Consider the following 144,179-nt stretch of genomic DNA (forward strand, 5'->3'; position numbering starts at 1 on the left):
GGTAATAACAGTACTAATAGCCTCAATACAGATGCTAACATGCTATTTCCAGTGTCAAGCGCTAGCTGTAATGTTTTCCCTTTGAGAAAAAAGTCAAAACTCAATGTCTGCATTGATAGTATGCACCCTTTCACACAGCTATGCACAAGAAAAGCTTAAAAACTATTAGGCTAAGTAGGAGGCACTTATAGGTTGTGAGTTGTTAATATGCTAGCTATGTGACGACAGTTGTAAATATTCAGTTCGGGACCATACAAACCCATGATTGATATCATGAGCAAGGATCAACAGCACAAAGATGTCATGACCATCAAATTAACCAGTCACCATCCTGCCCACCTAATCCACTATAGATTGCTGCGACCCAATGAAGTCCACTTTCAGTAAGCTCTATACATCGATGTGAGGGGCACAGGTGGCCCAGTCGTCAAAGGCACGGCGAAAACCTATGATTGTGGGTTTGAATCCCGGGTCACCACGATTAGGTTTCTAGGTTTGTCAGCACCATACCCGTGCTCGTGGGTTTCACCGAAGTGGTAAACGTCTGAGACCTGCACTACTTCGGTCTTTCCTCCCACATTAAGCTGACATGCCACGATTTAACTGGAATACTGTTCAAATCGGCATTAAAACCCAACTCACTCACTCGATGTCAGACCTAAGATATTCCAAAACTTACATAACATTCCCAAAGGTCAATTTTAACAAGGAATAGCCATAGAGATGAGGCGCCCCTCATAAAGATTACTTGCAGTTTGGTTCAGATGTTGGTTACAGGATGCTACAGGAATTATCTGGGACTACAAGCTCAATAGCTTTGGCAGCCAAATTACGAAAACATACAATTTGTTCCAAAATTTTATTTTTATTTTTAGATTTAAAAGTATTTTAACTACATGTATTCAATCCATTTATGTAAAACTAATGACATTTCAATGGTCCTGTTATTAGAGAAAAATAAATCATCTCTGCAAAGCCATAATATGATTACAACTATCATAACAAATTTGGGAATTTTGTTATTCCAGTTCTTACTGACATTTGCTGCAGACTCAGGGCTGAATATCGGCCTCTGAGCAGGTCTAGATAAATCCCTGGATGCTGGTTTTAGACGTCTACCAGTTTAGCGAACCCACAATCATTGGTATAGTGCTGACAAACCTAGAAACATAATTGGGGCAAACTGGGATTCGAACCAACAATCAGGTCTCTGTCTCACCTAAGGGATGCAACTCTGCACATCAAATTGCAGCACCCTTGACATTTGTCCAAAGTTAGCAGGATTTCAACAAGACTTGAAAGTGAGATAACATGACACTATGGTACTATCACTACAGACAGTATACACTGAAGGAACCTTTCAACAAGATCACTGATTGAGTGATCCCGACTCTTGCTTGCCGCATTTACAACCATTTACCTTAATCTTTATGAAACCTTACAAGTTAATCGTACGCCCATAGACAACAAGAGTCATCAGCAAACAACATACCGTATTCGACGCAATAAGCGCCCACGGCGACATTTGCTAAGATATTGGCTAGTGAACAATCCCAATTAGCACCCCTTCCGATTGATCAATGTACACAAGACTTATTTAATCGCGTATAATACGCACTCGTGTGTTATATGCACCCTTAATTAGTGGCATTTAATTCTGGAAAAATATATCTGTCGTACATAAACATTTCAGGCTGTCAGGATAAACCACAAAATTTATCTTTCAACTGTTTTTTTCACCAAAATAACATTCTAATAAGAACCCCCCTATTTCTAATTTTCAGAGCTCCCTGGGCGCTTATTACGTCAAATACAGTAATTACCCTGGCTCTGTGCACAAATCTTGAAGTAAAAGGACAAGTTTCAAGACAGACGTATTTAATTCAAACATTTCAAAATGCCCTACAGTCGGATGTACAGTCTCATCATGCTTATCACAAGGTTGATGGTGGCGCCAAGTTCTGTCAAGATGTTTTTTCTTCCTCTTGGAAACTTACAATGTTGTAAGAAAATAATGGATATTATTTATAAAAGTGGCACAACTTTACTATTCGGCTACTTATTTTTTATTTTATGTTTCACGAGCCTGCCGCCCCTACTGAAAAGCAGCCAGTCTAAGATATAAAATAAACATAAAAATATTTATTTTTATTATGACTCCTGCTAGTAATACAGACCCATACAAAATAAAATGTTACATATAAATTCCATGTTATTAGTGATTCAAGAAGACAGCTGCAAATAAATAAATATACGCAGCTATTATTTTTTATATTTTGACTGGCCTTGTGTGGAAAAGCTGGAATAAATTTGTGAAACATAAATCTTAAAAAACGTGGTACTAGCTGGATAAATGTTCAACGTCTCAGGAAGAACTAATTAACATATCTTGAGTAATGGTCAAAATGATGACAAAGTGAGTGAGTGAGTTGGGTTTAACGCCGCTTTTAACAGTATTCCAGTTATATCAGGGCGTGTCAGCTTAATGTGGGAGGAAAGCCCGAAGTGATGCAGGTCTCAGAAGTTTACCACTTCGGTGAAACCCACGAGCACAGGTATGGTGTTGACAACCTAGAAACATAATCGGGGCGAACCGGGATCGAACCCACAATCATAGGTTTCTGGCGTGCCCTAGGGACGCAACTCTGCACAGCGAATCGCGGCGCCTTAGACGACTGGGCAAACCGTGCCCCCTGATTTGATTATGAGCAAGCATGATCACCTTATGGCCGCTACTTACTACATACAAGGGTTGCTGAAGGCCAATTCTCACCCAGGTTTCCATGGTGCAGAGAACAAATACACAAAAGGTTTGGTGTTCGTAAAGTCGTAAAATCAACACTCTTCAATAAATGTCATGTATGGATTTCTGTAAAAAATAATCTTGACACTGCAATAAGGGTTTTCTTATTGTGTCCCAACACTTAAATAAATGGAATAAAAAAAGCCCCATGGCAACAAGACATGATGTGGGGTAATTTATTACAATAATGAAATCACAGAGTTTGCTCACTTTAGGGATGACACTAGGGATGAATCTTACGTTGTGGGTGAGTGAGAGATGTTTGCCGTCTGCAGTATTCAAGCAGTATAACAGCGGCTTGTGAATGAGCCTCGACCAGGCAAACCAGTGATTAATAGAAAGAGCATCAATCTACACAAATGGCAAATCTGTGATTGACTTCATGATTATCGATCTTTGCAAATGGTCAACCAGTGACTGGCATCATGAGCTTGCATCTACACAAATGGCAAATTAGTTATTGACATCAAGAGCACTGATCTACACAATTGGCAAACCAGTGATTGACCTCATGAGCACCGATCTATGCAAATGCCAAATTAGTGATTGACATGAGCACCGATCTATGCAAATGGCAAATCAATGATTGACACCATGAGCGCTGATCTACACAAATGGCAAACCAGTGATTGACCTCATGAGCAAAGCTTCCTGCATCTGCACCTGGGCACAGTGATGTGTCATCCACCCAGTCACAGAGTCCCAGATTCCAAATACGGTTAGTTCTAATAGTTTTACTCAAAGACAAGTTAATGATTAGAAACTCAGGTGAACGAATAATACTTAAACTTGAGTCATATGACCTAAACATAAGCTAATGACATAATATCCAAATGATTTCTGCTTTAAACATCTTGTTACTGTGTCTAGAGTTACTGCAGAAGGTTTTACTGTTCAAAACATGAAGGGTTCAGAAACACACCTTCACAAAAACAAACTGGGAAAACTGTTCCAAATGCCTTGTATTACAGTGCATTGTTAAAATCGGTAGGTCACGGTTAAAATTACGTTCCTGGTGTCTGAAAAGCGCATGTGGAATCATATTTTTCAGTAGAACTGAACATATGAACAGACCGATACTTAATGGACAGTAGGATTCACGGGTGGTCAGGCTCGCTGACTTGCTTGATGCATGTCATCAATCCCAATTGCGTGGATCGATGCTCATGATGTCAATCACTGGATTGTCTGGTCCAGACTCGATAATTTACAGACCGCTGTAAATATAGCTGGAATATTGCTGAGTGCGGCGTTAAACAACAAACCAAGCAACCAAATAATCCGAGGGTATTATCAATCTCAATGAAAGGAAGGGGACAAACCAGTTCTTGGTAGAAAGACATTCGCTGAGGAGGAAGATGAGTCAAAGTGTTGTTCTTGTTGGTAACCTTCACTTCCAAAGGGCACATCTAAACATTTGAGTGAGTGAGTGAGTTGGGTTTAACGCCACTTTTAACAGTATTCCAGTTATATCACGGCATGTCAGCTTAATGTGGGAGGAAAGCCCGAAGTGATGCAGGTCTCAAACGTTTATCACTTCGGTGAAACCCACGAGCACGGGTATGGTGCTGACAAACCTAGAAACATAATCAGGGCGAACCGGGATTCAAACCCACAATCATAGGTTTCTGGCGTGCCCAAGGGACGCAACTCTGCACAGCAAATCGCGGCGCCTTAGACGACTGGGCCACCCTTGCCCCCAATGATGACAGAAGTACATTCAGACAAATTGCCATTGCCCGACAATATTTACAAGAGTATAAATGATGGGGCGTCATCTATAATTACACAATGTGTTTAATACTAGCCCCGATATTTTCAAGGTGTGTCATCCAATACACCTGCAGTGTCGTCGCTTGAAAGAAAATTACATTTTTATCACTGACAAACACTGAAAATGAAATTAACCAGAACCAGCATTCTAAAACATATTTGTTTCCAGGATAAAGGGCATAAATTGGTGGAATTTTTGGGACAGAAAAAAATTAATTAAACAATGTTTTTGTATGTGGAACTGGCTGTCACCTACAAAGTTTATTGTGTGAATATTCATTCGAATCTGTGGAAAGACCTCTTTGAAACGAATACACACATGATAGATATTGTGAATATTCACTGGAATTTGTGAAGAGACCTATTTGAAACAAATACACACACAATACCTATGGTGAATATTCACTGGAATCAGTACTGAAACCTCCTTCAAACAAATACAAACAAAATTACATGGTGAGGGAGTGAGTTTAACACTGCTTCAACAGTTTAACAGCTATATCACGTCGGGTCAGCTTAATGTGGGAGAAAAGCCCCAAGTGACGCAGGTCTCAGACATTTTCCACTTTGGTGAAAACGATGAGCACGGGTATGGTGCTGAAAAACTGGGATTCAAACCCACGACCATATACATATATGTATACATATACATATCCCCCGATACATATTGTGAATATTCTTTGGAATCAGTGATAAAACCTCTTTCAAACAAATACACATATGATACATATTGTGAATATTCTTTGGAATCAGTGATAAAACCTCTTTCAAACAAGTACACATATGATACATATTGTGAATATTCTTTGGAATCAGTGATAAAACCTCTTTCAAACAAGTACACATATGATACATATTGTGAATATTCTTTGGAATCAGTGATAAAACCTCTTTCAAACAAATACACATATGATACATATTGTGAATATTCACTGAAATCAGTGAGAAAACCGTTTTCAAAGAAATACGCACATGATACTAAAACCTCTTTCAAACAAATACACATAATACATAGCATGGATATTCAATGATATCCGTGAAAAGTCTGAACGATGTTTGTATTTACAATGTCAACAAACATGTGTTTTCTTTTTTGCAAGTGATACACACGATACAAACAACAGGGAGTTATCAAGGATTCTAAACTTAGCGTCTCTGGAACAATTGTGTTCTGTTGGGATTTTATCTAAATTCTTATTTTTCAAATTGAGAGGTATGTAGTCATTATATTTTGAGATAGCAATTATACAAAATTAAGCATTAAAACCTTTTCCTCTCTAAGGGTCTTGTTGAAATGTAGGTTACATCTATAAATATTAGTAATATAGATTAAACAAACACTAGTTATTAGTTATATAGATTAAAATAAATTGGGAATTTTGTTATTCCAATTTGAGTATTCTTAATGACATTTGCTGCAGAGTTGGGGTCTGATACTGGCCTCTGGTTTGGTCTAGATAAATCCCTGATAATAAAAATGACATGAACCATGACAAACATGACAATCACGACGTGGCTTCATTGAGTATTTCCTTTCAGCTTGTTAAGTAGCTTCTGCTGGAGAGACATCTCCTCCTTGGGCGTGTCCTCCACCAGGTGGAAGCTGTCCTCCACCGTCTTACGGCAGTACATGAAAAACAGCCGCTCCGACTTGGTCAGGATGTCGTCCAGCTCAAACTTCAACCTGGAACACAACGGCTGCATCATTGTCTAAGACGTTCATGCATTTCCAGCTGTGATACACCCAGCAGGACAGACACTAGGGCCTGTTTAATACACCTCAGCAGGACAGACACTAGGGCCTGTTTAATACACCTCAGCAGGACAGACACTAGGGCCTGTTTAATACACCTCAGCAGGACAGACACTAGAGCCTGTTTAATACACCTCAGCAGGACAGACACTAGAGCCTGTTTAATACACCTCAGCAGGACAGACACTAGAGCCTGTTTAAAACACATTAGTCATTATGAATTATTGTAGAGACGATTAGTCATAATATAGAAATGGAGGAATCACTTGATGTGTTGATTATGGAAGAAGAATCAACAAGCCCCTTCAGATTCGGGTGACCTCTCCAACTTAAACCATGTTATGGTTGATGTACAATTTCTTAGAATAGACTGACGTTCATCTATAAGTTCACTTACCCACTGAAACAGGTGAACACCATCCCAGTGTCCTTACAGTCAAACAAACAGACAGACTGACGTTCATCAACAAGTTCACTTACCTATTGACACAGGGGAACACCATCCCAGTGTCCTTACAGTCAGATAGACAGACAGACTGACGTTCATCCACAACTTCACTTACCCATTGACACAGGGGAACACCATCCCAGTGTCATCACAGTCAAACAGACAGACCAGACTGATGGTCATCCACAACTTCACTTACCCATTGACACAAGTGAACACCATCCCAGTGTCCTTACAGTCGAACAGAGCATCGCGGAACTCCATCAGCAGCGCTGCACACATGAACACCTCGAACGTGTATTCCTTCTGGGGCATCTGGGTTGTTCGCGTGTCTCCACCTGAAGACAGTGAACACCCTTCTCTTACAGGTAAACACACTCGTAGGTCAACTCAAGCAGGTTTCAGGGCATAGCATCTCCCCAATTCCCCATACTGGCAGTAATAGACAACCCCTGGGGTTTGGTTGGTCACAAAGTGTGATTTACCAAAAACCTGGGCCACCGAATGAGGAGTGTATATTTTATTCAAGCAGGTATTTGTAAGTTCAATAAAGACGAAAGTGGGTTCCCATTCAACCGCTTTATTTTGTGTCTCTATATCTTTCTTACAACATGGGAGATAGAACACTAGGCCACAGTATGCGTGATCTTTTTCAACCAATCAATAAAGCTATTAAAAGCTATTCCCCCTACATGTCAATCAATTTTCGAGTCCAAGGGACTCTCATTTATACATTTTCCAGATAGCATTCTGACGTTGGCCTGACGTTAACAATGGTTTGCAGTGTCGCGGTCGGAATTCATACGTTTGCCGAAAGTTGTTGCATTCCAGATATTATTTTCAGGAGGACGCTACTCTAACTTGACAATTTCTCATAGAGGGTACTCCGTTCTTATGCCTCTCTTCAAGCAGACAACGCGACACAAGCACAAGCTTGGTCATCGCAAAACTGTTTTCCTCGAATATATAGAGGTAAGTGTTTAGTTAATGTCTTATTACAATGTTCAAACAATATCCGAAAAAAATAAAATTCTTCATTCAGATATATCAACACGAATTGAGGTCCGAAGCCTGAATATGGAGATCCCAGGCTGAGATTTCAATGTCAGATTGAAGAAAATCAACAAGTGACACTCCAAACATTGAGTGTATTTCTTACCAGAATAGAAATGTCAGCTTATGTAATCTTCAATTTTGATCAGCTTTAATCATTCAAACAGAAAAGTATTTGGCGTTCCCCAGTCACAGTGTGCAGGAGATTGTTGTTCATGATGTCAACCACTAGTTTAGAAGGACAAGATTATATCCAGGACATCGCCAGAGTAGGGTTGGGCTGATACTTATGTGAATGTCATGAATGTCGTGAATATCGTAAACCTTAGTAATCAACTGAAAAAATAACTGACCAGGAAAGTGTTTGTTGCCGACAGTGATTCATTTCGAAACATTAAAGTTTGCTCATTTCCATGATACTCAGTACCTTTAACAGGTTACGCCCTTTAAGATCATGCGCCAATTATTTAAGTTGAACAAGATTTCGGAATAAAAATATTTTATCTTGACCGGATATACATAATTGGGATCACATTAACTATAATTGCGAAGTATCCTGCAAACCTGTATTGGCAAATTCCAACATTTCTTCTTTCCTGAGGGCCTTCTCTGCCTCAAGGGAAGATAACTCTAAATGATGACTCGACAGAATCTCAAAACATCGCAAGGAGTCCATGAAACTGAACTCTCGTTTGAAGCCCAGCAACAACCACCTGTAAAGATAAACAAAGACAGGAATAATCATGGGTTTAGATCTGAGGTTGTTATTGTGTATTTGATGCCTGTTCTTACTACTCGAAAACAATGGTGAAATTATAGATTTAATCGTTGCTGAGTAGGCTTACTACTATTACAAAATAAATAAGTAGCAAGTGATTCCAAGACATTTGATTGACTAACCAGGCAATTGAATTTTTCATTTATGATTCCCTGAAGCAAAAATATAATTAGGTCACGCCCACTGAAATACAGTTACCTTATTGGCTGTTAACAGGGGGGTGGGGCTTGTGTTGCACTATTACATTCAAAGGTGAGTGAGTGAGTGAGTGAGTGAGTGAGTGAGTGAGTGAGTTGGGTTTAACGCCGCTTTTAACAGTATTCCAGTTATATCACGGCGTGTCAGCTTAATGTTGGAGGAAAGCCCGAGGTGATGCAGGTCTCAGACGTTTACCACTTCGGTGAAACCCACGAGCACGGGTATGGTGCTGACAAACCTAGAAATATAATCGGGGCGAACCGAGATTCAAACCCACAATCATAGGTTTCTGGCGTGACCAAGGGACGCAACTCTGCACAGCGAATCGCGGCGCCTTAGACGACTGGGCCACCAGTGCCCCCACATGAAAAGGTGTCACTGATTGCGTATCATTGTCTAAAGGGTCTGTAGCTTAAATAAGCTGTCTTTGAAGCTGTTATTGTTGCTTATTTATAAATAAGAACAGACTTAAATATTTTTTGCATTTATGATGGTATAAGTATGAAAAAACAGAGTGCACTCCTAGTGTAAATCCACTACGCATTCCACAGAGGTGAAGACGCGGATGTCAATTCTTAAACGGTTGGTTGGTTTGTTGTCACATTCAAATATTCCAGCTATATGATGGTGGTCTGTAAATAATCAAGTCTGGACCAGACAATCCAGTGATTGATATCATGAGCATCGATCCATGCAATTGGGATTGATGACATGCATCAACCAAGTCAGCGAGCTTGACCACCCGATCCCATTAGTTGCCTCTTATGACAAGCATAGTCGCCTTTTACGTCAAGCATGGGTTGCTGAAGAGCTATTCTACCCCGGCTCTTCACGGATCCAATTCTTAAATGGGCGTACTGAAGGACACTATGGAAATTTCAAGGTGAGAATTTGTGTTTTAATTATTGTCAAGTTTTAGGTATTTTTCAGTTTCTAACAGTTAATGAAGGAATTTATTTTATGGTAGTGTCAATACACAGAAAGATCACTTCAAAATTATTGACAAATCCTCTTTTGTATGACAGTGGCCGTACCTGTGACAAAAGAAGAGGTTGCCAAGTTCGTGAACTTCAAAATGTCGTAGCAAGACTGGGTCCACCTCACTGAGTAGCATCCTGACTAGATCTGAAACACAGAACACAACACTAAACACCATATTGAACACAACACAGAGCACCACACTGAACACCACATGGAACACCATACGGAACACCACACAGAACACCACATGGAACACTAAATGGAACACCACACTGAACACCACATTAACACCACATCGAACACCACATGGCACACCACATGGAACACCACACAACACCACATTGAACACCACACAGAACAACACATGGAACACCACATGGAACACCACACTGAACACCACATGGCACACCACATGGAACACCACACAGAACAAAACATTGAACACCACACAGAACACCATAAAGGAACACCACACAGAACAAAACATTGAACACCACACAGAACACCACAATGGAACACCACATGGAACACCACACAGAACACCATAAAGGAACACCACACAGAACAAAACATCAAACACCACACAGAACACCACAATGGAACACCACATGGAACACCACACAGAACACCATAAAGGAACACCACACAGAACAAAACATCGAACACCACACAGAACACCACAATGGAACACCACATGGAACACCACACAGAACACCATAAAGGAACACCACAATGGAACACCACATGGAACACCACACAGAACAACACACAACACCACATGGAACACCACATGGAACACCACATGGAACACCACACAGAACACCATAAAGGAACACCACAATGGAACACCACATGGAACACCACACAGAACAACACACAACACCACATGGAACACCACAGGGAACACCACATACAACACCACACAACACCACATTGAACACCACACTGCACAGAAAATGGAACACCACACTGAACACCACACAACACCATATCGAACACCACACAGGACACCACAATGGAATACCACACAGAACAAATTATTGAACACCACAGAGAACACCATAAAGGAACACCACAATGGAACACCACATGGAACACCACACAGAACAACACACAACACCACGTGGAACACCACATGGAACACCACAAAGGTACATCATACACAAAACACAAGGACAAAGTTAAATACTCTAACCCCACTAGCACCCTGCACAGTGTCGGCCTACCTATTTTCTTCACCATCCCCTCCTCTGAGAAGTCATACTCAATCTTCTCCATGTAGTTCTTAAAGCACCAAAACGTCTCCACCTGAAACAGTCAAACACACACACTGATAACACCCCTTTGAGTGGGATATAGACGTGGGCTCCGTGACGTCTCCACCTGAAACAGTCAAACACACACACACTGATAACACCGCTTTAAGTGGGATATAGACGTGGGCTCCGTGACGTCTCCCCCAAACAGTCAAACACACACAGACTGATAACACCGCTTTGAGTGGGATATAGAAATGGGCTCCGTGACGTCTCCGCCTGAAACAGTCAAACACACACACACTGATAACACCGCTTTGAGTGGGATATAGACGTGGGCTCCGTGACGTCTCCACCTGAAACAGTCAAACACACACACACTGATAACACCGCTTTGAGTGGGATATAGACATGGGCCCCGTGACGTCTCCACCTGAAACAGTCAAACACACACACACTGATAACACCGCTTTAAGTGGGATATAGACGTGGGCTCCGTGACGTCTCCACCTGAAACAGTCAAACACACACACACTGATAACACTGCTTTAAGTGGGATATAGACGTGGGCTCCGTGACGTCTCCACCTGAAACAGTCAAACACACACACACTGATAACACAGCTTTCAGTGGTATATAGACGTGGGCTCCGTGACGTCTCCACCTGAAACAGTCAAACACACACACACTGATAACACTGCTTTGAGTGGGATATAGACGTGGGCTCCGTGACGTCTCCACCTGAAACAGTCAAACACACACACACTGATAACACCGCTTTGAGTGGGATATAGACGTGGGCTCCGTGACGTCTCCACCTGAAACAGTCAAACACACACACACTGATAACACCGCTTTCAGTGGGATATAGACGTGGGCTCCGTGACGTCTCCACCTGAAACAGTCAAACACACACACACTGATAACACCGCTTTCAGTGGGATATAGACGTGGACTCAGTGACGTCTCCACCTGAAACAGTCAAACACACACACACTGATAACACCTCTTTAAGTGGGATATAGACATGGGCCCCGTGACGTCTCCACCTGAAACAGTCAAACACACACACACTGATAACACCGCTTTAAGTGGGATATAGACGTGGGCTCCGTGACGTCTCCACCTGAAACAGTCAAACACACACACACTGATAACACTGCTTTAAGTGGGATATAGACGTGGGCTCCGTGACGTCTCCCCCAAACAGTCAAACACACACAGACTGATAACACCGCTTTGAGTGGGATATAGACGTGGGCCACGTGAAGTCTCCACCTGAAACAGTCAAACACACAGAGACTGATAACACCCCTTTAAGTGGGATATAGACGTGGGCTCCGTGACGTCTCCACCTGAAACAGTCAAACACACACACACTGATAACACTGCTTTGAGTGGGATATAGACGTGGCCTCCGTGACGTCTCCACCTGAAACAGTCAAACACACACACACTGATAACACCCCTTTGAGTGGGATATAGACGTGGGCCACGTGAAGTCTCCACCTGAAACAGTCAAACACACAGAGACTGATAACACCCCTTTAAGTGGGATATAGACGTGGGCTCCGTGACATCTCCACCTGAAACAGTCAAACACACACACACTGATAACACCCCTTTGAGTGGGATATAGACGTGGGCCACGTGAAGTCTCCACCTGAAACAGTCAAACACACAGAGACTGATAACACCGCTTTAAGTGGGATATAGGCATGGGCTCCGTGACGTCTCCACCTGAAACAGTCAAACACACACACACTGATAACACCCCTTTGAGTGGGATATAGACGTGGGCCACGTGACATCTCCACCTGAAACAGTCAAACACACACACACTGATAACACTGCTTTGAGTGGGATATAGACGTGGGCTCCGTGACGTCTCCACCTGAAACAGTCAAACACACACACACTGATAACACCGCTTTGAGTGGGATATAGACGTGGGCTCCGTGATATCTCCACCTGAAACAGTCAAACACACACACACTGATAACACCTCTTTGAGTGGGATATAGACGTGGACTCAGTGACGTCTCCACCTGAAACAGTCAAACACACACACACTGATAACACCTCTTTAAGTGGGATATAGACATGGGCTCCGTGACGTCTCCACCTGAAACAGTCAAACACACACACTGATAACACCCCTTTGAGTGGGATATAGACATGGGCTCCGTGACGTCTCCACCTGAAACAGTCAAACACACACAGACTGATAACACCGCTTTGAGTGGGATATAGACGTGGGCCACGTGAAGTCTCCACCTGAAACAGTCAAACACACACACACTGATAACACCCCTTTAAGTGGGATATAGACGTGGGCTCCGTGACGTCTCCACCTGAAACAGTCAAACACACACACACTGATAACACCCCTTTGAGTGGGATATAGACGTGGGCCACGTGAAGTCTCCACCTGAAACAGTCAAACACAGAGAGACTGATAACACCCCTTTAAGTGGGATATAGACGTTGGCTCCGTGACGTCTCCACCTGAAACAGTCAAACACACACACACTGATAACACCCCTTTGAGTGGGATATAGACGTGGGCCACGTGAAGTCTCCACCTGAAACAGTCAAACACACAGAGACTGATAACACCCCTTTAAGTGGGATATAGACGTGGGCTCCGTGACGTCTCCACCTGAAACAGTCAAACACACACAGACTGATAACACCCCTTTGAGTGGGATATAGACGTGGGCCACGTGAAGTCTCCACCTGAAACAGTCAAACACACAGAGACTGATAACACCCCTTTAAGTGGGATATAGGCATGGGCTCCGTGACGTCTCCACCTGAAACAGTCAAACACACACACACTGATAACACCGCTTTCAGTGGGATATAGACGTGGGCTCCGTGACGTCTCCACCTGAAACAGTCAAACACACACACACTGATAACACCGCTTTCAGTGGGATATAGACGTGGGCTCCGTGACGTCTCCACCTGAAACAGTCAAACACACACACACTGATAACACCCCTTTGAGTGGGATACAGGCGTGGGCCACGTGACTGGTGGCAGTATGGATGTTCAACTTCATCTGTAATAAAGTAGTTGATTATCAATACTGTCTTGTCCTCAGTAACTGAGTATACAGTGTCATTCTAGTCGGATGGACCAGACAATCAATCCTTAATTATTATCATCTCCCCATTTCTGTATTTTCCAGAAACTGTGTGTCAGAGTTCTGATATTTAGGGAATCTCATGTTCTGAATAAAACCTGATACTTGCATACTGACCACTTATTGATGATGAAATTGATTCATGTGTTATAATTTGCCAAAATCAGATTTCTTTCCAGAGTTGATGATGTTGACAAAGATCACTTGAAATGGATCGATGTCAGTACAACGTAGCCTATCCATCATCGATAATGTGTGCGTGTGTGTGCATGTGTCGCAGTTTAACATGAATAACCAACTCAACAGTATATTGACTCCGGGCTGACCAGTCCTTGTTTTAGCCCCTTACTGGGTAACAAGTACCAGCTTTTAACGTCTTTTGGTATGACGCGGCCAGGGATCGAACCCCGGACCTTCCGCTCTCCGGGCTGACGCTCTACCACTAGACCACGGAGGTGGTCCCAAATTACAAGCCTGGCCACTGATCTAATATAGTCTCCTCTCAAGACAAGCAATAGAGAGCTGGGAGGAGGAGAGGAGAGACTAGTCTTCATATTTTGCTCATATATATTCATAACTTTTTTATGTAAAACAAATAGAACAGTAAAATTACTTGGCCTGGATCCAACCACTAACTTTCTGCTCTCTGGGCAGATGCTTTAGACCACAGACCAAAGAGAGTGTCGACGGTCAGGGAGACAGATGTGATATAGACTTGAGGCTAGTAAATCGGTTTCGTTACCTTCATTGAATTTATTTTCATTACTGAAATTATTTAACATAATACTATGATACCAGTCAGAGTGTGTAAAAAGAACTGTTTTCAAAGTTGTATTCAACGTAAGTGAAGGTTTGGGTCCGAGTTTCCCTAATGTCTGCAGTAAAACCACCATAGTGTGTCTAGTCTCACCTCCGACTCCATGACGAACAGGAACCGGGACAGGATGTCGTTCATTCCCTGGGCGTAGCCGAGTTTAGGATTGTAGACTGCACATGTTACTAGAATATCTCTCAGCTGGGTGAGGTGAGGGTTGCTTCTGCCCCTGGGAAACAACAGGAACATGCCTCAAAGTTCATTTTTATTCCTAAGGAGCCAAACTTCAAGATAATGACTGACATTTCTCTTCTGGTGAGAAACACACTCAAAAGTTAAAGATGTCTAACACACAAATCCCCATCTACAAGAGGTTTTAGGCTGCTGAGCATGCGCAATGATATAACATCAGTAAAATTTTTGGAGATCAAGTGTAGCGTGACACCTGGAGCCCCATGTTCATACCTTTGACCCCAAAGATCATACCTTTGACCCCCAAGTTCATACCTTTGACCCCCAAGTTCATACCTTTGACCTCCAGGTTCATACCTTTTACCCCAGGTTCATACCTTTCACCTCAAGGTTCATACCTTTGACCCCAGGTTCATACCTTTGACCCCCAGGTTCATACCTTTGACCCCCTGGTTCATACCTTTGACCTCAAGGTTCATACCTTTGACCCCCGGGTTTATACCTTTGACCCCCAAGTTCATACCTTTGACCCCAGGTTCATACCTTTGACCCCCAGGTTCATACCTTTGACCCCCTGGTTCATACCTTTGACCTCAAGGTTCATACCTTTGACCCCCGGGTTCATACCTTTGACCCCCAAGTTCATACCTTTGACCCCCAGGTTCATACCTTTGACCCCCAGGTTCATACCTTTGACCCCCAGATTATTAACAGGAGTCCCATGGACTTGTAAATACACAGACCCAAGACAACACCTGTTGAGATCCATGTTATCATTTTATAAAGTTTCTCAAAGCACCTCTTTATATACATTCTCAATGATCTTACTCGAAGTACTCCACGTCCCGGTCCGTCCTCGGCACGTCCTTGTCTATCACCCGAATGTTGGTCCTCATGTCGTTCACGTCAATCTTGTGGCGGTTTACAAACACCTGCAACAAACCATCGTGTTGGGAGACAACTCTGCAGAAAGCACTCACAACTTCAAACAGAACTGTCCCGGGAACATTCCGGAGTAGAGTAGGTCTTCAGCAACCCATGCTTGTCGTAATAGGTGACTAACAGAATCGGGTGGTCAGGCTCACTGACTTGGTTCATGCATGTCATCGTACACCAATTGCATAAATCGATAATCATTGGATTGTCTGGTCCAGATTTAATTATTTACAGACTGCTGTCATATCACTAGAATATTGTTGAGTGTGGTGTTAAAAAAACAAATAAACAAGGAAACAATTCCCAAAGCATTTCTTTACCCAGATACAGCAACAGAAACTAACAGTTTCATCCCACTAGTGCTAATAATGATAACATATAGCAAAACCCATAATAACTTAACTATTGGGACTACAGGAAAAGTGCCAATTTCTAACACTGATGGCAAATTTCCACCAATCCTTAGGACCTTAACTATTGGGCAGTCTGGCAAGGACTATAGGACCAGAGCCAATTTCTAACGCTGAAATAAGCTATGTATGTGAGTAAAATAAACAAAGTACATCACCATAACCCAATCAAATTTTAGTTGCTTGTATTTAGATATGCAATATCAAAACTAACAAATATAGTAAACAACACTACTTTTTCAGCTTGTGAGTTTTTCCACTTTTATCAACTTCTGCAGATATATTTGATATCAAAAGACACTCGGGTGAGATTCTCTATATCTCTATATCTCACACACTAACACACTCGACTGCATGGACGTTGCTGTGTGAGTGCAATAATCTTGAACCCCATTTCACATATAGTCATGCCCTGCTTATACGGACTTCAGATATCAGGAAACCTCGGTTCCCGGACGATTTTCATTCAAAACAAAATAATTACTTTATAAATTTACCCGTATATACGGAAATTCAGTTTCCGGAAGGATGGTCATTTTCATACACAAAACAATAAATGCACACAAAATTGTCTCACTTACCCAGACAATATACATCTGCTGGTGGTAATCCTTTGATTCGTGAGAAGTCAATTAACCAAGTGACACTGAGTTACGTTTGAGACGAGCTTGTTTATTGTACATGTAATCCCTTTCGATAAATATGGTGTCTGTGGAGGTCAGAGGTCAAAGTTGTGACTTCAAACTGTGAGTATGGCCTGTCAACCAGCGAAACGGAAGCGACACGCAGTTACAGCACGCGAAAAAAGAGAAATTTGTCTGTTTAAGGAAAAACAGCCGTCAGCAATTTGGAATTATTGTTTAAAATTAAAACCTCAAAATGTGGTAAAGTTCAAACTTCCATGACAGATTTTTTGAAACGTGTATGTCTTGAATAAAGATTGAGTGGATGTATCTGTTTGCTCTGTCATCTGTCATGAGTTGCATAATTGAAGGGAAGTAACTCTTCCAGGAAGAAGCTGGTTTCAGTTATACAGAAATTTGTTTATACAGACGAATTGTGAAATGACGCAAGTGTCCGTATAAACGAGGCACGACTGTATTTTATTTAGTTGTTATTGGAGCAGTGGTCAGTCCTGGGACTCCCAATTCTTATGCCTGACACCCCAATCTTGATGCCTGGGAACCCCAATTCCAATCCGAGAGCCCCAGGTCTGTGACTCCCTCTCACCTGAGCCTGCAGCTTCATGAACTCGAGTTTCTGCTGAATCTCCTCCATGGTGTACGTGTCCGTGAGGTGTGTCTCAGACAGCAGGGCCGCATCCACGGGGCCGGACACCACCCCCGCCGCCGCCCGGTGCATCCCCTCGGGGGAGGTGTCGAATGAGGGCTGGGCGGAGCTGATCTCGGGGCTGCATGGGGGGGTGCTACCCTCCTGAGTCTGGTACTTGGCGATCAGGCCTTGTTCCAGGGGGGTTGCTGCAACAGAGGGTTGAATGAAGATGGAATTTCCAAATGTGAAATGTTCAGGAAAGTTGTGTTTAATTTTTTTGGAAATATCAATATTTTCATTCGAAATGTCAACATTATCATTGGAAATGTCAATATTATCAATGGAAATAATGTTCTTACCACTCTTGGAAATGTTGGAAATATCGGTCTTTCCATGTTCTTTCCAAGTAATTTACTTTTTTACAGTAAACTAAGGTCATAACAAACTCAAAGGGACCACTAGTTTTAGTTCATTATAACTAGTTCATTATAAGCATTTTGACTGTCAGACATATTGGATCAAGTCACGTGACCACATCATGGTACTCGATAAATAGCTTCAAATATCCACTTCAAAGGCTATAGCCTAATCCCTGTTTGCTATTGCTAATTGAGGGTGTGACCTGAGGACACGGTGTCGGAACTTAATCCATTTCATCACTTGCCTTCAATTGCTTACTGCAACCTTAAACAGCCGCCTGTGGCCGCAGATATTTTGAAAGGCTGATTGTGACAAGTGATCAGATTAGTGATTAACAGTTCATTATAAACATTGTCATTGACACATACACATGGGACCACAAAGTGAGGACACTAAATCCGTTTTCGTTATAAGCGTGTTCGTCATAACCATAAATTTTATCTGATAAAATTTACCGTAAATGGCCAGGACGAAAAATACAGTTTGTTATATCCATCAGTTCGTTATAAGCATGTTTGTTATAAATGTAGCTTACTGAACTGTTTCAGTACAAAACTTGCATTATCTGTAAGGGAGCATGTCCCTGTCTTCACTGTTGCGATATTGATGTTAAATCAGGTTTAGCATTGATCACACTGCTGACATGTGCATAACTGGTCAATATTCAGTGTCTCTGTCCACATTATATCAGATATGGCCTTGCAAAATATGTCTATAGCACTGTCACACTGCTGACATGTGCATTACTGGTCAATATTCAGTGTCTCTGTCCACATTATATCAGATATGGCCTTGCAAAATATGTCTATAGCACTGTCACACTGCTGACATTACTGGTCAATATTCAGTGTCTCTGTCGACGTTATATCAGATATGGCCTTGCAAAATATGTCTATAGCACTGTCACACTGCTGACATGTGCATTACTGGTCAATATTCAGTGTCTCTGTCCACATTATATCAGATATGGCCTTGCAAAATATGTCTATAGCACTGTCACACTGCTGACATGTGCAATACTGGTCAATATTCAGTGTCTCTGTCCACATTATATCAGATATGGCCTTGCAAAATATGTCTATAGCACTGTCACACTGCTGACATGTGCATTACTGGTCAATATTCAGTGTCTCTGTCCACATTATATCAGATATGGCCTTGCAAAATATGTCTATAGCACTGTCACACTGCTGACATTACTGGTCAATATTCAGTGTCTCTGTCGACGTTATATCAGATATGGCCTTGCAAAATATGTCTATAGCACTGTCACACTGCTGACATGTGCATTACTGGTCAATATTCAGTGTCTCTGTCCACATTATATCAGATATGGCCTTGCAAAATATGTCTATAGCACTGTCACACTGCTGACATGTGCATTACTGGTCAATATTCAGTGTCTCTGTCCACATTATATCATTATGTCTATAGCACTGTCACACTGCTGACATGTGCATTACTGGTCAATATTCAGTGTCTCTGTCCACATTATATCATTATGTCTATAGCACTGTCATTGGGGTCCGGGTGAGAACAGGCCCCAGCATCTCCTGCTGGTTGTAAGAGGGAACTTAATGGCCAGCGTCAGTGTGGATCATTAATCATCATATCAATCACTGGAATGCCTGGTCTAGACTCAATTATGTACAGGCAGTTGTCACATAGCTGGAAGATTACTGAATGCAAAGTTAAGCGACAAACAAAACAAAGATGCTCGTCAAATACCAACTGTAGTCGCATTTTGATTATATAAGAATTGACGATACTCACCCTACTCTACAATGGCTACTACAGGTGAGGTGAGGTGAGGTGAGGTGAGGTGAGGTTTAACGTTGTGTTCAAGATTGTTTCAACATGGTTGGACGTGTGTGTCTGTGTGGCTGCTTGTACTAGTCCGGACTGATGCCGATTTTATAGTGCTAGCCCACTGAGATACCATGCCGCAGTTTAACATGAATACCCCACTAAGACACAGTATACTGACTCCGAGCCGACCATCCTTGTTATAACCCCTTAATGCCGAGCGCCAGATAGGGTAGCAACAAGTACCAACTTTTAACATCATTTGTTACGACGAGGCCTGGGTTAGAACTGCCGACCATCCACTCTCCGGGCAGATGCTCTACCACTAGACCAGGGAGACATGTTTCAGCTACTTACATCCAGGCCGCAAGCTGAGAACAAGCATTGTCTTCCACTCTCCGGGCAGATGCTCTACCACTAGACCAGGGAGACATATTTCAGCTACTTACATCCAGGCCGGGAGCTGAGAACAAGCATTGTCTTCCACTCTCCGGGCAGATACTCTACCACTAGACCAGGGAGACATGTTTCAGCTACTTACATCCAGGCTGGGAGCTGAGAACAAGCATTGTCTTCCACTCTCCGGGCAGATGCTCTACCACTAGACCAGGGAGACATGTTTCAGCTACTTACATCCAGGCCGGGAGCTGAGAACAAGCATTGTCTTCAACTCTCCGGGCAGATGCTCTACCACTAGACCAGGGAGACATGTTTCAGCTACTTACATCCAGGCCGAGATCTGACAACAAGCATTGTTTTCCACTCTCCGGGCAGATGCTCTACCACTAGACCAGGGAGACATGTTTCAGCTACTTACATCCAGGCCGGGAGCTGAGAACAAGCATTGTCTTCCACTCTCCGGGCAGATGCTCTACCACTAGACCAGGGAGACATGTTTCAGCTACTTACATCCAGGCCGCGAGCTGAGAACAAGCATTGTCTTCCATCTCTGTCGCAACTCATGATATTTCACGATGTAGTCCAGCAGGATTGTCTCCCTTTCCCTGCAACAGGAACAATCATATCCACCAATACTGTACAGAGGACTGTCGCAATACACGGTAATTATTACATGAGTTAGCCACACTAGGAATAAACAAGACAAAAAATGAGCAGGGCTCACTAATACCCCCAACATCAACATTATGTTCCTCATAATAAAGAAGTTGACATCCATCAATACTCTTCCTTTCAAAGACCTGGAATAATTAATGTTCGAAAATATCGGAGGATATATCTTTATAATCTGCTAACATTAATTGCAACATAATTTGAGTCACAAATACTGACTATCAAATACAGTTTCCACAAAATCTCCCTGAAAATTTGCAAAATCTCATCACACGCCAAAAAATCTCATTGCTTTTGGACCAGGGGGGATTTTCTCTCATAGGTAAAAATTTCAAGCATAATCCTGAATTAACAATATAACGCCCTGCTTGTTCAACAAACATGTAATTAACAATATAACGCCCTGTTTGTTCAATAAACATGTAATTAAAAATATAATGCCCTGTTTGTTCAATAAACATGTAATTAACAATATAATGCCCTGTTTGTTCAATAAACATATAATTACAGAGCTCCAGATAAGCTGCGTATCTTCGTAAAATACGCATCAGAAATGCAAAAATATGCAGTAAAATAAAATCCAAGTGTATCAAATATGCAACGAACATTACAGATACGCTACAAAAATAAAACTTGTGCGTATCATCAAAATATTGTGAAGTAACCCTGCGTATTCGATTAGCTAATCAGCAACTTATTTTGAAATTATAAACGGGCATTCCGTCAACCTTGCCAAACTCCACGATGACAGTTACATCATGATCATTTGCCATCACACTTTCTTGTGGAAGTTTCATGGTATTTTTGAGTCCTATAAAGCTCTCGAACCCACACGACATCAGTTTGCAAGGACTATATGAATAGTGTTTTTAAATATTTAACTTAAATACCCACATGTGTAAAAACTAGTGGGTAACAGAAATTTGAATACCCAGATAGAATTACTCATACCCAATGATTTTAAAATGCATGGGTAAAATACCCACAACACCAAAAGCTTATCTGGAGCTCTGTAATGAAAAATACGCTGCACTGCTTGCTGCAGTCTCCCCGCCCATGTTGCTGCAGTCTCCCCGCCCATGTTGCTGCAGTCTCCCCACCCATGTTGCTGCAGTCTCCCCGCCCATGTTGCTGCAGTCTCCCCACCCATGTTGCTGCAGTCTCCCCGCCCATGTTGCTGCAGTCTCCCCACCAATGTTGCTGTAGTCTCCCCGCCCCTGTTGCTGCAGTCTCCCCGCCCATGTTGCTGCAGTGTCCCGCCCATGTTGCTGCAGTCTCCCCGCCCATGTTGCTGCAGTCTCCCCGCCCATGTTGCTGCAGTCTCCCCGCCCATGTTGCTGCAGTCTCCCCGCCCATGTTGCTGCAGTCTCCCCGCCCATGTTGCTGCAGTCTCCCCGCCCATGTTGATGCAGTCTCCCCGCCCATGTTGATGCAGTCTCCCCGCCCATGTTGCTGCAGTCTCCCCGCCCATGTTGCTGCAGTCTCCCAGCCCATGTTGCTGCAGTCTCCCCGCCCATGTTGATGCAGTCTCCCAGCCCATGTTGCTGCAGTCTCCCCGCCCATGTTGATGCAGTGTCCCGCCCATGTTGCTGCAGTCTCCCCGCCCTTGTTGCTGCAGTCTCCCCCCCCATGTTGATGCAGTGTCCCGCCCATGTTGCTGCAGTCTCCCCGCCCATGTTGCTGCAGTCTCCCCACCCATGTTGCTGCAGTCTACCCGCCCATGTTGCTGCAGTCTCCCCGCCCATGTTGCTGCAGTCTCCCCACCCATGTTGCTGCAGTCTCCCCGCCCATGTTGATGCAGTCTCCCCGCCCATGTTGCTGCAGTCTCCCCGCCCATGTTGCTGCAGTCTCCCCACCCATGTTGCTGCAGTCTCCCCGCCCATGTTGATGTAGTCTCCCTGCCCATGTTGCTGCAGTCTCCCAGCCCATGTTGCTGCAGTCTCCCCGCCCATGTTGCTGCAGTCTCCCCACCCATGTTGCTGCAGTCTCCCCGCCCATGTTGCTGCAGTCTCCCCATTCATGTTGCTGCTGTCTCCCCGCCCATGTTGCTGCAGTCTCCCCGCCCATGTTGCTGCAGTCTCCCCGCCCACGCTGACTGACCTGCTGGTGGAGGTGCAGGGGTACAGGCCAAACACAAACTGCCACACCTGCTTCCTGATGCTGGGCTCCACGCCGCCTGAAACATCCCAGGTTACCTCCCTTGTCAACAAGTCAGTTTGTTTAACATTGCTTTCAATGTATTTCAGGGAGGAAATTGTATAGACAATAGGTGTACGTCCCTAGTCCACATAAATTTATATCATGATGGGGTAAGACACTAACCTTCACATAAAATTATGGGGTACAACACCAATACACCTAAATTTTATCCATTATTAATTAATATTGATGTTTCTTTAATACAACATAGTGATATGGATTTCAAATGATAGCCTGTGGAAGGTTAGCTTCTTGCCATGATATAAATGAATGTGGATTGGCTTGTAACCCCAGCGTCTCTACTACAGTGATTAAAGATCAACCTCCTATCATGTCTTATCAATAAAACAAACTGATGAGGAATTTGAAAATATACATCTCTTGAAATACAATTTCACTAAACATGGACATAAGGCAAGTGTAACAGAAGAAATCAACTTGCTTTTATATCAAAGTTGAAGCTGATATTATTTCATGCATATATCATCTTGTAAACTGGGCTCTGTCTCCATCAGACTTAACTCTGATAAGTGAGAGCTCAGCATATTGATATGATTAGGAAATTTCAGAGTGATAGCCTACACCAGTTTCACAAATATCCTGGGTGCAATAACCTGAATTGGCAGGGGTGAGAAGTTTAATTCCAAGTTTCTACTTTACATCAGTTAAACTATGTCAATATGAATTGGGATTCTTAAATTCCAATGCAGGAATTTTACTGTCATATCAGGGATTTATCTAGACCTGCTCAGATGCTGATATTCGGCCCCACTTCTGCAGCAAATGTAATAAAAATGTCCAAATGCTAACAAAAATGTTCCTATTTCATGTTGTTGTTAACGTCACTCAGCAATATTCCAGCTATATGACGGTGGTCTGTAAATAATCGAGTCTGGACCAGACAATCCAGTGATGTCATTAACATCGATCCACACAATTAGGATACGATGACAAGCATCAACCAAGTAAGCGAGCTTGACCACCCGATCCTCTTACGACAAGCATAGTCGCCTCTTACGGCAAAGATGGGTTGCTGAAGACCTTTTCTAACCCAGATCTTCACAGGGCTATAACTAATGTGACGGCTTGGTTAAGGTGGCTTGTATTCCACTGATAACAGGACCAAAAAAGAGGAAGAGGCATCATTATATCATGTTGTATTGGATGCAATGTTACAAAACAACAAAATTTGCACCAAGTACACTTAGTTTTGAACCCTATATCCTAGACCCTAGACTTGGGCCTGCCTCTGAGGTGTAGATATGTCCCTGCATATACAGCAGACTTGGGCCGGCCTCTGAGGTGTAGATATGTCCCTGCATATACAGCAGACTTGGGCCGGCCTCTGAGGTGTAGATACATCACTGCATGTGCAGCAGACTTGGGCCGGCCACTGAGGTGTAGATATGTCCCTGCATGTGCAGCAGACTTGGGCCGGCCTCTGAGGTGTAGATACATCACTGCATGTGCAGCAGATTTGGGCCGGCCCCTGAGGTGTAGATACGTCCCTGCATGTGCAGCAGACGTGGGCCGGCATCTGAGGTGTAGATACATCACTGCATGTGCAGCAGACTTGGGCCGGCCTCTGAGGTGTAGATATGTCCCTGCATATACAGCAGACTTGGGCCGGCCTCTGAGGTGTAGATACATCCCTGCATATACAGCAGACTTGGGCCGGCCTCTGAGGTGTAGATATGTCCCTGCATGTGCAGCAGACTTGGGCCTGCCTCTGAGGTGTAGATATGTCCCTGCATGTGCAGCAGACTTGGGCCAGCCTCTGAGGTGTAGATACATCACTGCATGTGCAGCAGACTTGGGCCGGCCTCTGAGGTGTAGATATGTCCCTGCATGTGCAGCAGACTTGGGCCGGCCTCTGAGGTGTAGATACATCACTGCATGTGCAGCAGACTTGGGCTGGCCTCTGAGGTGTAGATATGTCCCTGCATGTGCAGCAGACTTGGGCCGGCCTCTGAGGTGTAGATATGTCCCTGCATATACAGCAGACTTGGGCCGGCCTCTGAGGTGTAGATACATCACTGCATGTGCAGCAGACTTGGGCCGGCCTCTGAGGCGTAGATACATCACTGCATGTGCAGCAGACTTGGGCCGGCCTCTGAGGTGTAGATACGTCCCTGCATATACAGCAGACTTGGGCCAGCCTCTCAGGTGTAGATACATCACTGCATGTGCAGCAGACTTGGGCCGGCCCCTGAGGTGTAGATACGTCCCTGCATGTGCAGCAGACTTGGGCCGGCCTCTGAGGTGTAGATACATCACTGCATGTGCAGCAGACTTGGGCCGGCCACTGAGGTGTAGATATGTCCCTGCATGTGCAGCAGACTTGGGCCGGCCTCTGAGGTGTAGATACATCACTGCATGTGCAGCAGATTTGGGCCGGCCTCTGAGGTGTAGATACGTCCCTGCATGTGCAGCAGACTTGGGCCGGCCTCTGAGGTGTAGATACATCACTGCATGTGCAGCAGACTTGGGCCGGCCTCTGAGGTGTAGATACATCACTGCATGTGCAGCAGACTTGGGCCGGCTTCTGAGGTGTAGATACGTCCCTGCATATACAGCAGACTTGGGCCAGCCTCTCAGGTGTAGATATGTCCCTGCATATACAGCAGACTTGGGCCGGCCTCTGAGGTGTAGATACGTCCCTGCATATACAGCAGACTTGGGCCGGCCTCTGAGGTGTAGATATGTCCCTGCATATACAGCAGACTTGGGCCGGCCTCTGAGGTGTAGATATGTCCCTGCATATACAGCAGACTTGGGCCGGCCTCTGAGGTGTAGATATGTCCCTGCATATACAGCAGACTTGGGCCGGCCTCTGAGGTGTAGATACGTCCCTGCATATACAGCAGACTTGGGCCGGCCTCTGAGGTGTAGATATGTCCCTGCATATACAGCAGACTTGGGCCGGCCTCTGAGGTGTAGATATGTCCCTGCATGTGCAGCAGACTTGGGCCGGCCTCTCAGGTGTAGATACATCCCTGCATGTGCAGCAGACTTGGGCCGGCCTCTGAGGTGTAGATACATCACTGCATGTGCAGCAGACTTGGGCCGGCCTCTGAGGTGTAGATATGTCCCTGCATATACAGCAGACTTGGGCCGGCCTCTGAGGTGTAGATATGTCCCTGCATGTGCAGCAGACTTGGGCCGGCCTCTGAGGTGTAGATACATCCCTGCATGTGCAGCAGACTTGGGCCGGCCTCTGAGGTGTAGATACATCACTGCATGTGCAGCAGACTTGGGCCGGCCTCTGAGGTGTAGATATGTCCCTGCATATACAGCAGACTTGGGCCGGCCTCTGAGGTGTAGATATGTCCCTGCATGTGCAGCAGACTTGGGCCGGCCTCTGAGGTGTAGATACATCCCTGCATGTGCAGCAGACTTGGGCCGGCCTCTGAGGTGTAGATACGTCCCTGCATGTGCAGCAGACTTGGGCTGGCCTCTGAGGTGTAGATACGTCCCTGCATGTGCAGCAGACTTGGGCCGGCCTCTGAGGTGTAGATACATCCCTGCATGTGCAGCAGACTTGGGCTGGCCTCTGAGGTGTAGATACATCACTGCATGTGCAGCAGACTTGGGCCGGCCTCTGAGGTGTAGATATGTCCCTGCATGTGCAGCAGACTTGGGCCGGCCTCTGAGGTGTAGATACATCCCTGCATGTGCAGCAGACTTGGGCCGGCCTCTGAGGTGTAGATATGTCACTGCATATACAGCAGACTTGGGCCGGCCTCTGAGGTGTAGATACATCCCTGCATGTGCAGCAGACTTGGGCCGGCCTCTGAGGTGTAGATACATCACTGCATGTGCAGCAGACTTGGGCCGGCCTCTGAGGTGTAGATACATCACTGCATGTGCAGCAGACTTGGGCCGGCCTCTGAGGTGTAGATACATCCCTGCATGTGCAGCAGACTTGGGCCGGCCTCTGAGGTGTAGATACATCCCTGCATGTGCAGCAGACTTGGGCCGGCCTCTGAGGTGTAGATACATCCCTGCATGTGCAGCAGACTTGGGCCGGCCTCTGAGGTGTAGATACATCACTGCATGTGCAGCAGACTTGGGCCGGCCTCTGAGGTGTAGATACATCCCTGCATGTGCAGCAGACTTGGGCCGGCCTCTGAGGTGTAGATATGTCACTGCATATACAGCAGACTTGGGCCGGCCTCTGAGGTGTAGATACATCCCTGATATCTTACCTAAGAACACAGTTCTCTGCAGGCTATGTAGATACATCCCTGATATCTTACCTAAGAACACAGTTCTCTGCAGGCTATGTAGATACATCCCTGATATCTTACCTAAGAACACAGTTCTCTGCAGGCTATGTAGATACATCCCTGATATCTTACCTAAGAACACTGTTCTCCGCAGGCCATGTAGATACATCCCTGATATCTTACCTAAGAACACAGTTCGCCGCAGACCATGTAGATACATCCCTGATGTCTTACCTAAGAACACAGTCCGCCGCAGGCCATGTTCATCAACCAGTCTCCCGTCAGCATCCAGGAATTGCAGGAACTTCTCCTCAGAGAGGGGGGCTGTCCGCTTGCTCACAGGGACATCCTCCAAGATCTGACCGTCAATCTGAGGGGGAGGGGGCTGTGAAGGGACGATGTCGATTCTCTCAAACGATTCATCTGAACTGCATGGTCTGGTGAAAAGACAATATGAAATAAATATTTACACATTTACTCAATAAACCTTTGATGACTTCAATTTCCGAGATGGGTGCATTCAAAGAAAAGATCTCAATCAACAAAGTAAGTGATCCGGATCACCTGTTCCATTAAGTAGCCCTGTACGACACGCATTGGTTGCTGGAACCAATTCTAGCCCACGGAGACACATCATGATGCTGTGCTATATGAAAACATCACTACAAGTCCCATATCATATAGACCGCCTCCTTGGTTAATGGATAGAGCATCTGCCAAGAAACAATTAACGTGTGTGTGTGTGTGTGTGTGTGTGTGTGTGTGTGTGTGTGTGTGTGTGTGTGTGTGTGCGCGCGAACAAGCACATGCTTCTTGTTTAACGCCGCGTTCAGCGCCATCCCAGCTATATTACGGCGATCTGTGGATAATCAAGTCTGGACCAGACAATCCAGTGACCTGTGAGCCACAATCCAATTGTCACCAGGATTCCAATTTAGTCAGACATAGCGACTTGACAATAATTTCTATGGGATTATTTGCTAGTAATGTGCACCTATAACAACAATATACTGAAACATTTGAGAGTCCATTGTAGACTTGATAGCAACCACAAAAGCTGATACATAATTTCAATAAATATCAGTTGATATATAAAGTTAATAAATATGTAATTTATGACGGATACAGACACATAGTTACACTACAGAAACAAAAAATCATTCATCCTTCTTCAGAAGTGCCAAATGTCTTGCAAACAAAACCTTTTCGGGGCCCCTTCATTTTCGGGGAGTCGGTTGTAATTTGATCTCATGGCATACAAATGATCACTGACAGACGTAAATAGCTAGACAAATAAAACTGTGTTAATGCCAACGAAAGAGTTTAAAAGACCTGACATTCTTTCATTATCAGTGACAATTGATGAGTTTTATCAGCTGTCAAATACACACCTCTGATAGATATTCGTCATAATTGCCAATAAGAGTTACTTCCCTTGGGTAATGTCTGCCTAACAACTAACTGTGTATGTAGCTTCTAAACGTCGAGCTTCTGTTGAAATTTGACAGAAACTATTATTGAAACACGGTTTGTAAATAATAAGTAATTTCTGTGATATTATCGAATGCAATGACACAGATAATGTCCTCTCTGGGTGTGTTGGGACTATAAGGGCTGTGCGTAAAATAGTCCCAAGACCAATATCTGACGTAGTGTTGGATTCCGGTTAAGGATATAACCTATGCTGGTCGTAAGAAACGGTCAGGCTCACACAATGGATTGGTATGTGTTAGTATGTGTGTTAGTGTTTGCGTGCGTGCGTGCGTGCGTGCGCGCGTGCGTGCGTGTGTGTGTGTGTGTGTGTGGGTGGGGGGGGGGGGGCTTAGTTGATTGTGCATCATCGTTTCACAAATAAGTAGATCGATGCTAATGATTATTCTATTTACACACCACCGGTCATATAGCTGGGATGTTGCCGAGTGGGTCGTCAAACATATATCGTTATAAAACTTACTTGAGGATTCCGGGTTCGACTTGGTCCCTTGCAACCTTTGTTGGTCGAAAGATGCGGATGAATGGATGGGATCGTCATACTCGGTGTTGATCCCTACTCATGATATCAACCACTGGTCTGGCCAAAACATTATTGTTTACAGGCAGCCATCATATAGTTCTGATATTGTTGAGGGGGTTTAAGGAACAAACGAAGCGAACGAAATGTACTTAAAACGGCCGATATAGTCTATGATTACCTCTTTTCGGACGTTAACGTTCATACTTTATGGCACGCAACTGAAATATTTACTCACTCACTCACTCTCAACTTACCGCTTACAGGCCATGACTCCTTGCAACATACACGTACAAGTGTGAGGTACTAGAAGCACGGCGTTGCTCACTCGAGTGCAGTGATATATTTTTATCTGGTTATTTACATTTGTAAAGCGTATCAGTAACAAGAAGGAAATTGATGCAGTAATTACCATACCGGAAATTATTTGTACATTTAATGCTAACATATCGAATATGAAAACAATTTCCCTGTCTTGCATACAGCTAGAACGATTGTTTTAATAAAGTGATGTCAAGCTTCAAACAAATAAATGAAACCCACGCTTTTGTTCACGTGTTTGCAAATCCGGATCGAAAATGCTAATCATGATCTTAATGGACATTTTTATCATATAAGGAAATATTTAAAACATACACTAAGCAGATAAACCTACTGTGTTTTGATATTTGAGGTAGTCTCACTGAAGATTTGATACCTCTTATTCTTATTTGGAACCGAGACCTTTAATGTTTGTAAACAAAATCTTGTCAATGATGAAGATGTTGGGTTTTTTCTCTTTTTAATGTTTTTAAAAAAAAAATACCTTTATATTTTATTTATTATTATCAGAAATACCGACTGGCCACAGGACTATTGCACATGAAATATATAAACTTTTCAGGACTTTAATACATTCATATTTACAGATATTTCATTAAACTTAAAGATGTTTGTAGATTGGAGCATAAATTGAGCTGGGTATGTGCAACGTGATAAAATGGGCATTTGAGATCAAGGTGAACCTGTCTTCTCTTCAGATAACATAATCTGTTCCGTATTTGTGTTTTCGATTAATCTTATGTGTTAGTTACACATTTTACAGTCCACATTTCTTTGGTATTTTGATATTTCTTTCTGTTTCAATATTCAAAGCTTGCAATGAGCACCTAAATCTTTAAAATTGTACATTGATATATTGGTTTAAAAAGATACTCATTTGTTCAAAAATGCCAAAATAATTATATTTTGGAAATAGTACTAATGAAGCGTGCCATTTTTGTATATGCATATATTTGAGTCTTTGAGTCTTTGGGGCGGTCGGGTAGCCTAGTGGATAAAGCGTTCGCTCGTCACGCCGAAGACCCGGGTTCGAATCTCGACATGGGTACAATGTGTGAAGCCCATTTCTGGTGTACCCCGCCGGAATATTGCTGGAATATTGCTAAAAGTGGCGTAAAACCAAACTCAATCACTCAATTTGAGTCTATGAGTACATTATAACAAAACTTTGGGGTCAATCTACGTTTGAACTTTGCATTTCAATTTTGAATATAATATATCCAAATCCTAATACTTTGATCAACTTTATGACAGACGGAACACAGTTTTGCTTTCAATTGTTGTCAAGTACAAATATCGTATCTGAACACTTTCTTAGCTATCTATAATATGGCACACATAGTAATCTTAGCCAATAATATTTACCGTATTTACCATACATAACTGCACTTGTGACGACTTTACCGTAAATCCTAATAATGTTTTCCATGCATATGAATGTACTCTATCGATAAAGTCTAAACCCCATACCTCAACTCCATATAAGATAATTCGAATTATTTTGTGTCAGAGAAAACACCTTGAAGTGTACATTGTCCATATATCTGTGGAATGTCATGGTAGAATTTATCTTATGTTTCAGCAATGGTTTTAAACTATCTTTTGAGGAAAATACCTTGTTATTTCGTGTCATGTTGATGTATCAACAATTTTCTCGTAAAATTAACTAAAAAATACAAATACAGAATAAATATGTTACCTTTATGAGACATTAAGTGAATCATTTTCGTATCGTACGACAATATTTGTAACAAATATGATGTCATCCGCATGTGGTTCATTCGAGATTAACATAAAAGTAAAATATTACGCCAGGCAGGTAGTATCGTACTGGAAGCTCTGCATCACCACATGCTACTTCGGCATTATTTTTTTACATTGACGCGAACAACCCTGTTTGGAGCTAAAGACGCGTCTGCTGCTTATCATCACGAGTGCAAGACTCATTACGACGAAAAGTTACCCGCACGTGAACGTAGAAATTTATTACGCGCGTGTGTGTAAGGGGGTGGAGGGGACGGTCATTTAGAGTTTTAGCTTCGTCAACAGGGGATCACACATTTACTTCCTCAGAATATTCAGTGAGGAATGATTTGTGATGAATCAGATGGAACGAAAGAGTGTTTGTTCTTTTTGTCGCGCTCATGAATATATTAGTGCAACAATCGTTGATTTGGTTTATTGCGTGTCATCGTTTCCCGGTTTGTCCGGTTTGTCTGGGCCAGACCTGGTTATTAACGGGCCGGCGCGATAAAGATCTATCTTGAAAATTGCTGAATTACTAGATATGTAAATATCACACAAACAGATCGATACTGTCAGTACACACGAATATTGCCAACCAGTGATTAACAGAGGATCGATTAACACTGTCAATTAATAAACCTGTATCAAAAATATGTTTAAATAAAAAAGAATTCGCACTAGAAAATCAGTCTTGAGATGGTCATAATCTGTTTTCACTGAATGTATTCTTTATCCACTATTTAATAGTCCTTGCAGTTTTTTTCCAGGTGGTGGCACATTTCTTACGTGTATGAAAAAAAATAAAATCTGTCCATGTTATGGTGCCAAGGCCTTGAATGATATTGAATTAGATTGTATCCAGTGGATTACACTTTGAGAGTCGGACCACAATATTACTTCTGATAGGTTCTCTTTGAATTCCTCACAAATTTGTCTTGGTATTGAATGGTGCCATGGGTTTCAATCTTGGTATAGTTGCTGGATGCGGTTATGCTACTCTTGCCTTGTTCAACACACAGTTAGGTACAAGCTAAAACAAAAGGAAATAAGAATTGTTACAACTTGTGACAAACTCACAAGAAAATTTGTTGTGACCCTGTCTGGCGCTCGGCATTGAGGGGCTAAAACAAGGACTGGTCGGCTCGGAGTCAGTATACTGTGTCTGAGTGGGGTATTCATGTTTAACTGCGGCATGGTATCTCAGTGGGCTAGCACTATAAATCGGCATCAGTCCGGACTAGTACAAGCAGCCACACACACACATACACGCATGCACGTCGCTATATAAGTGAAATACTCTTGGACGCGACGTTAAACCCCATTTCACCTCACCTCACCGACAAGGTACATCTTATCATAACATCAAAACACAAACTTTCCGGATTTTAAACGAATCCAGCTGTGACACACACTTCAACATGAAACTTACCATTTTACAACATTGACATTTGTTATAACATTGCCATTTATGATCGACAGGTTGTTTATGGTATTTGTTCACACTTACACATTTTGTGGGCCCTCCACACCGTATACAAATGAATTTGCAGCTTAAGTTGACCCTTTAGCTTTGCCTTGCACAAACATTAATGTATACTGATTTCCTAAACTCAGTCTATATTGAATTCCTTAAATTGATCTATTGATTTCCTGAACTGAATCTATTGATGTCCTTAAATCAATCTATATTGATTTCCTTAACTCAATCTATTGATGTCCTTAACTCAATCGATTGATTTCCTTAACTCAATCTATTGATGTCCTTAATTCAATCTATTGATATCCTTAAATTAATCAATTATTTTCCTTCACTCAATCTATTGATGTCCTTTATTCAATCTATTGATGTCCTTAACTTAATCTATTGATGTCTTAACTCAATCTATTGATGTCCTTTAATCAATCTATTGATGTCCTTAACTCAATCTATTGATGTCCTTAATTCAATCTATTGATGTCCTTAACTTAATCTATTGATGTCCTTAACTCAATCTATTGATGTCCTTTAATCAATCTATTGATGTCCTTAACTCAATCTATTGATGTCCTTAACTTAATCTATTGATGTCCTTAACTCAATCTATTGATGTCCTTAACTTAATCTATTGATGTCCTTAACTCAATCTATTGATGTCCTTTAATCAATCTATTGATGTCCTTAACTCAATCTATTGATGTCCTTAACTCAATCTATTGATGTCCTTAACTTAATTGATCGATGTCCTTAATTTAATCGATTGATTTCCTTAACTTAATGTATTGTTTTCTCTCTCAATCGATATGTTGATGTGCGCAGATAAGCGTGATGCCGTGAGACAGTTGGCAATATCTACTTATAGCGTGATGCGATTGAGAAAACGTATATGCTGTCTGTCTGCTGTGGGTGTTGCAAACATGTACCGTGGATCGACATCACGACCGATATTCAGGATTAATTGACGCTGTGACTATCAATATCAATTGACTTACTGACGATAAACTTTTCATGACCCAGGACCGGGTAGCTAAGGGAACGACCATGACCCTGGAGCATGACCCAGGACCGGGTAGCTAAGGGAAAGACCATGGAGCTAAGGGAACGACCATGACCCTGGAGCATGACCCAGGACCGGGTAGCTTAGGGAACGACCATGACCCTGGAGCATGACCCAGGACCGGGTAGCTAAGGGAACGACCATGACCCTGGAGCATGACCCAGGACCGGGTAGCTTAGGGAACGACCATGACCCTGGAGCATGACCCAGGACCGGGTAGCTAAGGGAACGACCATGACCCTGGGGCATGACCCAAGACCGGGTAGCTAAGGGAACGACCATGACCCTGGAGCATGACCCAGGACCGGGTAGCTAAGGGAACGACCATGACCCTGGGGCATGACGCAGGACCGGGTAGCTAAGGGAACGAGCATGACCCTGGAGCATGGCCCAGGACCGGGGTAGCTAAGGGAAAGACCATGTAGCTAAGGGAACGACCATGACCCTGGGGCATGACCCAGGACCGGGTAGATTAGGGAACGACCATGACCCTGGAGCATGACCCAGGACCGGGTAGATAAGGGAACGACCATGTAGCTAAGGGAACGACCATGACCCTGGAGCATGACGGGGGACAGGGTAGCTAAGGGAACGACCATGACCCTGGAGCATGACGGGGGACCGGGTAGCTAAGGGAACGACCATGACCCTGGAGCATGACCCAGGACCGGGTAGCTAAGGGAACGACCATGTAGCTAAGGGAACGACCATGACCCTGGAGCATGACGGGGGACCGGGTAGATAAGGGAACGACCATGACCCTGGAGCATGACGGGGGACCGGGTAGCTAAGGGAACGACCATGACCCTGGAGCATGACCCAGGACCGGGGTAGCTAAGGGAAAGACCATGTAGCTAAGGGAACGACCATGACCCTGGAACGGGGTAGCTAAGGGAACGACCATGACCCAGGAGCGGGGTAGCTAGGGGAACCACCATGACCCAGGGCCGGTGTAGCTAGGGGAACCACCATGACCCAGGGCCGGGGTAGCTAGGGGGACCACCATGACCCAGGGCCGGGGTAGCTAGGGGAACCACCATGACCCAGGGCCGGGGTAGCTAGGGGAACCACCATGACCCAGGGCCGGGGTAGCTAGGGGAACCACCATGACCCAGGGCCGGGGCAGCTAGGGGAACCACCATGACCCAGGGCCGGGGTAGCTAGGGGAACCACCATGACCCAGGGCCGGGGTAGCTAGGGGAACCACCGTGTAGCTAAGGGAACGGCCTTGACCCAGGAGCGGGGTAGTAAATATAATTTGTTCTTAGGTTTCACACACCCGTCCATCTCACTACTATCATCCCCTACCCCACAGCCACACCCATAGCCACACACACACACACGTCCCTTGGGCACGCCAGAAACATATGTTTGGGGGTTCAAATCCAGGTTCGCCCGATTATGTTTCTAGGTTTGTGAGCACCATACCCGTGTTCGATGGTTTCACCGATGTGGTAAACGTCTAGGACCTCTATCACTTTCGGCATTCCTCCCACATTAAGCTGGCACACCCGGATATAACTGAAACACTGTTCAAAGCGGGGTTAAACCCAACTCACCCACGCTGAACAACACATTAGGGTTCAACACGTAATTATTCATTATTGGTCTAGTTACCTAGAAAGAAGTCTCACACAAAAATGTCCTTTGAACCATTCACTGCGCTGTTCAATCTCTCGAGAATCTGACATCAAATGGTAACGGTACTAGCCATTCTAAACATCATGTTTGTTAGCGTTATATAAACTCTTCTTTTCAACCATCTTTTAAGTTTCAGTGTACTAATATTCATAGCGGCGGTATTAATATTTCAAAGCTCATCGTCCTTCTGAGTAAACTGCAAGGGCCTTTTTCATGTCATCATTTATATAGGGTTGAAAATATTATGTCAGTGTCATACAAAGCGAAAACGTGTTCATCAAAGGACGCATTCATTGCATAACATACAGACGTTCAAATGGGAACTGGGATTAAGGGCGTTGTGGTGTGCCAAAATGTTTCACTTTGTTGTTCATGTTAGCAAGTACACACAAAACACACATCACATCTATAGCGTGCATTGCTTTGTAGCTTTTACGTGGTGTCAGTTAAGCTTAAGAAAACCGTCCTGCTACTTTAGCTCACCTTGCTATATATATTCAAATTAGCTTCAAAGCGAGAGCGCGAGAGAGAGCGGGAGAGAGAGCGCGAGAGAGAGAGAGAGCGAGAGAGAGAGAGCGCGCGAGAGAGAGAGAGAGAGAGCGCGGGAGAGAGAGCGAGCGAGAGAGAGCGCGAGAGAAAGAGCCACACACAGGGGGAAGTTGGTATTGAGAAAATGAATGCAGTTCGTCAGTTAAAGTGAACAAAGAAAACCGATGTTATTCCCTTTTTTAATAAATAAACAAAGGTGCAGTGAATAAACGATTCTAATATGTATTCGGTAGAATGCAAATATTGAGTGTACGTTGAAGTTGCATTGAGGTTAGAGTATTCGTGATCAAATGAAACTTACAATACAGGCAATACCCCCTAACGACAAGTGCTTTTTGAAATGTAAATATCAAATAAACTATTACTGTTTCTCAAGTTTGTCACTTGATGTGGAGTTAAAGTATTTCATTTTTTCAAATCGGTTTATTTCACCATGATATCGTATGGGCTTTCAACCGTGAAGATCCGGATTAGATCCGGATTAGAATGAGTCTCCAGCAACGACACTTGCCGGAGGAGGTGGTGGTCAGGCTCGCTGACTTGGTTGATGCATGTCATCGATTCCCACTTCCGTAGATCGTTGCTCATGATGTCAATCACTGGATTGTCTGGTCCTGACTCCTGATTTATATACAGACCGGCGTCATGTAGCTGGAGTATTGCTGAGTGCGGTGTTAAACAAATAAAGAAGCAAGCCACACACACACACACACACACACACACACACACACACACACACACACACACGCACACACACACACGCACGTACGCAAGCATGCACGCACAGACACACGCACGCACGCATGCACACACACGCACGCACGCACACACACACAAACACGCACACGCGCACGCACGCACACACACAATCACACGCACGCACGCACGCACATACACACACGCACACGCACGCACGCACGCACGCACACATTTAACATCAAAATCAAACGTCACCCTAATGCATGCACACAGCTGGCTTATATCTCTCGATTAACTTTTGGTTCAGAAAACGCCAAACATTTTAGACTTAAAAATATCTTGGTTGTAGAATTGTCTGAGTCAAGTGTTAAAATTCATTTTCGGTTCTTTCTGACCGTAGTTTTACACAGACATTGTGATAGTTAAATATTTCATGTCATTATTAAAAATACAATGTGTATGTAAAAACGCTGATAAAACAGGAACACTGTTAAAAGCGGCGTAAAAACCCAATTCACTCACTCATTCAAGATCTGAATAATACTTTGCTTTTTTTAAAGTAAAACGCGGCCGTATTATTGCATTTTTTCAGTTAAGTAGAACATACTGGTACCTTTAATAAGAACCGCCTGGTCCTGTAAGGATGCGTTATTTATTTCCACGAGCTGAAAGTTCTCGAGAATGTTCTCGAACAAAAAAAACATCCCCATATTAAACAAAACACTCCTGATCATTGTGGAAATTGTTTGACAACCTAACTATACTCACCGCCAAAAGAAACGCGAACCATAGAGACATATAGAGAAGTATGTACGTTAAGAGGAGATGTTTCCAATGTGTACCAAAACAAAATGTCAAAACTAACAATCAGTCAAGTGTTACCACAGATTGTCTTTATTCTTTTCACGATATGCTGTACGTAATTTCCAAAATTTACACGCTAATCCTGCACCAGACGAATGGTGTATCTCGAGTCCAGGATCTATGACGTCACATGTGATGCGTTCGTGAGCAAACAAACAAACGGTTCAAACAAAATAACAGTATGTTCGTTTGTGCATCGAACTAATCTAATAACTCTTAAATATGAATATTCTTTTTATATATTAACCAACATATATGGTTTTCGCGTTTCTTTTGGCGGTGAGTATAGAACTCTTTGTTGTCTTTATGTTCTGTGTATGTCGCCCCTCACTCTCACAATATTTCTCTCAGACCGCCTCCGTGGTCTAGTGGTAGAGCGTCCGCCCAGAGAGCGGAAGGTCCTGGGTTCGATCCCCGGCCGCGTTATACCAAAAGACGTTAAAAGATGGTACTTGTTGTTACCCTGTCTGGCGCTCGGCATTCAGGGGCTAAAACAAGGACTGGTCGGCTCGGAGTCAGTTTACTGTGTCTGAGTGGGGTATTCATGTTAAACTGCGGCATGGAATCTCAGTGAGCTAGCACTATAAATCGGCATCAGTCCGGACTAGTACAAGCAGCCACACACACACACACGTGCATGCACGTCGCTATATAAGTGCAATAATCTTGGACTGGACTTTTAAACCAATTTCTCCTCACCTCACCTCCGTCATTTTATCTTTTATATTTCACTATTCCTCATGTAACGTGTCGATTCCCAAATTGAAACAATATGTTATCCCAGAAACCAACAAACAAACAAACAACAAATTGTATACAATCAACAATTATACTACAAAATTAATTCGGTTAACAAATCCAAACAAATTACTGCACGGTAACTACTATGGCAGTACACAATAGAGTGGTGGTACAATATCCAATGGCAGTATAAAATGTGAGAGCAGTGGACATGACAATCACAAGAACAATAATCATCTCCCCGCAACAGCGGTCAAGCTTCTGAGAAAGTCCTAGGCTGGGAATCTTGGGTGATAAGTGATCTTCACACGAAAGCTGATCTTGATGTAATGTCAGATAACATGTAATATGGAATGTGAGATGAGGTGTGAGATGAGGTGTGAGATGACAGGCACGCTCCCGCTCCACACATAACGAGCTACAAGTACTTTCCACACAGTGCTTTACCAGTCCAGTGTCACTAGAACAGCACTGAATATTCCAAATGTTTCTATAACGCTTGACATCCATCCACGCTATTCCGGAAGTTTACAGAATATTCGAGGATCTAAATATGATAACTTATGACAACTACTTATTGTCCAAATACAATGAAATGAACTTATACTGAATTTCCACGGATCTACAGTTACATCATTGTTTAACAATAAATTGCACTACCATATAACACTTATCACGCATGCATGAAAATCATCACTTTTTATACTTATAAAGAATAGCATGGGATGAATTAAATGAAGACGAATAACACGAGTGTTGAAATGGTGAGTTACTTAATGCTGAGTGAGTGAGGTCAGTTTCATATCAAAGTATGCCAGCTAGATGTGGGAAGAAAGACCAAAGTTATATAAGTCTGACACGTTTGCCACTTTTGTGAAGCCCACGACCAAGAACAAGAATCAGCGTGAATCTGAGTTTCGAGCAAACAAACATAGGACTCTGGCACGCCTAATGAACGCAACTCTGCACAGCCATTGCGGCACCATAGGGATGCACGCTGTAAGCAATTTTACATCTGGGGCCTTGGTATTGACAAAATAAGTAATTGTATTTCAGCAAAAATTGGAAAAGATCATATGTCCACAGCTTTTACACACACAAAAATAGTTAATTGGACATGCAAGTTGTCTTGAAAAACGTGTGATGTGAAAAAACTTTATTGTACGGCTCTTTCTGAAGGACATTCCCAAACCCATTCTGTCCCGGACTTCCTACGAGAAGCTCACATGGACAGTCCCAAACCCGTCCTATCCCGGACTTCCTACGAGATGCTCACACGGACAGCAATATTTTGTTTACCTAACGGGTGGGTTTCGAAACATGTAATGTAAAAGAGTCTTTTCTTCGCCATCTTAAATCTCACACATGACGCACAGGTCCTAATATTTATCCAAAAGTAAACCATATGTGATCAAATACGTGGAAACTGTTTCTTTCAAATGAACAATTCGCTTCCACTGCTCTAGACAGGTCATGATCGTAGCCATGACATAGTCAACACGAACATGAGAAATGTCAATACCTCTCTTGAACTAATGATGAATGTGAGTATGCGTTAGTCAAGGTTCTCTACTCTCACCCCTGCGATTATATTGACACACGTGTTAAGTACGGATACATTCAGATGAAGTGACATACCGAACATCGACAAAAGAAAAATGACATTTTTAACTGCTTCAGCTTCTAGTACTGTAAGGATGGGGGACGCCGTGGGGGAGCCTAGTGGTTCAAGCGTTCGCTCGTCACGCCAAAGGCCCAGGTTCGATTCGCCTTTGACAATTTTATGCATCTCTTGCAATCAGTTTCATTATAAGTCATCGCTTGATCTTACGCGATATCGCCATGTATTTTATTGATATGGTAAATACAATTGAAACTATCGATATTCCTAACTGAAATCGCTACTATTGATCGGAAACTGATTTTACAATCGATTTATTGACTTACCATATAGTGCTTACCAATAGCAATATATAGATATTTCGATTCATCGTGACACCCCCAGAGAGAACCTCCTGTCATCTTCTCCGAATTTTAACTGACGAGTTTCAGGGCTTCCCATAAACTTGAATGTATTATAAAAAATCAGGAAAACACTTCATTTCATCTTTTCAAATACGCAGGATACAAACTCATGTTGTTCTATACATCATCTTGAATGTCTTTTCATACTGAACAAAGATCACAGTACACATCCAGCCACATTTTTTTATTTCTACCAACACATCATGTTTTGCATTATCGGAGGAACCTGGTCATCAAATATTTAAATGTATACAAGCAGGCTACTTTGTGTTAAGCCATTACAGTCCTTCACAAAAGAATCTGACCTCATTCGCCGAGGTCGCGATCGACTTCAGAATGATTCCGAATGAGCAAACACTTGATGGCTGCTTTGTTGTGTAGGGTAATGTTAGTCGTGCAAGTGACATGGCGTGTTAATATTTGCACAGTTTCTTTTCCCTGCACTCTCTGATGAAGGAAGCTATTGAAGTACATAAGTCACGTGGTCTAATTGTATCCTCGTGGGGTAGGGGACTAAATGGAGTTAGGGGACCGTGAGTGAGCAGTGATCAGGGCGTGGGCGAAAAAACAGAAGGGAGGAAGACTGAGTGGGTGGGAGGAAGAAGTCAGGGGAGGTCAGTTAGTGGGCGGGGAGGTCTTGATTCTTCCTTGACCATAACATCATTCTATTGAGTTGATAGGTTCACGGTTATAAGATGTTACAGCACCGGAGATCAGCATGTCGCTTTACACCTCCTGGACGCCTTGATGCCGTCCGAGGAATGTTGTTTAAGGGCGCCAAGTCAAGACTATGCCTAAAAATAATATCAAAAAGGAAGAGAATCTATGAATGTCAACTACTTTATTATGAGGGGCTCAACGTTTTGGAGTAGATGCTTACTCCTTCATCTGGTGAATAAATGCTATGAGGCAGAGAACATATACTCAACAACAAAAGTTCCTGTGACACCAACATTTTTGTGTATTTTTCAAACAAGTAAAATTTGCTTTAATTTCAATATTGTAGTACATGTATGGAATCAAGTCACAAAAACGCAAATGCTACAGAAAAGCATGCATTCCATGCAAAAGTTGACTTTTATGCAAGCCCCATGCATTTCACTTCCCAAGAATGGGTATAAAAACATGTGCGTCAACGGGATTCCATATGCATTGTTTAGCATCGTGCTGACAACAACCACTCAGAAAAACAACAAAATTACGCAATTATTCAACATTACGAAATGCCACGCCTGTCCGAAAATGAGCGTCTGCGAGCCATTGGTATGCTTGAAGCAGGATCGAGTCAACGTGATGTTGCAAGTCAATTTAACGTCCACAGAAACACCATTTGGTGTTTTTGGCAACGTTGGCAACAGACGAATGCAGCCAGAGACCATCCTCGGAGTGGCAGGCCACGCGTAATAAATAATCGTCAAGACAACTGGATTCCTAACACACCTACGAAATCGGTTCCAGCCAGCAACAGTGACTGCAAAAGGCATCCCTGGTCTTCGACGAATATCTTCACAAACCATACGTCGTCGCCTCAGATGTGCAGGGATTGTCGCCAGAAGACCCACAAGACGTCCCATTTTGACAGGAAACCACCGTCAAGCACGTCAACAGTGGTGCAGACAGCGTCTACGCAGGACGGCCATGCAGTGGGGATACGTTCTATTCACTGACGAGTCTCGTTTTCACCTCAGCCACAGCGATTGACGGATTCAAGTGTACCGACGTCGAGGTGAACGTTACATCAATCATTTTGTCATGGAAGAAGATCGGTTCGGGGGCGGCAGCGTTATGGTATGGGGTGGGATTACAGCAAGACAGAGGACCCGTTTGATGGTGGTGGAGGGAAATCTCAATGGACAGCGCTACCGCGACGAGATCATCGGCCCTGTTGTTCTACCGTTTTGGCGTCGTCATGGCCCAGCTATTACCTTTCAACATGACAACGCCCAGCCTCATATTGCTCGACTTGTGCAGGATTCCCTTTAACAAAACAACGTGAATGTCATCCCCTGGCCGGCTCGCTCCCCTGATCTCTCACCAATCGAGCACATGTGGGATGAGATGGATCGGCGCCTTCGACGTAAACCACGTGTTCCACAGACACTCCAGGAATTTCGAAACATGATCCAGCAGATATGGACAGATGTCCCTCAGAACATTTTGCGACGCCTGGTCCATTCCATGAGACGAAGATGTGTTGCTTACATCGCAACCAGAGGTGGACACACAAGCTATTGATTTGTAAATTGACATTTTGGCATGTTCATGTTTTTTTTTATGAAATCACGCATTTTCTGAAGTCAGTATGGCAAATTAAACCATTTGAACACTTACAGGAGTATTTTATCTGTTGCCTACCGAAATTGTTTCAGATCTGGTAAAAAACATAACTTTGCTTAAAATCTTATTAATGTCACAGGAACTTTTGTCGTCCAGTATATATACTCACACGCAAAAGAAACGCAAGTCGAGTTTGCAGTATACATGTTATTTATTTTCAACCGTAAAGACAAGAAATACTAATAGGGCAAGATTGACAAAAATTTGACTGAAGACAGTTTAATGGATTAAAAGGCAGATGACATAATTGTTTTTTCAAATGTTAAGGGCTTACACATTTTCGGGTCAATACCCAAAATGTCAGTCAATACCTGGTGTGATCATCATTAGCATTGATCACTGCCACACATCTCCTGTACATTGAGCGGATCAGACGATTTGTGAAGGCCCTAGGGATCCTCCTGCACACATACAGAGCAGCTGTGCGTAGTTCATCGGCAGTTGTAGGGACTGGGCGCACATTGTGCAGACGCCTTTGAACCTCATCATGTCGCTAGGTCCATCCAATGGATCCTTTCCCACAACGTTTCTGTCAGCGAAACGATCGACTCTTCCGTCTGTATGGGAGACACAAAAGAGACTTTCATCAGAGAAGATGACACGTCTCCACTCACGATGACGCCAATTGCGATGACCCTGTCCCCCCTGAAGTCGTGCCTGTCGATGCCGTGGTTGGAGAACAGGACGACGTGCTGGTCGGCGACATCTGAGGTTGTTGGAACTGAGACGTCGGATCGCAGTGTCCCGGCTAATGTGTCGATTATGTGTTCCTATGGTCTGTCGAGCACTTTCTCTTGCAGTTAGGAACGGATGTCACTGGTGTTGACGGGTAATTTGCCGATCTTGTCGAGGTGTGGTGACCCTAGGACGACCGCTCCGAGGAAGGTCATCTGTGGTCTTTGTAGCATTGTATCGATGCAGGAGACGGTAAATTGTGGTTATGTTAACGTTGAAATGACGGGCAACATCTTGGACAGACTCTCCAGCTTCCAAACGTCCGATAGCGTGGTTTCTCTGAATTTGAGTTAGGCGTGGCATTGTTGACCAAGGAGTGGTAGGTCCAAGAATCGGCCACAGTTTTATACCCACTACAGTTCGTGACAGTTCGTTCATTTTCGATTTCACGTGAAATGGGTGCATGAATACCCACATATTCATTGAAATGGTGCGTTTTGACGATTCTTTTTTTATGTTGCGTTTTTACTCGGGGCTTCCAAAATGCAACCAAAAATATTGATAACACCATCAGGCTTTACTACATGCTAAAACCAGTATCAATTTATGGTTCCTTGTTTGTTACCTATTTGCTTAAAACCACTTGCGTTTCTTTTGCGTGTGAGTATATATGAACCTGTAAGAACAACAAAAGTAATAAGATAACAAAGGTGGAAAGTTAACAAGGGAAGCCAACAGGTGATTGGCGCTGATTATGGAGTAAGTATATTTTCCTAAACATAGTGTTCCTCATAATAAAGAAGTTGACATCCCTTCCTTGTGTGTCACTTCTAAATGCCTTTCAAAGACTTGAACATCGAAAAGCTTTGAATGATGATCCGAGTTGTTGTTGTTGTTGTTGTTGTTGTTGTTGTTGTTGTTGTAACCTATATGAAAAATGTTAACATTATATTCAATATTGAGAAGTTCCAAATTTGAATGTTCAAGGTCAGGCGTGCTCTAGTTAACATTGTAAAAATAAATTATTTGTATACAATGAGTTGATAATGCATAGGAATGATGCGATCTTTGTTCATGAACATAATTATACTTATAAAACCTTTCCAAAAGTACATTTCTAAACGGAAACATTTGAGTGAGCAGTATAAATGTATGTGTGTTTTTGTTTCTTTTCCTGTCAGAGATTGCAAATAACTGTGCATTTAGGAACCAGGCTGGTGGTCATCGTTGTTGTGAATGAAATACTGAAACTAGAAATGCTTGACCGTCGATGTACGATGACACACAATCAGCCGATGATGTCGATTAGTGAGGTCATCGCAAGTATTGAGTGCATTCGGGATTAATGCACTTTTATAGCGACGGGCATGTAGACAGGGAAAAACATCAAACACTTCAACATCAAACTTTAACTTTATATTGTGGGAAGGCATTGCCTGCAATGGAGCTTTCGTCTTATCACGAATGCTCCAACATCAATGCACGGGGCACAATGTATACTCGATATTTACAATCTACCGAATAAATACTAGAATCGTTATTCACAGCCTCGGTGTTTATTTTTTAAAACGTAATAAAGTTTTTATTTTGCTCACATGAACTGACGCCATGTATTCGCTTTCTCAATAAAATAATTTTCCCACAGTGTGTGTGAGAGTGTGTGTGTATGTGTCTGTGTCTGTGTGAGTGTGTATGAGAGAATGTCTGTGTGTCTTTCTGTGTGTGTATTTGTGTGAGTGAGTGTGTGTGTGTGTGTCTGTGTGTGCGTGTGTGCGTGCGTGCGTGCGTGCGTGTGTGTGTGTGTGTGTGTGTGTGTGTGTGTGTGTGTGTGTGTGAGTGAATGGCTACATGTTCTAATGTCGGTTATATAGAGTTAGCCTACTTCGATCCAATGGTTTACCATACAAATCCCACTCAGACACCGAACACACAGAAAAAGGTAAATCAGTAAACATCACTTGGTATGGCGCGGCCAGAAGATCGGACCCACGACCTTCCGCTCTCCTGGCAGGCGTTCTATCGACTTGACCATGGAGGCGGTCTTGCGATGCATTGTAACACGTCATGACCAGTGACAATAGACACTGACAGAATCAATTCTGGAAACTCGATTGAGTGAGTGAGTCAATATTAAGCGTCACATCGGCAATATTACAGCCATACCGTGACGAGAAGTTATACATTAAATATACATATATTTATACTTTTTAAAAAACCTGTCATCGAAGGACAGTATGATAACTAGAATATCACAGAAAAGGTTTAAAACTAGTTTAGGAATATCTAAAAGCAACAAACATAAGTTAACAACACAATATACAAATTGGCTAGAGATCGTCAGTAACTAAAGGGAGATCACCATACCAGGGACCATGGGGACTTACAGTGCCTTTGCTTCCTGCATGGACCCTGGCAGGATTTATATCAACCCTTCAGTCACTGACGATAGTTTACCAGTTAAGCCTTATGTTAAAAATGACAAAAATACTACGTTTTAAATTTCTGGCATGCATAACAATACATTGAATGATGTGGGACTTACATACCCTCTTAGGGGGACAATAATTTTACACTACTTCTGAAAAATCGAAGTATAAATGTATGAACAGTGAAAAATACTGGTATGGACTGATGATATCCGTGAGGTGTGTTTGAATCTGAACCAGATAATCCAGTTATTGATGTGTGACCAACGACCTATGTCACGGAATCAACCAAGTCACTGAGCGTGACCACCCGACCCATCACGTCGCAGGTAGGTTGCTGGGGACGAATTGTGTGCCGGAATGCACTCGGGGCTGTCCATGAAGTAATCAGGAGACTCTATTGATGGTAATCGCGTGAGCATGTAATCATCTTTAATGTCGCAGCTTACATACAGTCCAACCCCACCCTAATACATACAATCAAACCAACTCAAGAGAAATATATACATTGTGATCTTGACATGGACAGGGGGCACGGGTGGCCCTGTCGTCTAAGGCGCCGCGATTCGCTGTGGAGAACTGCGTCCCTTGGGCACGCCAGAAACCTATGATTGTGGGTTCGAATCCCGGTTCGCCCCGATTATGTTTCTAGGTTTGTCAGCACCATACCCGTGCTCGTGGCTTTCACCGAAGTGGAACACGTCTGAGACCTGCATCACTTCGGGCTTTCCTCCCTAATTAAGCTGACACGCCGTGATATGACTCGAATACTGTTAAAAGCGGCGTTAAACACAACTCACTCACTAACTAAAAACTGTTGTCTCAGATCATCGTAGCGGGGTCAAAATAAAAGAACACGGGCTTCATTAACTATTTTGCATGGACAGTTAAAACATACTTTATTTTCTTCTGAAATATTTATCAAGTTTGTAACTGCGACTGATGCGTCGTTATGGCGGTCGTTACTGTATTCCGCGACTTCACGCACGATAGCGATATTAGTCACTTGTGTATTCTGTTCAAACATAGTTACCACAAGAACCATTTCAGACTGAATGAGATGAACTACGAAAAGAATTTTGTTGGTCACTGTAGATAGTCATTAAAGGATATTTACATTGACGTCAATCCCAACGTTGCACTTCTCTGACCTCTGTGAGGTCAACAAGGTGTTTACGTGTTGTCTGATCAGATTATATTTGAAATGTCTCTGATTGGTATTATTTGCATTTAATTAAATAAGGATTATAACACAAGTAGAAACTATATTAAGAAATCAGTTTTATCAATCTTGGAGAAGTTTAGTATTAGCATAATCTAAAGGAAATAAGTATCAGTTATTTCAGGACTATTCATCCTTTGAAGGATATTTGCCGCTTCCAAAAATAGTGGTCTTGTCCAATTATAAAATTCCGAACATCTAACCACAATCTGTCAACAGAAGCTGGAAGATGATTTAGTCTACCCCGAGAGGATAGAGTCATCTTTGTGACTCGCCTGCACTAGTAGATGAATTACATTACATTTTAAAAATGTACTGCCTCTGAAAAGGGTAGAAAACAGTAAGTTAGTGAACTGTGTTATATATGACTAAATTTATACAGATTCAAACGCATTTTATGCTGTTAAAAGAGAAGTGACCTTTTATCACAGTATATCCATATTGTTAATGTGCGTTTTAAGCACATTTGAGTGAGTAGGTTTGGTTTAACGCCGCTTTTTATAGTATTACAGTTATATCGCGGCGTGTCAGCTTAATGTGGGAGGTAAGCCCGAGGTGATGCAGGTATCAGACGTTTACCTCCTCGGTGAAACCCACGGGCACGGGTATAGTGCTGAGAAACTTAAACACATAATCGGGGCTTCGAACCCACAATCATAGGTTTCTGGCGTGCCCAACGGACGCAACTCTGCAGAGCGAACCGCGGCCCCTAAGACGACGGGGCCACCCGTGCCCCCTTAAGCACATTTGAGAATTCTGCATTTTTGTCGTAAATCGTAAGTCATATCCTCTAAATTATGTGAGTGATCGAGTGAGTGACATTATACAGTTCATCCTGTACTCATCCATCCAATAGAAACTTCAGCACATTGTGTGTAACACTGCTACTGAATGTGTTAAAAGGATTGACTGTTACAGTATGTGGTTCATCAAGTTACGAATACAAATCAACGTCCCAGATTCTTACAAATTTTTCACTCTGTTTGGTTTTTCAAAACCGGACTTTTGATATTCTCTGCCAAAGGGATTGTTTGCTGATGATGCGGGATTTCCTGAAAAAGACTGGGTTTTATATATAAGCAAATCTCCATTTACTGAATAAAAGCAGAGCAGTTATCGAAAGGATATTCACGTAACGACAGTCGACCATCTGTCCATTTTCATTTCCATATGCCAGACGCACAAGACTTGTGACCAATACTCAAGTCAACATCCTGGTTTACTGGTACTCGCTATAACACTAAAGACACATTCAGAATCATTTTCCCAAATTTAATTATATTTTTCTTTTATGAAGGAGTGATGAAGATCCGTGTATGTATTATATACTTATTTGCGACATCGCGCCTCTCAAAGGCTTTAGAAGGGGTACTTGGTAAACATTTGACGACCTCGATGATATCAGACAACTCGAGCCCACCAGACGTGTTCAGAAAGAGTACCTGGTCAAATATATCCAGCTTTTGTTGGAAATTCTTTTCATAAATTACCTCATCTGTGCATACATGTTCACAAAATGGGCTATGTATATAAGAGCGTTCTGGCGGGGCTGTTCAGCTGCGTCCTTGCCGTTGTCGGAGATACACTTGTCCTTAACAGTAAAAGATAAGGATAGAGTATGTCTCCTTGCAGGTTAGTGGAAATGTTGCTTTTTCGTGTTGGTCCAACACATTTTGATATTTTTTAAAATTTCATACCACAAATATGTATTTATCAATTGAATTCTTACACTTTGGATGACTTTAATCTTTTCTCTAGTCATCGCTGATATTATAACTTGTGTTATGACGATAAATAGTTGCGAGTGGCACGTTCTCAGTGTCACTTAGTTAACATCACTAAACATTCACCAATTTGTCAACAAATTATATATTTCCAAATATTTGGGGAAATGGTGTGTTATGTTGCTTTTTAGCCAAAGGGTATTTAGTTCGCACGATTTCCCATGGGAATTGCAACGATGTAGTGGGTACTAGGATCCAAGATATTTCAGGATTGATTGATATTAAACTTCGTCGTATAAAATTAAGGCACTGAACACATATATTCTAGGGAGGCTGGCGGGGAGCTGGAAGTGTTTAACAGAAACAGCATACTTACACGGCCACTGCTTCAATTCTTTTCTCTGAGAAATATGGCCAATTTTATTATCCGTATTTTCAGGAACAAATTGTACATTTCCCAATATTTGAAAATAGAGGGAATTGTGTTGCTTTTCAACCAAAGAATAATTATTATGACAGTAATTTCACAGGTTCGAATTCGCACGATTTCCCGGAGGAGTTTCAACGATTAATAATAATAATAATAATAATAATAGTTTATGCATTTGTATAGCGCAGCATTCACTGTGCATAAGTGCTCTGTGCGATTCTGTAGGTTTACAATGTCCAAGATGTTTCAGGATTGCTTGATATCAAGAATTATTCAGTAAGTCCAGGCAAGCAATTATTTTATTATATCTTCTGTTTTTGGCGTGAAGGGGTGGTTTTGGGTGGGGGTTGGGGTTTGGGTGGTGGTGTCGGTGGTGGTTAAGCCGTGAGGCAAGTTGTTTCCAGTATTTTCTGGAACAAGTTATTCCGACCTTTCCAAGTAGCACGCCAGTACTCAAAGAAGAGACTTCAATACGTATTTTTACATCTGACGAACATCAACATGTTAATAATTGTTACTCTTCTTCTTTCGGAGCGGTCGGGTAGCCTAGTGGTGAAAGCTTTCGCTCGTCACGCCGAAGACCCGGGTTCAATTGCCGACATGGGTACAATGTGTGAAGCCCATTTCTGGTGTCCCCCGTCGAGATATTGCTGGACTGTTGCTAAAAGCGGCGTCACACCATACTCACTCTCTCACTACTATTCTTCTTGCAGATTGAAGCGGTCTGCAATGCGTTCCGTTGTTGTGTGCACGTGGCTCCTGCTGGCGTGGACCGTGGTTACTGAGGTGGACGGCCATGGCTACATGCTGGTTCCCCCTGGTCGGTCTTCAGCCTGGAGAGTCAGCTTGGACTACTTCCACGTCAACTACAACGACAACGCTAACTACTGCGGTGGCCGTTCTGTAAGTACTACCTTGATACTGATACCTATTGTTAAATTCATACAAAATGGCGGACCTGAGTGGCGGCTACCGTCTCGGTAGTTTCTATGCTGTGTTTGCTTTTATGTGAGGTGAATTTGGAGACCGGTGTAGTGGATAGAACGTCTGCCGAGCTAGCAGAAAGTCGGTGGTTCGATCCCCGGTCGCGTCATACGTAAAGACGTTAAAAGATGGTTCTTGTTGTTACCTCGCCTGGCGCTCGACATTAAGGGAATAAAACAAGGACTGGTCGGCTCAGAGTCAGTATACTGTGTCCGAGTAGGGTATCCTTGTTAAACTGGGATAGGGTATCTCAGTGAGCTAGCACTATAAAACCGGCGTTAGTCGTACTGGTACAATTAGCCACACACACACACACACACACACACACACACACACGTGCATGCACGTCCCTATATAAGTATTATAATCTCGAACGCGTAAAAACTCATTTCACCTCACCTAACACCACCTGAATTTGTAAACACTGAAGATGTTGCGAAGTTAAGACATAATGACAAGAAATCGACTGACGTTGACCCCAATCACCGACCAGGCATGAATCATCTGATCACAACCAAAACATTATATCATGTCCTGATGCGTTGTTTAGGCAATCAAAATGCAATCTCGACCATCTTAACAAGACCTTCTAGGCGAGTAGTGGGTGTTTGCGGTCTTGAGATCTTGTGGGAGCTCGGCGCCAAAAGTTCTGTAACAAGTCAGTCCAGTTAGTTGTGTATTTAAGGATGGATGAGTTGAGGTGAAATGGAGTTTAACGTCGCGTCCAAGATTATTGCACTTATATAGCGACGTGCATGCACGTGTGTGTGTGGCTGCTTGTACTAGATCGGACTGATGCCGATTTATAGTGCTAGCACACTGAGATTCCATGCCGCAGTTTAACATGAATACCCCACTCAGACACGGTATACTGACTCCGAGCCGACCAGTCCTTGTTTTAGCCCCTTAATGCCGAGCGCCAGACAGGGTAACAACAAGTACCATCTTTTAACGTCTTTTGGTATGACGCGGCCGTGGATCGAACTCCGGACCTTCCGCTCTCCGGGCGGAAGCTCTACCACTAGACCACGGAGGCGGTCTATTTGAGGATGGACTGAAGTGCAGTAAGGTTTCTAGAAGTGAGCATCAAACCATGTGTTGTAGTAATTCCTGTGTGGGTGTGCGACAGAACACGAGTGTATATGTAGGAATGAGGTATGGTCTCAGTGTGCTAGCGCTATAAATCGGCATCAGTCCGGACTAGTACAAGCAGCCACACACACACACACACACACACACGCACGTGCATGCACGTCACTATATAAGTGCAATAATCTTGGACGCGACGTTAAATCCAATTTCACCTTACCTCACTCTTTTTTCACATTTTCACCGACTTCATCTTCAGACACAGCACGACATCAACAACGGCAGTTGCGGACTCTGCGGAGACGACTTCAGGACTTCCCGCCCACGTGACAACGAAAGGGGCGGGTTCTATTCTACCGGCAACATCGTCGCGCAATACGCCAGCGGCGGCGTGCTGGACGTGGCGGTCGTCATAACTGCCAACCACATGGGAAAGTTCTACTTCGCCATCTTCCCTTCCAATGACCCAAGCGAGTGGGAAGAGGAGTCCTTGTTTCAGCCGCTGTACAATGCGGACACCGGGACGACGTACTATGACGTTCCTGACAACACAGCGCGGACCTTCAGCGTTAAGTTGAAGATACCAGACGACATGGTGTGCAGTCACTGCGTGCTTCGCTGGAAATACGTGGCAGGTCAGTAAGACCGAGTCACTCTAAAAAGGGTGTGCGTCGGAGGATTTGTCTGGTTCAATGATTGTTTGCAGTTTTAAGTTTTGTGATTTTGGTGCTTGTTCGGCTCTGTGATTGGCTGCAGTTTTCGCTTCAATATTTGGTTGCATGTTAAGAATTTGTAGTTTGTTGCAGCGTACGCTTCTGGAATTTGTTGCAGTTTTAGGTTCGGTGACTTGGTGCAGTATTTGCTTCTACAATAAGTGCAGTTTAAAGGGCACGTTAAGTCAAAAGGCGACTTTGCGGATTTTAATACATGTACTTAATCACAAATGTCTGAACAAAATTAAATTTAAACAGACGATAAAAATGACAGGCGCCATCGCCCCGAAACGAAAGATTCCGCCATTGAGGGGATTCCCCAAACTAGTGTTTAAACGGGTTCTCGATGTTGGACGCGCTGCGCAATTTAAACGATCAGGGAGGCACCCAGTCTGCCTGCTTCCGCCTCTGATTTTGTTATCGCTTTACGTTTTTTTCTGCCTGTTCATTACTGTGTCCACTACTTACTGTATCATGTCAAGTTATGGCTTATTAGTAAGAACATTGACAATAGCTTCACTTGTCTACTCAGGGGATTAATCCAGTGAACGATTATCACAATATTGTTTCACTTCCAGTTGGTCTGTGAATTATGTAAGTGGAAATGTTAGATGTGAAATTGGACAAATAAGACATGTATATTTATATTTTATAGAAAACGAATGCGGGATGCACGTATGTACGGATGTATGTTGCTTAAAGAAAGATAATAGGGATTATCCCTTGGCCTGCTGCAGGAAGTCAGCGTCTGTGGTACCCAAACAGGATGTTAGTTATAAAAAGGCTCGTTACAGACATTAATTATTTTAATTATTCACAATGCCAAGGTCAAAGGTCGTTCCACTTACTCAACGATCTGTGCAATGTTTTGTTTGTAGGATTAACAGAAAGAGCAACACTTTTAGATTTACTGCTTCCTGACGTATCCGTATAGCTGCTAAGCATCCCAACTCTACATATCAACCAATGAAAACATTTGTCACGCACCGCTGTACGGTTGCGCCGGTAGATTTAGGCCACGCCCCTATCCGATTACGGAGCGTGTGATTTCAGCCGTTTCACTAGGACGTTTAAATACTTTCTACGAATTCAATGGGCGGCTCTGTGACTGGTTGCTGTGTTCGCTTCTGTGATTGGTTGCAATTTTGGTTTCCTGATTATTTGAAGTTTTCGGTTATGTGATAGGTCCCGAGCAACCTATGCCGGTCTGTGGTTGGTTGCAGTGATGGATTCTGTGAATGGTTCTGTTTGGCTCTATGAGTTGTTTGGTTTTGTGATTGGTTGCAGTGTTGGATTCTGTGAATGGTTCTGTTTGGCTCTATGAGTTGTTTGGTTTTGTGATTGGTTGCTGTGTTTGGTTCTATGATAGCTTTTTGCGTCACATTCGCTATTGTTTACTTTGTTCGGTTCTGTGATCGTTTCACACATTCGGTTCTGTGATCGTTTCACACATTCGGTTCTGTGATCGTTTCACACATTCGGTTCTGTGATCGTTTCACGCATTCGGTTCTGTGATCGTTTCACGCATTCGGTTCTGTGATCGTTTCACACATTCGGTTCTGTGATCGTTTCACGCATTCGGTTCTGTGATCGTTTCACGCATTCGGTTCTGTGATCGTTTCACACATTCGGTTCTGTGATCGTTTCACGCATTCGGTTCTGTGAGTGGTCGCGGTTTTATGTTCTAGGATCGGTTCCTATGTCCAGCTCTGTGCTCGGATCTGTGATCGGCTGCAGTGTCAGGATCTGTGATCGGCTGCAGTGTTAGGTTCTGTGATCGGCTGCAGTGTCAGGATCTGTGATCGGCTGCAGTGTTAGGTTCTGTGATCGGCTGCAGTGTTAGGATCTGTGATCGGCTGCAGTGTTAGGTTCTGTGATCGGCTGAAGTGTTAGGATCTGTGATCGGCTGCAGTGTTAGGTTCTGTGATCGGCTGCAGTGTTAGGTTCTGTGATCGGCTGCAGTGTTAGGTTCTGTGATCGGCTGCAGTGTTAGGATCTGTGATCGGCTGCAGTGTTAGGATCTGTGATCGGCTGCAGTGTCAGGATCTGTGATCGGCTGCAGTGTTAGGTTCTGTGATCGGCTGCAGTGTTAGGTTCTGTGATCGGCTGCAGTGTTAGGATCTGTGATCGGCTGCAGTGTTAGGTTCTGTGATCGGCTGCAGTGTCAGGATCTGTGATTGGTTGCAGTGTTGGATTCTGTGAATGGTTCTGTTTGGCTCTATGAGTTGTTTGGTTTTGTGATTGGTTGCTGTGTTTGGTTCTATGATAGCTTTTTGCGTCACATTCGCTATTGTTTACTTTGTTCGGTTCTGTGATCGTTTCACACATTCGGTTCTGTGATCGTTTCACGCATTCGGTTCTGTGAGTGGTCGCGGTTTTATGTTCTAGGATCGGTTCCTATGTCCAGCTCTGTGCTCGGATCTGTGATCGGCTGCAGTGTCAGGATCTGTGATCGGCTGCAGTGTTAGGTTCTGTGATCGGCTGCAGTGTCAGGATCTGTGATCGGCTGCAGTGTTAGGTTCTGTGATCGGCTGCAGTGTTAGGATCTGTGATCGGCTGCAGTGTTAGGTTCTGTGATCGGCTGAAGTGTTAGGATCTGTGATCGGCTGCAGTGTTAGGTTCTGTGATCGGCTGCAGTGTTAGGTTCTGTGATCGGCTGCAGTGTTAGGTTCTGTGATCGGCTGCAGTGTTAGGATCTGTGATCGGCTGCAGTGTTAGGATCTGTGATCGGCTGCAGTGTCAGGATCTGTGATCGGCTGCAGTGTTAGGTTCTGTGATCGGCTGCAGTGTTAGGTTCTGTGATCGGCTGCAGTGTTAGGATCTGTGATCGGCTGCAGTGTTAGGTTCTGTGATCGGCTGCAGTGTTAGGTTCTGTGATCGGCTGCAGTGTTAGGATATGTGATCGGCTGCAGTGTTAGGTTCTGTGATCGGCTGCAGTTTTAGGTTCTGTGATCGGCTGCAGTGTTAGGATCTGTGATCGGCTGCAGTGTTAGGTTCTGTGATCGGCTGCAGTGTTAGGTTCTGTGGTCGGCTGCAGTGTTAGGTTCTTTGATGGGCTGCAGTGTTAGGTTCTGTGATGGGATGCAGTGTTAGGATCTGTGATCGGCTGCAGTGTTAGGATCTGTGATCGGCTGCAGTGTTAGGTTCTGTGATCGGCTGCAGTGTTAGGTTCTGTGATCGGCTGCAGTGTTAGGATCTGTGATCGGCTGCAGTGTTAGGTTCTGTGATGGGCTGCAGTGTTAGGTTCTGTGATGGGCTTCAGTGTTAGGATCTGTGATGGGATGCAGTGTTAGGATCTGTGATCGGCTGCAGCGTTAGTTTCTGTGATTGGTCCCATATTTTTCGTCTGTGGTTGGTTGTTGTGTACGATTCTGTGGTTGATTGTTGTGTACGATTCTGTTATTGATTGTTGTGTACGATTCTGTGGTTGGTTGCTGTGTACGATTCTGTGATTGATTGTTGTGTACGATTCTGTGGTTGATTGTTGTGTACGATTCTGTGGTTGATTGTTGTGTACGATTCTGTGATTGATTTTTGTGTACGATTCTGTTATTGATTGTTGTGTACGATTCTGTGGTTGGTTGCTGTGTACGAATCTGTGATTGATTGTTGTGTACGATTCCGTGGTTGATTGTTGTGTACGATTCTGTGGTTGATTGTTGTGTACGATTCTGTGATTGATTTTTGTGTACGATTCTGTTATTGATTGTTGTGTACGATTCTGTGGTTGGTTGCTGTGTACGATTCTGTGATTGATTGTTGTGTACGATTATGTGGTTGATTGTTGTGTACGATTCTGTGGTTGGTTGCTGTGTACGATTCTGTGATTGATTGTTGTGTACGATTCTGTGGTTGATTGTTGTGTACGATTCTGTGATTGATTTTTGTGTACGATTCTAATATTGATTGTTGTGTACGATTCTGTGGTTGGTTGCTGTGTACGATTCTGTGATTGATTGTTGTGTACGATTATGTGGTTGATTGTTGTGTACGATTCTGTGATTGGTTGCAGTTTACGATCCTGTGATTGATTGTTGTGTACGATTTTGTGGTTGATTGTTGTGAACGATTCTGTGATTGGTTGTTGTGTACGATTCTGTGGTTGATTGTTGTGTACGATTCTGTGGTTGATTGTTGTGTACGATTCTATGGTTGATTGTTGTGTACGATTCTGTGATTGATTGTTGTGTACGATTCTGTGGTTGATTGTTGTGTACGATTCTATGGTTCATTGTTGTGTACGATTCTGTGGTTGATTGTTGTGTACGATTCTGTAGTTGGTTGCTGTGTACGATTCTGTGGTTGATTGTTGTGTACGATTCTGTAGTTGGTTGCTGTGTACGATTCTGTGGTTGGTTGTTGTGTACGATTCTGTGGTTGGTTGATGTGTACGATTCTGTGGTTGGTTGCTGTGTACGATTCTGTGGTTGGTTGCTGTGTACGATTCTGTGGTTGGTTGCTGTGTACGATTCTGTGGTTGGTTGCTGTGTACGATTCTGTTGGTTGCTGTGTTAGGATTTAAATGGTTGCTGTATTTGCATCTGTGAATGGTTGCAGTGGTTATGGTATATGTAAGCGAAACGGATTGTCAAACTTCAAACAAAAATATGGACAGGCACATGCTGAACGAATGTGATTGTTTGGCAGTTTGATATTCTCTAATGTTTCAAACCCACGAAACCAAAAATTTACAGCATTTAATTAAATCTTTGTACCTGTACAAAACGGACGTAATTCAACATTATCATGTCGTTTTCAGTTGACCAAAATCAGTCAATGCGCTATTGCGTCACTGGATTGTCTGGCCCATCACTTGATTGCCTGGCTTGTTTACGGACCGCCGTTGCATGGCGGGAGTACTATTGTGTGGCCCCAGGCAACGAACAAATACTTACTTGTCCATGCAAATTGTGGCGGGTGTTACCGATAAAGCAGCGCATACTTACGCTTTCGCGAACAGCTGATGACATCACTGATTTTCAATGATCCATTCATATTATTTTCACAGTTTGTTTGCCTTTTACGACCAATGAAATGCTTGGTAGATAACTCAAGACTGACTTTTATATCATAACATCTCTGTCCTTGCCCTGTCCATTCCATAGTTTACGTGTACCAATGACGTCATCGTTTGTGTGTTGCAGCCAACAGCTGGGGCTGCAACTCCCCCGACGACTGTTGTCTGGGATGCGGCAATCAACAGGAACAGTTTTACTCCTGCGCTGACGTCATCATAACAAGGTCGGGAACAGATGCTATTCCACAATGGATTGCACCGAATAAAGACTCTACCGGCACACCCAGAACTGCGGCAACTACAACACCTTCCCCAACCGTTCCTATCGCACCTGAACCTACAACCACTACTCCTAAACCTACAACCACTACCCCTAAACCTACAACCACAACCCGAAGACCTATCACCACTACCCGAAGACCTACAACCACTACCCGAAGACCTACGACCACTACCCGAAGACCTACGACCACTACTCGAAGACCTACAACCACAACCCCTGATCCTATTCCAAGGACCACCACTGCGAAATCTACTACCACGTCAACGACAACCAGAGCCCCCGCTAATCCGACCAGAGGCCCCGCTAATCCGACCAGAGCCCCCGCTAATCCGACACAGACAAATAAGCTGCCATTGGCCTGTACTATATATTGTTTTGCTGTCTGTAAACCCGGAAATACATCCACATTCTGCTATAAAGAGCTTTGTGAAAAGTGTCCTGGATATAAAAACATGTTTAATAAATGATATACTTGCTTTGTTGTTTTGTCCTGTTTTAAATCTTCAAAATCACAGACAGTGAAATCTCGATAACTCGAATGCGATATAGCCTTTAGGGCGATGGATCTTCATTGCCCTGAAAGAGTATGGGATGATAAGGACCTAACTTAACCCGTGTCTTCACGGGTGGTCAATTTATGGACAACACTATTTCAACCCTAGTCGTAACAGATTAACAAACAGGTTGGAATAATTGTATGGAATACTGTAAGGGACATTCTCGCGATCTCGCATTCTCGCGATCTCGACCTTTGGAAACGAGGTAAATATGCCCAAAATGCGAGATCGCGAGAATGTCCCTTACAGTATTCCATAAATTTGCGCTTGGTTTAAGAGCGACAGAGAACACAAGCAGCTCTCCATTCCTGAACAATAATTGAGCGCTCAAACATTAGAATGACGTCACAGATGTTTATATTATGTGAGGATGCGCCAAATATTTTTTACAATATCCATGTGTGCAAAAGAAGACTTTCGTATCAAGGAGACTGCGTGTAGCTACATCATATAACCAAAATGGAGGCATATTACCACAGTGTTATATTTTACGAACGCTTAAATTAGTAATATTGCCTCTATGTAAAAGTAAATGTGGCCACAAAAACCTTTTTTTATAACAAAACTAGTTGCAATTACGACGGTTTTGGGGTGTGTGTTTTTTAATGTCGCACTCAGCAATATTCCAGCTATATAACGGTGGTCTGTAAATAATCGAGTCTGGACCTGACAATCCAGTGATTAACATTAGCATCGAGCTACACAATTGGGATACAATGACATGCATAAACCAAGTCAGCGAACCTGTTCGTGTTTTCCGATTCTATACTATGAAATAACTATATCGAAATATTCAGGTTTATTAAAGGAGATAGTGGGTATGAAAATGTCCAAGATGTCGATCTCCTATTTGGACTTGCGAAGCGACCATTCGACGCTTGTGAGGGCCGGTACAACACCAACCATGCATGTGTGACCAATACCAATACATTACAGTCAGCGGTAGGTTTGATCCGCTAGTCCTTGTAATGATAACATGTAGCAAAACCCTTAAAAAAGCAAATGTCTACTAGTCCTTATGATGCCTTAACTATTGGGCAGTTTGGCAAGGACTACAGGACTAGTGGCAATTTCTAACGCTGACAGTATTGAGTGATTGAATGAATATGGTTTTAAGCCGCTTTTAGCAATATTCCAGCAATATCACGGCGGGGGACACTAGAAATGGGCTTCACATATTGTACCCATGTCGGGGATCGAACCCCGCTCTTCGGCGTGACGAGCGAACGCTTTAACCACTAGACTACCCGACCGCCCCGACAGTATTGTAAAATTATGTATTGTATAGTCTAGATATGATACGTCTGATTTCAACATCAAATATCGAATTAAAATGCTTTTTCGTCATCATGTTCAATTTACCTTTTTCCCAATAATTTTACATGAACAGCTATACTGCCTTAAACACGATAGACTGTTCGGAGTTTTCCGATAAGTTTGTAGAAATCGTTGTTTCGTGATAAACGTGCAACCTCTAAGATTGTGTCATGTGGAAATATTTAGGTGTCTTTGTTTGCTTTTGCGCGAAGACTGCTGTTTACATGTATAACTTTCGTAGAAGTATGGGCCCAAAGCGTAGTGTTATGAAAATGACATTGTGGACATGTCGTCGTGATAATGTTCTAATATCGCTATCTGCGGCGTTAAACAACATTCACTCACTTATTTCAAGGATCTCAATGGTATGATAAAGTGAGTGAGTGAGTATGGTTTTACGCCGCTTTTAGCAATATTCCAGCAATATCACGGCGGCGGACACCTGAAATGGGCTTCACACATTGTACCCATGTCGGGAATCGAACTCAGGTTTTCGGCGTGACGAGCCAACGCTTTAACCACCAGGCCTCCAGACCGCCCCGGTTTGATAAAGAAACAATTAGCTATTTTTAAACGAATCAGCACATCACAGGGCGGTTCGTTAAAAAGAATACTGAAAATTTCGATATATACCAGCAGCTGGTGGTGGTGAAAAAGTGACGACAGGAGAAGATGTCCCCACTGCCGTTGGGTTGTCGTAAGATTCGACTAATGGGCCGTGTACACCTAGCCGGTTTTGCACCTGTATCCGAGACCCGTGAAGATCCGGGGTAGAATAGGTCTTCAGAAACCCATGCTTGCCGTAGAAGGCGACTATGCTTGTCGAAAGAGGCGACTAACAGGATCGGATGGTCAAGCTCGCTGACTTGGTTGAAGCATGTCATTGAAGTGAATAATAATTTAGGACCTAATTGAAAATACCAGTTTTGTAATATTTCATGTCCGATTAAAAATATATCTTCATTGTAATTTTGTGACCGCTGACATGATCCTGTCGGGGATGGGTTTTTTGTTTGTTTTGTTTGTTGTTTAAAGCTGCACTCAGCAATATTCCAGCTATATGACGGTGGTCTGTAAATAATCGAGTTTGGACCAGACAACGCGGTGGTTGACATCATGAGCATCAATCTACTCAATTGGGATAAATGACATGCATCGACCAAGTCAGCTAGCCTTAACCACCTGGTCCCGTTAGTGGCCTCTTACGACATGCACAATCGCCGCTTACGACATGCACAATCGCCTCTTACGACATGCACAATCGCCTCTTACGACATGCACAATCGCCTCTTACGACAAGCACAATCGCCTCTTACGACAAGCACATTCGCCTCTTACGCCAGGCATTGGTTTCTGAAGACATATTCTAACCCGGATCTTCACGGGGACAATACAACATTAATATAAACTTGATGGGCGCCGTTATGCACGCCTGCAACAAGGGATACGCGTGGAAATAACTAAAGACGTGTGATCCCAGCTTCCCAAGGTTTGGAGGACTACAAGGGGTGACCACGGCTGCTGTATTGTGATTGTGCCCAGACACCATGGATCGCTGCTCATGCCATCGGCCGCTGGTTTGCCGGGTCAAGACTCGATTTCAGGGACACGGTGACATTTTCTATGACAAGTAAGTGCATACGTATTCGTTTTCCATGATAGTGTCGATGTTTTTTTTATTTTGTGAGGATGCCGCGAATGTTGAAATTGAGAAGACTGTCGTATCAATGAGACTGAGGGAAGCTGCATTATCCAAACAAAAGGCATATTTCTACAGTGGATTATATTTTACGAACGCTTAAATCAGTACTACAGAGTTTATGTAAAAGTAAGTGTGATCGTATACCTTCGTTTAAAACTGAAAATGTGTTGTAATTACGATGATTTGATTTAAAACTTATGTACATTTCTTACTGCTAATAACATAACCTATACATTTCACAATACAGACTCTTCAGAAATACAGTAAACAACGGTTATATCGAACTCAAAGGGACCACTAATATTAGTTCGTAATAACCGTAGTTCGTGATTAGCCTACATCCAACAAATGGTCGGGACTTGAACCTAAGTTCGTTATATCGATCAGTTCGTTATAAGCGTGTTCGTTATAAACGTCGTTTACTGTAACTCTTCAGAAATACTTCAAAAAATGCCGATGTTTAGGGATATTAGTTTTGAAAATTCATCACAGAATGGCTTATATTCGGAGAAAATCACTTTTATTGCATATAATGACGTTGAATACATTGATGCTTATACGTATTATGGATTGTGATGGCATGCATGTGTCACATAACCCCATTTAAATCCATCTCCAATACTTGACAGGGTTGCATACACAACGTTCGACCATCACCCGGGAATACATCGCAGCGCGTGTTCAGCTTCAGAAGCTCAAAAGCCTACCCATTGATTTCCATTAAAGCAATGTGTGGAGTAGATGAACGCATGGCTCTTACACACGTTGCACACGAAATATTGCTGATGTAATCTGGGCGCTCATTGGTCTCTCGCTGCAACCTGATCGAGGCTTGTTTCGTTTGGACACAAATTAGGGGCGACGCCGCCAAGCTGTCGCATGTATTCACGGGTATTGGAGGAACGTTAGGAAGTATTAACGATGATATAAAATCAGACCTTTTATTCCCACTTGATAACTCTTTGTCAAAATCTGAAAATTCAACAACATCGACGGAACTCTGTGCGATCTTTGACCTCCGAATCATTGTGAGCATGTGTGGGTTTTTGAAACGATCAGATTTCCGATAGTGAACGATTTCAGTTTCAAACGGACGGTCTTGACAATGATTTTGCGGGTAATTCTGCTGGAAAATAACAGCTACAAGAAGATCTTATGACGTTCACTGAAAGACGTCACTGAAACGATTGTGAAAATATTCCCACAACAGCGTGGTCATTATTATTGTTGATTCGGAACTGCCCGTTTACGATCATTTTCGAGATACAGACGTATTCTTCGCTCGGTGGGGAACTGAACTCGGGCCTTCGGAGTGACGAGCGAACGTTTTAACAAAAAGGCTACCCCGCCCCGCCCCGCCCCGCCCCGCCCCGCCCCGCCCCGCCCCGCCCCGGTCCGCCCCGGTAAAAGATCTGAGTGTAATGAATGGTTATCAGATTGCCTTCATCACACGATGTAGATATGTGGGCGTGTGTTGAACATGAAGCTGTGATATCCTTCGTCACCTGAAACACCCGCAACACAAACTCTTTTTCAACTTGTCACACTTCTTCCCGTCTTTGGGGACAATCTTGTCTTTCTTGGTTGTAGTCCTTCTTGGTTTGAAATGGTCACGTGCCTCATCGGTTGTTTCCGTGTCGTCATAGCAACGTATCATGTAGGGGTGGTAGGATTTCATCTGCAGTGAAACATATGAGAGTGAGTGAGGTTGGTTAAACGCCGTTTGAACAGTATCCACAGGTATATATCGGCGGGTTAAATTGATGTGGGATGAAAGCTTATTTCTGAAGGTCTTAGACCTTTAACATTTTTATGAATTCCACGAGCTCACACAGCAAAACCATAATCTGGGCCAATATTTGATTCTGGCTCGCCTAAAGGACGCAAGAGGCGACTAACGGGATAGGACGGTCAGGCTCGCTGACTTGGTTGATGCATGTAATCGTATCCCAATTTCGTAGATCGATGCTCATGTTATCAATCAGTGGACTGTCTGGTCCAGACTCGATTATTTACAGACCGCCGTCATATCGCTGGAATATGGCTGAGTGCGGCGTTAAAAAACAAACAAACAAACAAACAAAACCTACCAACTTCGGGTTATGGATGTCAGTCACGTGGTATGCCAGACGCTGGAATGAGGGGAAGACATTGGTGCCTGTCTTAGCGCTCGTCTCGAAGAACTCGAACGCCATTTCTTTCTCAGCCAACTGAAATAGAAAGCCAACTTTACTGTGTATCACCAGATAGGCAGCTACACCGTCACGAACAGCGACACGAGATAAGTTGTAGACCTGTTTCAGAGTTCATGGTGAGTGAGTGAGTGAATGTTGTCATCCTCGCCACCAGTTTTTATTTACAAACCGCCGTCATATTGGCTGAGGTATTGCTGATTGCGGCGTTAAACAACAAACATATCCATGGCCGACACATCAACAGCTCCATGGTCGATTCACAGACATCTACATTGTCGATTCACAAACATCTACATTTCCGATTCACAAACATCTACATTGTCGACTTACAAACATCTATATGGTCGATTCACAAACATCTACATTGTCGATTCACAAACGACTCACAAACATCTACATTGTCGATTCACAAACATCTACATTGTCGATTCACAAACAGCTACATTGTCGATTCAGAAACATCTACATGGCCGACTTACAAACATCTACATTGTCGATTCACAAACATCTACATGGACGACTTACAAACATCAATATTGCCGACCCTCAAACATTTTCATGGTCGACATACAAACATTTACATGGCCGACTCACAAACATCTATATTGCCGACCTTCAAACATCTACATGGTCGACATACAAACATCTACATGGCCGACTCACTTTGTATCCTTTGCTCGGCTTCACCCGTCGCTTCTCGTCCATATCGCATTTATTGCCGCAAAGGATGATTGGTATCGGCTCATACCTGCCGCGTCCACTGTGGCAGTGCGCAACTTCCTGTAGAAGTAGAACGTAGCAGAAACATTAATATTTGTTTGTTTGTTGTTTAACGCCGCACTCTATCGCCCAGCTTCTGTGGTCAGTCATCCCATGCCACGATTTTTGCCATTTGCCATGGTTCAGAAATAGGGGTGTGCTTAACTTTTTTCTTTGTGTATATGTGACTCGCAGGGAGGAGAGGGACCTAATGGGTTTGTTTGTTTGTTTGTTTGTTTGTTGTTTAACGCCGCACTCAGCAATATTCCAGCTATATGACGGCGGTCTGTAAACAATCGAGTCTGGACCAGACAATCCAGTGGTTGACATCATGAGCATCAATCCACGAAATTGGGGTACGATGACATGCATCAACCAAGTCAGCGAGTCTGACCACCCGATCTCGTTAGTCGCTCTTACGACAAGCTTAGTCGCCTTTTACGGCAAGCATTGGTTGCTGAAGATGTATTCTACCCCGGATCTTCACTGGCTAGATACATTAAAAATATTTGAGGAAACTTCATGAGCGTGGGGACGTTGCTCGTACATTCACTAACTAATTGTTCTCGTCCAATAACGACAATATACAACCGTCGTGATATCGCTGGAGTATTACCGACTGCGCCGTTAAACAATATTCATTCCCCCGGCCTATTCTACGGTGTTGTGTTTTCCTCTGAAACTACGACTCTAGATATACTCTACATGTGCAGTGTCGCTATATGGCTAGAATAAGTGACCGCCTCCGTGGTCTAGTGGTAGAGCGTCCGCCCGGAGAGCGGAAGGTCCGGAGTTCGATCCCCGGCCGCGTCATACCAAAAGACGTTAAAAGATGGTACTTGTTGTTACCCTGTCTGGCGCTCGGCATAAAGGGGCTAAAACAAGGACTGGTCGGCTCGGAGTCAGTATACTGTGTCTGAGTGGGGTATTCATGTTAAACTGCGGCATGGTATCTCAGTGAGCTAGCACTATAAATCGGCATCAGTCCGATCTAGTACAAGCAGCCACACACACACGTGCATGCACGTCGCTATATAAGTGCAATAATCTTGGACGCGACGTTAAACCCCATTTCACCTCACCTCACCTAGAATAAGTGCCGCTTTTAGCAATATTCCAGCAATATCATGGTGGGGGACACCAGAATTGGGCTTCACACATTGTACCCATGTCGGGAATCGAACACGGGTCTTCGGCATGAAGAGCGAACGCTTTAACCACTAGGCTACCCGACCGCCTGGCTAGAATAATGTCCATGCGACGTTAAACTTTAACTCACTCACCACAGGTCCTGACAAACCCGAACACATAATGAAGGTGAACCGAGATTTGAGTGAGTGAGGGAGTTGGGTTTAACGCCGCTTTTAACAGTATTACAGTTATATCGCGGCGTGTCAGCTTAATGTGGAGGAAAGCCCGAAGTGATGCAGGTCTCAGACGCTTACCACTTCGGTGAAACCCACGAGCACGGGTAGAAACCTAGAAACATCATCGGGGCGAACCGGGATTCGAACCCACAATCATAGGTTTCTGGCATGCCCAAGGGACGCAACTCTGCACAGCGAATCGCGGCGCCTTAGACGACTTAGCCACCCCTGACCCCGAACCGAGATTGGAAGCCACGATTATAGGTATGTTGCATTACTGAGGCATTACTAAGTCAATTAAATATCTAGCTATCTATATCTGTCGTAGTACATTGTCAGCACAATAAGATATGTGTACGTCACGTCCATTGTAATACAAATGTAATCATGGGTCGATGGCCTACACGAAATAAAACAGAATTGAATTGAATTACAGTAAACTACGGTTATAACGAACACGCTTATAACGAACTGACGGATATAACGAACTTACGTTTTTGGTCCCGACTATTTGCTGTAGTTATGCTGTATATATGCTTATAACGAACTACGGTTATAACGAACTAAAATTAGTAGTCCCTTTGAGTTCGTTACAACCGTACTTTACTGTACTAAGGGAAGAACCTGCGGCGGTTAGATGACTGGGCCATTCCTCCAATCAATATGTTCAAACTGACTTGATATGCAAAATATAACGGGGAGAAATCATTAACGATAGCTGACCCGGCCAATATCAGAGACGTGACTCTTGTTTTAAACCTTACACGTACAGCTTTGTACGCCGTCCCACACAAACTGCAGCACTTACATTCAACTCAGTAGTCATGACAGCTCTCGCGAGATCGGCCCGAGACTATCAACCATATGTAATGGCCAAGTGGAAAGTGCTAATGGTCGACAACCTCCCTCCCAAAGCTGTTTATATCGCTGGACTATTGCAGTGTCCAGCTTTAAACAATAACCAAACAACGGTGGTCATTTAGAGTGGCCGGGATAGTCACATGAGTCTGTTTATGGTCACAAGAAATGGCATACAAGTCCAGTGCTCAACTAAACCCATCTCTTTCGGGCAGTCTCCTGTGTGTTGTGCTGTTAAAAGGAAGCGGCGCTTATCCATAGGTGGTTCCGACCATTATTTTCTTTTGGAACCTATACTGCGTTGGGGAAATATATGTCCCCCACATGGAGAAAATTGACCTTCTAGGTTGGTTTGTTGGATTGTTGTTTAACATCGCTCTCAGAAAAATTCCAGCTATATGACGGCGGTCTGTAAATAATCGGGTCTGGACCAGACAATCTAGTGATTAATACCATGAGCATCGATCCACGCAATTGGGATCGTTGACATGCATCAACCAAGTCAGCTAGCCTGACCACCCGATCCCGTTAGTCGCCTCTTACGACAAGCAGAGTCGCTTTCTACAGCAAGCGTGGGTTGCTGATAGGGCTGGGACGAGTCCAAATTTACTGCCCGGGTACCCGACCCCCTATTACCCGACCCTACCCGGGTACCAACTGCAAGTCTCAAGAGTAGGGGACAAAATGTCTGATTGGTAATTGTTTTACTGCAGCCCTGGCTAAAACTATTCACATACATGTATCAAACAATCAGATCATGCGTTCACTAATGTTGACTGAAGCTTTATCTTTACTCAAACATATACAAGTCAAAAGGAATGTGTGCATCGTCAGAAAGAAATGCGAACATCAGCAACTTGTAGTGTAATCACTGTGCTACAATAAGTTTTTGTCATTAAACAATATATCACGTGACTAACCACGGGTCCGGGTAGTCCTTTGGGTACCCGGGTCCTACTCAGGAACCACCCGACCCGAGTACCCGAGTTACCCGTCCCAGCCCTAGTTGCTGAAGACCAATTCTTCCCCGGGTCTTCACGGGTCGGTATGTGAGTGAGTATGGTTTTACGCCGCTTTAAGCATTATTCCAACAATATCACGGCGGGGGACACCAGAAATGGGCTTCACATCTTGTACCCATGTTGGCAATCGACCCCGGGCCTTCGGCGTGACGAGCGAACGCTTTAACCACTAGGCTACCCGACCGCCAAAACTACCACATGATTTGTAGGCAAACGGAGAGTCTGAAGTGCGCGGTCAATCCTACAGCGCACATTGGCAGACTGTTCATGTTTACTTCTTGTCAACCACTTTATTTACCGGAGTTTCCCGTATTTAAGCCCATGTGAGATTAAAACCATGGGCGTAATAACGGAAAATAATTCCGTATTTTGGCCTTTATTCACATTACTTTATGCAAATAATATTCCACAACATGAAGAAGTTTAAAAGCCCGGGTCTTAAATACGGCAAATCCCGGTAATATTAGGTGCTTTTATGCAATGATGAGCATTAGCCGTGACGGGATTCGCTGATCGGAGTCATAAATCATCAGTGCACATGGGGCGCTAGACGTATCGGGCGTCGCTTGAGCTTTCCTTTCACAATATGGGGCGCAGGTGACCCAGTCGTCTGAGGTGCCCCAATTCACTGTGCGGAGTTGCGTCCCTTGGTAACGCCAGAAAGCTGTTAATGTGGGTTCGAATCCCTGTTCGCCCCGATTATGTGTCTAGGTTTGTCGGCACCATACCCATGCTCGTGGGTTTCACCAAAGTGATAAACGTCTGAGACCTGCTTCCGTTCGAGGTGTCGTCCTATATTAAGCTGACACGCCGTGATATAACTGGAATGGTCTTCAAAGCGGCGTTAAACTTGTGAGTTTGGTTTTACGACGCTTTTTGAAATATTATATCAGTATCGCGACGGGGGACACCAGAAATAGGCTTCACGCATTGTGCCCATGTTGGGAATCGAACCCGGCCTTCAGCGTGACGAGCGAACTCTTTAACTACGAGGCTACCCCATCGCCGGGACGTTAAGCTTTAAACTGATATCCCGCGATATTAATGATATTTTGTTCAAAGTGAATCACTCCGTTTCACTTAATATAAAAGATAAACCAAACCACATAAAATACATTACAAGAACATTTCCGACAGATTTATCAGAAACAGTTCCATTTTAACGTCAAAATAGTTATTAATATTCAACATTGTTCGGAGCCATTTGTGTTGCTACCACAGCAGATGTTCCTTTCGATAAGTTTGCTTCCGAAACCCTTGAAATATTGGTCAAGAAGGCAAAATCCATTACTCCAGTGAAGTGCGGGAAAACTCCGAGATTACGCACCTGTTCCGGCGATCTGTCAGCACCTGTCAAAGCACCGTGAATAATTCTGTCAGGGCACGAGCGTGATTGGTGAATGCATTTTACCAAATGCACGTGCAATCCATGCAAAACAAAAATCACGATCTGTCAGCGGTGCATGGGTGGACCAGTCCATTTTGGTGTTAGGTAGGTTGATAATTCCCAATGGTGGGATGTCACATTCGTAAGGCGCCACAAGTCATACGTTTTTTGGTAGATTTCCATTTTTTACCAACATAAAAATGTTTTTTTCTTGTTTCAGCTCATTCGGACTATGGTTTTATAACTCCATATTCAGCCTTTGATTTCAGTCGGGGCAGAGTTGTGTCCCTTAGACGTCCCAGAATCTTAAAATCGAATTGTCAGCACCGAGCTCATTGGTTTCGCCAAAGTGGAAAATGTCTGAAACCTGTATCACTTCAGTTTTCATCCACATCAAACTGACACACCGTAGCATTACTGAAATACTGTTCAAAGCGACATTAAACAAAAACTCACTCACTCACTCACTCGATATACACGAAACACAAAATGATGCCCTTATATGGCAATACTTACATACTGTATACTTGTGATCCAATAAGTCAGATGTGAAAATGAGGCGATATTTGTGACGTCATACACGAGGACAATTCCCTGAAATGAGAAAAGAAAATTGAAAGAGAGTTTTTATCGCATTGAGTAACGTCTAGTTATGTTGTTATTGTGTATTGCTCTTCAGCCGCTGGTATTAACATACTGTCGTACGATAAAAGATGAAAAGAGTTGTTATTTTTATATCTGACCCTTCGCCCGCTTGAATATACTATTTTGTCTCCCCATTCTGGACGAAAGGAATTTGGCGTCTCGTGAAAAAAAAGGGTTTAGATTGGCTTAATGTACAGTAAATTTAGAAATTTGTTTCTCTGTTTTTGTCAGATCATTCTAATACTGGAACGTGTAACATTTCTTTACTTTCATTAGACATTTAGGTATATTAGACCAGTGATGATATGTTTGTGTGAAATATACAATAATCGTTGTTGTACAATAGCTCGAGGATAGTTACAGACTCGTACTCTTATACTATAATGGATAACTTATGATTATGCAGAATTTAAAATACATAGTACATAGTTTTAGGTCGTAATATATAATTCTCAAAATTTGAAACTTGATAACATATTGGTAATATATATATACCTTAAGAACTTGATTTTATATTTTCCATCCCAACAGTGTATATAAGTATGTGTACGATATTTGAAACAATCAAGGGCGTTGTACATGACCAGATGGGTGATATCTTCCCGAGGCAAGAGAGTTAACTGACTTTAAAAATCCAGTTTCCACCCTTGCCGAACTAGGCTGGAATTCCTGGGCTCGATCGTAGCACCACCAGTGGTTATTACGAGTTATGTCCCTTCTAAACCTCTCCTATGGACCAATCAGATTCCACCTCGCGTATCACTTGCATTTGCTTCAAACAAAACAGTGGCTCCCAGTCAAGACGATCTGACGGATAATCAAGATCTATTTTGTGATAAAACGGGTCTTACATCGCGAAGTGCATCAAATCACGTTAGCACCTTGATTAAAATCATGAAACGATTTGGAAAATATCTGTTGACAACGAGTTGGCGGTGCACATGCTTTGCAAATCCTGCAATCGACCGAAATCAGCACGACAGCTTACAAACCGGATTTCGATTTCGTTACGCGATTTTGATTGGACTATGCATAGACTCGTTAGCCCAGCCAAAATGTAACTCCATAATACCAGCCTAGTTCGGCAGGGGTGGAAACTGGACTTTTATAGTCAGTAACTCACTTGCCTAGGGAAGATGGATGGGTGAGTGAGTGAGTATGGTTTAACGCCGCTTTTAGCAATATTCCAGCAATATCACGGCGGGGGACACCAGAAATGGGCTTCACACATTGTACCCATGTCGGGAACCGAACCCGGGTCTTCGGCGTGACGAGCGAACGCTTCAACAACTAGGCTACCCAACCGACCCTTTAACCCTGAAAATCTTGAGAAACAAACACAAAATTAAAACAACAGATAAACACATACAAGATTTCTATTGATAGTCACAAGACAAGGAATGAACGAAAGCAGAAAATGAAATGAAAACGCTAATCAGGACATTGGACACAAACAACTCCCTGAAACTTCACAAACCGGAAAGAAATCTCCACAAACAACGCAATGACGTCCATCATGACCAGATGAATCCTCGAACACCACAATTAATCCGACATTATAACGGATCTCATCTTATACTTTCTTACCAAGACTCACGGTACCAATGGGGTTCGCCAATACATCTGGTGTTCCACTAAACAAACGGCGAAACAGTGTTTATACTAAAGATGGGTGAGGCCGAACTAAAGCCCCCTACTTAAAGACATCTGTCGGTCAAAGATATTTAGAATTCTGGTACTGTTATATTTCGTGTAAACTGCTAAAGGGTGTGTTCAACTAAACACATGTACCATTCAAGGTCATGTCCAGTTTGTTAACAAATAATGGCATAGAAACTTTATTATTGTTTAATAAGTCAGCTCGTAGTTACTTTATACATCTTATTAATGTATTGAAACAGGATCTTCGAATTATTAAAAAATACAAGGAAAATAAAAGTATTTTTACAATATATACCTGGCCATGGTGGAGATATGACATATGCATTTCAGTTAAATGAAGAAAGTATTTCTTCCGGCTGACTTAGAAGTCGGATGTGCAACTACTGACAAAATCGACTGAAATAGTTAAGCTGACCACGCCTACTGTCGTGTCATCGTGGCAAACAAGAAACATCTTTTTTTGAAAAATGCATTAAATACCGCCGGAGCAGTAAAACAGAACATCTTTAGGCCTCATCATGAAATGAACATTTGTGTAGTGAGACCCATGACCAACATAAGGGGTGGATCATGTGATATTCTGGGTGGGATTGTGTGTGTGCGTGTGTGTAGCTATGTGTGTAAATGAGTGTGTGTATGTGCGTGTGTGAATTAGTGTTGTGAATGTGTGTAGCGTGTACGTGCAGATGAGTGTGTGTATGTGCGTGTGTGAGTGTGTGTAGCGTGTACGTGCAGATGAGCGTGTGTATGTGCGTGTGTGAATGTGTGTACGTTATATGTAAATGAGTGTGTGTATGTGTGTAAATGATTGTGTGTGTGTGCGTGTGTGAATGTGTGGCGTGAGTGTGTGTAGCGTGTACGTGCAGATGAGTGTGTGTATGTGCGTGTGTGAATGTGTGGTGTGAATGTGTGTAGCGTGTACGTGCAGATGAGCGTGTGTATGTGCGTGTGTGAATGTGTGGCGTGAGTGTGTGTACGTGCAGATGAGCGTGTGTATGTGCGTGTGTGGCGTGACTGTGTGTAGCGTGTACGTGCAGATGAGTGTGTGTATGTGCGTGTGTGAATGTGTTGCGTGAGTGTGTGTAGCGTGTAAGCGCAGATGAGTGTGTGTATGTGCGTGTGTGAATGTGTGTAGCGTGTACGTGCAGATGAGCGTGTGTATGTGCGTGTGTGAATGTGTGGCGTGAGTGTGTGTGGCGTGTACGTGCAGATGAGTGTGTGTATGTGCGTGTGTGAATGTGTGGTGTGATTGTGTGTAGCGTGTACGTGTATATGAGTGTGTGTATGTGCGTGTGTGAATGTGTGGCGTGAATGTGTGTGGCGTGTACGTGTAGATGAGTGTGTGTATGTGCGTGTGTGAATGTGTGGTGTGTAACGTGTACGTGTAGATGATTGTGTGTGTGTGAATGTGTTTGTGTGTGTGAATGTGTGTTGTGAATGTGTGTAGCGTTATATGTAAATGAGTGTGTGTATGTGCGTGTTTGAATGTGTGGTGTGAGTGTGTGAAGCGTGTACATGTAGATGTGTATGTGTGTGTGTGAATGTGTGTGTGTTTGGCAACGATAAGTGTTCCAATAAGGCCCAGGTGAATATGACATAGGCCACAGTCATTCATTTTATTTAACAAACAAAAATAATAATCACAATTATGCATTTTACATTGCGACGTGTTCACGCACCAGTAGATGCTTAGGGCATGAAATATTTATCCGGTCATCGGATAAGTAAGAATTCCAAATTCTCCTTGGGGAGTAGCCAACTGATTCTGCGCGTGCACTACCAATGAACTCAACAAAGGAAATCCCGACCTGTCGATTAACGCCATGAATATTCATGAGCGGCAGTCTCAGAAGTGAAGGGTAATGCCTAGTAAATGAGGTAAATGTCTATTGCTGTAACTTGTCAAGTTAATGGTGCCACAGAGACCATCATTCAACTTATTAAATGTGATTTGATGTATCGTGTACGTATTATTATAAGTTGTAGCCGTATGAATGCATATTTGACTCGAATTGCGTGGTGACATTGGTGGTGTTGGATTACTTGCCTTCGACTATTGCAATTCCAGGAAACTGAGTCGACCGAGGCTACCAAATTTCTGGCAATAATAATAATAAGTGCATTTATAATGCGCCAGATTCCATTCACCAAGTGGATGCTCATAGCGCTACACTATTATTACCCCGGTCAATGGATCAGTGAGCACTTGATTTTCATTCGTAGCTCCCTGGGGAGTATACAACCCAAGCTGCCTGTGAGGCTAGAAGGTTAACAGCCACATTACCATCTCATCCTACCGGGTACCCACTCACTGCTGGGTGAACAGAGGCACATTGTGAACAAAGTCACTTGCCTAAGGAGACACCACATGTGGTACATGTGCTTCAGTGTGGGGCAGGACCGAAGCCCTCGAAACTCTCAGGAGTCAAACTGCTTAACGTGGTCACCCATCCAACTACTCTCCGAGACCAACGTTGCTTCACCTGATTTGTGATGTGTGCGCTGTGCACAGGACCACGTGCCACCACAAATCAAATCAAAGTACCACATGTCTGGCAGCCAGGGTTGAATAGATTCAACCTGTGTAAAACCAGGGCAGTACGCGAAATCAAGCGCATAAAATGCCATCCTAGTTGTACAAAGGACGTATATGGATCTATGTCTTTGGTTTTACAAAATGGCTGCGAGAAGAGGGGACACAACAACCATTTATCATACCTCCATGTCAGAATGATGAAATATGATTGCTCCACGTGATCTTGATCAAATACTGTGTCACCTGCCTTGGAGGGTATATCTGCATTTCTCAGCTGGGGAATAAATCTCTTATACCCCGCCACGAGGGGGCACGGGTGGCCCAGTCGTCTAAGACGCCGCGATTCGCTGTGCAGAGTTGCGTCCCTTGGGCACGCCAGAATCCTATGATTGTAGGTTTGAATCCCGGTTCGCCCCATTTAGGTTTCTAGGTGTCAGCACCATACCCGTGTTCGTGAGTTTCACCAAAGTGGTAAACGTCTGAGACCTGCATCACTTCGGGCTATCCTCCCATATTAAATTGACACGCCGTGATATAACTGGAATACTATTGAAAGCGGCGTTAAACCCAAACTCACTCACTCACTCACTATCCCGCCACGAGCAATACAGGCTGCACGTGGATTTCTGAGAGACAGAATAAATCCGCACACTTTTTCCGAGTCAATGGAAGTCACGTGACATAGCACAAGTTGACCTCGGCTCCATCGAACAGCTGTTTCTGTCAATTTCGAATTTGAGTTAATTCTTTAACAGTGTCACATTAAATCATGACGTTAATGTTATAAGGTTAAAATGCGTCTCAAAAACATTAGAAAATGGTAATAAATTAACCGTTTATAGCTGCAATGATGAGTTGCATTAGATATACAAAGTTTGTGACAGAGACATTTCACATTTATCACAAGAGTATTCAGGACATTGCATATTAAGATAACTTTTAGTTCGAAAGGAATTGATAGATAAAAGACTTTTCACATTTATCACAACAGTATTCTCGACATTTCATATTAATCACTGGATTGGTTCCATGTTATCGTCGATTAGTTAATGAAACAAGCAAAGAGGTAAGATACTTTTCATTTGTAACATCCGGAGTAAGTCACAAAATCAATAGAGATGATCAATCTGGCACGTAGGCTTCGGTATTTATTCCGATTACGACACACATGAGTTCATGGTCAGATCTAACTTTTAACGAATGAAAATGAGGTATTGTGACATGTGACAAAGACAGGCCAGGCCTGAACACTATAAAATGATACCTTCAATATTAGGAGAGGAGAGCGCGGTTTGCAGTCGATCGAGTCGAATCCCGATCGATTTAAGTTTTCCAATTAAGTGACGAGCCTGGTCGGTCTGATCCTGTCGTGTATTGATAGATGGGCTGAGAGTAAGTAAAACTGTGAGTACATAGCTGGTGTTGCGTTTCTTTTTTATGCGAGTATGAATGCTGATGGAGACAACTTGGAGTAAGCGTCTTTAGACCAATCACTCCTTGGCGGAGCTTAACCGATGCGGACAAGGCGAGTTGCACAGTCATGGCTTAATTGACCATGATGACCAGGAACGGCAATACTTCCAGTAACTGTAGCAGGGTCGCACTTGCAACTGACACCCGAAGGCAGTTCAGACAGTACGATAAACTCGTTGTAGCAGGATCACTCGTGGTATAAAACCTTACGCGAGACGCATAAAACCCCATGTACCCCGCGTTATAGAGTATTGCTGTAACGCAAAACTATGAGAGGTTAACAATTTTAAGTGTTCCATTGCTTGACAAAGCTACCATTGTACCTTTTCCATATGATGCATGTAAAACGACAAGAAAGTTCAAAATAACGCGGAGAATATACGAGGTGCAAAATAAACAAAGTTGCATTATTGATTCTAAAGTATTAATATCAACAGTCGAAAGTTAAATTTATCATCCAAAACTGGCTCCCACAGGAGATATCGCTTGGATGAGATTCAGCGATATCTACACTGTAGATATCGCTGCAATGAAATTACATCACAATGCTTTGCAGACCATTGTGACATCACTGGTTACCATGACGTCACAATCAAATGACATCACTAATGGCTCTGCTACTGAAGCTGTTTGCAGTACTTTTTACACTGAAGACACTGCTAATTACTGTCTACAAATTGAAAAAGTTGAAAGAATGATGTTGGATGATAAATGAAATCTCACCCTCGTGTCTTTTGATATCAAATATATCAACTCTCGTTGATAAAAGTGGCAAAAATCCTCGGCAAGCCTCGGAATTTTTCCACTTTTATCAACTCGTGTTGATATATTTGACATCAAAAGACACTCGGGTGAGATTCTCTATTTCCCTGACGCATATGAGAATCCACATAAAAACCTAGCCAATTAAAATGTGTTACTTCATGATTGAATCAATAAATGGAACTAATTAGCTTCAACGATGACGTCACTTGGAGGCTGTCAAGGCGAGTACCGACACCCAGGTCTGTCTGTCTGTCTGTCTGTCTGTCTGTACGTACGTACGTTCGATGTGAACGTTCTGAATGTATAACTGATGTCTTTCCACACTGAATAAGCACAGAAGCCTATTTAGGCAGAAACTATGTCAAGCCTAAACAACTAGAAATAACAACTGACAAAATGTCGTCCATTGTAAGAGCTACTAGACCAAATGTGACATATTATAAACAATTGTTTATAAATATTGAAATGCATGTACTTTTTTATTCAGTTACCCATAAGTCCCCTAGACTTTTCAGAAAACTATTATTAATAGAAAAAAGTAATTCAGAATGTTATATCAACACAGACTCATTTAGAAATAAAATAATACTCGTTCGAATACATAATTCGTTCACTAGTTGCACTTTTCTATGTTTCACTATTGTTTTGCCTCATATGCGGTTACCTCCCGTACTCACCGACTACTCCGTTAGAACCCCGTGGAATAAGCTAGGTCGACTATTCAGGTCCATTGATTATTGGGTCAAATTTTCTCACACATTTTTTGGATTAAAGGGTTTCGTTAAAAGTACAACTGAACAACTAACAACATAACGGGTATGTGGAAAACACATACATGTATACGAAAAGTGAATTGTTACAGACAATTGTAGACAGAATTAGAAAGGCATCAATTACCCATAAACCCCTAGAGACTTTTGGCAGAATTATTTCAAATAGACCACGGCGGCAAATTACCGTCTCATCCAACCGCCTACACTCGTTGCTGAGACAACAAAGCCAATTTGGAACCAAATTACTCGTCCAAGCAGACACGATATGTTTTTGTAATCTGTGTTTCGTTTAGTGGCCATGTTGCCTAGACTAACATATAGCCTATGAAACCTTTTAATGCACATTTGTCTCATCTAACAATGTTTTTACAGCTGATTTCATGTGGTATTCGGCTAGCTAGACACAGACTTGCCTATTTATATATCCATTATTGGTTTTGATCAAATTGAATGCATATATTCCACAGTCATGGTTTAGGACAGGCCTTGTCCAGTGCCGTCACCCACCAGCTTAGCTTTGTCAGATGTGTAATCTGTTCAACGAGCACATGACTTAAAGATAAATAAAAAAAAATAAACTGTGAAATAATATGTTCCATATGATTAATTATTCATTTAAAGTAGGAAGGCGTTGACCGAGATTCTTACGACAGTGCCATATTAGAGTGCTAAAGTTACGTACATCCATTGACAGCTGTAGTTTTGAAAGAATTAATAAAATGGTTTTGTCGCTTTAATTGACTCCCAGAGCTTCCTATTTTTACCGTGTTTCGGGATAAGCGTGATCACTGGTGCCCCCAATGTGGGGGGCACGGGTGGCCCAGTCGTCTAAGGCGCCGCGATTCGCTGTGGAGAGTTGCGTCCCTTGGGCACGCCAGAAACCTATGATTGTGGGTTCGAATCCCGGTTCGCCACGATTATGTTTCTAGGTTTGTCAACACCATACCCGTGTTCGTGGGTTTCACCGAAGAGGTAAACGTCTGAGACCTGCATCACTTCGGGCTTTCCTCCCACATTAAGCTGACACGCCGCGATGTAACTGGAATACTGTTAAAAGCGGCGTTAAACCCAACTCACTCCACCAATGTGTTTAATTTTTAAAAATACGGCCGCGATAGGATGACTGAATCACTGTTTAACATTTTATTAAAGTGACTCACGCACAACGCTAAATACAACTGCTGTGATCAATCTACAACAATCCTGGAACAAATTGACAGCAGTTCAATAATTCAGTCAATTGCTATGTATTAGGAGATACAGCGATGTAAACACATCAATAAACAACCATCCCAAACCACGACACAAAGAGCCACGGGTTTCCGGGGATCATTCCCGCCGCTCGCTCCATCGCCTGACCACTCCAATAAACAACAGCACTTAACAAGCATGCTCCTATTTCAATAAGCCATCTGTGGTCAAGGCAGTGAGTGACCAATGGTCAATCTAGATCTGTCAATTAGTGGGGCATGGTAATAACTGTACAAGCTTAATTCCACTCTGACGTGAATTAATAGTCTCCCCTCCACTTTCATTATGTCTACTTCCGACTAACAAACTCCCTCTTACATATTTATTCCTTCCACATAAATATTCCTTCACCAAAGATACCTACATGATAAATGTCCATCCAACCTTTCCTGCGCCAAATGGGTCGAATCCCAATATGACACAAATTCCGTCCTGTCGTCTAAGGCGCCGCGATTCGCTGTGCAGAGTTGTGTCCCTCGGGCACGCCAGAAACCTATGATTGTGGGTTCGAATCCCGGTTCGCTCCGATTATGTTTCTAAGTTTGATAGCACCATACCCGTGCTCGTGGGTTTCACCGAAGTGGTAGACCTGCATCACTTCGGGCTTTCCTCCCACATTAAGCTGACATGCCGTGATATACCTGGAATACTGTTACAAGCGGTGTCGAACTCCCTTATGCTCTCCCGTGATAGAGTGTTTCGCCAAAGTGGTAAACGTCTGAGACCTACATCACCTATTATAGTGAGTGAGTGAGTTGGGTTTATAGCCGCTTTTGACACTATTCCGGTTATATCGCGGCGTGTCAGCTTAGTGATGCAGGTCTCAGACGTTTACCACTTCGGTGACACCCACGAGCACGGGTATGGTGCTGACAAACCTAGAAACATAATCGGGGCGAACGGGATTCGAACCCACAATCATAGGTTTCTGGCGTGCCCAAGGGACGCAACTCTGCACAGCGAATCGCGGCGTCTTCGACGACTGGGCCACCCCCACCCCACCCCACCCCACCCCACCACACCACACCCCACCACACCCCACCCCACCCCACCGCCTCACCTATTATACAACAATTATACTTATATTATATATTCTCAGCAGTATTCAGGCACACTTACTCAACCATACAGTGTACAAATTTCCCATGGCCTAAACTCTATTATTAAATCGACGCCGACCTTTAGCTGAAATGTTACTGTTTGTTTGTTTGTTTGTTTGTTGTTTAATAACTCCGCACTCAGCAATATTCTAGCTGTATGACGGCGGTCTGTAAATCATGGTGTCTGGACCAGACATTCCAGTGATTGACATCATGAACATCGATCCACACAATTGGAATACGATGACATACATCAACCAAGACAGCGAACCTGACCACCCGACCCCGTTAGTCCCCTCTTTCGCATAGTCGTCTTTTGGTTGCTGAAGACCTATGGTACCCCGGATCTCCACGGGTCGAAATGTTATTGACTGCGGTGTTAAACAACATTCACTCGCTCACTGCACACCAAAGTTAAAAAAAGGAATGCCCTGTCAATCACAGGCGAAATAATGACACCAATGCAGTGAACCCAGATAGCGAGATGTGCTCACACTATCGCTCACTGGTTTCCCTGGTTCAGACTCGACTACGTACCTGCACTCCTCTATACTGGTATTTGGTGATGGACCGGAACCGCTCCTGCCCCGCAGTGTCCCTGTGTCACGAGGATAGTAAATTTCAAAATCACAATTCACTGAACAGGTTGAGATATGAATAAAAACATTTGTTGCGACAAGGTAAAATATTTAGAATATGCATTTTATTAAACCCTTGGAGATTCCGGGGTAGTATCCCATGTTTGTGAAGAGCCGACTCAATACGGCGATCGAGTGCGACTCTCTAAAATTATTGTCTGTCATCGTTGACCGACGGCATGGGTCGTTACTCTTAATATCAATCACTGTCGACTGGTTCAGACTTGATTATTGACAGACCGCGTCAAATAGCTGGAATATTGCTAAGTGCGGCGTTAAACAACAAGCATCATTGTTACCAAGACAACACGGCGGCCAGAGAAGTTTCAGAAAAGTTGTATGCAAAGTTGCTTCCCTTAGCCTAGCTAGGATCCGCTGAACCTGGTTTGAATCCCAGACTCGCTCTGATAATGATCCTTGGTCACGAGGTTCCTTTTCCTCTTACGCTGACACGCCGTCAGATAAGCGGACACTGTTCAAAGGAGCGTTAAACCCTATTCACTCACTCACTCATCAATACTCACCATATCACCAGCTGGATAAGGGCGCCATCGACTTCGAATATTTTCTTAACAAAGTCAACGCCTGGAAGAAAAACAAATTCAAACACAGTTACATAGGCTACATGAGACATTATTTAATTTTTTCGTTTTTATTATTTATCAAGGGTTTGACTTTTTTTCTGTTGAGACAATGCCGAAAGGAAGTTACATTTTGTTATACACACAAAAAAGGTATTATTGATATTGTATGTAAGATAATTGTGTTGGACAGAAGCCATATCAATTCCACGGCTCCAAAGAATCTATTCACCCCGGTACAGGCCGGTACAAACCAGTCCATATTGCCCTCAACGAGTTGATCACAACGGCTAAGTAGTTTTACAACAGAGGGAAATTGTACTTCGTGAGAACCAAAGGGGAGTTTCTTGCCAGGATGTCTCTCGCATCCTTTGATTGTCATAAGATCAGAATGAAATTAGGGCCGTGTGGCGACATACACCCTCCATTATCAAGTACATTATTTAGATCCATGCTATGACAATACTCTGGGCTCTAACGCCACCATATATAGCTTCGTTTCGGAAGTAACGCTTATACGTCACATCTCTATTTTTCCTATCACATTCTGGCCAACTCGTGTTATTCCGTGACAAGCCGAAAAGCGACTCGCGTTCCTCTCGAAGCCATTTTGCGACTGGGTTCCGTCTAAGCGTAAACGGGCCATTCGTGACCAACTCGTGTTATTCCGGGACAAGCCGAATAGCGACTCGTGCCCCTCTCATGGCCAATTTTGCGACCGGATTCCGTCTTTGCGCAATTGGACATACCTAAAACAATTGTCAACTCGATGTGTAATGGTTCACATATATTTCCCCATGTATTATATATATTTCAGATGAAATTTAAAGCACATTGGGACGTGCGGAATTATACAGTATAATTGAACACATTTAATTGTGTCTTGGGTATTTTTTTTAATGCAAGACGTATGTAAAACCAACAATTATTTCTGAGGAAATTCTTTGACGAAGAACTTGAAATCATACGCGCATTCTGATTGGTTTGTCGTATTTTCGCACATAACATTCATCGATAGGGGGACGGGTCTTCTTGCAGGTTACGAAAAGGGGCGAGTGGTGACGAATGGTAAACGGGCATAACTAAAAGAATTGTCAACTCTTTGCGTAGTGATTCACATATATTTCCCCAATATACCATATATATACCAGATGCTATTCAACACATCGGGATGTACGGTATTATACAGTATGCTTGAATACATTTAACTGTATCTTTGGTATATTGTTAGATGCAAGACATGTGTAAATTCAAAAATTATTCCTAAGGGATTATTTGACCGAAGTGCTTGAAGTCTTTCGCGCATTCTGATTGATTTGTCGTAGGTTCGCATATACCATTCATCGATAAGGGACCGAGTCTCCTTGCAGCTAACGGAAAGGGCCGAATAATAACCACCGCTCGTGTCACTCGCCTTGTACAAATTGTATCTCGCTTCAGTGATTGAGTGACTATGATTTTACACCGCGTTTTGCAATATTCCAGCAGTATCACGGCGGGGGACACCAGAAATTGGCTTCACAAATTGTACCCATGTGGGGCATTGAACCCGTTTTTCGGCGTGTCTCTCGGGTCATTCGAATCTGCCTCAAAACGAAGCTATCGTCCACGGTATTTTTAACAACAGAAAATGGACATATTTTGTTTGTTGTTTAACGCCGCACTCAGCAATATTCCAGCTATATGTCGGCGGTCTGGAAATACTCGAGTCTAGACCAGACATTCCAGTGCTTGACATCATGAGCATCGATCCACGTAATTGGGATACGATGACATGCATCAACCAAGTCAGCGAACCTGACCACCTGATCCCATTAGTCGCCTCTTATGACAAGCACAGTCGCCTCTTACGGCAAGCATGGGTTGCTGAAGACCAAATCCCCGCTCGGATCTTCACGGGTTATACCATACTGGTTAATGGACGATGGGTCATAATATGTTACCGGTTTTATTGTGATCGTGCATAGACGGCGCAGATCGATACCAATGCCGAGACATTGGTCCCTTGGGTCTAGACTCGATCACTGCCCAGCCATCCTGTTATAACTGGAATGTTGTGACGTAAAACGGCAGCCTTTCACTCAAGTCTTATGTGGTAAACCCAGACATGACGTGAATGCCAGGTAGGTATCCTCTAGGTAATTATACATTGTTGAAACGCACACCGCCTCCCACTTGTGTTATAAATATAAGTTAATGACAAGCACGGAGAGCTGGACATGTAAATGCCCTTCCGACTTCGGAAACAGGTGCCACTTTTTAACAAACCATATCCGCTTTCAGACCTCATTAAGCTTATCGGGTTATAGCCTACAGTAATCTAAGGCCGCAGGTGGGTGGGTTTCACCAAAGCTGGGAATAGGTTAAGTGGAAATGGGATCTTGCATTACATTCTGATGGGGCCCATGTTAATTTTCTAATTCCAGAACTGACTGCAGTGGAATGTTCGTCTAACAGAATTTGTGGCACACTAGATATCCCTGAACGACCATTTTTCCTTCAGTTTGACGTAAAGGCCGAATAATTGTGAGATAACAATTAAAAGACGTCGTTGTAATTGTAATACTAAGTGATGGAGTGGTAAATGTTAAGGTCACTTCAGCTACCCCAGATACGGAAGCTATACAAGAAAACTACAAGACACACACAATCTCCCTCACACACACAGAGTTAATAGCACCTATACATTTGTTAATCACAATACATTGTGACTCCGTTAGTCTGCACCACGTCAGTTAGGACCACTTAAGTCAGGACCACATTAGTCACGACCACATTAGTCTGGCACCCATTAGTCTGGACCCCGTTAGTCTGCACCCCGTTAGTCAGTACCACTTTAGTCAGGACCCGTTAGTCAGGATCCCATTAGTCTTGCACCCGTTAGTCTAGACCCCGTTAGTCTGGACCACGTTAGTCAGGACCCCGTTAGTCTGCGCCCCGTTAGTCTGCACCCCGTTAGTCTGGACCACTTTAGTCTAGACCCCGTTTGTCCGAAACCCTGTTAGTCAGGACCACGTTAGTCTGCACCCCGTTAGTCTGGACCACTTTTGTCTAGACCCGTTAGTCTGCACACCAGTTGCCAAGACACCGTTAGTTTGGACCCCCTTAGTCTGGACTACTTTAGTCTAGACCCCGTTAGTCTGCACTCCGTTAGTCAGGACTCCGTTAGTCTGCACCCCGTTAGTCAGGACCACGTTAGTCTGCACCCCGTTAGTCTGGACCACTTTAGTCTAGACCCCGTTAGTCTGCACACCGTTAGCCAAGACACCGTTAGTCTGGACCACTTTAGTCTAGACCCCGTTAGTCTGCACACCGTTAGTCAGGACTCCGTTAGTCTGGACCACTTTAGTCTAGACCCCGTTAGTCTGCACCCCGTTAGTCAAGACCACTTTAGTCTTTACCCATTAGTCTTCGTGTGTATGTGATTCAACGGACATTCCCACTATCATCAATCACAAAATGTGTTAATCCGTACGATTGATAATTATCGAGGTTTCACTGTATATCCCCCTGTCGGGGAGCTTTATAATACACCCTTCTTCACACATAAAACACATACCTCCAACTAAAAAACTACTCACCGAGTGAAAATTAGTCATTACATTATTCCTCATGACATGGTTTCTTATCAATTCGGTTACAGCCTAACGCCTTTCTTATTCATATATCAGACCAGATTTGGAATGTCGTTGTTCGTGAATTGATTAAGGAGAGCTTTCTTCCAAGAGGACAAAGTACTATCCGCAGTGTCGGCCTTATAAATACTGACTGCTCCCTAGAGGGCACAGTACTGTCCGCAGTGTCGGCCTTGTAAATACTGACTGCTCCGTAGAGGGCACAGTACTGTCCGCAGTCTCGGCCTTGTAAATGCTGAATGCTCCCTAGAGGGCACAGTACTGTCCGCAGTGTCGGCCTTGTAAATACTGACTGCTCCCTAGAGGGCACAGTACTGTCCGCAGTGTCGGCCATGTAAATACTGACTGCTTCCTGGAGTGAGTGAGTGAGTATGGTTTTACGCCGCTTTTAGCAATATTCCAGCAATATCACGGCGGGGGACACCAGAAATGGGCTTCACACATTGTACCCATGTCGGGAATAGAACCCGGGTCTTCGGCGTGATGAGCGAACGCTTTAACCACTAGGCTACCCGACCGCCCCCTGCTCCCTAGAGGGCACAGTACTGTCCGCAGTGTCGGCCATGTAAATACTGACTGCTCCCTAGAGGGCACAGTACTGTCCGCAGTGTCGGCCATGTAAATACTGACTGCTCCCTAGAGGGCACAGTACTGTCCGCAGGGTCGGCCTTGTAAATACTGACTGTTCCCTAGCACTCCCATGGGCTGTCGTTGGCAAGCCTGATGTATTGTATGCTATAATTACACCGGCAGTGTCGGTGCTAGCCCAGGCCTAATGGCTTAAATAGGCATGCTTAACACACGGCAAGTATTTATTGCAGATACCACGAAGGCCCGTCTGTTTCCAAACACCTTGATTTTTAAGAATGCCAAATCTTGTCATAACATATCTGTATTCATCTTCCCTAGGCAAGTGAGTTAACTGACTATAAAAGTCCAGTTTCCACCCTTGCCGAACAAGGCTGGTATTATGGAGTTACAGTTTGGCTGGACAAACGAGTCTATGCATAGTCCAATCAAAATCGCGCACCGAAATCGAAATCCGGTTGTAAACTGTCGTGCAGATTTGGTCGATTGCAGGATTTACAAAGCATGTGCACCGCCATCTCGTTGTCAACAGATATTTTCCGAATCTTTTCATGATTTTAATCAAGGTGCTCCCATGATTTGATGCACTTCGCGATGTAAGACCCATTTTATCACAATATAGATATTGATTATCCATCAGATCGTCTTCTTTGAATCAAATGCAAGCGATACGCGAGGTGGAGTCTGAATGGTCCATAGGAGAGGTTTAGAAGGGACATAACTCGTAATAACCACTGGTGGCGCTACGATCGAGCCCAGGAATTCCAGCCTAGTTCGGCAAGGGTGGATACTGGATTTTTAAAGTCAGTTAACTCCCTTGCCTCGGGAAGATGATCTGTATTTTAATGCCGTGTCTCTGTTACACCTACTTGTGTTATAATACCAACTGGCCTCGCTGTTCCATCTAGTGTTTAAGACGAAGTCTCGTTATTACGCCTTGTTTCTTATAACGGGGGGTACTGGTGGCGCAGTCGTCTAAGGCGCAGCGATTCGCTGTGCAGAGTTGCGTCTCTTGGGCACGCCAGAAACCTATGATTGTTGGGTCGAATCTCGGTTCGCCCAAATTATGTTTCTAGGTTTGTAAGCACCATACCCGTGTTCGTGGGTTTCACCAAAGTGGTAAACGTCTGAGACCTGCATTACTTCGGGCTTTCCTCCCGTATTAAGATGACACGCCGTGATATAACTGGAATACTGTTAAAAGCGGCGTTAAATCCAACTCACTCACTCACTTGTTATAATAGCAATTCTCGCTATTACACCTAATCTTATTATAATGCCAAGTCTCTCTGTTGCACCTAGCCTTATTATAATTCCAAGTCTCGTTATCACACCTAGTCGTATTATAATGCCAAGTGTCGCTATTACACCTAGTCGTATTAGTCCCATATAGCTAGCACTATAAAACCGCAGCCAGACACACCGTGCACGTCGTTTTATGAGTGAACGCCACGTTAAGCCTAATTCTCCTCTTCCTCTGTCTGAGATATTGGAAGCTGTGATATCAGTTCGTGTCATCGATACGTTGTGTCACTCTACAGCCAGGCAGTCCACACATCGATTCCACGCCCAATCATCCTCCATTCATCTTGACTTCCCCCACCAACGCAACACCTCGCAGCGCCTAAACAAGCCAATATTTATTTTTAGACCCCAAATCTCAGTTTAGACAATCTCAATGGAGCACAAGGTCAGCGTGACCAGGAGAGATTTATCAGCATGTATAAAAGATCCGTTGACAACAATCTATTAACATAACGCTCATGTGACCTCGATTTTGCCGGACTGTATTTCTGTTCGTAGTAACAAAATTAACCACAGTATCAACTCAGAACTTAAACACATGTTTGACAGGAGATGGAACTATATAATCATCCAGCTGCATCCCAGTGTAGTTTGATCGATACGAAGCGATTGGATCGGTTTCCTTGTAGAACAATGTTCTGAACGAAAGACATCGCGATCACAAATTGGTTGGCATTTGAAATTAAACTTTGGGGAATGGAGTTTTGTCTCAAGCAAAGGCCAGAGGGTAACTGATTACACTGTTTGCGTTATTGATTTCATGATGATACTTACAGTAAATGTTTGTTTCCTTTAAAATATACGCAACCGTGGGACAGTTTGGGTTGGGTACCGATTGACATCGAATGGAGGGTATTGTACGTGTTGAGTGACTATATATTTATCAAATTAGTCCAATATGACACGTCCCGCAAGGCAAACTCAGATATATGACCACCGACACGTCTACGTGCTTAAGTAGAATAGTTACAACAGTAGTAGATCGCTATGCCAAAATTAAAGCATATCCAGACAACCTACACTATACGTATGCAATCATACAAACATTTACAATTCAGAAGATTCAAACACTTATCTTGAAAATGTTTTTTTGCGTGCGCAAATAGACCGCATCCGTGGTGTAGTGGTAGAGACGATGATAGGGGGTTCGATCCCCCGGCCGCGTCATACCAAAAGACGTTAAAAGATGGTACTTGTTGTTACCCTGCCTGGCGCTCGGCATTAAGGGGCTTAAACAAGGACTGGTCGACTCGGAGTCAGTATACTGTGTCTGTGTGGGGCATCAGTCCGGACTTGTACAAACAGCCACACACACGTACATGCACGTCGCTATATAAGTGCAATAATCTTGGATGCGACGTTAAACCTAATTTCACCTCACATTGTGGACAAATAAGGGTGTTGGCTCTGCCGCCGCTATAAGCAAAATTCAATCCGTTTTCCGACCGGGGACACAAACATTCAACTTTCCAAATTGTACCTTTGTGGAGGAGCGAAAACGGTTCTTCGATCACGCGCAGTGTTAACCACTTCGGCGATAACGACGAGTTCAGGTGTGGTGCGGGCAGACCAACAATCTATGTCGTGAACCCAAGATAAGTGTTGTTACGACGGCTTATACCAGAGGGCCACCTGCATAGGGTGTGGTCATGAGAGTCATCATTTACATGTCGGTATTCCCAGTCGGCGTAACGTGGTAAGTATACCAGGAATGTAGAAATGTGAAAATGTAACATTCACATACTGCGTACTATATGCAGTATACCAAGACTGCGTAAAACTTTAGCATTCACATACTGCGTACTATGCGCAGTATACCAAGACTGCATAAAACTTTAGCATTTACATACTGCGTACAATACGCTGTATTCCAAGACGGCATACATATGAAGCATTCACAGACTACGTAAAATACGCAGTAAACCAAGACGGCATACAAATGATGCATTCACAGACTGCGTAAAATACGCAGTAAACCAAGACGGCATACATATGAAGCATTCACAGACTACGTAAAATACGCAGTATACCAAGACAGCATACAAATGAAACATTCACAGACTGCGTAAAATACGCAGCATACCAAGACGCGTACGGCATACAAATACAGCCTTCACAGACTACGTAAAATACGCAGTATACCAGGACGGCATACAAATGAAGCCTTCCCAGACTACGTAAAATACGGAGTATACCAGGACGGCATACAAATGAAACATTCACAGACTGCGTAAAATACGGAGTATATTCCTGCACCCAAACCAAGCTTTTAACCAAATGAAATCCCGAACCTGGGGCTGATGCGTAATGCTTTCAACCATGCACCACCTTCGCACAACTTAAGCAAAGCACAAGCCATCATCGGTTCGGTAGGAACAGCTCTCTGTCTACCATCCAAGCCGGTACTGGCCCATGGTGCATGCACTGGCTAACCGTAACCGTAGCCGTTAAATTAATTCCCAAAATAATCCCATTATCTCGAAGCAACGAAGCATATGTAGTTTGTTGTTGTGCGGCTATACAAGGAACAGATGGCTGTTTCATCCAATATCCCGGCGACGGAAATCTCATTAAAACTTGGTTAAGTATCTATTAAGTGATCCATGGTTGTATTTCTAGTTTACAAGGAAATCATTGTGACCCTTTTCTCCGTTTATCTCACCAACTTATTAAATTAGCCAACTTTAAAGACTGTTTGATGATAGTTGGCATTTGTTTACAAGGCTGAAAATATTACGGTTTAGATTCTGATGACCAAGGGTCTGTTGTTGCGTGGATAACGCTCGCACTATCGTTGCATGTCCTGGAGTATACTACTCAAAAGGAGTGAAGGAGCACCTGATTCTTTCATATTGTTATAGTTAATCTGGCATGACAGATTAACTATAGTACTATGACAGAATAGCATCTGGCATGACAGATTAACTATAGTACTATGAAAGAAAAGCATCTGGCATGACAGATTAACTATAGTACTATGACAGAATAGCATCTGGCATGACAGATTAACTATAGTACTATGAAAGAATAGCATCTGGCATGACAGATTAACTATAGTACTATGACAGAATAGCATCTGGCATGACAGATTAACAATAGTACTATGACTGAATAGCATCCGGCATGACGGATTAACTATAGTACTATGACAGAATAGCATCTGGCATGACAGATTAACTATAGTAATATGAAAGAATAGCATCTGGCATGACAGATTAACTATAGTAATATGAAAGAATAGCATCTGGCATGACAGATTAACTATAGTAATATGAAAGAATAGCATCTGGCATGACAGATTAACTATAGTAATATGAAAGAATAGCATCTGGCATGACAGATTAACTATAGTAATATGAAAGAATAGCATCTGGCATGACAGATTAACTATAGTAATATGAAAGAATACCATCTGGCATGACAGATTAACTATAGTAATATGAAAGAATAGCATCTGGCATGACAGATTAACTATAGTAATATGAAAGAATACCATCTGGCATGACAGATTAACTATAGTACTATGACAGAATAGCATCGGGCATGCCAGATTAACTATAGTACTATGACAGAAAAGCATCTGGCATGACAGATTAACTATAGTACTAAGACAGAATAGCATCTGGCATGACAGATTAACTATAGTACTATGAAAGAATAGCATCTGGCATTTCAGATTAACTATAGTACTATGACAGAATAGCATCTGGCATGACAGATTAACTATAGTACTATGACAGAATAGCATCTGGCATGACGGATTAACTATAGTACTATGACAGAATATCATCAGGCATGACGGATTAACTATAGTACTATGACAGAATAGCATCAGGCATGACAGATTAACTATAGTATTATGACAGAATAGCATCTGGCATGACAGATAAACATTAGTACTATGAAAGAATAGCATCAGGCATGACAGATTAACTATAGTACTATTGAAGAATAGCATCTGGCATGACAGATTAACAATAGTACTATGAAAGAATAGCATCTGGCATGACAGATTAACAATACTACTATGAAAGAATAGCATCAGGCATGACAGATTAACAATAGTACTATGACAGAATAGCATCTGGCATGACAGATTAACTATAGTATTATGACAGAATAGAATCTGGCATGACAGATTAACTATAGTACTATGACTGAATAACATCTGACATGACAGATTAACAATAGTACTATGACAGAATAGCATCTGGCATGACAGATTAACTATAGTACTATGACAGAAGAGCATCTGGCATGACAGATTAACTATAGTAATATGACAGAATAGCATCTGGCATGACAGATTAACTTTAGTACTATGAAAGAATAGCATCAGGCATGACAGATTAACAATAGTACTATGAAAGAATAGCATCTGGCATGACAGATTAACTATAGTACTATGACAGAATAGTATCTGGCATGACAGATTTACTATAGAAATATGAAAGAATAGCATCTGGCATGACAGATTAACAACAGTACTATGAAAGAATAGCATCTGGCATGACAGATTAACTATAGTACTATGACAGAATAGCATCTGGCATGACAGATTTACTATAGTACTATGACAGAATAGCATCTGGCATGACATATTAACTTTAGTACTATGAAAGAATAGCATCTGGCATGACAGATTAACTATAGTACTATGACAGAATAGCATCTGGCATGACAGATTAACTATAGTACTATGAAAGAATAACATCTGTCATGACAGATTAACTTTAGTACTATGAAAGAATAGCATCAGGCATGACAGGTAAACTATAGTACTATGGCAGAATAGCATCAGGCATGACAGATTAACTATAGTACTATGACAGAATAGCATCTGGCATAACAGATTAACTATAGTACTATGACAGAATAGCATCTGGCATGACAGATTAACTATAGTACTATGACAGAATAGCATCAGGCATGACAGATTAACTGTAGTACTATGACAGAATAGCATCTGGCATGACAGATTAACTTTAGTACTATGAAAGAATAGCATCAGGCATGACAGATTAACAATAGTACTATGACAGAATAGCATCTGGCATGACAGATTAACTTTAGTACTATGAAAGAATAGCATCAGGCATGACAGATTAACAATAGTACTATGACAGAATAGCATCTGGCATGACAGATTAACTTTAGTACTATGAAAGAATAGCATCAGGCATGACAGATTAACAATAGTACTATGACAGAATAGCATCAGGCATGACATATTAACTGTAGAAATATGAAAGGATGGGGTGGCCCTTAACCTTTTTAGCACTATATGTTCATAATATTATCAGGGGCGGCCGGGTAGCCTAGTGGTTAAAGCGTTCGCTCGACACGCCGAAAACCCGGGTTCGATTCCTGACATGGGTACAATGTGTGAAGCCCATTTCTGGTGTCCCCCGCCGTGATATTGCTGGAATATTTGCTATAAGCGGCGTAAAACCATACTCACTCACTCACTCATAATATTATCATTATTCTGAACCTAGGAGAGTGGTGTGAGTGAGTGTGGTTTTATGACGCCTTTCCAGGTTTTAGCAGTATCCGGGGAGGGGAGGTGTTGTTCGTCAGATGTCACAATAACAACATTTGCCTGGTTTGTTAGTGACAGGATCTGCTGATCGTGGGTTCTAGTCTAAGATTCGTCCTGATTACGAGCCTTGGATTGTTAGCACCCCACACGTGATCGTGGTTCATACTAAACAGGCAACTGTCTGTGACCACCTTCAGTTTCATCTCTCCGGCCTAAGGACACCCGTTATGATGAATAGTACATGATATGCTGGCCATAGCACCGTGGCTGTAGTCCAGTATCACCAAACCTGGACACCCCACTAATGGGCCCCAATCATGATGGCCTTCGGGGTGATTAGAAATATCACATCGGGGAGCACTGACACACCTCCTCATTTATCTAGTGGTTTATATCTCCATTCTGTTAGGATACTCTGTACTCATTCGTTACGAAAGTTTCGTTTTGAGCCCGATTCAAATTATATAACGTTAAAATATCCGTTTACACTCATGAGCGAGATATATTTCGTACACACAATGAGGTTTGGGGAGTAGACAAATGTAACAAATGTTATATTTGGGATAAAACTTTCTTAGTGAAGTACAGATTCTCGTACTTTTTGGGGTTGAGTCCTATCTGGGATTCGAACCCACACTGCCAGAGTGAGGCACCTAATCCAAATTAAAAAGTCTTTGCAAATATCACGATACACACAAAAACTATACAACTAGATTCAAAACAATCAATGGCTGAAAATAGTTTGGAATGGCAATTAACCGAGACCTGTAAACAATGTCTTCCTTATTCTGGTCGCTACAGGCCGTAGTCACGTGCAACACGTGTCGGGCCACAAACACTTGCTTTTGTATCCAAAGTGTGTGAACGGTAGGGGTTAACCCTATGTTTGTTTTTTAACGCCGCACTCAGCAATATTCTTGCTTTTTGACGGTGGTCTGTAAATAATCGAGTCTGGACCAGACAACCCAGTGATTGACATCATGAGCATCGATCTATGAGGTTTATCGTCGCGTCCAAGATTATTGCACTTATATAGCGACTTACATGTACGTGTGTGTGTGTGTGTGTGTGTGTGTGTGTGTGTGTGTGTGTGTGGTTACTTGTACTTGTACGGACTAGTACCATGAGAGACCATGCCGCAGTTTAACATGAATACCCCACTCAGACTAGGTATACTGCCGAGCCGACCTGTCCTTGTTTTAGCCCCTTCGTGCCGAGCGCCAGACAGGGTAACAACAAGTACCATCTTTTAACGTCTTTTGGTATGACCTTCCGCTCTCCGGGCGCGGGCGCGGACGCTCTACCTTTAAACCACTCTACGCAATTGGGATACGATGACATGCATCAACTAAGTCAGCCAGCCTGACAACCCGACCCGATATTTTGCCTTTTACGCCAAAAATGGAATGTTTCTTCGGATAATAGACACTGCTTATTCTTTGGCGTTGACGTCTTATGTTTAAAGATGTTAGACTTTTCTGTTCCAGGTTCTTTCAATCCTTTGAATAATCTTTTGTTATAATCACCCAGAACGTATGTCTAATATATATTTTTTATTAGGGTTTACAATGTTTTGTCGATAGAGGCGACATCAATCTCATGGTATGTTATGCGACACTGTTAATATGGAAATAAGGCACCTCCCTGTCTAAACCCCCTGAATATATTCTGAGGAAAACGTCTCTTCATGGACGCTCCCAGCATAACAAGTGGAGTGCTATTGTCTTGTTCCATCAGCTGTGGCTATTTCCTGCAGTGACAAATATCGAGAGGCAAATATTACGTATAAATGAATAACTTGCAGTGATTTGCACGACCGAACACAACAGTGGATGACTTGGTGTGAGTACTGACGGTGACCTTTCATATGATGAAGAGGGTATGATATGTTTTATATTGACCTTGAGGTAAGTTCGAGAGATGGCGAACAACGTCCCTTGAACAGTTGTCAGAGAAGTAAAGCCGGAAGTGACGTCTTTGACGTTTGCCATTTTGACAAAGCAAAGATTACAGCGAGTTTGGGATTCGAAGCTATGATTAGCGGATCATGTGACGCAACTCTCCACTTATACGTAGCAGTGACCCTGAGCACTGGGCCATCGTACGCGCGTTCTGACAGGCAAGGTGGAAGTCTGACTACCATTAGGGTTACATCTTTTGATAGTGAGTGAGTGAGTGAGTTGGGTTTAACACCGCTTTTAACAGTATTCCAGTAATATCGCGGCGTGTCAGCTTAATGTGGGAGGAAAGACCGAAGTGATGCAGGTCTCAGACGTTTATCACTTCGGTGAAACCCACGAGCACGGGTATGGTGCCGACAAAACTAGAAACATAATCGGGGCGAACGGGATTCGAACCCACAATCATAGGTTTCTGGCGTGCCCAAGGGATGCAACTCTGCACAGCGAATCGCGGCGCCTCAGACGACTGGGCCGTGCCCCCTTTTTGTTAGAGAAATAGGAATGCATAACATGTGGTTATCGCCGCTTTGAACAGCATTGCATTAATATTGATTTCGACCCACTTTACTGGGGAAAGGAGGGGTTGCTGGGATGTTATATTGAGACGAGATATTACATCAGCAACAGCTGCAAAACCAGATATTGTTTTGATTAAAACTATGAACCAAAATATCTTTTTCTAAAAAACACATTGCAACAATGTAATTTTTGTGGCAGACAATTTCTTTTTTCCAATAATATGCAGCATTATTCTTTTTAAGAATTATCCTTTTATTATTATTCCTCTCTCCCCGCGGTCTGTAAGTAATTGAGCCCTGCCCAGACGATCCAGTGATTGATATCATGAGCATCGATCCACGCAAGTGGGATACGATGACATGCATCAACCAAGTCAGTGAGCCTGACCACCCGATCCCATTAGTCGCCTCTTACGACCAGCATAGTCGCCTTTTACGGCAGGCAACCCCCGGATCTTCATCTTCTAATACTCCCGACTGCGCATAGAATGTATGTCATCGGACCCAGGCAGTATGCCATCAACTAGTGGTTTGTCTCGCCCACATTTTATTATTTACCCCTTGCATAAAACAACATTCGTTCGCCCTCTGCCAGCACTCACAGACTGTGGGCGATTAAAGTAGTCTTTCCCGAGATGCATTCATCATTACTGACGCTTTCTTGTTTATTTGCAACATTTGGGAAGTAAAATTAATCTCCCAGCAGACGTGTATCGAAAGCTTGATATGGTCTCCCCGTTTTCCCCCGTCAGAAAAGATTGATGACCGACCGTACAATGATAGATAAACACTGTTATGTTTAATAACACACCCTACTTCACCTGCTCGGGAGGCAGGAAAAGGAATGAAAGAGATTTTTCGCGACATTTTACTTGTTTCGTAAATTGCTTCACGCATGCATTTTGTTTATTAATAAAACGCAGCAAAAATTGTTTTGGCGTCAATGAAATAAACAATCCATATTTATGTGTTCCTTCATTTCAATCCCGAAATATAAATCTGTCTGATCTCGCCTTTGGAGAATTAACCGACGTCGTCATGATCGTTTTGAACACCTGTGCACGTGAATTCCGTGCATACAGTGCGTGAAGTGATTGTTGACTCGCGCAGGTGTCTTATTTCAGCGGGGGCAAAGGTTGCCATGGTGAATTATGTCAGTCGTGCTGTACAGTTGTGTCACGTCGGCCTTTCAGAAAAGTCTTAATCAAACAGTCAATGTTTTTCACCTGGGATTTAACGTTATCATAAAACAGCTTACAACGGTGTAATGTTAACTGGGTGTTAGGTGGTCTAGTGGTTTCATTCGTTCGCAACCATTACTCGATTTCCGATATGAAGGTCGATTTATCTTGTATTTTTATTTATTTTCTTTTTCAAAGATTTGATCGTGTTGTTGATATAACATTGATGTAGCGGTTAATACTGATTTGCAAGGATATGGTGTCACTTATTTAGTTGGGGCTTTTGGGTAGTCTAGTGGTTAAAACGTTTGCTCGTCACGCCGAAGACCCGGGTTCGATTCCCCAAATGGGTACAATGTGTGAAGCCTATTTCTGGTGTCCACCGCCGTGATATTGATGGAATATTGATGGAATAATTAAGTAGCGTATAACCATTTTCACTAACTTATTTAGTTAGACTCCATCCCTCACTCCCTCCCTCACACATCCACCCACTCACCCAATGTCCTATTCCGCCCGGGGGCACGGCTGGCCCAGTTGTCTAAGGCGCCGCAATTCGTTGCGCAGAGTTGCGTCCCTTGGGCACGCCAGAAACCTATGATTGTGGGTTCGAATCCCGTTCGCCCCGATTATGTTTCTAGGTTTGTCAGCACCATACCTGTGCTTGTGGGTTTCACCAAAGTGGTAAGACCTGCAACACTTCGGGCTTTCCTCCCACATTAAGCGGACACGCCGTGATATAACTGGAATACTGTTTAAAGCGGCGTTAAACCCAACTCACTCACTCCTATTCCGCCCGGTTTATCATGAATGTTCACGTTCGCTGTGACCCAGGGATATTGATAAAACAAAACACAGTCCGGATCCCGTGTGTTGGTCTGGTAATTAAATCGTTTCAACGACCAATCTACACTCTTCAAAATGCAGCACCGGACGGACATGAAGGGGATTAATGTTTGCACGGCATGTCACTGTAACGCATTACCGTGATGAAGCACCGCCACGCAGTCGTGATAATTACTAAAGTGAGCATTGTCTCATCGCCATCATACCAGTGATCGTAGGTTTCACCAAAATGGAAACATTTTCGACCGTCTTCACTTCGGGCTTTCCGACCACAGCAATGTGACACGCCAGACAACAACTTAAATACTGTTCAAAGCGGTGTTAAATACAATTTACTCACTTGTTTGAGTACCGTCCTGCTGGTGAGCCGACACATTTATTTTAAGTGAGTGAGTGAGTTGGGTTTAACGCTGCTTTTAACAGTATTCCAGTTATACACGGCGTAATGTGGGAGGAAAGCCCGAAGTGATGCAGGTCTAAGACGTTTACCACTTCGGTGAAACCCACGAGCTGACAAACCTAGAAGCATAATCGTGGCGAAACGGGATTCGAACCCAAAATCATAGGTTTCTGGCGTGCCCAAGGGACGCTACTCTGCACAACGAATCGCGGCGCCTTATACGACTGGGCGATCTGTGCCACACCCCTACCACCCACCCACCCCATTCATTTTAAGAATTGAATTTATACTGCTTTAACGAATTATTTTAGTAAAAATACAATCAATAACCCTTTTATAATTCTCTGCAAGCAATGTTTCACCTCAACAAGTTTGACAACAGTTTTCCATCACCTACCAACCGGGTACCGTCCAGAAGACAGTTCTCTGCCGGTTCGTGTGAACTTACAACGGCTTAACCACTCACCTATAGTAGGGACCATGCTCTCCCTGAATTCTCGGCCAACGAGATTGTTGATGAGTGCAGTCTTGCCGACAGATGTTTCGCCTACCACTAACACTTTATAAGAAGCGAGGCAGTCTTTTTCACCCAGGGGCATTCTCCTGTTTTAATAAGCCTGTCTGTCAGTGCTGCCCTCCATCTGGAAAGAGTAAGGCAGGTGTGTTAGGAGTAAGTTCATTTGGATCTTGATTATCGTTCACTTACTTGGTTAAACTAGGAAACTAAGTATATGGGGACTTTCAGGTGGCAGTGTTTGTACACTGATGAAGAAGGGTAGAAGAGCATGCTGATGAAGCTGGTCATCTACAACTTGACGGAAGCCAAATTAAGCCACACGTGCACAGTTACTGCCGCTACCTTTCCTCATCTTTTCTGATCCCACCTTTTACTCCCTTCCTTCCCCTCCCCATCACACACACACCTCCCCTCCCTCTCACACACACCACCTATCCCCCTCAGACACACTTCCCCTCCCTCTCACACACTCTTCCCCTCCCTCTCACACACACTACCTAACCCCCTCACACACCCTTCCCCTCCCTCTCACACACACCACCTATCCCCCTCACACACCCTTCCCCTCCCTCTCACACACACCACCTATCCCCCTCAGACACACTTCCCCTCCCTCTCACACACCCTTCCCCTCCCTCTCACACACACCACCTAACCCCCTCAGACACACCTCCCTTCCCTCTCACACACACCCTTCCCCTCCCTCTCACACACACCACCTAACCCCCTCACACACCCTTCCCCTACCTCTCACACACACCACCTATCCCCCTCACACACCCTTCCCCTCCCTCTCACACACACCACATATCCCCCTCAGACACACTTCCCCTCCCTCTCACACACCCTTCCCCTCCCTCTCACACACACCACCTAACCCCCTCAGACACACTTCCCCACCTAACCCCCTCACACACACCTCCCCTCCCTCTCACACACACCACCTAACCCCCTCAGACACACCTCCCCTCCCTCTCACACACATCTCCCCTCCCTCTCACACACACCACCTAACCCCCTCAGACACACTTCCCCTCCCTCACACACACACCTCCCCTCCCTTCCTTCTCACACACACCTCCCCTCCCTCACACACACACCTCCCCTCCCTTCCCTCTCACACACACCTCCCCTCCCTCTCACACACCCTTCCCCTCCCTCTCACACACACCACCTAACCCCCTCAGACACACTTCCCCTCCCTCTCACACACACCTCACCTCCCTCACACCTACCCTCCCTCTCATACACACCTCCCCTCCCTCTCACACACACCTCACCTCCCTCACACCTACCCTCCCTCTCACACACAACTCCCCTCCCTCTCACACACACCTCACCTCCCTCACACCTACCCTCCCTCTCATACACACCTCCCCTCCCTCTCACACACACTTCCCCTCCCTCTCACACACACCACCTATCCCCCTCAGACACACTTCCCCTCCCTCTCACACACACCTCCCCTCCCTCTCACACACACCACCTAACCCCCTCAGACACACTTCCCCTCCCTCTCACACACACGTCCCCTCCCTCTCACACACACTTCCCCTCCCTCTCACACACACCACCTAACCCCCTCACACACACACCTCCCCTCCCTCTCACACACACCACCTATCCCCCTCAGACACACTTCCCCTCCCTCTCACACATTTCCCCTCCCTCTCACACACACCACCTATCCCCCTCAGACACACTTCCCCTCCCTCTCACACACACCTCCCCTCCCTCTCACACACACCACCTATCCCCCTCAGACACACTTCCCCTCCCTCTCACACACACTTCCCCTCCCTCTCACACACACCACCTAACCCCCTCAGACACACTCCCCCTCCCTCTCACACACACCACCTATCCCTCTCAGACACACTTCCCCTCCCTCTCACACACACCTCCCCTCCCTCTCACACACACCTCCCCTCCCTCTCACACACACCACCTAACCCCCTCACACACACTTCCCCTCCCTCTCACACACACCTCCCCTCCCTTCCCTCTCACACACACACCCACTCCCTCTCACACACACCACCTAACCCCCTCAGACACACCTCCCCTCCCTCTCACACACACCTCCCCTCCCTCTCACACACACCACCTAACCCCCTCAGACACACTTCCCCTCCCTCTCACACACACCTCCCCTCCCTCTCACACACACCACCTAACCCCCTCAGACACACCTCCCTTCCCTCTCACACACACCTCCCCTCCCTCTCACACACACCACCTAACCCCCTCAGACACACTTCCCCTCCCTCTCACACACACCTCCCCTCTCTCTCACACACACCACCTAACCCCCTTAGACACACTTCCCCTCCCTCTCACACACACTTCCCCTCCCTCTCACACACCTCTCTCCCCTGTCACACACACTTCCCCTCCCTCTCACACACACTTCCCCTCCCTCTCACACACACCTCCCCTCCCTCTCACACACACACCTCCACTCCCTCTCACACACACCTCCCCTCCCTCTCACACACACACCCTCCCCTCACACACCCTCCATCTACCGTGTACCCCTTTATCACATATTTTCTCAATCTCTCCCTTCACTCATCGACCTGTACTCTTCCCACCCTCCTTCCTTCAATAATCTTGTCCTCTTCCCACCCTCCTTCCTTCCATCCAGGGGTTGTGGGTAGCCTCGTGGTTAAAGCGTTCGCTCCTCACGCCGAAGACCTCCGATTCCCCACATGGGTACAATGTGTGAAGCCCAGTTTTCGTGTCCCTCGCCGTGATATTGCTGTAATATTGCTAAAAGTGACGTAAAAGTATACTCACTCACTCCTTCCACCCTCTTGTCCTCGTTATCTCTGCCCTTCCGCCATCTCAACGTCTACGCCCCCTTCCCCTGTATCCCTCTAGCATCCATCATACCTCTCAGTCACTGTCGCCATCCCACCTCCATCCGTACCAACTATGTTTCCCTTCTTTCACGTGGAAGATACGTATTTACAGTGTGATCAGTCTACAATGCTATTTAACAGTGTAAACAACACACCACTTGTTGACCAGGGTTCATTGATTCTGTTTAGTGGTATATTGAAGTTCAATCTCATTAAAATAAGATATGACCCGAGAAGATCGGTAGAATATGTCTTCAGCAGCCCATGCTTGTCGAAAGAGGCGACTAACGGAATCGAGCAGTCAGGCTCGCTGACTTGGTTGATGCATGTCGTATTCAAATTTCGTGGATCGATGCTCATGATATCAATCACAGGATTGTCTGGTCTCGACTCGATTATTTTCAGACCGCCGCCATATAGCTGTAATATTGCTGAGTGTGGCCTTTAACAACAAACAAAATAAGATATCATACCTCAATACGATACTTGTTTTTTTAGTGAAGTGAGTCTCAACAGGACGATATGAATAATTTGAACATGATTTGTTTCTTTTGCCTTTGAGTACACTGGCCGGTATTTCCTTCTCAGATTCCCACAGATTAACATTATGGTTTGGACATATTATACAGTTTCCTGTTTATACAGTGTATGTGTTTGTGCAAACATTCAGTGAGTGCCCCTTGTAAACGGTATTTTAGTCATATCACGGCACGTGAGGAGGATGTGGGAGGCAAGCCCGTCGTTACCGACTTTTATGCCGTAATAATATTGAAATACTTTTCAAGCGACACATTAGCACTAAAATAAAGTGACATTATTGAAATGCTATTCAAGCGGCACATTAACACTGAAACGCCGTGATATTATTGAAATACCATTGAAGCGACACATTATATTAGCACTGAAACACCGTGATATTATTGAAATAATATTCAAGCGACACATTAACACTGAAACAACGTGATATTATTGAAATACTATTAAGCGAAACATTAGCACTGAAACACCGTGATATTATTGAAATACTATTCAAGCGACACATTAGCACTGAAACACCGTGATATTATTGAAATACCATTGAAGCGACACATTAGCACTGAAACACCGACATATTATTGAAATACTATTAAGCGAAACATAGCACTAAAATCAAATGATATTTTTGAAATACTATTCAAGCGACCCATTCATGCTGTCATCCCATGATATTACAGAAATACAATTCAAGCGACTTCAAACCCAACTTTTTCATTATAAATCAGACTCGGGTCTGCACAAGACGATGTAGTCGTACCTGCAACATATGGTGTCGTTCCTGCAGCCGTCCTGCGCTGGAAATCCATCTCAAAGAACAGTTTTATTGATCAGTCATACCCCGCACAGTAAACCAACAACAGGAACTGCAGTTCAATCTGACACAGCAAAGTCCCATAACAAACACAAGGTAAATCCAAATGGCATCATCATTCGAAATCCTGGCACGGGTCTGAAGGAAAGCGTTCTGATGAGCCACACTGTTGCCACTGTTTAGCTTATCGCGGCGTGAATGAATGTTTGGAAGATTAACAGCGCCTGCGAGTCACGTGACTCGCAGAACGCTGATAACGCTGCGCCGCCAAGGAGAATGTAAGCGATTGCAATGAATGAGGCAAAGTGGCCCGCCATTCCAAACAGGTTGGGCTTTGTTTAGACACGGCTCTATATTACCAACGAATATTGCGGCTTAATGCCGAGTAATTATGACGGAACTGATATTGTTTTATGCCGCCTTTGCTGCTTGGAGTGGAATACTTCTGAATTCCAAATTTTACATTTGTTTAGGGTATCAAATTTCCTACAAGCCTCGTTAGAACATAGGGCCGTGGCAGGCACAATGTAAATACATCGCTAGTTGATGAAACCACACAATAACTTGTTTCTGATCATCGCAGATGCTTAAGGATAAGCCCCGTGGGGATTCTGAGGGTTTGTTTGTTTGTTTGTTTGTTTGTTTAACGCCGCACTCAGCAATATTCCAGCTATATGACGGCGGTCTGTAAATAATCGAGTCTGGACCAGACAACCCAGTGTTTGTTTGTTTGTTTGTTTGTTTGTTTAACGCCGCACTCAGCAATATTCCAGCTATTTGACGGAGGGCTTTAATTAATCGAGTCTGGAACAGGCAGTCCAGTGATTGACATCATGAGCATCGATCTATGCATTTGGGATACGATGACATGCTTCAACCAAGTCAGCGAGCCTGACCACCCGATTCCGTTAGTCGCCTCTTACGACAAGCATAGTCCCCAGCAAGCATGGGTTGGTGAAGCGCTACTCTTTCCTGGCTCTTCACGGGTCACGTCGATGTAGAGGGGAATGTCCGAGTAACTCTCCATTCCTTAAAAATAACGGAACAGAGGCCCATTATTTTTAAGGAATGGAGAGTTACGAGGTTATTTCCCTACTTAAAACTCATCCCTACTTTTACACTTTGACAAACTATTCTGTAGTTGAAAATATTGGAAAAATTCAAATGCTGCTTCAAGATAATGTACAGTTGACAAGCAGCTCTCCATTCCTGAAAAATAATGGAGCGTTCAAACAGTAGAATGACGTCACAGATATGTTTTAAGCTGTGGTATCAGTTAGTGTGAATTATATGCTGTTCTCCATCGTCGACTCAGCATGGGTTGCTGAAGACCTATTCTGAACAGAGTGTTCACGCTTCTGAGAGTAAAATTGTATCCCTAGTATCTGATGCGTGTCATAAGACCCGAGACCCGTGATGATCCGGGGTAGAATTGGTTTTCAGCAACTCATGCTTGCCGTAAAAGGCGAGTAACGGGATCGGGTGGTCAGGCTCGCTAACCTTCGTTGATGCATGCCCTGGTATCCCAAATTGTGAGTCAATGCTCATGATGCCAATCACTGGATTATCTGGCCCGGACTCGATTATTCACAGACCACCGTCATATAGCTGGATTATTGCTGAGTGCGTCGTTAAACAACAAACAAACAACGGACGACTTGAGAGGATCGGGTGGTCAGGGTCGGTAACCTGGCCTCGATGGCGTGGGTCATTGCTCATGCTATCAGCCATTGGTTTGCCTGGTCCGGATTAGTGAATCATCTAAATTTAAAGGATAAAATTCGCGGTGAAACAAAACGGGAAAATGAAATTTATTCTGAAATAACGGAAAATTTGTGTAAAATAAATAATTTCATTCTGTTTCGGGAAACTAACAGAACCAAACTAAAATGGTTTCAATAACGAGTGGCCCAATGAATTCTCACAACTACTAAAGACTTATGCATCTACAAAATAAAATATCACCATTATTTACTTTTTGTGATGCTGAAGTTGAATCTATTATTCATCTGCTATTTGAATATACACATGTAAAACCGTTGTGGCAAAGCTGGATGGGTAGAAAACCGCACTTGCACAAAATTGGAAATAATTAAACAAAATGTCATATTTGGATTTAAGGAAAAACGAAATGACGTACTAAACATTCTAACAAAATCATACATCTTCAAAAACAAATGTACCACCGCCCACCAAATTTGAATGGTGTCAAGACTATGTAAACAAATTGGGGACACGTGTGCCTCAGTCGTATAAGGCGCCGCGATTCGCTGTGCAGAGTTGCGTCCCTTGGGCACGACAGAAAACTATGATTGTGGGTACGAATCCCGGTTCGCCCCGATTATGTTTCTAGGTTTGTCAGCACCATACCCGTGCTCGTGGGTTTTCGTCTGAGACCTGTATCACTTCTGTCTTTCCTCCCACATTAACATGACACGCCGCGATATAACTGCAATACTGTTAAAAGCGGCGTTAAACTCCACTCACTCGCTCACTCACGTACGTTATCATATTCTTATCATGATCATATCAACAGGTTCACTGCCTATTCAGAAAGCCTATTTTGGTCCTCATTTTACAACATGTGGTTTATATAGGTAATATTAATGCAATGTCCAATGTATACAGAGCACTAATAATATGGAATGTACGTGAGGTAATCTTCCTGTACTTCAATTTTCTCTTTGAAATGTGCCAATGGTGTGTGGAGCTTGCGGCAGCAGGTCACGTGCAAGAGTCGTGCTCAGCCAACCAGTTGATTTTCATCACGTGACGCACAAATTGCACGTGCGCCCGGCGTGCGACACACAGACAGACAGCAGCCGTGGGGTGACAGTTCAGTGTCGGTCAGGTTTCGCGTTGGTCTAATTGTACAACCATCCGCCAAGAAATTCTCTAAAAGTAGAACCTTGAAATGAAGTGAGAGTTTTGTAACCAGACAATTTCATATTATATCGTTGGTAAATTTGTTTGTGTATCCTTCGGCTCATGTTTGTTTGCTTGTTGTTTAACGCCGCGATATTCTAGCTATATGACAGCGGTCTGTAAATAATCGCCGAAGGTCCCGTCAACAGGGGACAATCGTAGCGGGGACGTGGGTATTCAGTCTGGTAAAGCATATATGATGTGTGTCCAAACGCATCACGATCTTAACCCTTTCGTTTCCAGATTAACTGAACTTTGTGCAGATATTGAATCAAACCCAGGCCCGAGTAGTGAGTTGCGTTAAGGGACCTGTGAAGAACCGGGGTAGAATAGATCTTCAGCAACGCATGCTTGCCGTAAAAGGTGACTATGCTTGTCGTAGGAGGCCACTAACGAGATCGGGTGGTCAGGCTCGCTGACTTGATTGATGCATGTCATCGGTCCCAATTGCGAGGATCGATGCTCATGTTATAAGTCACTGGATTGTCTGGTCCAGACTTGATTATTTCCAGACCGCCGTCAAATAGCTGGAATATTACGGAGTGCGGTGTTAAACAACCAACCAACCAACACTGTTAAGGCAAGACAGAGGAAATGATTTTTTCAGCGTAATGTTGATATGTTGATAGATGTCGACATCCCCAGCATGTTAAAACTGATAACGAAACACATACTGTCTTGACAAGAAGTGTGGAGTGCTATCCAGAGACATAAAGCGAGAATAAAATTTTAGGAGAGGCAAATAAAGAACTGCAAGAAAGGGTGCTAAATTTAGAACTGAAACTGGATAATACAGAGGCACAGAAGGAGAAACAATTTGATTCTGCATGGGTTTGAAAGTACAACGCATTTTTGTTTCATTAAGCAATCTGATCCCCTCACTGACTCAATTTACCTGTTTTATTACCTCACAATCATGATCTTCATGACTACCTTGCATGGAACATTCTTCATCTGGGGTACTGCAGTGACCTCCTTCATCTGGGGTACTGCAGTGACCTCCATCTGGGGTACTGCAGTGACCTCCTTCATCTTGGGTACTGCAGTGATCTCCTTGGGTAGCGACAGACTGTGTGGCTTCCAAACACTTAACTGCATTGCAGTGTTCTCAGCTTGGTTCTTTTCCTGAAGACGTTGTAACCTCTGCTTATGAAGGTTCTGACAACCATGCTGCCAGACGAGTTGAAATTCTTTCATTTGCAGGTGGGCTGGTTCCAGCTTGAGGTGGCGATCTTCGGGAGAGAGAGAGAGAGAGGAGCCAAGTGTATGGCTTGTCCGCCCAGAGGATGTAAATGACAAAACCATTGATTGACATTGACGGTTTGGGCTTTTTCAATATCCGTCATTGCAATAAGATGGTCTTTCTTATTCATTTAAAAAACTTTAACAGTATGCTGATCTGTCATATAATTCTTCTTAGACCCGTAAAGATCCGGGGAAGAATAGGTCTTCAGCAACCCATGCTTGCCGTAAAAGGCGACTATGCTTGTCGTAAAAGGCGACTGACGGGATCGGGTGGTCAGGCTCACTGACTTGGTTGATGCATGTCATCGATCCCAATTGCGTGGATCGATGTTCATGATGTAAATCACTAGATTGTCTGGTCCAGACTCGATTATTTACAGACCGCCGTCTAATAGCTGGAATATTGCTGAGTGTGGCGTAAAACAACAAACCAAACCAAAATCATAATTCTTCAGGGTAATCATTCTTTGATGAAAGAAGTTTTGAAAAATCCTCCCAAAGAGTTGGTTTATTTGGGTTGTTGTGTCGGGTGTATGCCCAGAGGATGTTGACTTCCAGGTGGGGAGTGCTGGCATTTGGAAACTCCTCAGATGTTTGACAAAAGCAAATTGGCTTTCTCCAATACTGTTTGATTTTGGTACAGATGATGACTCTGTTCGGAGTTGACGAGTGTCATCTGCATGACATCCTGATGGCAATTGATTGTCAACAAGACGAGTGAAATCAATGAGAGCATATGAACAGATGAGTCCAAGACATTCTGAAGTGAAATCTATATGGGGATTGTTTTCGGAAGAGGATAGTGAAAGAAAAGAGGGATTTTGTTTCTGAAAAGATGGCCACATGATGAAATCAGGTTGTAAGATTTGATGTGCTGTGTTCTTACTTAAAATGAGATTGTAAAATGGGTTTGATATATATTCATAAAAAAAAGAAGGCAAGAGCATGAACTTTAGCAAGGAGGATGTCATTGGAAAGGTCTTCTTTCACAGCTTTGATGAGATTTTCATGAGTGATATTGGCCAGGAACTGAGTAAGGTGATGTTTGTGGTGGATTGTTGCTGAAACGATTATGCTGAAATTGTTTAAAATGGATTGGCAGGTTGTTTGTTATCATGTAAGAAATGAAGTCTGCAGAGAGTCCAGCAGCAGGATGGCCTTTGGAGTTGATGAGGGATGATACTGATCGTATGACTTCCTCAGCACGGCTATTTTCATTTTTTATGTCCAGGCTAAAAGATCTTTTTAAAGTGTTCAGATTTGCAATCATCAGTAAGATTTTTTTCATATTTGGAAACTGCAAGAGATGCTGAGTCGGCAAGGCCTAAAAGGAAATGTAAATGACAAAACCATTGGTTGACATTGACGGTTTTAGCTTTTTCAGTATCTGTCATTGCAATCCAGCTATTTTCTGATTTTGACAAGATGGTCTGTCTAATTTCTTTTAATTACTTTTTAAAACTTTGTTGACAATGTGTTGATTTGTCATGAGATTTTTAAAATTGAGAAACATTTCTTCATAAAATTCTTTTGGGTCACAATTCTTTGATGAAAGAAGTTTTGAAAAATCCTCCAAAAGCGTTGATAGCTGATTCAATTGGGTTGTTGTGTCACCACATACAGTTTCAACCATGGCCATGCTGGGCAGGGATGAGGTGGACACTTGATACTCGTAGAAATTACGCTGGTGATCACTCGTGCCATCAACATGCAAACAGCTGTTGGGATGATTCAGCAACTTGCAATAAGGTTGGCTTCTTTAAGAATATTGCAAATAGCTGCATGACAAGGTAGTTTTGGGGTGTCATTATTGGCCAGGCCTTCAAGTAACTTCTCTTAAATTATCACTGTAGATGCCATCATTGATGAAGTTCAGATTGTAGGTTTCCTTCAGGGCACTGTGAACTTCATCCATCACATGTGTAATGGTTTGGTCTTGTTCTTTAATTTTAAATTCCATTACCTGATTGGTTTGAACCAGTTTGAGCACGAAGAAGTAAGATATTTTTCATTTTTAACTGAACAATGGTGTTCACGTTTACCGGCTCTATCCTCTACTTGTTGTTATTTCAAAGAAATAATATTTTTCTCTATATAGTCCAGAGACGTTGTGTCAAGTTGTTTGTAACAGAAATATTTTTGTAGCATCCTTCCTTTTAACAGTACACTGTAAATGTTTGGGATTTAATCATTTGAGTTTCTTCTCATTTGTAGAAAGCCTTGTATATTGGGAATCAATTTGTTTTTGACAAGCAGAATATTTTCTTTCAAGCTGTAAAATGTTGTTTTCCCAGATTTGATAGGGTTATTTTTTGCTGGCTGTTTTCTTCAAGTATTTCCGTGACTGTCGATGAAATTAAATCTAAGTTGAGCTGATGTTCCTCGTATTCCTTTTTTAAAAAATGTTTCAGTTTCAAGGATGAGACATTCATTTTGTATTTGAATCTGTTCCGTTGAGATCGCCGCGAATACCTGCAAAATTGCTGATGCGGCGTTAAGCAATATTCACTCACTCCGTTGAGGGAAGACTTTTTGAAACAGAAGAGGCAGCCTATGACCAAAAGGAAGATTGTTGAAGCTGTCAGTGTCTTTTTCATGATTTCGTATTTTTTCTGTTCATGAAGACAATTGAGCTGATACAACCAAAGCTGTGAAGCCATTTAATTTCCCTCGGATCAAAAAGATGTATATATTGAGCTACTGTGTCATATGTGATGGATCCTTTGGATGCATGATAAGGCAGTTCCATGGTCCATGCTTAATATGGTTCTTGTCTTCCGTGATCTTTTTAGATGGAATATCCAATGCCTTTGCTTGTAAAGGCATTGCCGATGATGTCAGGATCTTGGGGTTCAGTGAACCATTCAACTGCTTTTGGATGATTTGTTTTTAGATTTAATCTTGCTCTTTATGTCACTTGAGGTAAAACAGCAGACCAATTTGGTTTCACCGTTATCAGCACAGATGTTAGTGTGTGGGTTAACACCTTACCTTCCTTTTCAATGTATTCTATACGACATTTTAGCTCTCTTCATATATAATGCATTGTGAACAATCCCATTCACCTTAATAAAATTAGTCCACTGCACTCTTGCATAAGCCAAGTAATAGTGTAAGTATTTATAACATATTTACATCAATGCATTGCACTATCATCCTAAATGTTATTATTTGGGAAAAGGTTGGTCTTGTTGTCTTGTAACCATTATGCTTTGTGACACACTTTACCTTGGCACATTTCAATAATTCCAGATGTGACTGATTCTATGTTTATCTCATCTTGAAATAATACCTTCAATAATTTGTTTGTTGTTTAACGCCGCACTCAGCAAAATTCCAGCTATATATGACGGCGGTCTGTAAATAATCGAGTCTGGACCAGTCGATCCTCGCAATTGGGATACGATGACATGCATCAACCAGGTCAGCGAGCCTGACCACCCGATCCCGTTAGTCGCCTTTTACGGCAAGCATGGGTTGCTGAAGACCTATTCTATCCCGGATCTAGATCTTCAGCAACCCATGCTTGCCGTAAAAGGCGAATGACGGGATCCGGTGGTCAGGCTCGCTGACTTGGTTGATGCATGTCATCGATCCCAATTGCGTGGATCGATGCTCATGATATTAATCACTGGATTGTCTGGTCCAGACTCGATTATTTACAGACCGCCGTCATTTAGCTGGAATATTGGTGAGTGTGGCGTTAAACAACCAACCATCCCGGGTCTCCTACATTATACTTCACATTGCAAGTAAATTCAGTATATGTAGCAAGGACTGAATATATACCTTGCATAATTGTTACTACAAATATTACAATTCCTGAAAAGTTATGAATAGATACTATACACCCGGGACCATTTCTTATACAATGTACCCGTAAGGCTAAAACACACGCCTGACACAGAAGCGAATAATGTCCATGTCACATCATATAATAGTATTAATTGTTTCACAACACTCAGACTCCCTTGGGACCCGGGGTAGACAAGAATGTGTCCTCAGCACCCCATTGCTGGTCGTAAGGGGCTACCGAATTTGGCAACCCATTTTCCCGTGGGTTGTGCCTCGGTGGAGAAAGGGAGTCTGGCTGTTGAGGGCAGTGGAGCCAGGAACCGGTGCTCCTTTTGCCCAACACCACTTCGACCCTTACTTCACCTAGACGGGTGGTAGAATTGGCCTGATTCTATCAATCAACTGGTCTTGTCATGCCTTGTATCACAGCACACTATCATATTTCATCTTAAAAAATAATCTACTTATGCAAATCTAAATTGTGGCTCATGGGCCAATCTGGGGATGTCAACCTCCGAATTCTATGTGCCGAACCAGCTGGGCATTTCTTTTGGTAGACAAATGTAGCTATTCGCGTTCTATTTGCCGGAGTATACCACCCCTGTAGCCCTGGTGTTGCAAGCTTACGCTGCAGCACCGTCCTTGTAGACACTCCATGGTTGGTAGGGAGCGGGTTGCCTATTACCTCCATCACAGCTCAAACACACTCTGGTTCAACTAGAAATGACAAAAAAGAAAGCTAGAGGCTGATCATGTTTCAAAGCAACAAGAAGCTTGGGCAAAGTTTATCGTCATCGAATCTTCTGATGGAGAGTCCCTCTAACTTATGTTAATGCCAGTCCAATAACCAAAATCAACCGCTGTAGAAACTTTTATTCTTCCTCAGCTTACACAATAAAAACCTGTCACGCCGGCCGGCACATGCTCACTCACTTTTTCACAACACGAGATTTTCCCAGCAGCCCCACATCCTCTTCTAATAGCAAAGAGAATACAATCAATTTGTTGAGAAGTCAAGAATGTTTCACGTCGCCGAGGCAGAGCCCGTTGTCTAGGACATGTCTGGGCTACCCGACCGCCCCTCGTCAGTTATAAGTGGGAGCTCGTCACGCCGAAGATCCGGGTTCGATTCCCGACATAGGTACAATGTGTGAAGCCCATTTCTGGTGTCCCCCGCCGTGAAGTTGCGTCCGTGATGTTCGTATTAGGGCTGGGACGGGGGGTAACTCAGGTTGGTACTGAGTAGGACCCGGGTACCCACAAGACTACCCGGACCCTCGGTTAGTCACGTGATTGTTTAATGACAAAATATCTAAAAGTCACTATTAATGTTCGCATTTCTTTCTGACTATGCACCCATTCCTTCTTATTTTTCATATGGTTAAATAAAGGTATAACTTCTTTCAACTTCAGTGTATGAATGACCAGATTGTTTAATACGTGTATCTAAATACGTTTTTTTGGCAGGGCTATGCTAAAAATGTTCCCAATCAGACATTTTGAGATATCTCCTGAGACCTACAGTGGGTACCCGAGTAGTAAATTTGGACTCATTCTGTTTTATTCACTAACTTTGTATTTCAAATAATACTGCACCTGATGTTTGATTGTAATGTCTGTAATATTATTTAGAAAGCTGATTATATTGGCACTATGACCTGTTTGGCAATCATATTTCTTCATGTAAAAGGGGAAGTCGTTTGAGCCTACTACACCGGTACAAAATATGCCTAATGATATGAGAATATCATTATTGATCAGGAGGGTTTTGTAAAAAAGACACCCTGCTTCGCAGAAACTCACATGTCCCGATCAGAAGGAAAGTGTACCAAACACACCCTGCTTCGCAGAAACTCACATGTCCCAATCAGAAGGAAAGTGTACCAAACTCACCCTGCTTCGCAGAAACTCACATGTCCCAATCAGAAGGAAAGTGTACCAAACTCACCCTGCTTCGCAGAAACTCACATGTCCCAATCAGAAGGAAAGTGTACCAAACTCACCCTGCTTCGCAGAAACTCACATGTCCCGATCAGGAGGAAAGTGTACCAAACACACCCTGCTTCGCAGAAACTCACACGTCCCGATCAGAAGGAAAGTGTACCAAACACACCCTGCTTCGCAGAAACTCACATGTCCCGATCAGGAGGAAAGTGTACCAAACACACCCTGCTTCGCAGAAACTCACACGTCCCGATCAGAAGGAAAGTGTACCAAACTCACCCTGCTTCGCAGAAACACATGTCCCGATCAGGAGGAAAGTGTACCAAACACACCCTGCTTCGAAGAAACACACGTCCCAATCAGGAGGAAAGTGTACCAAACACACCCTGCTTCGCAGAAACTCACGTCCCGATCAGGAGGAAAGTGTACCAAACACCCTGCTTCGCAGAAACACACGTCCCGATCAAGAGGAAAGTGTACCAAACACACCCTGCTTCGCAGAAACTCACATGTCCCGATCAGAAGGAAAGTGTACCAAACACACCCTGCTTCGCAGAAACTCACATGTCCCAATCAGAAGGAAAGTGTACCAAACTCACCCTGCTTCGCAGAAACTCACATGTCCCAATCAGAAGGAAAGTGTACCAAACTCACCCTGCTTCGCAGAAACTCACATGTCCCAATCAGAAGGAAAGTGTACCAAACTCACCCTGCTTCGCAGAAACTCACATGTCCCGATCAGGAGGAAAGTGTACCAAACACACCCTGCTTCGCAGAAACTCACACGTCCCGATCAGAAGGAAAGTGTACCAAACACACCCTGCTTCGCAGAAACTCACATGTCCCGATCAGGAGGAAAGTGTACCAAACACACCCTGCTTCGCAGAAACTCACACGTCCCGATCAGAAGGAAAGTGTACCAAACTCACCCTGCTTCGCAGAAACACATGTCCCGATCAGGAGGAAAGTGTACCAAACACACCCTGCTTCGAAGAAACACACGTCCCAATCAGGAGGAAAGTGTACCAAACACACCCTGCTTCGCAGAAACTCACGTCCCGATCAGGAGGAAAGTGTACCAAACACCCTGCTTCGCAGAAACACACGTCCCGATCAAGAGGAAAGTGTACCAAACACACCCTGCTTCGCAGAAACTCACATGTCCCGATCAGAAGAAAAGTGTACCAAACACACCCTGCTTTGCAGAAACTCACATGTCCCGATCAGAAGGAAAGTGTACCAGAAACTCACGTCCCGATCAGAAGGAAAGTGTACCAAACACACCCTGCTTCGCAGAAACTCACGTCCCGATCAGGAGCCAAGTGTACCAAACACACCCTGCTTCGCAGAAACTCACGTCCCGATCAGAAGGAAAGTGTACCAAACACACCCTGCTTCGCAGAAACTCACGTCCCGATCAGGAGCCAAGTGTACCAAACACACCCTGCTTCGCTGAAACTCACATGTCCCGATCAGGAGGAAAGTGTACCAAACACACCCTGCTTCGCAGAAACTCACGTCCCGATCAGGAGCCAAGTGTACCAAACACACCCTGCTTCGCAGAAACTCACGTCCCGATCAGAAGGAAAGTGTACCAAACACACCCTGCTTCGCAGAAACTCACATGTCCCGATCAGAAGGAAAGTGTACCAGAAACTCACGTCCCGATCAGAAGGAAAGTGTACCAAACACACCCTGCTTCGCAGAAACACATGTCCCGATCAGGAGGAAAGTGTACCAAACTCACCCTGCTTCGCAGAAACTCACGTCCAGATCAGGAGGAAAGTGTACCAAACACACCCTGCTTCGCAGAAACACACATGTCCCGATCAGGAGGAAAGTGTACCAAACACACCCTGCTTCGCAGAAACTCACATGTCCTGATCGGGAGCCAAGTGTACCAAACACACCCTGCTTCGCAGAAACTCACATGTCCCGATCGGGAGGAAAGTGTACCAAACACACCCTGCTTCGCAGAAACTCACATGTCCCGATCGGGAGCCAAGTGTACCAAACACACCCTGCTTCGCAGAAACTCACATGTCCCGATCAGGAGGAAAGTGTACCAAACACACCCTGCTTCGCTGAAACTCACATGTCCCGATCAGAAGGAAAGTGTACCAAACACACCCTGCTTCGCAGAAACACACATGTCCCGATCAGGAGGAAAGTGTACCAAACACACCCTGCTTCGCAGAAACTCACGTCCCGATCAGGAGGAAAGTGTACCAAACACACCCTGCTTCGCAGAAACTCACGTCCCGATCAGGAGGAAAGTGTACCAAACACACCCTGCTTCGCTGAAACTCACATGTCCCGATCAGAAGGAAAGTGTACCAAACACACCCTGCTTCGCAGAAACACACATGTCCCGATCAGGAGGAAAGTGTACCAAAAACACCCTGCTTCGCAGAAACTCACGTCCCGATCAGGAGGAAAGTGTACCAAACACACCCTGCTTCGCAGAAACTCACGTCCCGATCAGGAGGAAAGTGTACCAATCACACCCTGCTTCGCAGAAACTTACATGTCCCGATCAGGAGCCAAGTGTACCAAACACACCCTGCTTCGCAGAAACTCACATGTCCCGATCGGGTGCCAAGGGTACCAAACACACCCTGCTTCGCAGAAACTCACATGTCCCGATCAGGAGCCAAGTGTACCAAACACACCCTGCTTCGCAGAAACTCACATGTCCCGATCGGGTGCCAAGGGTACCAAACACACCCTGCTTCGCAGAAACTCACGTCCCGATCAGGAGGAAAGTGTACCAATCACACCCTGCTTCGCAGAAACTTACATGTCCCGATCAGGAGCCAAGTGTACCAAACACACCCTGCTTCGCAGAAACTCACATGTCCCGATCGGGTGCCAAGGGTACCAAACACACCCTGCTTCGCAGAAACTCACATGTCCCGATCGGGAGCCAAGTGTACCAAACACACCCTGCTTCGCGGAAAGCACGTGCTTATATTACATTGTTTGCAGTTCATTATGCAACCTGCATATGTGAAATGTAATGGAACAGTAGTTTGTGTTATTCATACAAAAGTTTGGGGTAAATAAATGCGCTGAATTTTCATTGTTGTTTTTCGTTTAATATTTTGGATATTCTTTAATATCATTATTGTTATGTTTGTTTCAGAGTGTGATACGGAGGTTAATCGAGATCCTCCGGGCGGACATGGACTCACCTCTTGTAGTTGAGTATATTCTGTATATGCAATTATTTGAAACTGATCATCTACATAAATGTCAAGCAAAATAAGCAGAGTACAACAATATACTAGCGGAAAAAATTGGAGGGTTTCCCTACATACGTGAGCACATTCGTGACCAACTCGTGTTATTCCGGGACAAGCCGAATAGCGACTCGTGCCCCTCTCGTGGCCATTTTTGCGACCGGGTTCCGTCTTAGCGCAAACGGGCATACCTAAAACAATTGTCAACTTGTTGCGTAATGGTTCACATATATTTCCCCGTATATTATATGTATTTCAGATGCAATTTAAAGCACATCTGGATATGCGGATTCATACAGTATGCTTGAACACATTTAATTGTGTCTTTGGTATATTTTTAGATGCAAGACATATGTAAAATCGAAAGATTTCTGAGGGATTCTTTGACGGAAAAAAATGAAATCATACGCGCATTCTGATTGGTTTGTCGTATTTTCGCGTATAACATTCATCGATAGGGGGACGAGTCTTCTTGCAAGTTACGAAAAGGGGCGAGTAGTGACGAATGACGTGAGCACTGTAGACTAATCACTATAAAATAGGAGACACTTCTACAACATCAAAACTCACCAAGAATTTAGACTATAAATTCTATTCAATACAGTCCAACACCCAACCACGTGTAACAGAGCACATGTTGCCCGCCCTGCACGTGCGTCCCACGTCAACTCCTGAGAGGTGTACACTCTTTCAAAACCAAACGCCGAATCTCCGTGTCAGTCACAACTTTTCGCCTTGAATGCACCACGTGAAGACTTTCAACTCAACCGCAAATAACTGAACTAAGACGGACACCACCGATCGTCCTTACATATCTTCAAAGCAAACGAAAGCACTGGACCCTATATGTAACTATGATGTGATTTCAGCCACTGTTGCAAGAGAACGGGTGATTGGTGAGTGCTGGAAAAATCACTCAAAGGAGAAATGGGCCAACAAGGACACTTTGCGAGGTATGATCAATTTTCAGGGTATGATATTGAGAGTACACTAGATCAAAAACACACGCACTAAGCAGAATCCTGTGAATGTTAAGTACTAAGGAAACAGGCCAAGGGTCTGATACCAACAGACAAGATATAAATATGTACTTGTTACTTGTAATAACAAGAACTTAAGACATACATATTATGCAAAACAAGACCTGCAGTAAAAATTATATGAAAGTGTTCATTCAGATGAGTATACTAATTATCAAACTCATTCAATTTCATCAAATATACAGTGTGGAAGTGTCTGTAATGTGAATGTTATTTGTACTTGTAGCAGCCTTCAAGAACATTTGGATGAACAGGAGGGATGGCCATAGCCGCAGCATCACCGGGAAGAAAGAAGAACACAGGCGAGCAGCCAGGAGGAACAGCAGTGAGTGATAATTTGCTATGACAATATCAGTAGGTTTATATTGCTATTCGTAATGCAGGATAAGTATATAAATATTTAGATTTTACTAAGTTTCTTTGTTGTAACTAACATCAACCTTCTCTATTAAGATTAAGTAAGAATGTTTAGTGTAAATTATTGATAACTGCAACTTGCAATCAAGCAGAAATAACAAATCAATACTGGAGTAGATCTCTTTACCTTGCATTACAGAAACGGTAACTCGTAGCATACAGATGGCAGCAATCAGTTTTTATTTTTTCATTAATTCTGCAGAAACTGAAGTCCCGTCAGAACTCACTGGACCAGTGCCCCAAGCCAGCAGCCTGGAAGGAACGCGTACAAGATGTCCTCACCCGGGAGTGTACCTCTCCAGATGTAAGCGATGATGAGCAGCCTGGGATGAGGTGGGTCCTTGAAATGCAGTGGGAGTCATAAAGAAGTATTTAGATGAACGAACCGAGGCTGCTCTGAAGCATGTGAAAAGACCACCCAAGGCCAAGCTGGAATACGACCCGACGAGGAGATGTGAGGAGCCCATGCCGAAGAAGTTGCCGTCTTGGGCCATTCGATCCACGCACAGGAGAGATGGTATATGCCACACACTCTTTTTCAGACTTGTGGGACCAAAAAAAGTAAATTTTAATATTCACATTTGGAATAATAAAATCGTGACCTTTCATTTTGAGACCAACCATTTTATATTCTTGGGGTGGAGCTGGGATTTTGTGTGACAACTACACATCTTTTTCAGCTGAAGCTGCAAAACCAGATATTTTTTACTGAAAAACACCTAGCAACAATGTAACTTTTGTGGCAGAACATTCCCTTTTTTCAACAGTCTGGAGTCAATACTTTTTCCATAAAATCCGACACCCACACCTCTTGAATATCAAAAAGTCGGTCCCAAACAGACGTATGTTAACTTCAGTTTAATTTGATCGACATTTTTCTTTGGAAATGAAAGCAATGAATGTGGCAATATTGCAGATATCTTGAGAGGGGAACTACAGTTACAGATTTCTTGCATTGTACTTGTGTGAGCCCAGCTTATGTCATCTTTTCATCGGAGTATCAAAATGAGCTTTCAATGTGGAGGTTGTGGTATTTCCAGCTAAGGTTTGCTCGAGTCCTGCCCCAGTCAGCCAACACCCAACAGGACAAGTGAACAGTAGGTTGTAAGTATCGGATATTCATCGTAATTATATGTATATATTCCTAAAATGGATTCAAAATATTATTAATTCAAGTTTTTGTACACATTAGTCTGGCTCGGAATGTAACAAGTATGTAAAGATTAAAATGCAATCATTTCGTTCTTTGAAAAAGTAGACTGCCACAGGCACGCTCCGTTAGTTCCTACCATAAACCCTGATTGTATTTATTTAGCACTATTCACATAATCATTTGTGGACTAACACGCTTTTTTAACATTTGTTCTAACATATTCTTTTGTCATGTTGATAATGTATTGTTGACTGTCAGTCTACAGTAAGAACAACGGGGATTCCATGTAAGACAGGAACTGGATGACAGCGTGTACAACATAATATATAAGTAAAAAAAATCACACCCATCTATATACATTTAGACAATGAGTGACACCCACCATCTTGGTTCTTATTCAAGCTTTCGCACTCGGTTCGAATCACAGCTAGATATCGCATGAAATATTAATGTCATTTATTTCAACCTATTGGAACCTGCTAAACAAACCATAGACTACACAATCATGTTCATCTGTGGTCAACTTACCTCGTATTTATTTTAAACAACCATCAAATGTCAGCTCTCTGCTGCGCCGCGGAGGTAAAGAAAAAGGTGGCCGGAAGTTACGGCGCTACACGGGCTTGAACTCGGCAAACGTTTCTGATTGGTTAAAATGTGTATCATAATATAAGCAGGGATAGGTGAGGGGTTGGTTGGTTTGTTGTTTAACGCCACACTCAGCAATATTCCAGCTATATGGCGGCGGTCTGTAAATGCTCGAGTCTGGACCAGACAATCCAGTGATTAATATCATGAGCATCGATCCACGCAATTGGGATCAATGACATGCATCAACCAAGTCAGCGAGACTGACCACCCGATCCCGTTAGTCGCCTTTTAGGCTTTTACGACAAGCATAGGTTGCTGCAGACCTATTCTACCCCGGAATCTTCACGGGTCTCATGATGAGGGCAGGGAAATGTAGGACCGTCAATGAAAATCTGCTTCGAAATGTTTAATTATGCTGTAGATTTCCTTATCAACCCCAAAAATTTGCAAGCAGGCTTTCCATTGACAGTTTTAAATTTCCCTTTCTTCACTGTGTGCTAATATTTAGATCCACTATTTTTTATTTTAGCGAGTTCAAGCCCCTGTGGTGCCGTAATGTCCGGCCTCCTTTTTCCTGTTTACCCAATAGGCTATGATTGTTTTAAACTAAATACGAGGTGACAGATGAACATGATTGTGTAGTCTATGGTTTGTTTAGCAAGTTCCAATAGGTTGAAATAAGTGACATTCATATTTCATTGCGATAACAAGCTACGATTCGAACCGAGTGCGAAATCTTGAATAAGAACCAAGATGGCGGGTGTCACACCTTGTCTATATGTGTAGTTGGTTTGTTGTTTTACGCCGCACTCAGCAATATTCCCGCTATATGACGGCGGTCTGTAAATGCTCGAGTCTGGACCAGACAATCCAGTGATTAATATCATGAGCATCGATCCACCCAGTTGGGATGGATGACATGCATCAACCAAATCAGCGAGCCTGACCACCCGATCCCGTTAGTCGCCTGTTACGGAAAGCATGGGTTGCTGAAGACCTATTCTACCCCGGATCTTCACGGGTCCTATGTGTGTGTAAGAGGGGTGGGATTATTTTTCTGTACGAATATATTATGCTATATACGCTATCATCGAGATCCTGTGATGGCTTGCCCTCATCTGGCCTACACCTCATATGGCCTTCACTAAATACAAATGGTTACTTCCACACCCCTGTGGTGTAGAACGGTACTGTCAATTGATGATTTCATTCATTAATATGAATTAATGACCCGAGTACATGGGCCTTTGAACTAATCCGATGTTTTTATAGTGGTATCTGATCCTTGAGTTTCTTTTGACTGTTTATACAGGATTACTGTTTTAATCCACAATTGACAGAGACCGAGATGCAAGGATCGAGAGACTGAAGCAGCAGCTTGCTACTGGCAGAAGATCAGTGATCCAGTTTCTGGATGCAGTTGGACATCTCATCAAATTACAGTAATATTGCTAGTAATGATGTAGTGCTAATGTTATAAAACATGAAGATGATGGATATGAATGTACAGTGCTGTGATAATACATGTGTATTATGATATTTGACTTGTGAAGATGATCTCGTATACAAAATGAAATAACAGTATCAAAAGTCATTTACATTCTTTGTTGTCTGCGGAAGGTCCAGGGTTCGATCCCGGGCCGCGTCATACAAAAAGACGTTAAAAGATTGTACTTGTTGTTACCCTGTCTGGCGCTCGGCATTAAGGGGCTAAAACAAGGACTGGTCGGCTCGGAGTCAGTATACTGTGTCTGAGTGGGGTATTCATGTTAAACTGCGGCATGGTATCTCAGTGAGCTAGCACTATAAATCGGCATCAGTCCGGACTAGTACAAGCAGCCACACACACACACACACACACACACATACACGTGCATGCACGTCGCTATATAAGTGCAATAATCTTGGACGCGACGTTAAACCCAATTTCACCTCACCTCACCTTTGTTGTCTTGTTGGAAGAGTTCATTTTACTTACGGGATAAGGGTACAAGTGTGATGTGCACTCATCCATAAATTTGTTTTGATTGTGTAGGCAATACGAGGTGTAGGCCCCTGTGATGTGATGTAAGAATATAGATTCCCTGCAAGTTGGCAGCAAGCCATGCTTGCTGTAAGAGGTGATTAAATGGTTGGTTGTTTAACGCCGCACTCAGCATTATTCCAGCTATATGACGGCCGTCTGTAAATAACCGACCAGACGATACAGTGATTGACATTATGAGTATCGATCTACGCAATCGGGATACGACACGCATCAACCAAGTCAGCCTGTCTGACCATCCGATCCCGTTAGTCGCCTCTTACGACAAGCATAGTCGCCTCTTACGACAAGCATAGTCGCCTTAAACAAACTTCAACATGTTTATTCATCATTAGGACCTAGAACGTAGTAACCATTACAGATTGATAATATTACTTTCAAATATGCTATGATGGGGCTTCGCTGTATTGGGCTAGATGTAAACTTGATATAATTGAGCAAACGGAGTAACACTGCATTGTTATCATTTTGGATTTCCTCTTACTTTTAGCAATATTTCAGCATCACAGCTTGTACCCATGTGGGGAATCGAGTGAGTGAGTGAGTTGTGTTTAACGCTGCTTTTAACAGTATTTCAGTTACATCACGGCGTGTCAGCTTAATGTAGGAGGAAAGCCCGAAGTGATGCAGGTTTCAGACGTTTATCACTTCGGTGAAACCCACGAGCACGGGTATGGTGCTGACAAACCTAGAAACATAATCGGGGCGAACCGGGATTCGAACCCCCAATCATAGGTTTATGGCGTGTCTACGGGACGCAACTATGCAACTCTGCGAATCGCGGCGCCTTAGACGACTGGGCCACCCGTGCTCCCTGTGGGGAATCGAACCCGTGGCTTTGGTGTGACAGCCCAACGCATTAACCACTAGGCTATCCCATCATCCCCTTTTACTTATGTAGTTACAAGACGGGAACAGTTTCTATTGAGTAAACAGAAAGAGATTGTTATCCTCAGATGAAATTATCTGTGCTACAAATTATTATTTTCTGTCTGGGAAATGCCTCTGTTGCGCAGTGGAATATTAACAATGATGATTTTCCCTCACTGTTGTATGCGGGGAACAAAACGTGAATCTCTTCTTAAAAAAATGAAGAAATGTAAATGTGACAGAATCTAATGCTATCAACCTGTCAGTCCAGCCCTATTTTGGCTAGCATTGTTGCGTCCTGTTGCGACCTCCTATCGTAACTGACACGTTCTGCAACGTCCTACCTTGCCGAGCTATAGAACGAAATTGTTGAATGTACGTCCTAACGCGACGACATCTCAAAACCTAAGTGAACCTTACTCAACTAAGTCCGATTTTCCTCGTTTTGCACGTGCTCGGACAGCACGTGCCATGTCATAGTTTCCCCTTTTCTCCGCGAAGCAAGATGCGTTCGAGCTATCTGTTCAAGCTTAAAGGGGCACTGATCTAACGCAATTCCCCGGGACTGGTTGTTGCCTTTGTTATTGTTTTTTCCCAGTGAGTACCCGGATGTATAGCAGAAATCTAGACTTGTTCGCGACCTCTGCTGCGCTATTCGTAAGCGCATTAATCAATGGGTAGTAATAAGGGCGTATGGTCACATTGATCAACAAAATTAAATACAGTTTTCGAGATAATAAGGAAATGTAGGTATCTTTGTGGGTAGCATCGGTAATGGTGACGAAGTTTTGATAAGTCACTTGCTTGGTAATTTTGCGATTTTTGTTTACACTATTTCGACTTGCAACACAAAGTAAATATTTCACCTGAGCATTGCTTTTTTTTATAGTGTGTATATTTTTTTACTGTCAAAATGTGTAACAAATTTATTAAACGTCTAAATATTCAGTTATTTTACAAAGTGACTGAAAAACATTTCCATCTGTATTATTATGATAACGAATTCCAAACATTTTGATGTTTAATGTCATCACCAAGAGACTGAAAATGTTACGTTGAAAAGTACATGTCTATGTTGTTTGGCTTCTCATCCTACATAATAATCTGTTGTGGTGTTTTTAGGCCCGTTGGATCGTCTTAATCAATTTTAGTCAATCTGGACAGATTCTTCAGTCAAAATGCCTGAAATATTTACACATTTTATAAATTGCCTGAGAGAATAAGATTTTACAAATTGACGGTAATATATACACGCTTACAAAGGATACTTGTGAAAACAACGTCTATCGCGCATTGAAGAATTTCCCAACCAAGATGTAGAGGAACAAGAACTAATCGGTTCAAATGAAGGAAAACAAAATGCAAATACCATAATTACAACCTACCAAATTTATGTGTATAAATTTTAGGCAGCTTCCTTGTTCGAGGAACATATCCGTGAATATCCATGCACACAAAGGAACAATATCCTACTCGTCTGCAGCTGTACAAAGAAACTTATTCGATGTCACGTGTCTCTGTAACAATCGAATATTTTAAAAGATATATATCGTTTCGTGTTCGTTTCTCAACTGATCACTTAGATTGTTTCAGGTGTTTCACATAGGTGTCAAGTCTCAAGGGTCGGCTGAGAAAGCCCACGTGACAACTATTTTCATAACGTCCACGGTTCCTAAAAAATCCATTGAGTGATAGATAACAATGAGCAATCAATCAACGTATTATCAGTTAACCCTTTGAACAAAGTATGTTGTTTTTACATCGGCACTTCACGCCATGATGTGAGTGTATTCCCTTTGTTTTAGTAAACCTAGACTTGTAAACACTCACTTTTGACATATCCACTGTGCAAGATAACAGTGATTAATCAATCAACGTATTTTCTGTTAATCCTTTGATGGCTAGGAACGATCCGTTGATTTACAAAAAAAAGAAGTAAATCAACTGATCATTCATCTCTTGCTGGGATGCCACGTGCATATTACATAACACACATTTCATCTCACTTCAAACCTGGATTTAGATTGAATAATTACCCCAGACACAATAAATGCCAAATGGGAACCTTTGTCAGGTAATCTAAGTGGTGCTGCCACTAATTGTACCTGTAATAAATTCATTAACTGAGCATCAAGTGAATGACGACAAATACACAAGTGTAGGGTTATACGAGAAAACGTGGATGGTCTCTGATGACAACAAGGGAGTAGTAATGTATTATCGACGCAATCGGAAATCCGAAAATACTTTCACTGCAAGGATACTTTTGTTAGTATTAAACTATAACCATCTCGGGTATTTCCAAATGACGACATCCGATGAGCTCCGTCGTTCTTTTTTTCTGTTTGTTTAGGCTGGAGAAATTAATTAACATGCGCCCTTTGTCGAAATTTTTATAGATCACAGTTAACCAATCAGTGTTTATGCAAAAATGCGTAAAACAAATATTGCCTCCAGCCTCCAAGTTTATTTAGCTGTCCTTGCAGACGGTAGCCCAGTCTCTGGTCACGCTCAGTTGCGTTGCGTATCATCCGGGTACTCACGGGGGAAAAACAATAACAAAGGCAACAACCAGTCCGGGGAAATGCGTTAGATCAGTGCCCCTTTAACGTGTCTTCAAACCAGTCTCCATTAATTATATAAATGGCTTTCAAGATTTAATCAGACAAAAAATCGGAAAGATTGTCATTTATTGTATCATTATGTTTGTAAACGTTATGTGCCGGAAACTGACAAATCATGAGAACCCAATTTCTCATCTTTCAAGAGAAGCCATTGTGTATAGTTGATTATGAATAGTATACTCAACAACAAAAGTTCCTGTGACACCAGTATTTTAGTGTATTTTTCAAACAAGTAAAGTTTGATTCTCAATAGTGTAGTACATGTATGGAAAGTATGTAAAGTCACAAAAACGAAACTGCTACAGAAAAGCATGCATTCCATGCAAAAGTTGACTTTTATGCAAGCCCTATGCATATCACTACCCGAGAATGGGTATAAAAACATGTGCGTTAACGGGATTCCATATGCATTGTTTAGCATCGTGTTGACAACAACCACTCAGAAAAACAACAAAATAACGCAAGTATTCAACATTACGAAATGCCACGCCTGTATGCTTGAAGCAGGATCGAGTCAACGTGATGTTGCAAGACAATTTAACGTCCACAGAAACACCATTTAGTGTTTATGGCAACGTTGGCAACAGACGAATGTAGTCAGAGACAATCCTCGGAGTGGCAGGCCACGCGTAACCAATAAACGACAAGACAACTGGATTCGAACAACACCTACGAAATCGATTTCAGCCAGCAACAGTGACTGCAAGAAGCATCCCTGGCCTTCGACGAATATCTTCACAAACCGTACGTCGTCGCCTCAGATGTGCAGGGATTGTCGCCAGAAGACCCGCCAGACGTCCCACTTTTCACAGGAAACAACCGTCAAGCACGTCTACACTGGTGCAGACAGCGTCTACGCTGGACAGCCATGCAGTGGGGACAAGTTCTATTCACTGACGAGTCTCATTTTCACCTCAGCCACAGCGATGGACGGATACGAATGTACCGACGTCGAGGTGAACGTTACGTCAATCATTGTGTTATGGAAGAAGATCGGTTCAGGGGCGGCAGCGTTATGGTATGGAGTGGGATTACAGCAAGGCAGAGGACCCGTCTGATAGTGGTAGAGGGAAATCTCAATGGACAGCGCTACCGCGACGAGATCATCGGCCCTGTTGTTCTACCGTTTTTGCGTCGTCATGGCCCAGGCATCACTTTCAACAGGACAACGCCCGGCCTCATATTGCTTGACTTGTTCAGGATTCCCTTCAACAAAACAACGTGAATGTCATCCCCTGGCCAGCTCGCTCCCCTGATCTCTCACCAATCGAACACATGTGGAATGAGATGGATCGGCGCCTTCGACGTAAACCACGTGTTCCACAGACACTCCAGGAACTTCGAAACATGCTCCAGCAGATATGGACAGATATCCCTCAGAACATTTTGCGACGCCTGGTCCATTCCATGAGACGAAGATGTGTTGCTTACATCGCAACCAGAGGTGGACACACACGCTATTGATTTGTAAATTGACATTTTGGCATGTTCGTGTTTTTTATGAAATCACGCATTTTCTGAAGTCAGTATGGCAAATTAAACCATTTGAACACTTACAGGAGTATTTTATCTGTTGCCTACCGAAATTGTTTCAGATCTGGTAAAAAAACATAACTTTGCTTAAAATCTTATTAATTTCACAGGAACTTTTGTCGTCCAGTATATATACTCACACGCAAAAGAAACGCAAGTCGAGTTTGCAGTATACATGCTATTTATTTTCAACAGTAAAGACAAGAAATACTAATAGGGCAAGATTGACAAAAAATTGACTGAAGACAGTTTAATGGATTAAAAGGCAGATGACATAATTGTTTTTTTCAAATGTTAAGGGCTTACACATTTTCAACTACGCCGTATTAAATTGTCTCTTCAATATATCACTATATTACACTCCAACCCTTTCACCCCTGCCTATGACTCCGTTTTTCATCCCCTATATGAAGAACTGTTTCAGAGAAAACCAAAGCTTGTTCCCCCACTTGGAATTCGGATTAAATCACATGTTATTGCTGCTAATACAGATTTAAATCTTATCTCTCCTTACCGCCTTTTGTCTTCTCCTCCCTGGCATTTGGTGAGGCCAGAAGTAGACATTTCCCTCACACGTTTTATAAAATCTGAGACTAATCCACTAGCATATCAACAGGAATATTTACAGTTAAGAAATAAATACGACATTCACCGTTCAATCTTTACTGATGGATCCAAGGACGGTGGCAACGTAGCCTCTGCCACCGTCATTGGATCAAAACATTTATCATCTAGAATACCAGACAATAGCTCTATATTCACTGCTGAGGCCAATGCTATCCTTACAGCCTTGGTATACATTAAAAACAGTCTGTATATAAACAATTCATAATCTTTTCCGATTCGTTGTCTTGTCTTCAGGCACTAGAAAAAGTCTCTTCTAATCATCCAATTATTTTAAACATTTTAGAACTTTATAATGATCTTTCAACTGGCCAATACGACATCGTCTTTTGTTGGTTGCCCAGTCATGTGAGCATAGAAGGCAACACAATGGCTTATGCTGCTGCTAAAGCAGCACTCAACAAGCTCAACACGACTTCTGATTCCATACAGTGATTACAAACCTGCGATCAGATGTTACATCAGAGATCTTATGCAAAAGAAGTGGGACACCCAAGTAGGTATCAATAAATTACATCAAATCCAACCAAATATCGGTTACACCTACTTGGGTTGTCAGTCCAGATTTGAAGAGGTCATGCTACGACGATGTCGTATTGGCCATTCAGGATATACACTGCTTGACTGTATTGATTTTTGCCATTACAAGGGATCAATATTTCAAAGATTCCTACATGAAGGATCTTTTTAATCTAAGTTCTCATTTAATAATAAGTTTTTAAAAAAAGTAGAATTAATTGATAAATTTTGATGTACATAGTTACTTTTTACGAAATGTTAGTGTGTATAGAGGTTATCACGCTTGTGTGTTTGGGGATGGTAAATATCCTGCCTTAGGAATAAACATTGTATTTAGCGAGCCTTGGCGAGCTAAATACATACTATAGTATAGTGTTTTATTTCTAATACAGGATATTTACCATCCCAAAACACACAAGCGTGATAACCTCTTTATCATATAACGTCATTCTTTAATTCTGTGCTTCAAAATCGCTTTCCCTCTCTCACAAACATTACCGAAACATTGCGAGTTTTCCTGGAATGCGCAGATTAATATTTATTACGTCACAGGGTTAGTGATGTGTCAGTTGGACAGTGACAGTAGCCAATATAGTTCTAACTGAAATCTGTTTCTTATACACTGGCGAAGCAACACATACGCAAATCAACAGTTGTTTTTAATTTCCTTTCGCGGCAATCCATCGGTCTGTCCGCTAGAGTAACTGCCCTTTGTCAAAGGGACGCTACTCTAAACCTAGTCTATGAGACGTCACGGCCACGGTCAGACGTTGTTGACAGTCGGTCTGTCCTGTCATAACGTTAGAAATGCAGTCAGATGTACACACAGCGACAAAACGAAACAAGGTAACAATTCGAACATATTTCGGCCAAACCCAACTGTTTTAATTTGGGGAATAGGTTCCAAGCTGGAGAGGTCTACAAGAACAGATATGTACGCGTGGCTTGTGCCCTCGCTAAATTGTTTCGCAAATTATATCTCCAAAACTTGTAAAATGCCTTAGCTACGTCACTGATTTTCAGTATATTAGACTATTCTTTTCATAATGATAGCAATTATTGCTGTAGTTTCTCCACATTCCCGATGGTTAATTCTGACTCGATCGACGAATGACAAGAGCGACGCCATGTTTGTTTATAAACAGTGAAAGTAGTCCCTACTTGATCTTTGATATTTGCATCTCTATCCGCATTTGACCCCAACGGATATCGTTTTTATCTGTTGGCTTTATACTGCCGAGAAACCTACCCATTATATGATAAAATTATTAACCTAGATTGTTCGTGGCTGTGCACTCGAAGGGGGTAAACTTATTGCCCTCCTGAGAGGGTATCGTAAGACCAAATCATTCAGTTTGTTATTCCTACCGTAACTTTTAATCGTAGAATATTTGTAAATTTTAATTGTTGGCTAAAATTGACTACAATCACCAGCAGCTGAAGCGATAGTGTAAATCCTGCTGGGGAACCATGTAGGTAGCAGAAGTATCGTAAGTCCCCACGGTCCCCAGTATGGTGGCCTTACTTTGGTTGGTGGTGATCTACCCGCGTTTTTACAATGTGTTGTTGAATCAAAGGTTATTCTTTTAATTGTTCGCGCAACTAGTTTTACTTCTAAACTGTGATAGTCTAGTTATTATACTGTCCATCGATGACAGGGTTTTATTCGTTTATATTGAATTATTATAAATGTTCTCGTCACGATATGGCTGAAATACTGCCGATGTGACGTTAAAATTTAACTCACTCACTCACTTGTCTATTTACTAGGAAGTATATGTTGTAATTTACCACTCCAATGAATGTCATTAGGTTCATAACATCAAACACTAAATGTGGGCACACACTCCTAAATATTACTTTAATCCACACCCTAATCATCCAATTAACAAGTATCCCTCCCTCCCTTTCTCTCTCTCTCTCTCTCTCTCTCTCTCTCTCTCTCTCTCTCTCTGTGCGGAAGGTCCGTGGTTCGATCCACGGCCCGGCCATACCAAAAGACGTTAAAAGATGGTACTTGTTGTTACCCTGTCTGGCGCTCGGCATTAAGGGGCTAAAACAAGGAATGGTCTGCTCGGAGTCAGTATACTGTCTGAGTGGGGTATTCATGTTCAACTGCAGCATGGTATCTCAGTGAGCTAGCACTATAAATCAGCATCAGTCCGGACTAGTACAAGCAGCCACACACACGGACGTGCATGCACGTCTATATAAGTGCAATAATCTTGGACGCGACGTTAAACCCAATTTCACCTCACCGTTTGTGTGGGTGTGGGTGGATGTGCGCGCGCGTGGATTTCACTTGTACAAAGTCTACTAGTGTTGCACCATTTGAGTGTATTGTCTTGTCCATGATTTCTCTTTAGTCGACATCAGAGGGATGATGTAAATCCGGCTGGGGAACCATGTAGGTAGCAGAAGTACCGTAAGTCCCAAAAGGTCCCCAGTATGGTGGTCTAACTTTGGTTGCTGGTGATCTATCGCTAATTTTTATATTGAATTGTGACATATAGTGATATCTTTTTATGGTTGTATGCTAGTTTTAATTATCAATCTGTGATATTCTAGTTATTTTACTGTCCATCGATGACAGGTTTTTATTTATTGATAATATATAAGAACTCGTCACGAAATGGCTGGAATATTGCCGATGTGACGTTAATTTTTTAAGTCGACATCGCCTAACCCTTCTATAATATCCTGCATGTTGCCGCTTCTTATTTTGGTAATATAAAACTGGTCTTGGAGTTCAATTAAAAGTGTCTATAATGTATGAATCGATTTTTCCCCATGAGGAAGTAGGTAGCAGACCCACATGTAGGGGTATCTGGATTCATCGAAAGGTTAGGGCCCAGTCACACATTCAGGATTTTTACTGCCGTCCTTGATAAGACCATTCCCGATTAAAATTTGCCAAAAGTCTGATCAAGATCCTGTGATTCGTGGCGGGAAATTCACAAACAATCAGATATTGTTCAAGAAGCGTCCCGATTCAGCCGTTTCCAGCCGAATTCGTCCCGATTCTCCCGTTCTCAATCCGAATCTGATCCCGATGTAATCTGATGGTAAAAAAACGACCGAATCTGTTCCGACAGCGACCCGATTCTCCCGAATGCGATCCGACGGAGATCAGTGACCGGACAGAGGACCGACAAAGACGGTTCGCATTCGGCAAGATCAGTACGCAATCTGGAATCAATCGACAAGAAACGGAATGTCATGCCCGTTCATTACGACAGATCCACAGGACAACAACACAAGACATTGTTACGATTTTGGTCCGATACAGCAGAATCTGTCACGACATAGTCACGATTGTAATCCGACTAGACAAAATCGGCTGAGTTTCCCGAATGTTACGGGACGCACCATACTGTCGTGAGTGCTTGGCCGACCTCTCTGGACCTTTCCCGATCTGTAGGAGCCTAGTTAGATTTGTGGGGTAGCCTAGTTATTAAAGCGTTCGCTCGTCACGCCGAAGACCAGGGTTAGATTTCCCACAAGGGTACAATATGTGAAGCCCATTTCTAGTGTCCCCTGTCGGGATATTGCTGGAATATTGCTAAAAGCGGCCTAAAACCATACTCACAAACTCCAATATGATAGATAATGTGCTCTGGTGGTGGGTTGTCTGAATTACCTCCCTTTGGTCGGTATATTCTTGCACAGTTTTTCACTCGTACAGATTTAGGTTTAATGTTTCACTTATCAGCTTGTGTACGCTGACAGGTAATGTTTGTGTGGTTTCTGTATGAGTGTATTTCAATAAAACTTTCCTCATCATTTCCCTTCCTCGTTCAACATTCGTCACCACTCGCCCATTTCCGTAACATGCAAGCAGTCTCGTCTCCCTATTGATGAATGTAATGTGCGAAAATACGACAAATCAATCAGAATGCGCGTATGACTTCAAGTACTCCCTCGGGAATAATTTGTGTTGTTGTTATTTTTACATATGTCTTGCATCTAAAAATATACCCAATATACAGTTAAATGTGTTCAATCATACTGCATAACACCGTAAATCCCGATGTGGGCTTTACTAGCATTTTGGTATATGGGGAAAATAAACGTGAACCATTACGCAACGAGTTGACAATTGAACACACAATGCCATTTGTCAGAAGGGTACACTAAGTAGACTAGACTACCAGATGTCGAACTTTAATCTTTGTAGAAGCCTCGGTGTCTGAGTGGGTAAGATCGCTGACTTTGTGAGCTTGCGATTAGGTGCCTCACTCTGGCATTGGAAAAGTACGAGAATCTGTACTTTACCGAGAAAGTGTTATCCCAAATATAACGTCTGTTACAGCTGACAATTCTTTTAGCTATGCCCAATTGGGCTTTGGCGAAACCCAGTCGCAAAAAATGGCTGCGAAAGGTGCACGATCTTGTCGCTATTCAGCTGGTCCCGTAATAACAGGAGTTGGTAAAAAAAATATGCCTCTTTCCACTTCGCACAATATCAGCATGTGATTTCTCTAGTTGCATGACTTTAGTTTCAAGATTTCTGAAATCCTTCTGAAAGTCTCCTCTCACTTTTTTCACTTTCTATTGCTGACTGATATAGTGTCTTCAGATTTGTTTCCATGTTCAATTCTAAATATGACATCCTCTTATAGTTGTTGACCGCACAGCCCCTTTCAAGTAATTTGCTAACAACAAACAGATCTATTCTCAGCTGGGGATCTATTCTGACCTGGAATTCACGCGTGCCCCTCAGCGCGCTTATCATCCATCTCACAGGACAAACCCCCTCCCCCTACAGTTTAACATGAATACACCAATCAACCACAATATACTGACTCCGAGCCAACCGGTCCTTGTTTAAGCTCCTTAATACCGAGCGCCAGGCAGGGTAACAACAAGAAACATCTTTTAACGTCTTTTGCTATGACAGGGCCGGGGATCGAACCACGGGCCTTCCGCTCTCAGGGCAGACGCTCTACCACTAGACCACGGAGGCGGTCTAGCTCTGTTATATGGAGTTTGTTAAGAAATCTTGTCAGCCAACGTGTGATTTTTGTTGTGAATGGTCTGGTTCAGAGGTAACAAGAATACTCCCCCCTTCCCTTATATTAACAATAAAGGACATGCATTACATGGATTTGTTTGACACACCAAATTAAACTCGTTCAGTAGATGGCTAAGTTGCATGAAGACGTGAATGCCCTAACAAATGACGATGATGTAAAACAATTTTCAGAGACGTACATCGTACCCATGACAGTTGTAGATAATTGTGTAGACCATCTACATCATCTAGACCAGGGAAGCAGATGAGGATGACGGGTTGCAGAGAAGCAAAACCTATCAGGATTATCAGTGTGATGAACTACTGTTTCAGGAAAATCAATCAAAAACCGTTTATTGTAAGACTTGGACAAATGACCCGTGAAGATCCGGGGTAGAATAGGTCTTCAGCAACCCGTGCTTGCTGTAAAAGACGACTATGCTTGTCGTAAGAGGCGACTAACGGGATCGGGTTGTCAGGCTCGCTGACTTGGTTGATTCATGTCATCGATCCCAATTGCATGGATGATCATGATATCAATCACTGGATTGTCTGGTCCAGACTCGATTATTTACAGACCCCCGTCATATAGCTGGAATATTGCTGAGTGCGGCATTAAACAAACCAACCAACTTGGACAAATATTTCACAATAGAACAAAACAGGAAAAGCTGGAAGGAAAACGTAAACATAATTCAGAAGCATTTGCATATGTTAATAGGGAACTTGTAGAACAAATATCAGCTCAAGAGAGAGGTTATTATTATTATACTTGAACGTCTGTGACGAATCTGATAATACAGAACCATATTTGACAGTGGTGACGTTGGCGTTGACGTTGACGTTGATGATGAGGTTGTTGATGTAACAACCAGCTATGACGCTGATGAAAATGTGGGATATAGTGACACTGTAAATACCACTACACGTAGTAGAGTCCCCACCCACCCCCATCCCCATCCCCACGGCCCAAAAATCCTCAACCACAACCCCGCCCAACCCCTCAACCCCGAGCAATAAAATTATGAAGAGTCCCTTATTGACAAAGTAGACACAATTCTAGATAACAAGTTCTGTATTTAATGTAAAGGCGACGTTTCGGTATAGATCCTCATACAGTTGTCAAGCAAGGAAGGTCGGGGTTCGATCACCGCCCTGGTCATACCAAAAGACGTAAAAGATGGTACTTGTTGTTACCCTGCCTGTCTTTTATTGGCCATGTCTGTCGTTTGACGCACACACATTGATGACATGCATTGTACATTCCGTTTTCATCTGCACTCGGTAGGTCTAATTGTGATAAAGGGTTTATTATATACATGATCAATTTAAGCAGTATACGTCATTGAAATACTTTTTTTCATAACGACAATTTTACTGTTTATATGCTGCATTATATCGTAAGCCTATGTGAATGAAAGGGAGTTACGGTCGTCTTATCACTTGGATCACTTTGTGGAACGGAACAATTATGCACATGGTATTATTAATTTTTCTACTTTTTAAACTTTCTTTCATCCGATTCAGATTGTAATCGAGCCTAATCCTAAGCATGTTGTACACAGATTCTCAAATTGCAAAATCGCTATATGCGTTAAAATAAATGCAATCTTCAGTCAGTGCTGTGATACGAACCCGCCTTTTTCACATTATCGTTACGAAAGAAGCAAAACTGAGAAAATGCGAGTGACCTCCCTTTACAAAAATATAAACAACACGGAAGGCACTCGGTGAAGAACTTTGGAAGGCTCACTCAGGTATTGTTTCAACTTTCAAAGTGAATTTGCTAGACGCTAATGGCATAAGGAGGACACTTTAATTATTTCATCAATTTTTGATAGGACATCCTTCTGTGTCTTTCCCGAATGTGGACAATAATAAAATTGTCAGTATCTGAATATCTTTAGGACATTTTAGATGACAATCAGTCAATATCCTGGAACGATCTGAAAAGCTGCTTTTGTCAAATTTCGCGTGTAAAGCGGAGCGGGCAACAATGTTCACTGAGGTGTTTCTGGTCACAGCTGACAGTACTAATTGGCTCAGGCTGCCGGCTGTGCCTCGCGCTAGCGTCACTGATCTTGCTGTCTCTTCGTTCCTAATATTCTCAATTTTACCCTTATTTTATCCTTATTTTATCCTTAGTTTATCCTTAGCGCTTGGTCTCGTTTACACGCACATCTTTACGATAATTGGGGTTGGTTGGTTGTTTTATGCCTCACTCAGCAACATTCCAGCTATATGACGGCGGTCAGTAAATAATCGAGTCTGGACCAGACAATCCAGTGATTGATATCATGAGCATCGATCCATGCAATTGGGTTTGATGACATGCTTCAACCAAGTCAGTGAGCCTGCCCACCCGATCCGGTTAGTCGCCTCTTATGACAAGCATAGTAGCCTTTAAATGGCAAGCATGGGTTGCTGAAGAACTATTCTACCCTGGATCTTCACGGGTTAGATACCCCTTCTCGATGAAAATACCCCTTCACAAGCCATTGGGTTAGCCACGCCTTGCCATTCAAACTCCCGATATGCCCATAACAATGCTTACTATTAGGATAGTTGTGAGTTGCTTATATAGGTTTTTATTCAATATTAATCCACTGTAATTTGAGGAATATCAGTTCAATTTTTATCAAGTTTTGTGGACAGAATGGCTTCTGCACATGCACATTTAGGTAAACAATCAGGTGCTGATCATTTGGTAAATGAGCACTATAATTATCTCTGATAGCAGGCCTCAAAGTTGGGACTAAAACAGTCACCAACATGACCAATGCGACCTAAATTTCAGTTTGTAGCCAAATGACTATCTGGAAGAATATCTTGTGGCGACTAAATTCTATTGCTACACATCTGTAGACACAAAAATTAATAACAGCTGATCTTAGAAAAGAGCTAATAATTGTAAATAATTCCTCCTAAAGTTGACAATGAACCAAAATATATAAATACTAATGTAATTAGTACTTTGTTTTAGTTGACAATACTCATTGGATAAGCAAAGTTATACCTATATAATCTGGTAACATAATTTATTAAATTGTATCATTGTTCGAGTCACAAGTAACAGAAATCAAGTACAGTTTTCACTAAAATACAATTCCAAGACGAGTTCTATAACTTGTACATATCATAATAGTTATTTCATAAAAGGTAATTTAAATGCTTTTGGCTACCTACAATATTGACTTCTTGATTGTACCACTGACTCCTGGAAAACAATACCTATAGCCATATGGCTACTTAATAAACATTTAAACTTTGAGGCCTGGATAGCGTCTGTGGTCCCATGGTAAAATGTTGGCTAATTACCGTATTTTCTTGAGTATAGTGCACACTATTTTTTCCCAAAACACAGCTGTGTAGAAGGGTGCGCGCATTATACACGCAATAATGAGTTTTGATGGTTTTTTTCCCCAATGGAGAGACCATGTCAACAAATTCATACTGAAGTACGCAAATTTATCATTTAATTACACTGTCTGGCTATAAAAAGTGTTCTTTGTATATCTGGACTTATGTTTGTAACTTATTTCATAAATTTTATTAAAATTCCTTTTAATATTGTTTTAATTAATTTCGGCGAAATCGTGTGTGAGGTGATCGGATGATCACCCAACTCACTGTTATTAACAGCAACCATGGTCAGATTACTGCTATTGACGCCTTGAAAAGGTAAATCAACATGTCTGGTGATTTTTTTATCACTAATTTCAAATTTGTACAGACCAAGTTTCTCATCACCCGTTCATTACGGTGTAATATGTTTCTGCGCATGATATTCAAATTATTATTTCCAAAATACTGAATCCGCTAGAGGGGGGAGCACATTATACTCGGGTGTGCACTATACTCAAAATACGGTAGATTAAATCATAAGCCAAGCTTAGCTTCAAGCTGGCATTGCGAGTTTGATCCTATGTGGATCGGTAACTGAAATCTGAAAAAGTGCCCCTGGTAAAATGCAAGACTCCCTTTGATGTTACTTGTGATACAGGGAGTGACATTTTATATTGTCCTTTTAAGTTTGTTCTTACCTATTTCAGCATGTAACACATGCAATGTGCAATGGTGTCTGAATTTATTGAATACAATCTTGCGTTCATGGTGTCTGAATTTATTGAATACAATCTTGCGTTCATGGTGTCTGAATTTATTGAATACAATCTTGCGTTCATGGTGTCTGAATTTATTGAATACAATCTTGCGTTCATGGTGTCTGAATTTATTGAATACAATCTTACGTTCATGGTGTCTGAATTTATTGAAAATAATCTTACGTTCATGGTGTCTGAATTTATTGAAAATAATCTTACATTCATTGTGTCTGCATCTATTGAATAGAATCTTGTGTTCAATGTAACTGCATTTTTTGAAAGAATCTGGTGTTTTTCATTAATTACAAGAGCCCTTTACTGGACGCACAAATGTAGAGAATGGAAGCAGAAAAAATTACTACTGCATCCCGAGGTATGTCCACTGTCCACATGATCATTGATTTATTCCAGGCTCTGAAGTAATTATCAAAACATATAGTACACTACAGCATTTCATTATTTTACAGGACCCTCATATAGCCTGCAAGGACCCTTAAAATTAATTATTGGGGGTCCCCTGAACCCCCACTTTTGTAAGTCAAGATAAACCCCTGGCTTACGCTGCTTCATCTTTCACAGACAAGACGGGATCTGTGGTCAGGCTCGCTGACTTGGTTGATGCATGTCATCAGTCTCAATTGTGTGGATCAATGCTCATGCTGTCAATCACTAGATTGTCTGGTCCAGACTTGATTATTTACAGACCGCCTTCATATAGCTGGAATATTACTGTGGCGTGATACAACAAACAAACAAACAAACAAACAATTGTTATCTATCATGTTTATCATCTTTTGATTGTAAGGATAATAAATAAAATGAAATTTCAAATAACATGTGCAGCTAGTACAAATGAACCTCACTCAGACATCTGTGGCCAAAGTTAAATCAATATCATCTGAGTTGTCTCCCTTGGCTAACACGTATGGTATACCTGTTTCATGTTTTGTTGTACACAAAGCAGAGACACATGCATGTATAGATTTGATTGATTTTTCAGACAAATGTGAAGTGAAGTCTGTGTCAGAACGTAGCCGTGTGAGGCTACAGTATTGAACAGAGCTGCAAATATCTACACGTTGATGTGACAATTTATTCTCACAAATGGCTGGTGAGGTGAGTATTTGGAGATGGAGATGTAGACAGAAGTAGGATGATCAGTGTTAATAATTTAAAGGGGGTCTGGGTTCCTTGAGGTCTGTTGCCATAGTATTTGAATTCAGGGACACCGAATTCTGAAGATATAAATTAGGGCTATGACAAGGACACCTTCTATGTCATGGCTTATTTCCAACACTGTATGTTAATGATGTTAATGATGTTAATGATGTCGAGAACACCGGTACACTAGTGCATTGTTGGCAGACTCTGCATGATGGGATACCCGATACACTTATTTTGGCATCCATTCACATTTAAACCAATATCGATTGTCCACGTTGATCTCACATCAATTTCAATAAATAAGTACAAAATATGTTTTAAATTCCTCGTAACTTTCTTGCTCGTCTTTTCGGAAAAAAACCTGAGCGATAACAAGATTGACCAGCTTTTCCTTTCTCTGTCATAATACAACTTGTTTGTTTATTATTTTCTCATACAGAATAGTTTACTTGACTCAGTGTGATGTTGATGGGTAGAAGTCAGTTGTCCTTCTTTACCTTGACGGACCACCTCCGTGGTCACGCGGTAGAGCGTCCGACAGGAGAGCGGAAGGTCTGGGGTTCGATCCCCGGCCGCGTCATACCAAAGGACGTTAAAAGATGGTACTTGTTGTTACCCTGTCTGGCGCTCGGCATTAAGGGGCTAAAACAAGGACTGGTCGGCTTGGAGTCAGTATACTGTGTCTGAGTGGGGTATTCATGTTCAACTGTGGCATGATATCTCAGTGAGCTGGCACTATAAATCAGCATCAGTCCGGACTAGTACAAGCAGCCACACAGACATGCATGCACATCACTATATAAGTGCAATAATCTTGGATGCGACGTTAAACCCAATTTCACCTCACCTCGCCTCACCTTTACCTTGATGAGTGAGTCTATAGACTCTTTTCTCAGTTTAATGACTGGGTTTTCCTCTCAGATGTGGTACATGCAGTATCGAGATACGTATCGTCCTGTGTGACACCTGTATCGTGACATCCCTACTGTGCATGCGCTATGTACGTGTACTATGATTATCACTATTCTGTGTTTTGCTTAGGTTTTGTATGAGTATTTGAACTTTAGGTCATTAAACAGCGTGATATGGTCATATGACAAGCACCACCCACATCATCATAAAGTTCGCTGCACGTCTCGTTTTTATTTCCATTTTAAAAAACCCCACCCAAATCCTTAAATATTCCAAGTCCAACGGTAGTCAAATACTGTATTCCAGTATTTTACTCATCAAGGAATACATTTATGTAGGGAGGCCCTATCCCAGGTTGATTGTACACAACTGTTTATTGATTACGCAACTGTTTATTGATTACACAACTGTTTATTGGTTACATATATACTAGTTTACAAGAACCTTCCCCCTCCCCCCCCAAAATAAAAAAAAATAGACACCGCCTGCCCGCACTATATTTTCAAAAAACATTGCCTGAGACCAAAATCTTTTATTTTTTTAAGGCTTGGGTTTTGTATGACTATTTGAACATAAGAATATTAAACAGCGTCATATGACAAGCTGGGATGTGTTGTTTCAAATGGGGAATTTATATTGACATTTGTGCAGACTTGGAGCGATAGGTCTCTGAGCAGGCTGAGATAAATCCCTGTAGAATCACTATCATTTTGATTGAAATATATTCATAACAGATGCAAAGTAACAGAAGTAACAGAAATGATTTATTCAATGCCGTCTATCCATTTCCTAGGTGTTATTTCATGTCTATGTTATCATGATGAATATTGATTCTGAAATATATACAGGTGTGATGGTATGTATGATAATGTTTTAATGTTCTGTTTTGACAACATGAAAAGTATTCATGATAGTAACATCTGGTAGGTGCATATTTAGCTGGAGCAGTTTGAGGCTTCAGAACGGAGTTATATGTTTTGTGTTTGAGTCTTCGATAGGTGGGACAATTTAATAAAAAACATGTTTCAGTGTTTGTTTATTTATCATAAGAATATGATTATGTTGTGTATGAATTAATAGTTATATTATCTCATCGTTTTATCATGGCTAGCCCTCGGCATAAAGGGGATAAAACAAGGACTGGTTGTCTCAGAGATAGTATCGTGTGTGATTGGGGCATTCATGTTAAACTGTGATATATCTCAGTGGGCTAGCATTATATAACCTGATACAATTGTTTGTTTGTTTAACGCCACACTCAGCAATATTCCAGCTATGTGACGACGGTCTGTAAATCGAGTCTGGACCAGACAATCCAGTGATTGATATGAGCATCGATCTTAAGCAACTCATGCTTGCTTAAAAGGCGACTGTCGTAAGAGGCGACTAACAGGATCACGTGGTGAGGTTCGCTGACTTGGTTGATGCATGTAATCGATCCCAATTGCATGGATTGATGCTCATGATATTAATCACTGGATTGTCTGGTCCAGACTTGATTATTTACAGACTGCCGTCATATAGCTGGAATATTGCTGAGTGCGCCGTTAAACAACAAACCAACCAAACAAATAAGACAAAAGTAATGTCTGCATAGTTTAAGAGATTGCCTTAAACTATTTTATTCAAGTGAACCTGTCGTCACTTTTATTAGAATAACATTGAGTTAATACTTCAATTTAGGCTCATTAAGGTTTAGGTTTCAACAGCGAATCATATTCATTGTGTAGGATCAAACACTCCAGGTTTTGTTATGAGATTTAAAACCCAATTCCAAGGGATAAACCTGTGAGGCGCGAGTCCGGACGTTTTTTCCTGAGGATGAAGGTTTTAAATCTCAGAAAACCCCGAGGGTAAGTGTTTCATCTAACTTTTTAAGTGAAAAAAGAACTTAAAACAACAATTATCAGCATTTTTTGTTTTAATGGAAGAGAGAATGGAAGCCGAAAAAATGACTTCTGCATCCCGAGGTACGCACAATAATATTCATTGTACCTACAGTGCATCAAGAGCAGTTATGGGTGTCTGTTATTTCATCCATCAATCATGACCACTGTCCACATGATCACTGATTCATTCCAGGCTCTAAAGTAATTATCAAGATGTACAGAACTCTACAGCATTTCATTACTCTACAGAACCCTCATATAGCCTGCAAGGACTATTAAAAGTAATTATTGGGGGTCCCCTGAACCCCTACTTTTGTAAGTCAAGATAAACCCCTGCCTTACGCTGCTTCATCTTTCACAGACAAGACGGGATCTGTGGTCAGACTCGCTAACTTGGTTGATGCATGTCATCAGTCTCAATTGTGTGGATCGATGCTCATGATATCAATCACTGGATTGTCTGGTCCAGATTCGATTATTTACAGACTGACGTCATATAGCCGGAATATTGCTGAGTGCGGCGTTAAACAACAAACAAACAAACAAACATTTTTTCTATGTTTTGTTTCAGGTGAATGCTGCCTCACAGTAGTCAGGCGAGGCAACGAAAGAGCATGTCCTCATGGAAAGACCGACTTACACGTGATCAGGAATCAAAGTCTTTCAACAGCGTGATGGCGAGGGAGAGAAACGGAAGCAAGCAGCGTCTTGTTCCAGAGTATCGGGACTCTGCATCAGATGGAGACTCAGACGATGAGGGGTCGTGGGGCTCCGTGGATGAAGATTATGTTTGTAAGTAAACTTTCTTTTGGACATGATTGTTTTTTTATTACTTGCATGGCGTTGCATACATTTTCAAAAATGTGAAATGAAATGAAATATTATTTTGTTTTAGCCTTGTTTTGCAGATATAAGCTTATTAGAATGGAAAAACTTCAAAGGTGGTCATAGAACTAAAGTTCCAAGAATACATGCATGGTTATGCAAACTGTGAGTGGCCGGAGCTGCCGATAGAGGAACATGCTTTCTCATGTCACAAACACCTGGTGTATCATTGATTTTCAGTGAACCATTTATATAATTTTCACTGCTGTTTTCTCTTTAACTCCCAGTGGAATCTGTTTCGGAGGATAATCAACACTGATTCTTCTCCAGTGTTGATGTTTTATATTGAATGAACCAAATATTCCTTCCTATTCACATAGAAATTGTAAGTGTCAGTTGTTATTCTTCAATCTTACATTGAAATCTCTGTCCATAGAGGGGGCACGGGTGGCCCAGTCGTCTAAGGCGCCGCGATTCGCTGTGCAGAGTTGCGTCCCTTCAGCACGCCAGAAACCTATGATTGTGGGTTCGAATCCCGGTTCGCCCCAATTATGTTTCTAGGTTTGTCAGCACCATACCCGTGCTCGTGGGTTTCACCGAAGTGGTAAACGTTTGAAACCTGCATCACTTCAGGCTCTTCTCCCACATTAAGCTGACACGCTGTGATATAACTGGAATACTGTTAAAAGCGGCGTTAAGCCAAACTCACTCAGTCTGTCCACGGGATTCTGAGGATGTGTAATGCTTTGTTGTCACTAATACCAAGGAAAGGAACATGCCCCTTGTGGCAGCCTGGGGCCTCTATCTTCATGCCAAGGCCACCCCAAAATTATGACATAATTCGATAATTATGTTAACAATATTGAATGAAATATGGTGAAAAACAGTGTGTAAAATAGCTGCCTGCCCCCTCGCCATGGCTAGCAAAATTTCTGTAGGGCTACTGACTTTTTAACAGTTTTCAGTTAATGCCCACGTCTTAGTTGATTAAAATGAAAAAAGTTCTACCATTTCCGTAGATCAATACAACCATCAAAACATAAATAATGAAAAATTGAAAAAATAAATCAACTGTGTCACAAATCAATGTTTTGAAATAAGAGTTATCCCCCTTCATCTTGTTTGAGAGACTGTTTTCACTGTAACAATGTGTATAACAAACATGTTTCGATTGGTTGTAATTTGTAGTTTAACCAATCACAAGCTGTGTGACTTAATATACATTGATTACTCATGTTAAACATTTTGGGGCGAAAAATAAACTGTCACATTTTTAAGCTAGTGAAATTTGAAACTGGCTAGAAACTTTTAAGGCTAACTAGCCCACCTGGCCAGCAATATTTTGAAACTATGACATACAGTGGGTACACACTTGGGAGAGTGGAAATACCAACTTCAATAAGAACATCAACACATTCAACATCACGGTATATTGAGCATCAGTTGTTTGTACATTAATGATACATTCAAACACCCCGGGGGGCGGTTGGGTAGCCTGGTGGTTAAAGCGTTCGCTCGTCACGCTGAAAACCTGGGTTCGATTCCCGACATGGGTACAATGTGTGAAGCCCATTTCTGGTGTCCCCCGCCGTGATATTGCTGGAATATTGCTAAAAGCGGTGTAAAGTCAAACTCACTCACTCACTCAAACACCCTGGCTGCATCACATCAAGAGAAGAGCGGACGGTCGGTGGTTCCGATCCCTGGCTGCATCATGCTCAAAGACGTTAAAGGATGGTACTTGTTGTTACCCTGCCTGGCGCTCGGCATTAAGGGGTTTAAACAAGGGTGGTGGGTTTGGAGTCAGAGGGCTGGCACTATAAAATCGACATTAGTCTGAACTAGTATAAGCATCCACATACACATCTCACCACACCTCATTCAGAGAACATCAGGTGATTTTTTTTAACGGAAGCAGTTATATTTTCTGTTTGATTGGATTAAGTTTCGATTAACTGCGTCTTGGGTAAACATCATGGATGTCATTTTCTGTCTCTGAAACATCCACTGGTTTCGGGGGAGGTTGTAGTCACAAGTTTTGGCTATGGGTCAACTGAGTCGTATTATTTTAAAGATGCGCTAATTTCAAGATTTACGGTAACTGTAATACTGTTCATTTACACAATGGTTTGTATGTCAAGCTACTCACAGTGTTAGCTCATTCGCGGAGCTCTCTATACTATCGCTGCCACCAGTCAAAACTCCCCACTGTGAATAGGTGGCCACAACCATGCATGGAGTTGAACTCGCAACCGAATGACCGCTATGTTTACAAACAAGTGACGACTGTCGTGACGCCGAATACACTTATCGCTGCTAATTTGAATTTCTGTTTCATTAAAACTATCGTGTTATTGATATAGTAAGAATGTAAGGGAGAAGTTGGTTGATTTTCTGTTAGTCTGCAATCTCGAACCAATCTGATTATTAAAACAACAAAGTAAATTTATCTGGAAAACATGGTCAGTCGTAAACCTTTTCAAAATGAAATATCATGGCATTCCCAAAGACATAAACAAAAGTATCAACGTTACTACATTTGGGGTTAGAGGGCAAATTTCAAGATTCTTGTAATGGCCACGCCCACACTGGTGGCAGCGATGTTACCGAGAGTGTAACGAAGGTGTCATGCGCTGGGAAGGAGCTTGCGTGTATTTCATGCAGGGGAGACAACTCTTTATGGCCTAAGAGTCCTGTGGGTTACACACAACAAAGTGTTTTTTCCATAGGCTTCTATAGTAACGTTATATTGTTAAAAAAAATAACTAAGCATTCAACAACTGTAACCTGTACATGTGTGTACAGTCTGGCCTTAAAGCAGCAAAAAATAACAAAAAAATCCTAGCTTAGCCAGCTCCTTTTCAGAGTACAGGAAGCTGAACACACCACCCCCAGTTCTGCACCAAATGTCACTTGCTTGAAAATACTGTGGTCCCATTCAGCATAAATCATCATGTTAAAAAAGGCTGCACTAAGTATCGAAAAACATTGTCAGTTTTAATTACTGGATGGATATCGGAATATGCCTGCTACCACTAGAAAGAAAGATGTGTATGGCTTGTCACATTCATTAAAATTGTTGCAACATCTCTGTAAATATTATACTATATCTTATTAGATATTATACTATATCTGAGTGAGGCGACCAATGTGTCTTATACATGAGGAGGTGTAAAATGTTGTTTAAATTTTGTTTTTTTTAAGGTTTTCAATAAGTTATTCTTAGGAGATCTAGAAAAAGCATATTTTAAAAAACACTTCTTCCTGGGTCCAGACTTGCTCTTACTTTGATTTTCTCTTGAAGTTAAAAAGTTTTCACTTATTTTATCCATATATGTATTTGAGCATGTCCAACAAACTTGCTTGTATGAGAAAGAAAAGGGGCTAGATGTCAGCCATTTGAGCACATCTGTTAATTTTCAAACCATTAGTTCAAGTTAGAGTTGAGGAAAGCTTTGAACTGTTCGCCATTTCAAGTGGAATAAAAGTGCCCTTTTCATACCACCTCCTTTGTTTGTGCAGAGACTTTTCATTCTAATAATACCCTGCAATGTACTGTGTCAGACTTCAGGCTTTGAAAGCCTTCTGGACGAACAGTTTATAAATATGATTGAAGTTCAGTAAAATCAGCTAGATTTGGGCCTCAGTAAAATTGACCTAAATGTTTTGCTTGTTGGGAGTGTTGATGAACACCCATCTTCCTGAAGCAAGGGAGTTAACTTACTTTTAAGTCCAGTTTCCACCCTTGCCAAACTAGGCTGGAATTCCTGGGCTCAATTGTAGCGCCACCAGTGGTTATTACGAGTTATGTCCCTTCTAATCCTCTCCAATGGCCAAATCAGATTCCACCTCTCGTATCACTTTGTATTTGTATCAAACAAAATGGCGGTACCCAATCAAGACGATCTGACCGATAATCAAGATCTATTATGTGATAAAACGGGTCTTACATCGCGAAGTGCATCATATTGCGTGAGCACCTTGATTAAAACATGAAAAGATTTGGAAAATATTTTTTGACAACGAGTTGGCAGTGTACATGCTTTGCAAATCCTGCAATCGACAGAAAGCTACATGACAGATTACTGACTGGATTTCGTTGCGCGATTTTGATTGGACTATGCATAAACTCGTTAGTCCAGCCAAAATGTAACTCCATAATACCAACCTAGTTCGGCAAGGGTGGAAACTGGACTTTTATAGTCAGTTAACTCTCTTGCCTCGGGAAGATGAGGAACACCGTATGCCAAAGGTTTGAAGTGGCAATACCTCATTCTGATGAGAGTGATTTAGTATACCACATCATCATCATCATCAGCAAGCCCTATTGGCTTCATTCAAATTTGTTTTTAAATCTTCCCTGTAAGTGTAACATCCAGTTCCATTTCTAAATCCCCTGGTTTATTTCATGAACCATGCATGTTCACTCTACATGTCTACGTGAAGATCCGGGTGAGAATCGGTCTTCAGCAACCCATGTTTGCCGTAAAAAGCGACTAACGTATTCAACATAATAACCGCCCAGGGCGCTCTCAAAATTATAAATGGGGGCTCTTAAAAATGAGGTTGAAAGATTGTAAATTTTGTGGTTTATGCTGACAGCCTGAAATGATATAAAAGAAGAATCTGTGTGTATTATACACGATAGATATATTTTCGAGAATTTAATTGCCCATAATTAAGGGTGCATATAACAAATGAGTGCGTATAATACACAATTAAAAAAGTCTTGAGTACATTGATCAATCAGAAAGGGTGCTCACTGGGTTTCACTAGCTTCACCAGCAAATATGTTAGCAAATAACGCCGTGGGCGACTATTACGTCGAATACGGTATGC

The 144,179-nt window shown here is 42.8% G+C and overlaps 4 protein-coding genes and 1 long non-coding RNA gene across 7 annotated transcripts in view; 3 read left to right on the forward strand and 2 right to left on the reverse strand.

Annotated features, from left to right (window-relative positions):
* Window positions 1-4,384: 4,384 nt before the first annotated feature.
* Window positions 4,385-29,879, reverse strand: LOC124117915 (TBC1 domain family member 17-like). 3 transcript variants are annotated; one of them, XM_048394021.1, is made up of 12 exons: window positions 29,812-29,879; window positions 27,778-27,980; window positions 23,216-23,291; window positions 20,954-21,048; window positions 17,777-18,024; window positions 16,029-16,132; window positions 15,105-15,237; window positions 11,014-11,095; window positions 9,841-9,931; window positions 8,395-8,543; window positions 6,977-7,115; window positions 4,385-6,260 (listed from the first exon to the last, which is right to left on the reverse strand). In XM_048394021.1, exons 1-12 carry the CDS (start codon window positions 29,838-29,840, stop codon window positions 6,095-6,097), a joined length of 1,515 nt encoding a protein of 504 aa, XP_048249978.1. In that variant the 5' UTR covers window positions 29,841-29,879; the 3' UTR covers window positions 4,385-6,094. The 3 variants fall into 3 exon arrangements, with proteins under 3 accessions (XP_048249978.1, XP_048249979.1, XP_048249977.1); XM_048394022.1 differs by lacking the exon at window positions 29,812-29,879 and adding an exon at window positions 28,935-28,968; XM_048394020.1 differs by lacking the exon at window positions 29,812-29,879 and adding an exon at window positions 28,746-28,833.
* An 18,999-nt stretch (window positions 29,880-48,878) lies between these two features.
* Window positions 48,879-58,053, forward strand: LOC125378574 (platelet glycoprotein Ib alpha chain-like). The gene is made up of 4 exons (XM_048394023.1): window positions 48,879-48,966; window positions 50,202-50,391; window positions 51,821-52,196; window positions 57,419-58,053. Exons 1-4 carry the CDS (start codon window positions 48,953-48,955, stop codon window positions 58,039-58,041), a joined length of 1,203 nt encoding a protein of 400 aa, XP_048249980.1. The 5' UTR covers window positions 48,879-48,952; the 3' UTR covers window positions 58,042-58,053.
* Window positions 58,054-62,549: 4,496 nt separating this feature from the next.
* Window positions 62,550-101,090, reverse strand: LOC125378577 (ras-related protein Rab-13-like). Its single transcript, XM_048394030.1, has 8 exons — window positions 100,814-101,090; window positions 96,605-96,779; window positions 80,106-80,166; window positions 79,481-79,541; window positions 69,255-69,332; window positions 64,009-64,125; window positions 63,241-63,360; window positions 62,550-62,828 (listed from the first exon to the last, which is right to left on the reverse strand). Exons 2-8 carry the CDS (start codon window positions 96,735-96,737, stop codon window positions 62,652-62,654), a joined length of 747 nt encoding a protein of 248 aa, XP_048249987.1. The 5' UTR covers window positions 96,738-96,779; window positions 100,814-101,090; the 3' UTR covers window positions 62,550-62,651.
* Window positions 101,091-114,813: 13,723 nt separating this feature from the next.
* Window positions 114,814-118,707, forward strand: LOC125378578. Its single transcript, XR_007220308.1, has 4 exons — window positions 114,814-114,971; window positions 115,285-115,383; window positions 115,678-116,579; window positions 118,560-118,707. It is a non-coding gene; the product is annotated as an uncharacterized LOC125378578 (long non-coding RNA).
* A 13,431-nt stretch (window positions 118,708-132,138) lies between these two features.
* LOC124124721 (endothelin-converting enzyme 1-like) overlaps window positions 132,139-144,179 on the forward strand; it is an 88,962-nt gene continuing 76,921 nt past the window's right edge. The window contains exons 1-3 of the mRNA XM_048394024.1: window positions 132,139-132,204; window positions 135,551-135,666; window positions 139,087-139,307. Coding sequence (XP_048249981.1) covers window positions 139,091-139,307 — 217 coding nt within the window. The 5' untranslated portion in view covers window positions 132,139-132,204; window positions 135,551-135,666; window positions 139,087-139,090. The remainder of the gene's footprint in view (window positions 132,205-135,550; window positions 135,667-139,086; window positions 139,308-144,179) is intronic.

The sequence above is a fragment of the Haliotis rufescens genome, unplaced genomic scaffold, assembly GCF_023055435.1.
Source record: "Haliotis rufescens isolate VD_foot unplaced genomic scaffold, xgHalRufe1.0.p SCAF_128, whole genome shotgun sequence".
NCBI lineage: Eukaryota > Metazoa > Mollusca > Gastropoda > Lepetellida > Haliotidae > Haliotis > Haliotis rufescens.

Excerpts from the sequence above, each read along its gene's own strand:
- LOC125378577 (XM_048394030.1), bottom strand. The coding sequence starts at position 96,737 with ATGCCCCTGGGTGAAAAAGACTGCCTCGCTTCTTATAAAGTGTTAGTG. Across the intron at positions 69,333-79,480 it reads ACCAGTATAGAGGAGTGCAG|GGAATTGTCCTCGTGTATGA; the intron begins GTACGTAGTCGA and ends TTCTCATTTCAG. Across the intron at positions 64,126-69,254 it reads GGATCACAAGTATACAGTAT|GAAGTTGCGCACTGCCACAG; the intron begins GTAAGTATTGCC and ends CTACTTCTACAG.
- LOC124117915 (XM_048394020.1), bottom strand. The coding sequence starts at position 28,795 with ATGAGATCAAATTACAACCGACTCCCCGAAAATGAAGGGGCCCCGAAA. Across the intron at positions 16,133-17,776 it reads TCATGAAGCTGCAGGCTCAG|GTGTTTGTAAACCGCCACAA; the intron begins GTGAGAGGGAGT and ends GGTTTGTTGCAG. Across the intron at positions 15,238-16,028 it reads CGGGACGTGGAGTACTTCGA|GGGCAGAAGCAACCCTCACC; the intron begins GTAAGATCATTG and ends GTTGTTTCCCAG.
- LOC125378574 (XM_048394023.1), top strand. Across the intron at positions 50,392-51,820 it reads ACTACTGCGGTGGCCGTTCT|ACACAGCACGACATCAACAA; the intron begins GTAAGTACTACC and ends CTTCATCTTCAG. Across the intron at positions 52,197-57,418 it reads TCGCTGGAAATACGTGGCAG|CCAACAGCTGGGGCTGCAAC; the intron begins GTCAGTAAGACC and ends TGTGTGTTGCAG.